We start from the raw sequence: 144179 nt of genomic DNA, 5'->3' as shown, positions 1-144179 counted from the left end.
CGTAATCTCTCACGATAAAAAAAAATAAAGTGAATAAAAATGGGTATCACGTGAATGTATGTTCCACTTAACTCAGAAAAGTGTTAGGCCATTGAGATATCAGGGTGACAGGACAGAGAATTTAATCATCAGGCATAGAGAACTGCATCAGTGTGCCATGTAATATACTTTTCGGCCACCAGAGGGAGCTCACACCTCATACAAGCTCTGTTTCTATGGGGAATATTGCAGAAAAAAAAAACCAAGATGGCGTCGTCCCGGGGCTCCGGAGCCCAGCGTCCCCCACACTGTGGTCTTGATATGGGGAACTCCCAACAACTTAGGTAAGTCCCCAGGGTACCTTTAGATATGTGTCTGCTGCCCCTGAGCTTGAAGGCAGCAGGTGGACACTCGCGGCAGCGCAGCTATGGAAGTCGGAGGGCCTCTGAAATCTAGGTCCCGGCTGCAGGGTGGAAGGTAGGCCGCAGCTCTCGGGGAGGCAGGGAAGGTCACCCAGGCACCGCAGACACCTCTGCTGGCCTCTCTCAGGGTGAGAGACGCAGGGGAAAGTAAATATTTGGCAGTAAGATGCCTTTAACCTGAGCAGTAGGCAGTTTTAGAGAAGGGCTATCAGGAGCTCTTAAGCCACACTTCCGTCCCTGATGGCTGCCAGGCCACGCCCCCAAAGGTAAGTTCTTACCATATCTCATATTATTCCTCCCAGTATTCAGAGTCACTTGTGCAAAATAACTTTGCTTTACTTAAGCTACAAACATTCCAGTGTGTACTCGGAAAGAGTATTTAGCACAGCCGGGGATCTTGTGATCTATTGGCGTAGGAGGATACTTACTAAAAATTTGGAAAAAATAATGTTTATAAAAATGAACTGCAAATTCTGAGGAAGACCTTTGCCGCCAACTTCAACAAATTACAAAGACTTTTGTAATAGTGGATTCTAGTGGGTATGAGCTAATATTATATGGTGCTGATTATTAACACTGATGAGGGTGAGGATTATAGTCAAATCTTCCAACTGTAGAGATGATTAACAACACTGTTAGAAACCTAGAATTTGACAGCAGATAAGAACCACTTAGCCAACCTAGTCTGCCCCCTGTTATCCACCATAAGCCCATTGGTAGCTTATTTTGTGGGGGCCCAAACAAACCAAGCACTTCCATCACCAGCTTCTCATCCATGTGTATACTCCCCATTTCCTGCAGCTTCTCAGAGTTGTATTATCAAATCATATACTTAAATAACACCGACCGAACACTGCAGTGCACTACCTGGTCACATGACACATCCAAGGTATCCATCGGTGCTCAAGGCACGCCCCCCCTCCCATACTCAGGCATGCCTATATTAGCTCTCTTTCTGTGCAGCTTACTGCCTGTGGTGTAGCCTCCGCCCCCAGCTCTGCAAGCAGTGTCTGACATTACAGAAGTGTGGCTGAGCTGTTGCTGCCTCAGCTCTTGTCTCCCTGCAGTCCCAGGGAGCTCCACAAAGCTGGTGAGTGCTAACTATAAAAATGATTACAATAAACAAAGAAGATGTTTATAAGTTCTAAATATCTTCTATTTATTATTCTAATCATTTTTATATCAAATCTCAGGAGTATGACAGGGGAGGCTCTGCCTCTCCTGCCTACCCTGACTGTACATTCCTGGTGTAAATACAGGATTTAAAAAGCATGCAAGAGCCACAGTGCTAAGTCGACCTGTGGAATTACTGGGCCTACTGCATTGTGACCTTTTTCACCAGGATACATTAATCTTAAATTATGTTGATTTGAAAATAAAATTGACTAGGAATAAGGATGTGTTCTTTTTAATATCTGCAGATTTTGAGGGTTGCAAAATTCATTTAAAATCCCCCACTTTATTCAACAAGCAAGTTTAGGTGTCTATGGCTGTCAAAATGCTGTAGATATTGTTAAGGCATTATTAAATGACTATAAAAAATGTGTAATTGACCAAGCTGGTATTTATAGCGTACCAACAGGCAGCAGAGTGCTTCATTTACAAACCTCTGTTTAGGTCAATTCTAAAAACTGTCATAGCAACATTTGTAGAAAATGAAGCGTTCTTGTGCACCAATGATTGGAATCCTCTCTTTGAATATAAACTCATGAACTTTGCATAGCTTTTTCTAGGTTGGATCGTGGCAACCAACAAAACCGTTTCATCCGGATTCTGTGACCAAAGTGCAGTTACAATGTAACATGTTGTTTTGATATAATAAAACATTTTTCTTTTCAACTAAGGTGTCTGTGCCTCTTCTATGCTGGATCAGGTGAGCAATGCTTCTGTACATTATGAATCTGTACCCATACAGGATAAGTTGCCAGATCCAGACATACTGTACAGACCCCATCTTTTTATTTAGAGCCCATGAAGTGATTTGAACGATTTTTCCAACATTTCAGAGTATCTAAATACCATAATCATTTTAAATTTGTCAATCAGGATAGGCTCACTTTGTAGATAAAAAGATGACTCTGTGCAGGGTCTGTTCGATAGTTACCTGGCAGATGTAGACCCAAATAATCGGGTGTAGTTAAAGTTGCAGAGTGTTGGCTTACAAAACCCTATAGATTCACACCATAATCTCCAAAACATATAAGACGATATTCGTTTTTTAATCTTATAACAAATACGTTGCAAAGCAAAGCTGAAGTACTTGTTAATGGGGTTTAAAAACTTGTGATAACCACGTTTAGAACCAGTGGTGCCCTAACAGGAAGACGGTTCAGAGATATCACTTACAGCCTCATCATCAAAAAGCATAGATGCTTGTTATATGATTTATATAATATTGCCAGCAATTTCTGTCTGGTGGACAGTCTCTGCAGGTTGCTAGGCGAAGATGATATTGGTGACTTTATGATGCTCAAGAAGACCTGTGAGCTACATAAAGCTTTGAACCTATCAAGTGACTAGGCAGTTAGCTTAACAACTGTCACAAGTCGCTGCGTTGCTAGGAGATGCAAACGCCAGGCTATCAATAACTGAACTCCTCCTACCTACTGCCTGTCATTCCTCAACTAACCAGATTGGATCCTGTGGCTTTTTCTATCTTGTCCGTAGGTTGCTCGGGTGCCGGTGATAGCGTTTTCACCTGTTTCTGGTTCTGGTGGTTCATGTTTAGTTGTGTGTCCACTACCTCTGCCTGTCTTGTATTTCTCCTGCCATTTGTATCATCTAGGCGGTACGAGCCGCACCTTTGCATCCTGCCACTTGTGTAATTTAGGTGGGACGGGCCGCACCTCAGCGTCCTGTCGCTTGTGTCAACTCGGCGACTCAAGTCGCACACCAGCTTCTCACTATCCTGCGTACTGCCACTTGTGTCATCCAGGTAGCACAAGTCGCACTCCAGCGTCATCCTGCCAAGTCTTACACGCTAAGCTTCATCAGCCCTCAAGGCTGCTACACGGCCCAAAGACTGCATCTCGCCAAGCATCACCAGCTCTCATGGCTGTTTCGCGGCCACATCTAGCCAAACATCACCAGCCCCCAAGGCTGTTGCTGGACTCTGCTCTTTAGAGATACCCCTTGTAACATAACATTATCACCGGCCAAAAAAGAGACAAAAGACGTTAGGGGTATTTTACCCATTTGGGTCCTTACTGGTCATGGTGCCCTCCTAGAATCCTGCTCAAATCCTGGCAGCCCATATTCAGGTTCTTACCCAAAAGGTGCAGGAACTTTCACTACAGGTAGAAGAGACTCAGGTTGCTCCTACCCAAACAGCTGTGGTTGAGCCCAAATTAAATTTACCCGATCGTTTTTCGGGTAACTGAAAAGACTTTCTGAATTTCAAAGAGAGTTGTAAACTCTACTTCAGACTCCGACCCAGATCCTCTGGCATGGAGATTCAAAGATTCAGGATCCTTATTTCCTTGTTACAGGGAGACCCTCAGACGTGGGCCTTCGGTCTCCCATCTACTAATGCTGTGCTTCAGACCTTGGATGCCTTCTTCACTGCACTTGGTCTGCTTTACGATGATCCGGACAAGGCAGCTACGACAGAGGCTAGCCTCCGATCCCTGAAGCAGGAAAACAGGGCAGCTGAGGATTACTGTATGGGCTGTCAATTCTGGATGGAATGATTCTGCTCTCTGGAGTCAATTTCATTGGGGACTCTCTGTTCAAATTAATGATATCCTGGTCCAATATCCTTCTCCAAATGACTTGAATGGCCTTATAAACATGGCCATTCGCATCGACCGACGACTCCGGGAGCGCAGAGTAGAAAAGAACTTTCCTTCTCTGGCTCCACGATCTTCAGTTTGGATGTCTTCACCTGAACCGGAAGAGCCAATGCAATTAGGGGCCTTTTGTCTTCCATCGGAGGAGAAGTACAGGAAAAGTTCATTGGGTCTTTGTCTGTACTGTGGCAGAAAAGGATATGTAGCCCAGGTTTGTCCTGTTAAATCGGGAAAAGGCAAGATCTAGGTGTATTAGGAGAGTTACACCTAGGCCTTGCATCCATCTCTCCAGAAAATTCAGTCCTTATCTCCACATTAATTAAATTACAAGATGCTCATATCCCCGTTCCTGCTTTCCTGGATAGCGGAGCTGCAGATAATTTTATGGATATGGCCTTTTTTAACATGTTGGGGCTAACTCCTGAGCCCTTACCACATCCAGTTTTAGTTATTGGTTTCGATGGTGATAATCTGTACAAGAATTCGGTTTGCTTCCGTACACCTCCTATACGATTGTCAGTGTCTTACATCTCGGAGAGTTGACCTTTCTCTTTCTTCAATGCCCGCTTGCTCCGGTGGTGCTTGGATTACCCTGGCTCAAAAGACATAACCCCGTGATTCATTGGCAAACTGGAGAAATATTTCAGTGGGGATACTCCTGTTTCTCTCAGTGTCTCTCTCGACCAATTCGTCTTGCAGCTGCTGTCCAGTCAGAGTCGTCATCATCTATCCCCACTCCATATTGTGATCTAGCTGAAGTATTTCCAAAGAAGAAGGCCGACATTCTACTGCCTCATCGATCATATGACTGTGCAACTGATCGCTTACCTGGTTCTAGACTTCCCAAAGGCAGGTTATATGCCCTGTCTATTCCTGAGAGTAAAACGATGAAGGAATACATCCAAGAGGCTCTGGAGAAGGGATTTATCCAGCCATCCAAGTCTCCGGCTGGCTTCTTTTTTGTCCAGAAAAAGGATGTCTCATTTTGTCCCTGCATTGATTTCTGGGGTTTAAACAAAATAACCATAAAAAATTTGTATCTCTTGCCGCTCATTTCTGTTCTCTTTGATCAGCTTTGGGAGGCTTCTATATTTTCTAAGATCGATATAAGAGGAGCCTATAATCTTGTCTGGATCAGAAAAGAAGATAAGTGGAAGACGGCATTCAGCACCCATTCAGGGCATTATGAAAACCTTGTCATGCCATTTGGTCTCTCCAACGCCCCAGCCATCTTCCAAGACTTCATTAATGAGGTACTAAGGGATTTTCTTGGAGTCTTTGCAGTGGTTTACTTAGATGACATACTAATTTATTCTAGGTCCCTAGAGCAGAGTCATCAGCATGTGAGGCAGGTGTTACAGAGGCTCTTGGAGAACAAATTGTATGCCAAGTTGGAGAAGTGCGAATTCAAAGTTGAGGAGGTCTCTTGGATCACGTCATTTCCTCTCAAGGATTCTCCATGGACCCAAACAAGGTGAAGGTCATTCTGGATTGGGAGCGACCCACTACGCTGAAGGCTATTCAGCGGTTTCTTGGCTTTGTGAATTATTACCGCAGATTTGTTAAATCCTTCTCTTCCATTGTGTCACCCATTGTTGAGTTAACCAAAAATATTGCTAATTGGCCAACTAACTCCATTCAAGCTTTCAGTCTGCTCAAGATGGCTTTCGTTTCTGCTCCTTTTTGCGACATCCTAATCCAGATCTTCCATTTGTGGTCGAGGTGGACGCTTCCGAGATTGGAGTGGGCACCATCCTATTTCAGAAGGATCTTAAAGATGGCAAGTTACACCCATGTGCTTTCTTTTCCCGAAAGTTCGACACGGCAGAAAGAAATTATGTTGGAAATCGGGAGCTCTTGGCTGTTAAGTGGATCTTTGAGAACTGGAGGCACTGGTTAGAGGGTGCTAATCATGTGATTTCAGTCTTGACGGACCATAAGGACCTGTCCTCTATAGAAACTGCCAAAAGGCTGAATGCTAGGCAGGCCCTGTTCTTCACTCAGTTTAACTATGTCATCTTATTTCAACCTGGGTCCAAGAATCTGAAGGCAGATGCCCTCTCACGAAGTTTTCTCACTACTCACTCTCCTGATGTTTCCATCCTGGTCAATCTGAAGCTACTCCTGAAAAGCCACCGGGATTTCTCTTTGTTCCTGAGAAGTTTCGTAAAGCAGTCTTGAAGGACTTTCACTCGTCCAAGTCTATTGGTCATCCAGGCATCTCTAGAACTCTTGAATTACTTTCCCGTTTGCTTTGGTGGCAGTCCATGTCTCGGGATGTTCGTGAGTTTGTGTTGGCTTGTGACATCTGTTCCAGGAATAAGACTCTCCGTGCTACTCCTTCAGGTCTGCTATGTCATCTGCCTACTCCCTCAAAACCCTGGACCATATTGCTATGGATTTCGTGGTAGAGCTTCCATCATTTTCTCGCTTTTCGGTCACCTGGACCATTGTTGACAGATTCTCTAAGATGGCTCATTTTGTTCCACCTGCAAAACTACATTCAGCTAAAGAATTATCAGTACTTTTCATTCAACATGTCTTTAGACTTCATGGGCTTCTGTTAGATATTGTCTCTGATAGAGGGACTCAATTTATTGCCCGTTTTTGGAGGTGTTTTTGTGCTGACGTGGGTATTAATGTCAGCCTGTCATCAGGCTATCATTCGCAATCCAATGGACAGGCGGAGCGGGCTAATCAGTCTTTGGAGCAGTATCTCCACTGTTTCGTATCCAAGTACCAAAATGACTGAGTTTCTCTTTTGCCTTTTGCTGAATTCGCCTTCAATAACTCCTGCCATTCTTCCTCCTCCGTTTCTCCTTTATTTGGTTTGGCTATCCTCCAGGAACATTAACCTTCGCCAGAGGTCACAGAAGTTGGGTCCCAAATTCATTGGCCCATTTAGAATCATCTTGCAGGATTAACAACACATTTCATTGTTCACTCGTGTTTTTTTTCCTCCAGGTTTGCTCCTAGACAATCTGCCAGACCTTCACCAGTTCTTATCCAGGGTCTTCAGGAATTTGTAGTTGAGAAAATCCTGGATTCCAGAATCTCATTAGGGAATCTTCAATTCCTGGTCCACTGGAAGGGGTATGGACCGGAAGAGCGCTCTTGGGTTTCCAAAAGACCTCTGCATGGTCCTATGTTGAAGAAAGGATTTTTTTTAGAACTTTCCTGACAAACCAGGTTCTAGGGGTTCCTTAACCCCTCGTCAAGGGGGTACTGACACAAGCCGCTCCATTGCTAGGAGATGCAAACTCTGGGCTATCAATCACTGAACTCCTCCTACCTCCTGCCTGTCATTCCTGAACTAACCAGATTGGCTCCTGTGGCTTTTCTATCTTGTCCGTAGGTTGCTCGGGTTCCGGTGATAGCGTTTTCACGCGTTTCCGGTTCTGGTGGTTAGTGCCTGTCTAGTTGAGTGTCCACTAAATCTGCATCCTGCTGCTTGTGTCATCTAGGTGGCACGGGCCGCACCTCAGCGTCCTGTCACTTGGGTCAACTTGGTGACACAATGCGCACACCAGCATTACCTGTACGTGCAATCGAGCATCCCTGCCACTTGTGTCATCTGGGCGGCACAAACTGCACCCCAGCATCTTGTCACTTGTGTCAACCCGGCGGCACAAGGCGCACATCAGCATTCCTGATACACGCAATACAGTGTACTGCCGCTTGTGTCAACTCAGCGGCACAAGTAGCACACCAGCGTCTCCATTACACACTATCCTGCATATTGCCACTTGTGTCAACCAGGAGGCACAAGTCGCACTCCAGCGTCATCCTGCCAAGTATTACATGCTAAGCTTCATCAGCCCTCAAGGCTGCTACACTGTCCAAAGCCGCATCTCGCCAAGCATCACCAGCCCCCAAGGCTGTTGCTGGACTATGCTCTTCATCAGCCCTCAAGGCTGCTACACTGTCCAAAGGCCGCATCTCGACAAGCATCACCAGCCCCCAAGGCTGTTGCTGGACTGTGCTCTTCATCAGCCCTCAAGGCTGCTACACTGTCCAAAGCCGCATCTCACCAAGCCTCACCAGCCCCCAAGGCTGTTGCTGGACTGTGCTCTTCATCAGCCCTCAAGGCTGCTACACTGTCCAAAGGCTGCATCTCGACAAGCATCACCTGCCCTCAAGGCTGTTTCTTGGCCGCATCTAGCCAACCGTCACCAGTCCCCACTTTTGAAAATACTTAAAATTCATAATTAAAATGTTGCATTACTCTCAGAGTAATTGATTTTACTTTTGCACAGACGACCCATACAAAGACAACATTTTGTTTATATTGCGGTACGACAATCATTACTACAGTATTTATAAAAGCATGTATAAGTGCCCGCCACTTTTGCATCTATATTGCAACACAGCTTTCCACCATAAAAATAACAACTCATGTTTCTGTTTGCAAGTCCTGTCTCAGGCAAACGTGCTGATACAGGCATAGCAGCTTTGCACTGTCCCAACTGTAGAATATTTTACAGGTCACACAGCTGCTTACAGATGCATAAGATGTTAGCGTTAGTATGACAGCTGATTTTGGTTCTGACCAAATCGCATCTTGCAAAAGAAACTCAAACGTTACTAGTGAGTTGTGATGCTGACAAGGCCTTTGACAGAGTGTCATGGTCACATTTGTTGTGTCCTTCATTTGCAGCATTTTGGTGGGGATTTTCTACGTCTTTTCCAAACATTATACGCTACACCCACAGAATACCTTACCATCAACTGCCTTAGTACCTCTACATTGGCATAACCCATTTCTAGTTCAATGGGCTTGTGCTACTTTGAAATATTTAGGACTTAACATCACTCCACATCCTTCAGGATTATATGCAGCCAACTTCCCTGCTTTAATACAATGCACACTTCTTGATTTTAGTAAATGGCGACATCTACTCCTGTCGTATCTTGGATGGTGCCAGTTGATCAAGATGATTTCCTTTCCTAGATTATTATACCCTCTACAAATGCTTCCATTACTCTTGTCCGAATCAGATTTGAAAGTTCTCAATGGGGCGATCAGCAAGTTTATCTGGGCTAACAAGAAACCCAGAATCTCTTTATATAAATTGGCACAACCACCCTCTTTAGGTGGAGTTAATTTACCTTGTCTGCGAGCATACGCTACAGCAGCTAATTATGGTTATGCGGCTGACTGGATCAGGGGCACAGATAGGTTTTCTGACACTGCTTTGGGACAAGCCTTTAGCCCAGATACCCCATTATCAGGTCTTACACACACACACACGCACACACCCTTCTTCTTACCCAACACATATAACACAAAATTTTTTAATATACACTTCTTGCAGAGCTTGGCATCCTGCTAGATCTAAATGAGGTGCCTGCTGACAATACTTTATTTAGACATAATCCAGGTTTCAACATGTTTTTTTCTCTACGTTATTTAATAAATGAGATCTTCAGGGTCTTCAATCCATTTATCAATTCCTTGATCTAACTTCAATGACGGTATATACTTATGACAAATTACAGGAATTGCATTCTCACAATTCTATACCTTTATTTGTATATTTCGAAATACGTAGTTATGCCACTACTATTTTATCTAAAATGCCACAGGAAGGTTGCTCATTGGACGATGTGCTGCTCTGCTGCCCTGATGTGACGTTTACAATGTCTATTATCTATGCTCACACACGTCACTCCATATGTTTAGACAAGGAAACAACTGGTCTGGCCAAATGGTGCAATGTATTCCCTGATGTGTCCGTAGCTGACATTCTTAAAGTGTTTGTTAAATTAAATAAGCAACTAATCTCTGCATTGTATGCAGAAATGAATTACAAACTACTGCATCGCTCATATGTCACCCCTAGATTGATATTTCTCATTGGGGTCTCGCAGGATTCTAATTGTTTCAAAAGTAAATCACCTGAAGCTGATTGATTTCATACATTGTATGTGGTCCTGTGGGGAGGTAAAAACATTTTGGACATCAGTTGAGACTTATATTACCTCAACGTTAGGGGTAGTATTTAATGTGACTCCAGAGTTGGCTCTATGGGACTTACCCTCCTCTCAGGATTGCCTGGGTTGCCCAGCAGTACACGTACACTGCTGGCAAAAATTGCAGCGGCAGCAAAGAAGACGATTCTGTCCCATTGGTCTCGGCTGATACACTTTCACTGACGCTTTTCTTACCTAGAGTGTCCTATTTGTTTCATATGGACTGTCTAGAGATGTCAACAGACAAAGATAGTAAGGCAAAGAAGTTTTTTTCTATTTGGCTTCCATATATACACACCTTACCATCTACAGTAAAGGACTCTCTTAAGCTGCCCATCCATTACACGATGTGGGGATGACGGCACGATTACGACGTCGTCGTCTCCCGCGGGGTGAACTGCAAACACTGAACGTTCAGACGTTCAGTGTATGCAGATCAATCATCCCGAAACATGGCAACCTGACAGCGGTCGTCAGGTTGACCGTCATGTTCGGGCGTTGATTGATGTTAAATATTTTTAACCTTTCACTGCCCGATTTGCAGGTGATTACCAAGCGATGGAGCGATAACGACCGTCGCTAGGTTTAATCGCCTAGTGGATGGGTAGCATTAGACAGACAGTCCACCTGACTGTACAATTTGGAATTGTTAACTCTAGGCAGTACTCCATTTTAGTCAGATGGTTTATACAGGTTAATAAGTTTCTGGATATTAAGGGAGGCTATTGGATTAGAATTTCTCTCAGATCTAAAGAATCATTTTTTCTGACTTTATGTAGTGGATTCTATGTTCTACTTATCGGATGGTATTGTACTATATGATTGTGCTGATTTCATACATTATTCCCGATAATCTTATTGATATATGCTTTATATGTGTACTTGTGGAAATTAAGATATATTGTATGCATTGATTGAAATTTATGTTTTGCAATCTTACAATAAAATATATATATATATATATATATATATATATATATATAAAAAGATGTTAGCGTTGGACCTGGCGTTACGCTTGTACTTTGTGATGCAACAAATGATTAAGGAGAAAGTAAAGATTAATGTGCAGACGCAGGCAATCTAAATTGTTATTTGTTTCTGTATATTGCTAAAAGATAAGTTTTGTTGAGTCTTTAAAGTTCCTACTCCTGTGCCTCAGCCTTTTCCCAAAGGCAATGGTTTTAAAGGTTCCACAGGTCATTCCCCTCACTTTCTTAATACTGCATAAAATCAAAATGACATCAGTACAACTCCATGATGTCCGAGAATAGAATGGAGTTCACTGAGTGGTATGGGAAAAAAACACAGGGACTTACACGTTCAGGATAAGCTTAAACATTACTGCATGGAGGATGTAAAAATCTTAAAGAATACTTGCATATGTTTTAGAGAAGCAGTCATAGGTATGACAAAATGACAGATGGTTATAATTAAGAAGAAGAGTATAAGACACAGTGGTGGAACTAACGGCGGTGTGCCGGTGGCTTGTATCGAGGCCTGCTGTGGTGCAGGGGCCCATAGCCGCCTGCATCCAACAGCGCCGCTGCACCCGCCGCCAGTGTCCCCACAGTGAGAGTGTTCTGCACTCGCCAGCGCGTGATGGGAAAGACGTCGATCCCATAGTGCAGAGCAGGCTGGGAGGAGCGGACAGCGGCGGTCGCGGCAGGAGCAGGGATTCAGGTAAGTTGTGTGTGTGTGTGTAAGGGGCACGGGCACTGACACTGGCACTGCATAGGGGGGCGCTACTGGGGGCACTGTATAGGGGGGGTAGCCGCTGCTAGGGGCACTGTAAAGGGGGGCCGCTACTGGGGCACTGTATGGAGGGGGTGGCCGCTACTAAGGCACTGTATAGGGACGATGACTACTATTGGGGGCACTGCTTAGAGGGAACCACTTCTGGGGGCACTGTATAAGGGGCACTACTGGGGGCACTGCATAGGGGGGCCCAAAGCATATTCTTGCACCTGGGCCCACCACTCTCTATATCCGCCACTGATAAAACATGTAGACCTCTTTCAACAAAAAGGTACATATCCACTACACAAGAAAAGTGAGCAATTGAACGATTACGTCATAATTTTTTTTCAATCGATCATTAATCATGCAGTGAACGATAGTCATTGCAGGCATCTGTCACCATCTGAACATGCAGGCCAACCTGCCGATATTGACAGGTTGTGCATGTTCGGGGATGAGGGAGGGTGCCTGCACTGAACAACATATCGTTCAGTGTGGACACATTATCCACTGCACAGTATGATGAACGATTACGATGTTGTAATCGTACAGTAGTTCTACACTCGTGTAGTGAATATGCACCTTAACTATTTTAGCCTCAGTATGTAAGGCCATGTACAGATTCACATTTTTACAGAAACACACACTGGTCTTTGTACCTGGTGACAACTATCACAAAACACAGAAATGTTACTCAACACCAGCCATACATTGGTTAAAGTAAATATCATAGATATCACTGAAAAAGAGTATAGTCATGACACATGCTTTACCAGGTGGGGAAATGAAGGTTGGCAACTACTACCTGGACAGCCATGCTGTGATTATCACAAATGTGGCACTTCTTACAATGCTGATGGTGAAAAATCTGTGACTAAAACATCCTAGATTTAGATGCCTCATGCTGGTGAAAATAAATTTTCTAAAACGCTGCAGTTTTGTTGCTTAATTATGTGGGAATAATTAGAGGCCAATGAGGAACTACAGAATTTTCTTACAGATAAAGAATTGCCTATGGATCCACGGGACGCGCTGTTTGGCGGCCAAACTAATGCTGTAAAATTGTATCACAAGACTCACTCAGATGAAAGCAACCACTTCTATAATTTTACCATTCTGTCCCCTTTTGTTATCAAAACAAAGATACCCATGAAGGGCCGGTAACAGAAATCTCGGGGCCCGGTACACTGATGTCTCTGGGATCATGGGCGCCGAGAGGGGGGGGAGAGCGGGTACAGTTTACCCGGGCCCGGGCTTGCTAGAGGGGTCCTGTGTCACCCCCCCCTCCCTCACAGCAGCTCAGCACACAGCTTTTGCTGGGCTGCAGTGTGAGACTGCTCGCGGCTGCTGCAGCAGCTGGAGCAGTCTCCTATGGCTGTAGGGGGGGAGCGATCAAACGGAACGCCTCCGTTTGGCCAGCCACCCCCCCACCCCGAGCTGTCGATCACCATCGACAGCCGCCCCTTTTGCAGTGAGCCCCAGAGAGAATTTTTCTCTCGCTCCGGGGCTTGCTCACGCGCAGTGCGGCCACTGGGCATGCGCAGGGCCTCAACATTGACCCGCTTGTGAGCGCTCAGCGCTTGCGAGCGGGTCTGAATGAGACCCTATGTTTCCTATCACACACACATTTCTATTTCCTTTCACAGGATGCTCTGGGTCACTCCCCCCCCTTGGGATAGTTTAACCCTTCCATTGTTTAGGTGACTGTAACACAGGGTCTCCTCATCGCCTGAGCAGGGGTTAGGTAACTGCTCACTCCCTCCTGTTTGAAGCTCAGAGGTTAGGAGAAATATTTGACACCTTTCTGGTTGGTCTGTCTCTCGTTGGCCTGTAAACCTGACCCCCTGTGGGGTTATAACCAGACCCCAGTCTTTGATCTCTGACCCTACACAGAACCCAGAGCTCTTAATGACGGCTTATCAAGGGCCTGGCCAGATGTCCTGAAATGTCCACAGACATTTTTCTTATATGCCACATACAATTGAACGTATTTATGGCTGAGGCAGGAAGACAGAACTTCCTACACCTCTCTTGCTAATCTTCAAAAGGGAATTAGTCCAGAGAAGTTTTGTCACATATCCACATACAAATGATATTACATATACATTTACAAGGAAAGGTACATGTTTATGCTGACACAATATCATGTGCAGTTATGCCCATGTTGATGCGAAATCAGCTTTCTGCGACAATTACTGTCAGGCACAGCCACAGCTAGGGATGGCCATTGGTGTGGTTACCATTGATAGTTACCATCAATGGCAATTTAGCAAGTGACCATCAATGATAACCAACTATGCAATGGATGACCTTCGATGTTTTCACCAATGATGGTCATCCTTGTTCTTTGACTGACTGGCCCGTTGGCCATCAGAACCTGGGGACGGGGCATAGCGGGTGTCAGGGTGGTGTTCGGTTATGCTTTACCATCGATGGAGGGAAGCCATCTGGTTCTCCTCCATCGATGATAAAAGCATTCAACATCGGCCATAAAATTATCAAATGCGCATCCAGATGTTTTCCCATTTAAACAACTCGATCAAAGTAATAGGGTGCGGGTTTTAAACTGAACAAAAAAAGTTTATCAAAAGTCCCCAAATAATAGACCAGCTTCAGAATAGAGAATTTATCCTGAGCTGGTAAAAGTAACACAGAAACATGCACATATCCATGTATGTTTATGTGTGTACATATGAAAATAGATTTAAAAAAAAAAAAAAAAAAATGTGCAGCCCCTCCCCAAAAGCATAACCAGCCCCAGGCTTCATAAAGCCTGTCTTGGTTCTAAAAATACAGGGGCCAAAATGCGTAGGGGTCCCCTGTATATTAAGAACCAGCACAGGGCTTTGCTGAGCCGGCCCTGGTTGTGAAAAATGCCACAGCCAGGGAAAACCTTTCACCGGTTTCCCCGGCCAAAGCATTACCCCTGAGTGTGAATGTATGTTATACTAAACTTTTACTAAAACGGTGTGTGTGTTTTTTTATGTATTTCTTTGGCTGTGGAACTACAGGTACCAGCGGGCCCGTAATGCCCAGCATGCTGGTACTTGTGGTTCTCTAAGCACCAGCATGTGGGGGAGGCTTGCTGGGATGTGTAGTACCACAGCTAAAGACAATATTTACAACTCTATTTTACACTACACTTTGACATTATTAACCCGGCACCCACCGCCCACGGGTGGCGGGGATAGCCCCGGGCTATCAGCCAAGGTCTGGGGTGCCCTGGAGAGGGGGACCCCTTCTTTGGGGGGGTCCCCACCTCTCCAGGGATCCCCGGCCTGGGCTGACTAGCGGTCAGGGGTAATGCTTTGTCCGGGGAAACCGGTGAAAGGTTTTCCCTGGCTGTGGCATTACCCACCCACTAGAAAGAATCCGGTGCTGGTTATGGAGATTACAGGGGACCCCTACTCATTTAGTCCCCTGTTTTTCCACAACCAGGGCCGGCTCAGCAAAGCCGTGTGCTGGTTCTTAATATACAGGGGCCCCCTATGTATTTTGGCCCCTGTATTTTTAGAACCAGGACAGGCTTTATAAAGCCCGGGCTGGTTATGCTTTTGGGGCAGCTGCACGTCTTCTTTTTTTATACATACACATAGAGAAGCCGTCACGGATCTCACTGATCTGTGATGGCTTTTGTATAACTCTCACCTTTTAATGCTTGTTGCATTAAAAGGTGTCAGTTTACATAGACCAGGACTCGCCTAAAATCGCATATGTAGTAGCCTCGAGCTGAAAAGTTTGCAGGCTATTAAATTTGCGAGTTGCAGAACAAACTTGCTCTTTTTAAAAATGCAAGAAAGTGTGAGTTTGTACTGTTCCCAAAACAGACATCCTATTGTATTTGGCCCCTAGTGTCCCACCCAGCAGTCCCACTGACCTGTGAATATGTATGTATGTGATGTGAATGTTTGTATGAATGAGATTATATATATACTATATATACAGTGTATCTGGAAAGTACTCACAGAGCTTCACTTTTTCCACATTTTGTTATGTTACAGCCTTATTCCAAAATGGAATAAATTCATTTTTGTCCTCAAAATTCTACACACAATACCCCATAATGACAACGTGTAAAGTTTTTTTAGATTTTTGCAAATTTAATAATAAAAAAACAACTTAGAAATCACATGTACATAAGTGTTCACAGCCTTTGCCATGAAGATCAAAATTTAGCTCAGGTGCATCCTGTTTCCACTGATCATCCTTGAGATGTTCCTACAGCTTAATTGGAGTCTACCTATGGTAAATTCAGTTATTTGGACATGATTTTGAAATGCAAAATATAATATAATATAAATATGTCTATATAAGGTCCCACACTTGACAGTGCATGTCAGAGCACAAACCATGCATGAAGTCCAAGGAATTGTATGTAGACCTCCGAGACAGGATTGTCTCGAGGCGCAAATCTGGGAAAGGGTATAGAAAAATATCTGCTGCTTTGAAGGTCCCAATGAGCACAGTGGCCTCCATCACCCGTAAATGGAAGAAGTTCGGAACCACCAGGACTCTTCCTAGAGTTGGCCGGCCGTCTAAACTGAGCGATCGTGGGAGAAGGGCCCTAGGCAGGGAGGTGACCAAGTACCAAAAGGTCACTATGTCAGAGCTACAGCATTCCTCTGTGGAGAGAGGAGAACCATCCAGAAGGACAACCATCTACCAATCAGGCCTGTATGGTAGAGTGGCAGACGGAAGCCTCTCCTTAGTAAAAAGCACATGGCAGCCCATCTGGAGTTTGCCAAAATGCACCTGAAGGACTCTCAGACAATGAGAAACAAAATTCTCTGGTCTGATGAGACAAAGATTGAACTCGTTGGCGTCAATGCCAGGAGTTATGTTTGGAAGAAACCAGGCACCGCTCATCACCAGGCCAATACCATCCCTACAGTGAAGCATGGTGGTGGCAGCATCATGCTGTGGGCATGTTTTTCAGTGGCAGGACCTGGGAGACTAGTCAGGATAGAGGGAAAGATGAATGCAGCAATGTATAGAGACATCCTGGATGAAAACCTGCTCCAGAGCGCTCTTGACCTCACACTGGGGTGACGGTTCATCTTTCAGCAGGACAATGACCCTAAGCACACAGCCAAGATATCAAAGGAGTGGCTTCAGGACAACTCTGTGAATGTCCTTGAGTCACCCAGCCAGAGCCCAGACTTGAATATGATTAAACATCTCTGGAGAGATCTGAAAATGGCTGTGCACCGACGCTTCCCATCCAACCCGATGGGGTTTGAGACATGCTGCAAAGAGGAATGGGCGTAACTGCCCAAAGATAGGCGTGCCAAGCTGGTGGCATCATATTCAAAAAGTCTTGAGGCTGAAATTGCTGCCAAATGTGCATCAACAAAGTATTGAGCAAAGCCTGTGAATACTTATATACTGTACATGTTATTTCTCAGTTTGTTTTATTAAATTTGCAAAAATCTAAAAAAAACTTTTTTCACGTTGTCATTATGGGGTAGTGTGTGTAGAGGACAAAAATGAATTTATTCCATTTTGGAATAAGGCTGTAACATAACAAAATGTGGAAAAAGTGAAGCGCTGTGAATACTTTTTGGATGCTCTGTGTGTGTATATATATATATATATATATATATATACACATGTATAAAAAATATGTATGTATATTATATATATATATATATATATATACTGTATATATACATATATGTGTGTATATATATATAATTATATATATATAGACACACAGTCTTTATTGAATGAAACGTTGATTCATCAAACCGCCTCGTCAGTTGTTTTACATGCTGTGAGTGCCGCACCATCCGTTCCCTATTGTTGTTTTTCTGTAAGGGCACCGGCAGAAGTTGCTCTGGTTGTTTGGGGTGCCAGTCCATGCTTGGATGAATGAGTAGACACAGCGGTAGTGAGTAATCCTGACTGGGCACCAAGCTTTTGCATTCTACACAAAGTTGAAGCTTTCTTTTTTCTCCATTACTTGGGAGATTTGTTTTTAATACACAATGAACCCATGCTGCCTGCCTATAGCTGAACAGTGAGCTGAAGCTCTTTTACAGTTGGTGGAGGATACTGGTTGCTGCATAAAGACTGTGTGGCTTCTTAGCCCTTAAAAATATGGCGAATGAACCCCAGGACCCTTTGTGTTTTACCCAACACCCTATAGGGGACATCCTATCCTTTACAGCCTTACCTACATAGCTAAGACCGAAAGGAAATGTAAGGAACGCATGGCGGCACACCGCTCTGCTATTCGCCAAGCTTTAGAATCAGGCACTAGTGAACAGTCGGTTCCACAGCATTTTGCCATGTTCAATCATCCTTGGCTAGCATACAGTATCGCATGATTGACCACACCCATTGCGAAGGGGTGATCAAGCTTCCAAACTATTACAGTGTGAAGCTCGTTGGATAGCTCATTTAGATGTGGTCCATCCCAGGGGTCTGAATGAAAGTATCTCATATTCAAGTTTTTATAACAACTATCTGCTTCTTAGATCCTTTGCCTAAAAGGCATTATATGGTTAAAAAGTAGTCTTAAAATGCATCAATCTGGTTGTTTGATACCGCAGAACTGTATTAAAGCCTGCATGTTATCCATTAACAGATAGTGCTTAAATTGACATATATTCAATGTGATTTGATATGGAACAGTATGGACCCTGTCTCTGGGCTATGGTATCAATGTAATAGGTTGCAGTTTATGCATTGTGTGTGTTTATCTGTACAAATTGTCTTGTATTTGTTAGTGTCCACTTTGGTAACTATGATGATGGTGTCAATGAGGATGTCCTTCTTTTTCATGCTAACTGGGTGATGACGTCATCCAAATGCTCCGCCGGGCGGTTCCCCCAGCTCCAGAGGAACGGCTTCACTCGTGGGAGGATGTCTGTATATAAGGAATGTTATTGATCAGTTTTGTTATCTTGAAAAAAGTCTTTATTGAACTGAAACGTTGATTCATCAAATCGCCTCTTGTCAGTTGTTTTACATGCTGTGAGTGCCGCACCATCCGTTCCATATTGTTGTTTTTCTGTGAGGGCACCGGCAGAAGTTGCTCTGGTTGTTTGAAGTGCCAGTCCATGCTTGGATATATATATATATATATATATATATATAACTTTGTGTCTCTGTCCCCATTCATTCTGTCCTATCAGCCGACCCTCTTCCCGTTTTGCCAACTCTCCATCCCTGCAGCTATATCCTGCCCCCAATCCATCCCACCCCCCCTTGCTCTGTCCCACCCATTTCCCCCTCCACTAACATAGTAAAGTATTTAGTTTTTTTAAACTATAAAACTATTTTTGTCAAAAATGCCCCCAAAATTTTTTCTTTTTTGTTCATTATCATATTATGTAAATAATAGCTATTTAAACTTGATTTAGCATTTTTTTGTAAAAAAACAAATAATGTTGAATCAGGTTTAAAGAGCTATTATTTACATAATTTGATAATTAAAAAAATCGACAATTTTGGGGACATTTTTGGAAAAAATATTTGCCAGTTAAGTGGTTAAAATGTGTGGTAAACTAATATTCCCTTTATGTCATACGTGCGTTAAGTCTGAACAGACTGCACTGTGTGAACATAATGATGAGGTCTGCTCTCTAATGGTGTGTAAAATCTATTAGGTATGGCAGTTTGATACACAATGAGACAATTTTTTTCATCATACATTAAATTACATCTCTGGAATGAACACGAGGCCTATGGCTATCCTGACTGGAGTACAGATTCTGAGAAGCATCAGGCTTACATCGATGATTATTATAAAAAGGTTTGTCTTTACGTCACAAGAACATAGCGATCAATCCTCCAAAAAGACAGACTTCAAAATTGTTTTTAAACTGCCTGTGGAATAAGTTTGGTCAATGTAGCTACCAGACCAACATATGACCAGCTACCAGACCAACATATGTGCATGACCATGACAAACTATCTGAATATGCATTTTTACCACACTATGACATATCTACTTTAAACTTTATAGACGTTGAAACTGTCATGGTGAATTGGAAATATGCAAAAGATTATTACATTAAAATGGCAAACACTAATACAGTATATTCTTAGCTTGCTTTATAACTGCTTACACAAGGATTGAGCTGTAAAATCTTTTGGATAAATTAGAATAGCACTGTCTTTGCCGTATCTGTTCCAAGCAAAAGTCTTATTTTTTGTCAGCAGGCCAGGTGATTGGAATCCTCCACTGGGGGACTATCCAGGTGAGCTGTCTATAACAGAGTTTGGGGCAGATGTATTATAATGTGCCGCTATAACGCTTCATGCTTCGCCTATTTACCGAGGCGAAGCAGGAAGCACTAACGATGAGATGTATTAATATCTCATCGGCTGGAGCCGGGGAGTGATAATTCCCCCCTCCGGCGATCCCTGCCTGAGTACACAGCGCATCAGCCTAGTGCTAATGCGTTGTGTCTCAGCCCTGGAGCCGGCAGCCCCCGCATCAGAGACAGTGCTGTCCCTGCTGTGGGGATAGGACATCGCCAAGCTGTAGCTGTAGATATCGACAGCTGCAGCGGGTGGAACGATCAGGCGAACTGACCGTTCATACATGGCCCTGGCTATCATCGCTGCTATCTTGTAGATAGCAGCGCCGATAATGACAGGGGCGCCCCTTTCATTAGCGCTGATGCCGCTTCGGCGCTTCATACATCTCCCCCTTTGTCTCAGATGGTCCAGAGTCTTACGGATACAATTTGTCTAAAGGCAAGACCACCTTAAAAGTTAAAGGTATCACCCTGAATTATGATAATGCGAAACATGTCAGCTACGATAGTCTAAAAGACTTGGGGATCTATTTACTAAGCAGTGTTAGGAGACAGAGTGAAAAGTGATAAGGTGCCAGCCAATCAGCTCCCAACTGTCATTTGTCAAACACAGCCTGTCTCCTAACACTGCTTAGTAAATAGACCCCTTGGGGCCAAATGTAATAGGGTGAGAGTTTAGAACATGTGAGAGTTTAGCAGTAAACTCTCACACTTTTTAAACTCGACCAATGTAATAGAACAGGTAAACTCGAAAGTTTTTAGACTAAAAAAAACTCACGATTTAAATTCTCATTCAGATATTTTCCCATTTTGAAGATAAAACTCGACCAATGCGAGAGTTTACTGCTAAACTCTCACATTTTCTAAACGCTCACCCTATTACATTTGGCCCTTGGTCTTGGATTACCCTCTAAACTGTAACGGTGACAAGCAGACGAAATTTGTGATTCGTCAACCTGGTATATGTAAAACATACTTAGGGCCTAATTCAGCAGTGCATGCAAGTGCACTGCTGAACGCAGATTCCCAATGATCGGGAATCTGCGCAGGCGCATGACCTGTTCTGCGCATATGCAGAACGGGTCTGCGATCCCGCACGCAGACTGCCAGCCGACTGTCAGTGATCGACAGTCTGCTGTCTTTTGTGGGCAGGTCGAGGGTGGCAATGGCCTCCGTTTCCTGAAAAGGAGGCGTGTCGCCGCCGTTGGGGGGGGGAGGGAAGAAGCCAGGATTTCCATCGGCTGAGGGAGATTTCCTGGCCTCTTACTCTAATCTGCGGTGGCCGGCTGCGGGACCCCATGAGTCACGCAGCTGGCCGATGGTCCGCAGAGTATCTGATGCTGCGTTGGACAATGCAGCTCGCATACGTAATGCAGCAAGAGGCGTGATGCCTCCTGCTGTATTACCATAATTGCAAGGATCACAATTGCAAAGCTGCCTCCACGCATACATCATATATCTATAGCCTCCGTGCAGCTTTGCAATTGCGGTCCTTGCTGAATCAAGCCCTTTAAACGTATTGACAAACTGAAACTTGCACACTGCAGAAAACTCAAAAGTGTGTTTACACTAAAAGATGACTACACGACATTACCTTTTAGTTACTAACACAACATGGACAGTAAACTACAACACCCTTTCTCATGTGTTTTAGCTGGCCCCTCCAATTCAGGTAAAAATTATGTTTTTAAAATGCTTGTACCCAATTTCTCTATCTCTTGCCACGCACACCTTATAATATTGTTTGGTTTTATGCCTATTTGTAGCCTATATATGATGATTTATTACGTAATTTCCTAAGTATGCGTTTTATAGAGGGTCTACTTGAAACTTTTAACAATGATCTTGGTTCCCCCTGATAAAGTAAATTTAACAGTCATTTATGATTTAATAGTCATTTATAATTCTGAGATTGAGAAAGCTTTCACAAAGTATGTACGTCATAGAAAACGCAGCATTATGTACCTTGTGCAAAATGTTTTTTTTCAGGGGAAAAAAAAGAGTAGGACAATACGTTTATGGAACTTTTCAAAAATCCCATGGACAAATTACAGGTAAAAACTCTAACGAGGCAAATGTAGTCCGGTAAATCTCAGTAATATTTTGAGGTTTTTGAGGATGTGACCGAGGAACGTTATGGCTATTTACTGGGTGATTTGAGAACCTATACACTAAATGATTATCGGGTCTGTACATGTATATTTCCCTCTGATTTATCAGATGCTTATGTTATTAAAAAGCAGAGGGGTATGTGGACCTGTCAAAAAAGTTTGATAAAAGGTGTAGCTGTATACTACTGTAAGCTTCATCAGAAAACATGCTGTTTTTGATTAGTAGAGAAATATCATCGATGGACACCATATATTGGAGATCTGGGGCCAAATGTAACAGGGTGAGAGTTTAGAAAATGTGAGAGTTTTACTTTTTAAACTCTGCCAATGTAATAGAGTTCGAGAACATGCAAACTCACATGTTTTTCAGACTCAAAAAACTCTCACGATGTAAACTGTCATCCAGATGTTTTCCCATTTTGAAAATACAACTCGACCAATGTAATAGTGTGAGGTTACTGCTAATCTCTCACATTTACTAAACTCTCACCCTATTACATTTGGCCCCTGGGCACAGTATGCTGCTTTAGGTTTGTTCTGTGTGTGGTGGATGAAAAAAAGCCTGAAATGTTTAATATTTATATATGCTGCTGTGGTCACAGGAAACAGACATGCCCAGTATCATATTCCAGAGGAAGAGGAAACAGTTTCCACTACCAGTCCTCATTCCATGCCCAGTACCCTGCCTCTGAATTCTCACTTGCCCAGTCCCCACCACCTGCCCCTACTCCAGTCTCCGTTCCTGTCCCTCATATATTCCCCGGCACTTCCTACACCACGTAGCTCTGGGTGAAGAGACAGAAGTGGATGCCAGAGCAGGTAAATAAATGTGTAAATTTAATTTCTACTGTTTTCTGTTTATTGTAGAGGGGTGTACTACAAAAATGAGTATGACCAAGGGTAGTACATTTATGTTATTACTGTCTATGTATAGAAACAGCAATAAAGAATAAACCTCAGAAATAGGCCTTATATCTCTATCTGATCATGTCCCCATTTTGGAGGTGTTGATATTTTGGGTTTTCACTCCTGATGGCATTTTCCCTCCAAATTAGCATCCTATTTGAAATTTGACACATTTTGATAGTTTTATTTACATGTATAAATTTTTTTTATTTGTTTTCTAATTTGCTTTAGGGAGAGAGGAGGAGCTTGCATATCGCAGGCCTTAAAGACAATAATGCAGAGATCCATGATGATGGTAAAATAAATAATGCAGAGATTATTATTATCCTTTATTTATATGGCGCCACAAGGGTTCCGCAGCACCTTACAATGTACATAAACAAATGAGCACACAAGAAAACAGTTATTAACAGTACAAACAATGCAGGACAAATACATGATTAATACATTGCTGCATAACACTTAGATAAGCAGCATGGTGTCGGCAACCAAGGGTGGGGTACTGTTGTATATTAAAGTATAATTAAGTGAAGGAGAAGCACATGAGGGAAGAGGGCCCTGCTCATGAGAGCTTACATTCTAAGGGGAGGGGGAAGACAGACAGGGGTCACACAGATTACCTGGATACAAGGGTGACAGTAATATAACATTTATGGAAAGGTTAGTTTAAACTTAAGAGGAAAAGACAATGAGTTGATCAAAATTGCACCAAGCATCAAGATTTGGGGGTCACAACCAAGGTCCATTAGAGGGGTCATCTTGCTGCGTCGTTCAGTATGGCATAGTTGGAGTGGATAAGCAGATTTCATGAGGTGGTCACGAGGGATGTGAGCACAATTGGGGATCCAGGTACAGACACAATCCATAGGCATGTTGGAAGTGTGGTGGTACATTAAAACAGTCCTTAATAGCAGGAATAGTTGATTTGTTAATTTCTCCTTCTGTTCTCCTCCTGTTTAACTCCTGAATAACTCTGGCTTTAATTTAAAAATTCTAGTTACACTTAAAATCTAAGCACTCTTGCAAACGCCACCTTGGCTTAGCAGCCTTAGATATAAGTAATATGTATGGCTGAAACCAGGTGTCCACACTGATTCTACCACACCCCTAACACCCTCCTCAAATAGCAAAGGGTCAACAAGCAAATAAACAAATGGTGAGAGGACAATCCATAAACACAGATACAGAGTAATTTCCTGCCTTACAGATTTTAAAACTATATGAAATACTCTATAGTTAAATTACCTAGCAATTTTAAAGGCTGTGTAATAGAAACATCAAGCAGCAAGATATGTTGGGTGCAGTAGTTAAAGAGATCCATAATCATGGTAAAATAAATAATGCAGAGATCCATAATCATGGTAAAACGATTATATTTTCATAGTTTTATTCAGAATTTATATTATTACGATTAGATTAGTCCAATAAACAGCATTTTTGGTATGAGTTTTCCCTCCCTCATATTTCTCATTTACTATCCAAGGTGCTTGTGCAACCAATTACTCCTGATGAGATCCACTGAGCAGTTAAAAGGCTTAAACCAGAGGTACCCAATCACGGTCCTCGAGGCTCCGCAACAGTTCAGGTTTTAGATATATTCATGGATGAGTACAGGTGATTTAATTAGTACCAAAGTCAATTTGATATAACCACCTGTGCTTAACCATAGATATCTCTAAAACCTGAACTGTTGGGGAGCCTTGAGGACCGCGTTTGGGAACCTTTGGCTTAAACTATTAACATCCCACAGCTCAGATGGCTTAAGTGGTTAATTTTTCAAATTACTTCAGTCCCATTTAGTTGACCCATTGACTTCCATTTTTAATGATATTAAGGATAGTGGGAAGATGATATTACACTTTAATAAATCTATTAGGGTACTCCTGAAGCTAGGCTGAAACCCACCGCTTTATTTCTATTACCTCACCATAATTCTTCTCATCAGATTATACACTATTTTCTAAAATTAAGGCAATGTTAAGACTATCCTATTATTGTTCCTGATCAAACCACTTTCATATGGGTACATAACTCTGTAACAAATACAAGGTAAATAATCACTGTATTAAAATATCTTGTGAACTCTATCTCAATTTATTACTCTCACTTGATGCTGAAAAAGCATTTGATCTTGTCACATCGAAGCATCTGTTTGAGTCATTCCCTGATCCCTATATAAAATGAATTCATACTTTAAATTCTGTGTCAGATACAAGCTATTAATTATATTTCATCTCCCTTTCATATTCATCAAGGGACATGACCTAGATGTCCCCTATCCCCCTTGTTTGCAGTGGATCTTGAACCCTTTGCTGTCAGTTTATACCAAACAGAGCCTTTTTGTGAAAAGTTGGTTCCTACAAAAACAAGATAGCTTTATTTTCAGACGATATGCTGCTCCTTTTTATCTAGTTTTATAAGGGGACACAAGATAAACTTAAATAAATTAGAATTTTTTAGCCTAAATGTGCCTACACATTAGACGACGCGCAAATGATGCAATGTCGTCAACAATTTCCCTTGAACTCCCCACCTACTCCCGGACAAATGATATCGTGCATAAAGCTATGCAATCTGACTAACGACCTAACGATCTGCGCCAAATCATTAACGAGATTGTCAGGATCTTACTGCATGTAGGGAATATCTGAGGATATGACCAACGACCTGCGGAACCGCGCATCGGCATAGTTTGTGGACACTGCACGATTTCCACAATTTGTCGTTCTGTGTTGGAGTCTTCCAAATCGTGCAAAAAAATCATCTAGTGTGTACCCAGCTTTACACTTACATATTACCTCTCATTGCACAAACACTCAGGCACAATTACAATATTTGAGGATATTCATTCTAGCTAATTAACACACCTGTATAACTGTAACTATACACCCATAGCATTAAAACCACCAGCCTAATATTGTGTAGGTGCCCCTTGTGCTGCCAAAACAGCTCTGACCCATTCAGGCATGTACTATACAGGACCTGTGGTATCTGGCACCAAGACATTAGTAGCAGATCCTTTAAGTCCCCTAAGTTGCAAGGCGGAGCCTCCATGGCTCTGACTTGTTTTTCCAGCACATCCCACAGATGCTCAATCAGATTGAGATCTGGCGAATTTGGAGGCCAAGTCAAAACATTGAACTCTTTGCCATGTTCCTCAAACCATCCCTGAACAATTTTTGCAGTGTGGCAGGGTGCATTTTTCTGAGGCAGGCGCTGCCATCAGGGAATACCGTTGCCAGGAAGGGGTGTACTTAACCTGAAACAATGTTTAGGTAGGTGGTATCTGTTAAAGTAAAATTCCCATGAATGCCAGGACAGAAGGTTTCCCAGCAGAACATCGCACAGAGCATCACACTGCCTCCGCCGGCTTGCCTTCTTCCTATAAGTGCATCCTGGTGCCATTTCTTCCCCAAGTAAACAACACACACCTGGCTACCGGCATAATGTAAAATAAAACATGATTCATCAGACCAGGCCACCTTCTTCCATTGTTCCATGGTCCAGTTCTGGCACTCACGTGCCCATCATAGGTACATTCGGTGGTTGACAGGGGTCAGCATGGCCACACTGGATGGTCTGTAAAAGCAAGCTGTGATGCGTTGTGCTGACACTTTCCTATCATTAACTTTTTTAGCAATCTGTTCTACAGTAGCTCCTTTGTGGTATCAGACCAGACAGACTAGCCTTCACTCCCCACATACACCAGTGAACCTTGGACACCCATGACCCAGTCGTTGGTTCACCAGTTGTCCTTCCTTGGATCACTTTTGGCAGGTACTAACCACTGCATATTGTGAACACCCTACAAGACCTGCCATTTTGGAGATGCTCTGACCCAGTTGTCTAGCCATCACAATTTGGCCCTTGTCAAAGTCGCTCAGATCCTTATGCTTTCCCATTTTTTCTGCTTCCAACACAACTTCTAGAACTGACACTTGCTGCCTAATATATGCCAACCCTTGCCAGGTGTCATTGTAACATGATAATTAATGTTATTCACTTCAAATGTCAGTGGTATTAGTGTTATGGCTGATGGGTGTATGTCTATTATAAACTACAATCAAAACAAACCAATTGGAAACATCTTAAATTATCTTTGCTGGAGTCGCAGTGAGTATAATTTTCCCCATACTCTCCTATCCCCTACAAAAACATGCTATCAAATTACAAAAGTTGACGCTCCTTGCTTTACACAATGTTTTAATCCAAATGTATTTGGCACCCTAAAAAGTCCAGGATGCCCAGAAGAAGCAGGGAGGTTTGGGAATGTCTGATGTGATGTTTTGCTCATTTTAGATATATCAGATTGGCTTCGACATATTGCTTATTTCACAACCTTAGAGCTAAAGGAATTGCTTCTCTACCCTTATGCTTCAGCTATGTTGTTACATTCTCATCCAGCATTGCTCCTCCAGTCTCTTCTTAATAATGTTCTGCTCTTTGATACACATAAGGTATGGCATATCAATAATTGATTTAGCATCACATTGTGTGGTTATACTGCTTCCCCCTAAGATGTATTTGACTCAGGAAGTTACAGATGTGCTCATCTAGCCTAAATACGCCATGCAGCGGGATATGCCCGGTGTGAGCCGCCAGGTCCTGTACGACTCTGCTAGCATTGCGCTTCTTTTTTGCCGAAAATGTGTCTTAGTTCAATCCGATGGACTAGGATGCACCAGGAGACTGTGCTGATTAGTCTGATATGCAACACTTGTATATCTGTGTGCAACTGTATCTGTAAATGGAACTTGGCATGGAATAGAGCTGCGGCCACTGCATCGTAGCACTTCGCATGCTGGTTCTGAGGGTTATATTTACTAAAGTGCAGGTATTTAGAAGTGTAGTTTTTGCCTATAGCAACCAATCAGCTTATACATAACATTTATCTTGCACCTTCTAGAAGAGCTAGAATCTTATTGGTTGCTATGGGCATCATCTCGCACATTCGTAAATATACCCCTGATACTCAGTCACACACAGATATACAAGTGTTGTATATCAAAATAATCAACACAGTCTCCTGGTGCATCCTAGTCTATTGCATTGCAAAACAAAACGCCCGGTGGTAGCGGAGTATCACTGGGCCAAGCAGGCCAAGAGGGGCTGTTTGGCAAGACTGCAGCAAAGACGAGTGAGGACACCTCTGTATGTTCAAGAAAGATATGACATCCTTCACTCCCATTTTTCATGCTTTTACAATCTCTCCATAACATACAGTACACTCGTACCAGTACAGGATTCCATGCAAAGCCTAGATGTGCTATATGTTGTTTTCGTTTTCTCTAAAATTAGCTCCTGTGCTTGGACCTGCTAGATGCACATCTATCCGCCCTGGGAGGGGGGCACATTTGGTTAGCTTGGAAATTGGATTTTCATGCTGTTTATTATATAGTTATTAGTTAATGGTTATGTGTAATAGCCTGTGATTTGCATGGAACCATAAGATTTTGGTGATGTAGCCACTAGATTTAAATAGCCAATAATTTAATAGACACAACCAACCTGTGGTAAATCATTCAACCAAGAATCTTGACATAGAAGATTGTAGCCCTGTAGAATTTGGGGTCATAATGCCACTTCCTTCCACAAGAGTGTCTATAACATAGTCATAGTGGCTACAACATTTGAAGACACATTGTACGTATATATGGGATTGTGATTATCTATACCAACTCTCTGCAATGGTACAGATTTGTCCTCATACCCGTCTTTTTGCACTATGTGGCGAGAGATGTCTGGCACAATTTCCTTGCTGTGCACTTTTTTTTACTCAATTTTGCTCACATATACTGTACTGGGTACTTAGAGTATTTTTGTTTTGTTCCAGTGGAATTAGTATAAAGTTGCAGTTTAAGCATAGTGCAGGCCACTCGTATCATACCGTCTTTTGCCTTCTTACACAGAGGGCCTGATTCAGAGCTGGACGCTCTGACCAGAGCGCTTGCTCTGAATCAGGGCCGGGCTACCTAAAATTGGAGCGGCCCCTTGGACGCTCGCATAGCTGTGGGTTACCACCCAGAGCTTATGTGAGCGTCCATGATGATGGTCGCGATGGTCAAGACCATCGCAACCATCGGGCTTGCGACGAGACCCTGCGGTAGGGTCTCGTTGCCGCAAACCCTGGAGTGATTTTGGCTCTATCAGAGCCAAAATCACTCCCACTGACATCACTAGTGATGTCAGTGGGGCCGGACCCAGACGGTAGGTGTTCCCATGGGAACGCCTCCGTCTGGCAGCCACGCCCCCGGCACGCCCACCAAAGGGGGCGTGCTATCACTCACCATCTACAGCACGCCCCCTTTGGTGCGAGACCCCGAGCGACGGCTTCCTCGTCGCTCGCCGGGTCTCGCGCATGCGCACGACGGAGCAGCCTCCGTCGTGCGCATGCGCATTTGGGTACCATCGACCCGCTTGCGAGCGTCCTGCGCTCGCGAGCGGGTCTGAATGAGACCCAGACTGCATACTTTTTTCTCAAATTTGCTTCTTACTTCACCTATAGGAGGTGATTAATTTGTTTTTTTCCTGCAATTGTTTTGGGTGACTATTCCTTTTCTCACATGCTGCACCCAAATAGAGCGGATTTGGTCACGTAAAGCGGATAAACCCATCTAAGGTCCTGGATAGCGCACACAAACAGCAGTTTGGGTGATAAAAATCTGGACTTTTCGACAATTTCTGCTCACCACCTCAGGAGGGTGCAAGCAGAAATCTGTGCGTCCGCGGCATTCAAGGCTGAACGAGGCATCAGTTGAACTGCTCTGTCGGGTGCCCATTAAGCAGCAGCCACGGGCACAAACAATTGAATTCCCCCCATAGTGTACTAATTAGGATAAGTATTTTTGTAGCAAAGGAATTGGTATAAAGTCGCAGATTAAGCATAGCGCGGGTCATTTGTATCATGTGTTTTGCCTTTTTACCCTAGATTGTGTCGTTTTTCCTCCTTTGTGCGTTCAGTTGACATATAGTGTACTAGGGACCTGATTCAAAGACGGACGCAAAGGCGATTACGCATGAAAAGGAGCGATTGTTTGCCATCATGTATTCATATAAGCTGCACTGTGCGTGCGCAGCGACTGCACTGTGATCACGGACGCACATAGGAATCCATTGCAGTGCGAGTGACATGTTATCAGCGCCTGGGGGTGGTGACGGGGGGTAGTCTTAGAAACGCAGGCGTGTCTATCCGTTTAAACGCCATGACATGGGTGTGCATAAATTAGCCACTGCGAGTATATATGCAGCTCTGAGTGTCTGAAGAGCTCCCAAGGCTGCAGGAAGTCAGGCTTGCTGCAAGGCCAAGATGGCCACCGATGTTACCGATATTTACACAGGTATGCATCGTCACACGCAGGAAAGAAGGCAGCAGTGGGCGTCCTTATGCTCGGATGATCTTTGTAGACATTAGCATATTTTAGCTGCTGCATTGTGTGTGAAATCGCAGCTGCGATCGCATTAGCGTCCATCTCTGAATCAGGCCCTAGGTACTTAGGTTTAGTGTTTTAGTGCAGCTAAGTTACAAAGTTCTTGGTGCGCTATTTGGCAGGATTTGTGGATAGGTTTATATGGGCACTTCTGCATCTCATATTTCCTGCAAACCTGCCCTTTTGGTTTGTCATTCCCCGCCAACATATTTTCTAAAGCCTCTGCTATCAAGGTCCTCCCTGAACTCTCCCCGTTGCAATCCTATCCTTTTAACATGAGAGCATGAAGAGAGATTTTATACAATTGTTTAAAAACTTTTTAAATCCGTTTACATATCTAAAAATTGATCAAAGGTATAAACTCCATTTGAATAAAAACACACCACAATCATCACTCCTGCCAAATGTTATAGAAATATTTCCTACAAGGTGTTAAGGACGATAAAGTTCCATAAATATCCGCCTCATATGTGTTCACTTTAAAATGGACAAACAGATTATTTTGAATCCCCCACCAATAAAAAATGACATTATCAATCTTTCCATGCATTCAAAATTTTTGTAATGGTATTTCATCTGAAAGATTGGGATTAATGTAGGGAAGCACAGCTATACCTATACCTACATACATAATATACAGTATAATAATCAAAATACAAGATGTCTCAAATTTCAAAAAGCGTTTTATTTTCACACTGCACATAATTGTACATATTTAGCAATGCTCAATAAATCTTTCTTCAGGCGTTTATAGGTAAGGCTGATCACTTGACAATTTCCACTTGGCAGGACAAATTCCAGGTGTCACTGGCTTTTTTAATGATTTTTCAACTGCCATATTGCCACTACAAGAAATAAACACATAAAATAATAAATGACAATATAGAAAATTCTAAGTTACGCCCATCAATAACATAAGTGAAAATTCCAGTCACCATCATTATGCTAAAGAACATGACTGTCAATTTAAGTGGTCTGGGTGAGGAGGAATCTCCCACACACTTGGAGCAGCTAAAAGCTAGTCACTGTGATCAAGAAACCCCATATTGTTGGCCAACAGAATGGTATCCAGCCTTGTTAGATTTCCGCAGGGGTTGCATAATGGCAGGCATATTAGTTACACAAGGACCATTATTAAGTGTTCTGGTTCCCTATTGTTTGCAAGCTATAACCCAGGGGTTCTAAGGTTACGTAGGGCTGGTTACAATTTGTAGATAAGTCAACCCTCTATTTTCCCTGTTCTCACTATAAACAATCAGCCTGGTTCTGACCAGCCTGTACATCTAGTGATTAGCACCTTTTATGATCCAGGCCACCATAAAATCTGTGGCTTTCAATTAAATTAACCTAGGCCAGCTCCATGGGGACAATGTGGCTATGATGATTCCCAATGTTTTTAATGCTGAAATGTTTCCATTTTAGAAAGTGGCTGGGATGGGTAACAGACTAGTACTGTGTCTGGCTACTATAATCACAGGTGGAATCATTTTTCACTTGAGACCTTAATAATTATTCTATAAATGAGCTTGTAAAATTATTGGTGATTTGATTGGGATATGTCTTTAAAAGAGCAAAGGTAATAAACAGATATTAAAAGGTAACCTGAAAATGTTTAGAAGAATAAAACTATGCCAGGTGGACAAGACTAACTTCCATTAGAACTATGGGGGCAAACTGCTCTTTTGCTTGTTGGTCTATCTAAAATCTTTAACAATACACCCTGATGGCAGAGGGGTATCAGCTTTTTGGTCCAGTGACACATATCTTATGATAATTATGGTTTAAATCTTAGAAGTTGGATTTTAAATAATATGTGCATATTTTTTCAATACCCTTTAATATTAGAAAAGCAGGAAATTATAAAAAAAAAAAAACTTTGTAAAAAATATAATCACAACTGACAATGCTATCACTGCAGTCATCACAGAGAACATTTCAAACATTATTCTATTACAATATAATTTATAACATCAGCAATCCCAAAGATTACAACACATATAATATCCTAAACTTAAGTATAAACCCCCTAAATCTCATTTAACATGATATACTGCTGAATCGCTATGAATGTAAACATGGATTTTATTTAGAGTTGGACACAAATGTAACTGCAAAATGTGTCTGAAAAAAAAAAAGTCTCATTTATGTTGGCTACAAATTTGACCAACTCTGAATAAGTAACAAATGCGGCTACCACCCCATGCCAGTAACAGGAGAAAATGGGCCAGGAACACGACAGGGGGTCTGAGTTACCCGTTGATACAAAATATGCTAAAAATCACAAAATACAGTTCATACAGTACATATTACAGTAAATGACAGGAAAGTGGATATAAGCACCCTAGTTTTTAATCTGTGAATTGCAAAATAAAAAAAACAACATAAGAAACACATTTTATTTGTGTTTAAAGGAATACCCTGTTCGGTATATTCATGCATTTAAAAAAAATTGCATAAATGGGTGTGTTCTGGATGCATTTCACAACTCATACGCAGCCTGCAGCCATCATCATCATCAGTAGGCAAGTTGCACTAAGATTTGAGTACCCTACCCACACTCAGCTCTTTTCAAACAAGAACTTCTTGCGAATTTCAATGGTTATCTTGGCAAGAATTCATATCAATAGGCATATGACACACCATTACTGTACTATGGCCGCATTTACAGGCCCACTATAACCCCCATCCTGTACCCATTGTTGTAGGGAGTCACAAGTCCTAATTGCGTTTCAAATATAATGTGCAATGCATCATATGACCACTGGTATCATGGTGGCGGGTTGTTCAAATTAGGCTTCCCTATAAAACGTAACTCTGGCTGCAGTATGATGCCAGAGTGTTAGCATCATAACTTTGCTACAGTGACTTTCCATCTGAACTTGTTGGTAGGTTTCAGTGGATATATAAGCTTGTGACTTCCGATATTTCTACGTGTATAAACCTTTACAACAAGTCCATGACCATTACCTCATACCCAATACCTAACTGTATATGAAACGTATCTTGTCAGTGAACATTACATTATTTACTAAACTATATTTTTTCTTACAGTGATTTGATTGATCAGGATGACTGATGTTTTTGTGGATGTCACAATGGATATATAATGCCAATGACCTGTGATTTAATAAGGTTTCAAATATTCTGTGAGATGCCATCAATGAAAGCATTAATATCAGTTGTCATGTGATTTTGTGAATATTGTAAACAGAAAATACTCATGGGTGGGGCCGGTTAAACATATAAAAAGGATATTTGGCATTTGCTCCTGCTTTGCATTCCGTTTTTGGCTACAATATGCGTACTGCCAAAATAAACATACATATTACCTAAATATAGTCAGTTCAGTTACATAAACTAAGGTTCATGGTGATTGCACCATATGCTTAAGAGCAGTATAGCTATCGCTTCTGCAATGTGTTATCTGTAGTCAATGTTTTGACCTTAAAAACTGTTAAGAATATATTTGTAACCATCATTGTTATGATACCTGTGCAACAATGTTATGAGCCAGCTGTCCTTTGTATACAAAATTCATTGTAGACTTAAAGGATAATTGCTTGATTTGGTTGCTCCAAATGAAATCTGCTGTTGGGGTGCATCGCTTTCCACACATGTAGAATTCCCCAAATTTGCTAAGGATTATAAATGTGCATTTTTGCAAATTAAGTGAATTGATTTATCTATTTATACACACACACACGCAGCTCCAACTGCGGTACTCATATGAATCACTCTAATAGTCAGGTATCAATCCATCGTTTCAGTATTTACATCTGGGATAAGAAGTAAGGTCTGAAATGAGTGGCGTCTTCGGAATTGTGGTTATAAGGGGCTATTATGAGGACATTCCCTGGAGGGCACCGGAGATTTACTGTCTATTGATGTTACTCTTTGCTGTCAGTGCAAACACTTGAATAGTATATTTTATATATTATATATTTATTTTTTTCCTAGCAAACAACAAAAAGGGGGCAGCTTTGTGAAAAGTAAAACTTTACACCATGACAAATGTTTTTTTATGCAAAATGCGTTTGTGTGGTGACCTGGACTGCTTGCCTGAGCTAGGATTCCATCGGAGGTGCTTTCCTGGCCATCCTCATCTTCCCAGGTATGAGAAAAAGGGTGCGGTCTTTTGATTCTCTCAACACTGTTTTAAAGTAATCATATTAGGTCACACCATTTGGGGTTTTATTGTATATTTGTGGTATTTATCCTGTGAAGTATTTGAATAAATTGTATGTATTTTTAAGATATGCACTATTTTGTATTTCTCTCATTTGTTTATCTTGGTGGTATATCTGATAATGGAATGAATGAGCAAAGTTTTAATTTCATCTATCAGAGGAGGACATCGGAGAACTTTCTGAAAGAACTGGAACTTTATTTTCATCAGAACTTACACAAAACATTGTCTTTACTGCATATTACGAAACAAAACAGTCCCCTCTTCACTATTGTTTTGTCTCCATATTTTAAGTTGAGGACAGCGCAATTTGGTCTTTCCCATTTGATTTTGTACCCATTGTCTAGTGGGGTTGGGTATGATATCCCAGCAGTCGAGATGCCTGCTGTCAAAATGCCGACAGCGGCATCTCGATGCTCGGAATCCAGAGAGGAGTCGGGTATTTATACTAACCCTCCCCCTACTCTTCGTAACCCTAACCCTCCCTTCTTGCACCCTAACCGTCCTCGTTCGTGCCTAACCCTTCCCCCTTGGTGCCTAAACCTACCCGTTCCCCCTTAGTACCTAACCCTAATCTCCACCCCCAAAAGCCTAACCCTAACCCCCCTGGTGCATAATGCTACCCCCCCTCTAACAGCTATGGGCGCCCCGCTTACCTCTGATCAGGATGCCGTTTGTTGGGATACCGGCATACGTGTAAGGATACTGTATCTAAACCTCTATACGCTCCTGCCAATACCTTCTAAAATCCTGCCTATACCTTCTAAAATTGTCGCTATTTGCGTACGCAGTCATACAGTAAATAAATGCCTTCAGACTTTGAACTGTGTTTCCAACGCACAAAAGTTATTAGTCAACATAAAAACAGTAGGTTACATGCTGTGATCTAAAGACAATTTAGGGCAAAGAAATCATACAGACCCAAGGTACAGTTATACATACACACGCGCACTGGGACCAGTTACCGGCATCAACAAGAAACCTCCATCAACAGCATCAGCAAGAACACTCCAGATTGGAGTCTGTACGCACATTTATACCCTTACAGGGATAAGCAACACAATAGGCAAGTTTGGCATGATTCCAATGGTTCCCAGTCAGGACATTTAACAGGTTGATTCAAATGGACACAGATCAGCCTCCGACAGCCTTTTGTCTCCTTTTTCCCGCCGCATGCAAATCTAAGCTGCTAACATTACAAAGTACATTTTAGTGTTTTAACTCTCTGCAGTCCATAAGTTGAGAATGCATGTTGCGATCTTCTCACGACACCGGAAAGCTGTTGAGACAGAGTAGATCAGTACAACACCAAACACGGTTTGCTTATCATGTACTAAACCTTAGATATCAAATAGTCTTTATTTCACAACATTAGTAATAAATTAATAAACCTTGAATATTACACTTTGAAGCTATGGAACCTTTTATGTGAGTGTGCAGTGTGTAAGTATGAGGGGTTTTGGGAAAAGACGCTAGTTACCTTGGGGCAGATGCGTACGCATGAAGCTAATAAACAGCGTTCGCATGCAGGATATTATGCATTTGCTAATGTGCGTCATGTTAACAGCGCAACTGTGTATTTAATGTGTGTATGGGGTATGGTGAAATATCCGATCGCATCATGCTAATAATAGCATCGCCGTAGGTACTTAAGTGTGAGTTTCTCTAAAATGGCGCTGGGCGGCCATTCGCAAAATGGCGTCGTGCAGATCTCATTTTTAAGATGGTGTCTTGTGGCCATTCGCAAGATGGCGTCGTTCCAATCTAATTTTTAAACTGATTCTGTGTTCAGCCAATTATCCAGCTTCGACACGTGTGTAGGCTGGCTTCAGGATTTAGTCGTCTATGTTTAGACCCGAGTTGATATTTTGACATCAAGCCCAGTGTTGCCGCTAGGCAGCTTTAACGGGGCGTCGCACATGGCATCTATTCACCGTGAGGGGAGAGCTTGGAGGAAGCCCAGCACCTCCGTAAGTGCTGGGCACATCCCCAAGTGTGATTAATGTCCCCTCCCTGTTTGACCACGCCCCCTTTTTGCATTGCCAGTAAGTCTGCGCTCTGTCTGCATTCTAGCGGAAACACACTCTATGTGTATAAGGTTAGTGACCTAAGGGTTAAGACTGCAGCTGCTGTTTGTAATGCAAGTTACAACTAGAGATGAGCGGGTTCAGATTCCAGAGATCCGAACCCACCCGAATTTAGCAAAACAGAGTCGGATCCAAGCAGGCTCAGAGTTTCCCGCCTGACTCGGATCTCGAAACCGAGGCAAAACGATAGTCTGAAATCTCGCCGTTCGCGAGTTTTCGTCTCTATGATCAATAAGGGACCACGCGACGGACGCCATTTCACTCCAGCTGTGGAGACTGAACAGGGAGGGTTGGTAGTGTAGGGCTGGGAGAGGTGCTGGTGCTGTCTGCTGTGTCCTGGGCTGGTGACTGCTGATCCATTCTGGGCTGGTGCTGTCTGCTGTGTCCATCTGGGCTGTTGCTGATCCATCTGGGCTGTCTGCTGTGTCCTAGGCTGGTGCTGCTTATCCATTCTAGGCTGGTGTTTTTCATGTCTGCTGTGTCCATCTGGGCTGGTGCAGAACTGCAGATACAGCTGGGCTGGTGCTGTGTCCATCTGGGCCCAAGTTCTGGACTAAAAAAAATAAATAAATACAGGTATATATATATATATATATATATATATATACATACATACATAGGTATATATAGTAAAAAAAAAATCAAAGTGTCTTTTATATTTTTCGGTGTGTGTGTGCGCGTGCATGTTAGGCTTAACCGCAGTACCACCCAAGATCCAGCCAGCAACGCAAGTTGCAACCTAGTGCTGCCTGACTCCAGTTGTGATTAATCTGTAGCTCTGGGCCCAAGTTCTGGAGCTGAAAAAAAAAATATTGTCTTTTTTTTGTCAAATTTTTTTTGTGTGCGTGTCAGCCACATCAGCCACTGACTCAATTGTCTTTTTTTCTAATAATTGTCTGTGTGTGTTAGGCTTATAGGCTAGCCGCACAAGATCTAGCAAGTTGGCAACGCAAGTTAGTGCTGCCCGACTCCAGTTGTGATCAACCTGTGCTCTGGGCCCAAGTTCTGGAGCATAAATTTTTTTTTAAATCAATTGTCTTTTTTTTATCTTTATCTTTAACTGTCTGTGTGTGTGCGTGTATCCAGCCAGCAACACAACTTGCAACCTAGTGCTGGCCGACTCCAGTTGTGATTAATCTGTAGCTCTGGGCCCAAGTTCTGGAGCTGAAAAAAAAAAATATTGTCTTTTTTTTGTCAAATTTTTTTTGTGTGCGTGTCAGCCACATCTGGCTGTCACTGTCACCGGCGTAGGTGCACAGGGGTGCTGTGCTCCTGTCTGTCGAGGGGCTGCTGCCCAAAATAATAAACAATTTTTATTGTGTGCGTGTCAGTCACACCTGGCTGTCACTGTCATCGGCGTAGGTGTGCTGTGCTCCTGTCTGTCGAGGGGCTGCTGCCCAAAATAATAATTTTTATTGTGTGCGTGTCAGTCACACCTGGCTGTCACTGTCATCAGCGTAGATGTGCTGTGCTCCTGTCTGTCGAGGGGCTGCTGCCCAAAATAATAACAGTTTTTATTGTGTGCGTGTCAGCCAACACCTGGCTGTCACGGTCATCGGCGTAGGTGCGCAGGGGTTCTGTGCTGTCTGTCGAGGGGCTGCTGCCCAAAATAATAAATTTTTATTGTGTGCGTGTCAGCCACACCTGGCTGTCACTGTCATCAGGGTAGGTGCGCAGGGGTGCTGTGCTCCTGTCTGTCGAGGGGCTGCTGCCCAAAATAATAAACAATTTTTATTGTGTGCATGTTAGCCACACCTGTCATCGGCGTAGCTGCGCAGGGGTGCTGTGCTGCTTTCTGTCAAGGGGCTGCATGAATACTGCAATGAAAACTTTTATAAAAGTTATTGGGTTACAAAAAGTTGTTGTTTTTTTTAATCTTAAACATAGAAGAAATGTTATCCTAACAGCTTATAAAGTTATATGCTCTAAAAAACTAAAGCCTATATTTATTTACAAACCTATATAGAGTAGACATCCTAAATCCTAAAACTGTTCTATTCAAAAACAAACAAAAGTCAGGAGAGGCCTCAGAGAACATGAAAAAAAATGCTTTAGGTGCTGAACTTCAAGGGATTTCTCCATCATTTTCTGCAGTGTGGAAAGGTTTCATTCGATATATTTTCTATAAAGCAGTTCAAAGTTATAGCCTTCAAAGTGTCTGGCTATAACACCCACCTTTGCCAGGAATTACCAAAGATTATTACAAGCAAAGGATTCCTCTGTCCGGAATCTGTCTGGGAATTCATGGATCGTATTTGGCCTGAATGCACTAAGACATCCAGTGATTCTGTCACTGTGTTCTGTAGCCGACTTTGGGCCTGATTCAGAGCCGGACTCAAGTGGCTGCTCGTTCGCTCCGAGCGATGTTTGCCCAACTGCGCATGCGTACGGATCGTAATACGCATGCGCAAACCAGTCAGTGCGGCCGAAAATCGTGTGCTCGCAAAATAGCGAATGCCTGCTATTTTGAGTGACAGAATGAGGCCTATGTGGGTGGTAGCAGGGGAAGGTGCTTGAAAACAGGGAGTGGAGATCCGATCGCAGGCGTGCTTAAAGGTCAAAACAGGCGTTTTATGGGTGTGCATAATTAAAACATCAGCGTCATTGACAACGTCACTGTGTTTTTTTTTAGCCAGAACTGCTCGCAAAATTGAGGTAGCAAAAACCAACCACAAGAATAGCGAGCAGCTCATACCCTGTTCGATGTACTTGATTAATCTAATAAATAGCGGACATGACGTAGGATGCGAGCGGCCAGGGGGCGTAGTTTCCCAAAAAACAACCGCAAGTTTTGTTCGCTCGTTCAGACCTAGAGGCGTGAACAGACCACAAACAGCGAACGGTTCATTTGAATAGCCACCCCTATTTTCAGGACGAGCGAGCGCTAATTGCGTCCGGCTCAGAATCAGGCCCTTTATTCCTACATGAATCACAAACTGAAATACGGAATAGTAAGCACAGACAACATGGATGCCTTTGTTATTCCGCTGCCTGCATGCCAACCAATACCTCCCAGACTACACCCACTGGGGGAACCAGGTCTTGATAATGACCATCCCCATCTGTTGCCTTCTTCTTCCAAACCATCCATCCTGGACTTCCTGTCCAAAAAGGGTGAGCAGGGTACAGAAAGAGGAGCTAGATGTCCCTGATGAAATTTTTTTTTCATCTATAATAGATGATGTGGAGCGATAAGAGCTTCAGATGTTGGAACAGGGGTTCCCACCTATTTGGCTTCCCTCCAGAGAACAGTGCTCTGTTCCTCAGGAAGTGTCTATGCCTGAGCTGATAGGTAGGTAGTCTCTGTCTGTTTGTAAACCCCTTCAGGAGATGGCAACCCAAAATAATAACAACTATATTAATAATGTGCCACTGATAACCAGCCTGATCCCTTAACAGCAACATACCCCATATGGCCAACTCATAACACCCAGTTTGCAGCCTCCTCTTCCTTATGACACTAATCCAGTCGCCATGGTTGATCAATCAGCCATGTGTGGTCCACCCAATTTTTGGCCTTCTGCATTAATTTCTAACATATTCACATATCTAAGAAGTGGACAGTGGGAACAATGGCAATTTGAAGGCCACTAACTAACTGTTTTTTTTAATGTCCCTGTACAGGTTGGGAAATTCCATTACAGAACAGAAGGTTTGCAAAGGATTATTTAAGTCAATTGTTTATTTATTTTTGGAAAGCACGCTTTCTGGTCCCCTTCTGGGATGAAAAAAATCAACTCCCAGCAAGCAGGCATGGCGCTCAAGAAAGAATTCCCAAGAATGACACAACGTAAGACTTAAAACTGAAGTCTGAAATGTTGAATTTGCTGCTCTGTTCCGCTTGTTCACATATCTCATATGGTTAAGTGGACAGTGGGAACAACGGCAGTTTGAAGGCCACTATGTTTTTTTTTATGTCCCTGTACAGATTGGGAAATGCCATTATAGAAGATTTGCAAAGCATTATTTAAGTCAATTGTTTATTTATTTTTGGAAAGCACGCTTCCTGGTCCCCTTCTGGGATGAAAAAAATAAACTCCCAGCAGCAACCATGCTCAAGGATTCTTCTGTGGCAAGGGCTGATGTAAATGTACTGTATCACATTTTTTTGTAAATGCCTCCTCCCCTTCTCCCTTGTAAATTTTCTTTGGTAGTAAATTTAATTTAGTTTTTTGATTCCAATCAACCCTTCCTGTCCCTGCCCTACCTTCAACTACATACATACTCCAACTCCCTCAGGCCTCTCTTGAGTTTCCTGATGTGCCATGTTTGAAGTTGAACTGCCATGTATTTGTGCCGCCCACTGCTGCAGCTTAGCTTAGTCAGCCAGCTATCTTGGTGCAAATTTTGGGCCTAAATTAGATGAACAAATCAATATTGTGAGCTGTGAGGTGGTCAAAATTGACTGGAAATAATGTTATTGAGGTTATTAACACTGTAGGAACAAAAAAAGGCCCATTTTATGTGATTTTAGCTGTTTTTAAGAAAAAATCCAGATCCAAAACCAAAACCAAAACACGAAAACAAAAAATACGGAGGTGAGGTTTTGGCAAAACCAATCCAAAACCACGGGAGATCCAGATCCAAAACCAAAACACGGGGGTCGGCGCACATCTCTAGTTACAACACATTTCTTTTTTCAATAAAAAAACAAACAATAAAATTAGCTGTTTGCCCTAGATTCCTGGTTCTGTCTGGACAGAAGCTAAATGGCAACATTGTCAAAGTGCCTGTGAAAGGCTGGTATAAGGTGCGTCAGTTGCTAGTCTCAGTCTCTCATTACCAGGGGAACAGGCAGCAGGCCTGTTGAAAGAACACTGTGATTCCTGGCTGTATGTATTGTGCTAATACTGTTATTTTATAAAAGGGACGTTAGGTCCCTCCACTCTAAGAGGGAATCATTTGTTTAGTTAGAGTTGGACAGGCTAGGCTTTTCTTTTAGGTTTTATTTATCTTTATACTGCAAATAAAACTAGATGTGGATACCTGTACCAAGGCCCTGGACTGGTACAGATACAATTTTTTTGGTGATTGTAAAATACTATTATACTGTGAAATATATGGTGGTATTATCGTTAGATGCTTAGGGAAGCAAGATCCTGTTTCATTCCTACACCCAGAGCTAACGTGGAAAACACATTTAAAGTGCTGCTATAGGGTCTCAGCAGGAAGCTACCAAGGCGCAGCAATTGGCCACTGAGGAGGCCTGGAGACAACAGCAATTGGTTGTTGACAAAAACCACAACCAGCAGCACCAGGACCTTGAGGCCTTAAAAGAGGTGGTACAGCACCTGGCTAGTCAGTTACCAATCTCTGTGGCTCCCAATACCTATCTGTGTATGAAATTTGGCTTGCTGTAGTACAGTGATTCCCAACCTCGGTCCTCAAGGCACACTAACAGTCCTGGTTTTAGTGATATCCATGCTTAAGCACAGATGGTTAAATTAAAATAACTAAGGTACTAATTAAGTCACATGTGCTCAACTATGGCTATCCTTAAAACCTGGACCATTAGTGTGCCTTGAGGACCGTGGTTGGGAACCCCTGCTGCAGTAAGAAACTCTGAAAAATATGTAAATGAAACAAAAACACACAATCGTGTAACAGGATATTGGTGGGTGACCACCCCATGTGTTGTTTCTACTTCATATACATATTTTTCTGAGCATCATACTACAGTGGGAGAAGGAACAACTGCAAAAAGATCCATTCTGATGTGCCATGAGATCAGCCACTCAAGGCTGTGAGTGCTATGTTGAGGAGACATCATCCAAAAATATTTCCTTGCATTTACCAGGGGGCGGTGATTCTGTGATTTACCCTCTTTTAAGCAACCATACAACACTGAGGAAAGTTCTACCCTGAACTGTATTACACAATTTTGTGTTGTTGTTTTTTTTTTTCATTTACATATATGTCTGACTACCAAACTACAGTTAGATAGAGGACAACTGCAAACATTTAGGGGAAGTGTGGTTTTATAATTTACTATCTTCCACATTTAGCGCCATTGCATTCAATTATCTTTATATACAATGTCTTGTTGGAGCAATGGTGTGGCTCCTTTTCTTTTGCACAGGCAGCTTTCAGTGCAGACCATATAAACTACGCTATAGATCTGTTATGCCTTTCCACACAAGGTATTATGTCCTTATGCTGTATATATTACATTTCGCTATATTCATACTGACTATAAAGTTTATCAAACACTTTGGTTTGTTAGATTGCAACACATGTTAATGTAACACAGGTGCCGGTGATCATGATTAGACGGGTTCCAGTCAATAGATAGACAGTAAAAAAGCAATAGGTCGTCAGTGATAAAAGGTCAAAAGGGTCGTCGCAGAAATGTTCAACATGGATGAAGGTCAACAGGTACAAAAGGTTGACACAAAAATGGTCAAATTTTTTTCTTTAGGGTTAGGCACTAAAAGGGACGGTTAAGGTTAGGCACCAGGAGGTAGGGTTACAGTGAAAATTAGGGTTAGAAAACAAAAAACATGAGTCGACCATATTTGTGTCAACCCTTTGTCTCTATCAACCTTTTGTACATGTCGACCTTCATACATTTCGACATTTAGTCCCTGTCGACCTATTACCTAATGGGCCCCATACCTTAGCGACGGATTGTCGCGATCCCGCAACACGGCACCGCAGGATCGAAGAAATCCAACATGTTGGATTCAGCGATTTGACGATCGCGATTACAAAATGATCGCAATTGCCAAATCGTGGACATTTAACATGTGAAATGTCTGCGATCCGGCGACGGATCGCAGAACATCGATGGTGGGAGGTCGGCGTTTCCACCCTGAAATGCCGGCATTTCCCATCGCATCGCCGGATCGTGACAAACAGTCGCTGATGTATGGGCACCTTAACATCTAGACATTGCCTATCTAATTCCAGTCTATCTTTTATACCCAATCCGATTAGAGACATGCTATTTAAACTTATTCAGGTCTAGGATATGCTGCTTACTTCATTAATGGGTTGTCATTTGCCACGATTAAGGTCTGAAACGTTAGACCTTAGAAACGTTACAAATGTTATCTTATCATCTTACATGGATCAAAATCTTTCCGATGAGTTGCCTTTTTATATCTATGTCCATGCTGGAGAAATGGGCAATGTCTCCTTGCTGCTACAGGATGCACCCCTGCAATTGAACATTTGAACAAGTGCTGGATTTTTGAATATATGAGATATACTTGTACACTGTAGTGCCAAAAGTCATGGAATAGCAGTATATAAAGGTAATGGTAGGTGCCGTCACTGTACTGTGATGTCTTTGAAATGCCCAGACCTGCACCAGTTGTAATAAGTCATCTTGTGAGTCAGGTTGAACACCAGCTAGGCTGCTCATGTCAAGGGGACATGAATTATCGGAGTAACGGGGCATTATAGTGAATGCCCAATGGATGGGACATTCCATTTCCGATGTTGTGCGGACATTCAACATTCCTCAATCTACATTGTCACGTGTGTACCGGAAACACCTTATGGAAGGCATTGCCATCCACCGTGGACAGTGCAGTGGTCAACCATGAGTGCTTAATGATCGTGACCAGTGGCATCTGCCCAGAATTGTTTGTGGTAAGTGACACTGGCTCAAATCACATCCACTTTCAATGCAGGAGGTACCAGATGCATATCCAGCAAGTCAGTGCAGCTTTCTTTAGCTTCCATGGGATACGGGAGCAGAAGACCCACCAGAGTGCCCCTATTAACACTATGACACTGAACACAGTGCTTCACTTGGGCACGTGACATCTCTAATTGGAACCTGGAGGACTGGCAACATGTAACGTGGTCCGATGAGTCATGGTTCTAGTTGTTTCAGGTTGATGGTAGGGTTTGGGTGTGGCGCAGACATCATAAGGCAATGGACGCCAGTTGTCAACAAGGCACCATGCAGGTTGGTGGAGGTTCCATAATGGTGTGGGGTGTGTTCATGTGGCATGAAATGGGTTCGCCTGAACACATCATTGCCCGGTAAACTATATGTTGCATTGCTTGATGACCATTTGCAGCCCTTCATGGACTTCATGTACCCCCTCAACGTTGGAATATTCCAGCAGGATAATGTACTGTGTCATCATTTCCAAGTTGTCTAGAATTGGTTTGAGGAGCATTCTGGAGAGTTCCGACAAATGGTGTGGCCACCAGGTTCACCAGACATGAACCAACTTAAGCATTTACCCATAAGATCCTGAACCTACAAATATCAGGAAGCTGGCGGAAAGCTATCCAGATGGCATGGGTCAACATCTCTCCAGAGGTCTTTCGGTACACTTGTGGAATCGATGTTACGTTGGGAGATACTGCACTTCGCTGGGCTAGAGGTGGAACTACACAATACTAGGCATCAAAGTGAACCTGTAAAAGCATGTGTACAACCCTAGACTAGAGTTGCAGCTTGCCCAGCCACCAGTACACACACATGTCAATGACACTCCAAGCGGCAGCATTGCTGCTTTAGGATCATGGCTGCACCACCAGTGAAAAAACAAAGGTCCTGCTGTGGGTCATCAGTGGTCTCTCCAGTCTGTAGAGGGTGCTCTTCACAATAGGGGCATGTCAACCATGTAACCTGCCTCTGCAGGAACCACACTGTTTCCCATTTGTGACATTGGTGCTAACAATGATTGCCATGATCGGTCATAGCCTGATTACCAGTTACTTTGTATTTATACTCTCTCCCTGCCAAACACCCAGGTCTAGCCATTCCTGCCCTGCTCCCCTCTAGGACTGGCAAACCCTGTCCTTTGCCCTTTCCCCAGATCCGTCCGTGCCCAGCGCTCCCATGTCCTGCCGTCTGTCTGTGCCAAGCACTCCCATGTCCTGCTGTCTCTGCCCAGCACTCCCATGTCCTTCCGCCCCGACTGATAAGGCTGGTGGCCTGGCAGCTATACGTCTATTGCTTGGAGGCTTCACCAGGGACTGAACAGTGAACTGAGAGAATTGGAGGAATACAAATTAATCTGGATGTAGAATCATCATGTTACTTGCCTTGTCTGTCATTATCAGAGATAACAACTTAAGTCTGGAGCTTTTTGCAACTTCCCTGATTCTCTGGCTCCCCTTTCACAAATCTAAAGCTGCATACACACACGATTTTTTGAACGATATTGTTTAATGATAATCGTTTGAAAAAATCGTTCACTTTCTGAGTCAAACGATGAACGATTATCGTTCATGCGCAGTCACGTTTGTAGTTCAGTCAGACTTGTCAACTGAACGATTTTCATTAAGGGAATATGCAAAAATCGTTTGATAGTTCATAAAAATCGTTCATTACACTTTAAAAAATCTGACAGATAATCTGACAGAAAATCGTTCATAGAATCATTGTGTGTGTATGCAGCTTTAGACCTTCCCTGACATGTCTACTGCTGAATCCAACAGGCTTCACATTATTATTGTGGTTCTCACTGCGCCCTATGTACAGTTCTACACCTTCTCCGCTATATTCCCCAGTTATATCCAAAATGCATTTCACAAATGCTCTCTCATCCTCTAGTCCCGAAAATGGTCTTTTTTATTATCACATTATGTAATTAATAGCTATATAAACCTGATTTAACATTTTTGTTTAAAAAAATATATTGACTCAGGTTTAAATAGCTCTTATTTACGTAACTTGCTAATAAAGAAAAAATAAATTGTCAATTTTCAGAACATTTAAAAAAAAAATAAAAAAATTAACCAGTTAAGTGGTTAAGGGGTTGAGTTGAGAGCAAAGCCGAAAAGATCTATGCATCTGGGTAAAACCATACTACACTGCTGGTGGGGCAGATTTAGGGTGTCTATTCATCATCACTTAATTGTAGAAATTTAATTTTCGGCCCATTCATCAAGAAGGTAAAGCAGCAGATATCACAGATATCTCCTGCTTACGTTTTTCTCCTGGAATGGCCCGCTGTCCCCATACACTAGCATGGAGACAGAATTCATCAAGCTCCGAAAATACAATATTTCCGGAGCTTGACTGCTCCCGCTTGCAACCCGTTAGTGAGTGAAAAAGATTCACTGCTCCGAAAGCAGCAGTGAAGCACTTCGGGGAGACAGTTGAATTTCAGAGCAATGAAGAAATGCTCCGGCACTCGCGCCAAATTAGTATGTTAATTATCGTGGTTACGGCAAACACCCTTACACCTTCCCTGACATGTCTCCAGCTATATCCAACAAGTTTCTCACATCAGCTCTATTCTGTCTGTCACCTAACCCTGCGTACATCCTTATACCTTCCCTGACATGTCTCCAGCTATATCCAACAAGTTTCTCACACCAGCTCTCATTCTATGTCTCTCACCTAACCCTACGTACATCCTTATACCTTCCCTGACATGTCTCCAGCTATATCCAACAAGTTTCTCACACCAGCTCTCATTCTGTCTCTCACCTAACCCTACGTACATCCTTATACCTTCCCTGACACGTCTCCAGCTATATCCAACAAGTTTCTCACATCAGCTCTATTCTGTCTGTCACCTAACCCTGCGTACATCCTTATACCTTCCCTGACATGTCTCCAGCTATATCCAACAAGTTTCTCACACCAGCTCTCATTCTATGTCTCTCACCTAACCCTACGTACATCCTTATACCTTCCCTGACATGTCTCCAGCTATATCCAACAAGTTTCTCACACCAGCTCTCATTCTGTCTCTCACCTAACCCTACGTACATCCTTATACCTTCCCTGACACGTCTCCAGCTATATCCAACAAGTTTCTCACACCAGCTCTATTCTGTCTGTCACCTAACCCTGCGTACATCCTTATACCTTCCCTGACATGTCTCCAGCTATATCCAACAAGTTTCTCACACCAGCTCTCATTCTATGTCCCTCACCTAACCCTGCGTACATCCTTATACCTTCCCTGACATGTCTCCAGCTATATCCAACAAGTTTCTCACACCAGCTCTCATTCTATGTCTCTCACCTAACCCTACGTACATCCTTATACCTTCCCTGACATGTCTCCAGCTATATCCAACAAGTTTCTCACACCAGCTCTCATTCTGTCTCTCACCTAACCCTACGTACATCCTTATACCTTCCCTGACACGTCTCCAGCTATATCCAACAAGTTTCTCACACCAGCTCTATTCTGTCTGTCACCTAACCCTGCGTACATCATTATACCTTCCCTGACATGTCACCAGCTATATCCAACAAGTTTCTCACACCAGCTCTATTCTGTCTCTCACCTAACCCAGCGTACATCCTTACACCTTCCCTGACATGTCTCCAGCTATATCCAACAAGTTTCTCACACCAGCTCTCATTCTATGTCTCTCACCTAACCCTGCGTACATCCTTACACCTTCCCTGACATGTCTCCAGCTATATCCAACAAGTTTCTCACACCAGCTCTATTCTGTCTCTCACCTAACCCTGCGTACATCCTTATACCTTCCCTGACACGACTCCAGCTAAATCTAAACCTGCTTCTCACATCTGCTCTTTTTATGACACTTGTCTCCGAAACGTTGCTTTTTGCATAAAAAAACCCCAATATGCTTATTGCAAGTCCCTGAGCGCAGTTTTTTACTTGTACTAATATTATATATATATATATATATATATATATATATATATATATAAAATATATATATATATATATATATACACACACATAAATACACAATATGTATTTTTATATATAGAGTAGGATTATTAAAATATATAATATTTAGATTTTAGTGTTGGGGAGAACACATCTGCCTATTAAATATAGGAAAGAGTGTTTGTTTGCCAATGGTGCACTGATTTTATCAAATATTAATTAAAATGTAATTTATTAATTCACAGTAACAAATGTCATCTTAGGTCAGCAAAAATTTGGATTACAAATTTATTTTAAAGCGGGCCATACACGGTGCGATTTCCCTTGAAATGATTTACTATTTGTGGCAACAAATGGAACGATTGTACAAACGAGCATATGATTAGATGTGATGTAAAGTGATTGCAAATCGTTTACGATATATCCTATGCAGCAAACAACCTCACGATGCATCTCAATAGGGGAGGGCTTATCTAGGGGGTATAAAAGGCAGCATCCATTTTAGATCTGGGCACAATCTACTCTGTGACTAGTGAGGCTTGGTTTTATACCCTGCTGAACGTTGTACTTTGCTAGTGTGCTCAACTTTGTATTGCCTGGCTCTACAAAGTGGTTTTGAGATGATTCCAATCGCTATAAGCTTCTGCTAGCCTATGGCTATCGGAGGCTAAAAACTGATGGAGCTGAGGAGAGGAGGAGGATGAGGTTCTGCTGGACCAAGAAGTGGTTGAGGAGGAGGGAGACTCTCTCCCTTATGCCCCTGCTGAAGGAGATTAGGGAGAACAACCTGGACGTTTACCGCAACTACCTGCGTATGGATGACGCCCCATTCCAGGAGTTGCTACGTCTGGTGACCCCCTATATCCAGAGGCAGGGCAACAGCATGAGGATGGCCATTCCGGCGGAGGAGAGGTTGGTGGCTACACTGAGGTACCTGGCTCCAGGAAGGTCTTTCGAAGACCTGAAGTTTGGGACGCTCATTTCCTCCCAGGCTTTGAGCCGCATCATCCCGAACACCTGTCAAGCCATTGTGAATGTCCTGAAGTTCCACTACTTTAAGGTGAGTAAACACACTACACATTTTTTTTCCTGGAGAAAGAAAATGTTTTTTTTTTCACACTGAGGGAAAAAAATCAACCAACATGGCTGTAAATATCAATAAACGTATTCTTTCTTAAAAGCAAAACATGGCTGCTTTTTAATGTTTACCAAAACCAACATGGTTTGAAATCTATAAAAACTGGTATATCAACAAGTTTTATCTCTCCCAATAGCTAGCCAGCTGCATGGTATACGGTGTGTCAGATGACGGATTGAATAGGCCCCGGCATTCCCCAATCTGTCCTTGCACCATGCGTTTAGTGACCCTTTCCAACCGCATCATCCGCACCGTATACCATGCAGCAGCTATTGGGAGAGATAAAACTTGTTGATACTGAAGGCAAAAACCTTCCTAAACTATCTTATCCTTTTCAGGACTCAACATATTTTTAGAAATGTAAAATAACTGGTATATCATACGGTGTGTCAGATGACGAATTCAATAGGCCAAGAAGCACATGGCGCAAGTCCAGATAGAGGCCCCGGCATTTAGTAACCTTGTCCAATCCGCACCGTATACCATGCAGTAGCTATTGGGAGAGAAAAAACTTGTTGATATTTTACATTTACTGTACTTTTAAAAATTAACAAATTGGGATGGCTCATCTTCCTCAGCCAACATGGCTCTGTAAACAACCTTAGAGGAGGAAGTGGAGGGATTGGTGGATTCGGGAGTCAGGTAAGTGGGATGGGGTGTAGGGTTGGCCCCAGGGGTGTGGCCTGGTAGGTTGGTGGTCGGTAGGAATGGGATGAGGATGACCCATAGGGTGGCTGGACTGTTGTCAGGGGCAGAGGCTCATCTGTCAGCCTTATTGTGCTGCCCAGCTGTTTGAATACAACAATATCATAAACCAGCTTTTCTGCATGAAGCTGTTGTTCCTCCATAACCCTTAAACTGCTGGAAATATGTGGGCCCAGGTTGTCGAACATGTCAGGGGGTTTGGAGAGGGCATGCTCGACTTGTCGCAACAGGGCATCTGGCTGCGGATGGGATTTCCGCTGGTATCTTCTGCAATTTGCAGCAGGCTGACTCACTTCGGGATCGCTGTCGCTTGGCTGGAGTATTTGCGGGCTAAATCTCCGGTCCAAGTCAGGCATAGCAGACTGTAGGAGGAGAGAGAGAAAAAATGAATGTTTATATACTGTAAAGTCTAATTTTGTTGTTTCTTTTTTATTCCAGTTCCCAACAACTGTAGAGGAGTGGCAGACTATTGCTGAGGAATTTGAAAGCCGGCGGAATTTCCCCAACTGCGGAGAAGCTATTGATGGCAAACATATCTGCATTACCCCGCCTGCCCACAGCGGCTCCTTTTATTATAAGGGTTTTTGTAGTATAGTGCTGATGGCGGTGGTAAATGAAAATTCTGAATTTATTTTTGTTGATGTGGGCAAAAATGTCTGTGCTTCAGATGCTGGGTCATTCAACCAAACTTTATGTTATGACAGACTTACCACCAACTGTCTGAATTTGCCATCAACAGCGGTTACCAAGCACGGCCTGAACTATGTTTTTGTGGCAGACGAGGCATTTGCTCTACATGAGCACTTACTAAAGCCGTATGGACAAAAGGGCCTGACAAAAGAAAAGCGCATTTTCAACTACCGCCTATCCAGGCCACAGTGAATAGTTGAAAATGCGTTTGGGATTCTCAGTAGCCATTTCAGGATATTCCATATGGCTATAAACCTTTGTGTGGATAAAATTGATCCTGTCGTTCTGGCCTGCTGTGTCCTACACAATTTTTTACGAAAAACCAGATCAAAACAACAGCGGACATTAGACACAGGGATGGCCAACGACGACCAGGAACAAACACACGAGATTGAGCAAATGCCCTCTGTGGCCATACCCACAGTAATGGAGACAACAGGGAGTGCGCGGGCTAAACAGGTCAGGGAGCAATACCTGGCCTACTTTAATGGAGTGGGGACAGTACCATGGCAGGAGGACAGTATCCGCTAAATACATGTGAACAATAGTGGATTCCTGAACAATTTAATAACAATTGGTATGGTGTCTATGTGTACTTACCACATCCAAAGAGGACGGTTGATCATTCTCTGGGTTGTCCACACCCTGCTCCTTGGGGACACTGTCTACCATGAGCATTTGTGATGCTCGCTGCGGCTCCTGTTCATGGAGGAACTTCAGTAGGTGGTAGTACCACAAGGTGCTTGTATACACGTCATCTGCCCCCACTCCAGATGCCTGCGAATCATGCTCTTTCTTATGCTCTTTCACATAGACTGTTCGCAGGTTTTGGATTTTTGCCTTAACCCATTTTGGACAGGCCTCATCATGGTATGGAAAACTAAATGTTACCTGCTCATCTATTGCAGCAACTCTCTTGGTCTTGTTACTGTAATCCTTACTTTTGAAACGCCATAAACACTCATGGGCGTGATAGCACTCTAGAAATCCAGTCACAAATTGACGCTCTCTAGCACTTGTCATTTCTGTAGAAAAACAGAACATAAACTGTTTTAATACATATTTTTAATGTTTAACCAGTTGGGTTATTTTAGACAATTTATTCTGTTTTTAATGTGTTCATAAAAAATTTAAAGAACAGTGTCTGTACATTTTCATAGTACATTAATAAGCACCATTGAGTGACCGTTATATTTTAACATAGCTGTGCCAGGGGTATAAACATAGCTGTGCCAGGGGTATAAACATAGCTGTGCCAGGGGTATAAACATAGCTGTGCCAGGGGTATAAACATAGCTGTGCCAGGGGTATAAACATTGGTGGGTCAGTGGTATAAACATAAGTGTGCCAGGGGTATTAATATAGCCGTGCCAGGGGTATTAACATAGCTGTGCCAGGGGTATTAACATAGCTGTGCCAGGGGTTGGCAGGGTGTACAATGAGGCTGTACTGTATAGTACAGGCGATGTATACACTCACTTCAAAATAGTCAACAGCTCACCACAGACGATCAGCACGATGTAGCTTCCTCCTGGCCTCTTCTCCAACGTCGTCTGTCGCAAAATGGAGGCCAGGGAATTTTCAAGACTTCGCACATCGGATTTTTCGACAAGCAAAACAGCATAGGATGTCTGTCACATTGTACATGATTGGTCGAAATCTCACTGCAGGTTCATCTGATCTACGATGCGGATTCACGACGCCAGGGACGCGCATCAACATTGTCTAGAAAATGCCATTTTTTACAAAATTGGTCGTTACGATTGATCGGAATTGGCCATATCGTCTAAAAAAATCGCTCCGTGTATGGGCTGCTTTAGAGATTGAATAGATAAGAGAATATTTGTGCATTACAATATGTTTTGCCATATTGTTTGTGCCATTAATTCCATTTCATTCCGTGTGCCATCAATTCTTAAGACGTATATATCTCATCTTATGGAAAAAAAAAATATCACCACCTAGCAAAATACTTGTGGTTCCTATAAGTGTTAAGGTATCTGGGTATTGGATCTCATATTGAGAGTCGACAGCAACTGATTCCAAATGCAAATGTCACACCTAGAATCAACTCCAGACCTTTTACCTGCTTAATTGATAATGAAATAACGAGGGAATAGCCCACACCTGTCCATGAAATAGCTTTTGAATTGATAGTCCCATTACTTTTGGCCCCTTAAAAAGTGGGAGGCACATATAGAAACCGTTGTAATTCCTACACCGTTCACCTGATTTGGATGTAATCACCCTCAAATTAAATCTGAAAGTCTGCAGTTAAAGCACATCTTGTTTGTTTCATTTCAAAGCCATTGTGGTGCTGAATAGAGGCCAAAATATGAAAATTCTGTCAATGGGCCTGATTCAGAGCCGGACGCTCTGACCAGAGCGCTCGCTCTGAATCAGGGCCCTCCTCAATGAAAATGGAGTGTCCTCCTGGACGCTCGCATAGCTGTGGGTGACCACCCACAGCTATAGCGAGCGTCCATGATGATGGTCGCGATGGTCAAGACCATCGGGCTTGCGACGGAGACCCTGCAGTAGGGTCTCACTGCCGCAAGCCCTGGAGTGATTTTGGCTCTATCGGAGCCAAAATCACTCCCACTGACATCACTAGTGATGTCAGTGGGGCCGGCTTCAGACGGTAGGAGTTCCCATGGGAACGCCTCCGTCTGGCCGCCACGCCCCCCAAAGGGGGTGTGCTGTCAATCAACATCGACAGCACGCCCCCTTTGGTGCGAAACCCGGAGCGACAGCTTGGCTGTCGCAGTCCGGGTCTCGCGCATGCGCACGACGGAGCTCCCTCCGTCGTGCGCATGCGCAGTGGGGCAACATCGACCCGTTTGGGAGCGTCCTTTGCTCGCGAACGGGTCTGAATGACCCCCAATGTCCCATTATTTATGCACCTGACTGTACATCAAACATCATTGGCCAATGTAACACATTTTTAAAAGGTACAATGTATAATAATAAGTAACCAATCAATGTTGATCAGTGATACAATGTATAGCAATGACTAAAATCATCAGTAATTTGAAACAACGCCAATATTAAATCAAGTGACAATCAAATGCAGATTCATGAGGATATAGACATCCCTTGTATTTGTGGATTCTTTCTTAATGGTACTGTCTTATAATATATTATGGAACCATCAAAAGACACAGGGCTTTGAGCTGTATTTAAACAGACCTATTGATCTGTAATGTTCCTTTAGGCTGAGTCCTGGTTAAAATTGATAATAAACCCCAAAGAATGGATATGTCATGGGATCACAGTACCTCACTGTTAGATGTGGACCAGATAATGATAATTCACAAATTAGAAACGTCCCATATGATAGTGATGTCCAATCACTCACCAGCGGCATCAGCAAAAACCTCTTGTTCACATTCAATCCTGGCTCATATCTCCCCGTGTTGTACGGTAAAAACAAAATAACCATTGACTGGTTACTTATTATTATACATTGTATCTTTTAAAAATGTGTTACATTGGCCAATTATGTTTGATGTATATGGAATTATTATCATTTTCAGCAATTAAATAGATTCTTTTGTCCATTGATATAGTTTATTTATTCATTACATATCTGTATTAATTATTTATACATTCATTTTTATCCAGATAGGTTTCAGGTGTATCACAGCGCTGCTATTTTTTCTTTTTGTTCTTCTATGGTAGCAACCACAACAGCAGAGTGAAACACCTGTCCCAGCACTAAATTAGTGTATTCATAATTTGTGGTCCATTCTTTGCAGCGCCATTGGCTTTATTCTAGTTACACTTATTCAAGACAACTTTCAGCTGAAGATTTGGTTCTAAGAACAGGCCTTTTGGCATGAAATATGCATAAAGGAGAACAACAATATAGAGCTCAGCTCCGAACTCTCCTAGCTGAGTAGATAGCAAAGAGCAAGGAAACCTTCCAGGTCAGAAACTTCTACTCCACTGAACACAACAGTTAGAAATGAGGGTGCTACAAAGGTGTAAGCACAAGCAGGGAAGATATAGGGAGTGATGCACAGCCTCCATACAAGAAGATCTGTCAAAGAGCCAGTTTTTGTTGAAATAAAACCTGATCTTTGAAAGAGCTTTGCTTTAATCCCCTTTCCAGACTTTCCAGCAGTATACGATCCAGGTAATTCAGATCTTCCAAACGCAGTTGTAATTCTTGGCTGAAACAAGTTTACAATCCTTAAACACTGTTTAAACTACTTGGTTAGAAAAGCCCTTAGCTTTGAGTATTATTGCCTCAACAGCCGCATCATAAGAGCCAGCTTAGGTAACTATGGTAATAAAAAAAAAAAAAAGGATTTCTTAAACCATCAAGTTTTAGAGGCAGGCACCATACATAGAATTTCCATGTACAAATGTGTCCTTGCTCATCTAGCCTCAATATGCCATGCAGCGTGATATGCCTGGTGTGTGTGAGCTGCCAGGTCCTAAGCAACTGTGCAAGGGTCAGGTGTCTTTTTTTGCCGAAAATACATCTAAGTCGCAATGTGATGTGACTAGGACGTACCAGGAGACTGTGCTGATTAATTTGATATGCAACACTTTCGGCAAAAAGATGTCCAGCCTAGCCTAGTCTCACAGGACTAGGTGCACCAAAAGGGGCTGTTTGGTGCGACTGCAGCAAAGAGAAGTGAGGTTGCATTTGTACCAGGACCATCCAGGGCAGTGCGGTGCTACCTAAATCACTAGAATGCCATAGATTTTAAACTTTTGAAAGAAGAAATAGACCAGGAACTAACCAGGACGCCCTGTGGATTGCTTGTAGTGCAAAAGCGCTCCACCTTGTGAGTCAACAGAGAGGCCATCATGTTGATATTTGATTGCTGCCAATGAAACACTAGCTGCACAAAGACCTCCAGATGGCGGACCACTCCCCGGGGTGAAGGCTTGCTTCAAAGTTTATTACCACAGAGTAAAATGGATGCAAATGCTTAACTCCACCCAACAAAATGATCCTGTCTGTCTCTCTCATAGACAAGGCACTTTTAGTGCTCCCATGGTGATTTTTGTAAGCCACAGTCATAGTGTTTTTGGACTGAATCATCATAGTATATTGTGACCGGGTGACCTTGCACCAGGCGATCACAGATTTTTGTTATAGAGGGTTACTCATCTTTGAGCAACCTGAGTGAGCTTACTTCACCATTACTAGGGATTCCCTCTCACCGTCCGTAACCGCCTTACTGATTTCTCCCACCGTGTCGTGGGTGGGTAACTAGCTGCCGCCACCAGGCACCTGGGACAGTATCTTCCACCCTGGCTTCTACACTGAAAATGGCTGCTGTGCCTATTCTGGTGGGCATCTTTCCTATACGGGCTTACCAAATTGAAAGCTACACCAGGGAGGATTTTGTAAAGGTATGGGACTTCTCTCCCTCCGGGGTCCAACACAGAAGGATGTTAGACATCTCTCCTAACTGCCGACAGTTGCAGCCTCCCACCAAAAGCTCCCCCACCCCCTTGGAGGCAATCCTGCATCAGATGACGGTGCGAATTATGGCACAATCACACTCCACCCCAGGTCTAAGGGCTGCATGAATGTATACAACTTAAAAAAATAATAAAACTTTCAAGTTAATAGAAATGGCTGTGCTTATCAACCTAAACAAAATAAATGCAGTTACCAGCAGGCACTTTACAAAACTTAAGTTCCCAGGTAGTCAATAGTGAATAGAGAAAAAGGGAACCCAAGTTTTTAAGTAAATTTAAAGTGCCCACATTCCCTGCACTACACGCTAGATGTGTCCTCATATATTTTTGCTGCAGTCGGGCCAAACAACCTCTCTTGGTGCGCCAGGTCCTGTGTGACTCTGCTAGCGCTATATGTCTTTTTCACCCGAAAATAAATCTTAGTCGCAATGTGATGTGACTAGGATGCACCAGGAGACTGTGCTCATTAAATTGATATATGACACGTGTAGATCTGTGTGTGACTAATGCCCGTATTCAATATGAGGCGAAATGTCGGAAACATCATTTTCGCCTATTGCAATTATCCCCGTATTCAATTACATTGACTTTTCGCCAGTGCGAAAAGTCAATGTAAAAAAACGGGGATAAATAGTCGCCAGCCTTTAGCAGGTGAAAAAAAAGTGCAGATTTGGGGTTTAGAGGTGCAGGCCTACAAAAAATAGCCTGCACCCTTGGGAATGCCCCCTTAAAACGAAATTTGCTAAAAAAAAGTAATAAAAAAATATTGGGACACCCCAAAAAAGAAATAGGGGAACAGTGTTTAAAAATAGCAAAATAGGTTCAGGGGTATTCTGTAAGTAAGCGGCAGGTGTTTTCTAGAATAAGCTAAAAAAGAATTACTTTAACGACTTCAAAATATGCTAGTACCCATTTTCATGTACCCCAAATTTAATGGGACCACTTTTAAAAACGAAAAAAAAAGCTAAGTGCTCTTCTGCATCACTTCTTCAATGTCGGGAAAAAAACACCTGCCGCGGCTATTTAAATACCCGACTTTCTTTTGCAGGCAAAAACAGGGGTACCCATAGTGATCCCCCATGTCTGGACATCTTTAGGGGGGTCCCAGGCACATTTCTCAAAAATTCCCATTTTTTTTCGTAGATGGTGCGAAAAGTGAATGTAAATAACCAGGGCTAATTTTTCACTTGCCTTTAACAGGCAAAAAAAAAATGCAGAATTGGGGTTTAGGGGTGCAGGCTTAAAAATATAGCCTGCACCCATGAGAATGGTCCCTAAAAATAAGTGTTAAAAAAAGAGGTTTAAAAAAAAAAAAAAAAGGGAACACACTTCTAAAAGCGGAATGAAGTCCAGAGGGGTTCCCTTATATGCGGCAGGTGTTTTCTTCATTGCAGGAGCGGCAGGTGCATTTTTGCTGAATTTTTAAAAATCATTTATGGGACTTAAAAATATGCTTGCACCCATTTTCAAGTACCCCAAATTTGATGGACATAGTTGTTTTTCCCCCAAAAAAACTTCTAAATGCTCTTCTGCATCACCTTCTTCAAAGCCGCATTTATGCACCTGCAGCGGCTATTTAAAAACCCAACTTTCTTCTGCAGGCAAAAACGGGGGTACCCATATTGATCCCCCAGGTCTGGACATCTTTAAGGGGATCCTACAATTATTTCCCGATCAAAGTTTCACCTGTTCCTGATTTTGCCTAATTTTGAATTGAAAACGGGGAATAGCGGGCACGCACCCAATACTTTTCCGTCTGGAAAACAGGTGAAAAGTCCAGCAGGCGAAAAATCTGGACTTTTCGCCTCAAAGTGAATATGGCCCCAAGTCTGAATCTGTATACGAATTGCTACAATGCAGCGACCGCAAATATTTGGGCAATATCGCGCACCCCCGATAATTTATCGCCGATTTTTGGAGAAAATAATGGCGAAAACTTTTCTCCATCTTGCAGATGGAGAAATTTTTTTTTCGAAAATCCCTATTTTTGGCAAAAAATTTGGGGATTTCTTTCAGAACCTTTTGGACAGCCCCCCAATGATACTTTACGCCAACATTTTTTCGTAAGTTGCGTACTTTGGCAAAAAAAGACCGCTGAAATTTTGGTCGAAAAAAAAAAAAATTCGGGAAAAATGCGTTTAACGTATTGGGTCTAGTATTTCCGGGGGCCGTAAAGATGCACCAAGAGTTTTAAACATTGCACGTGGCTGGCGCAAGCGTTGTTTTAACGGTTTTAAAGTGCGAAATACCAGACACAATACGTTAAACCCATTTTTCGCAAAAAAAAAAATTTCCCGACCAAAATTTCAACAGTTGTTTTTCGTCAAAGTGCGCAAGTTACGAAAATTTTTGGGCATAAAGTATCATTAGGAGAGCTGTCCAAAGGGTTCTGAAAGAAATCCCCACAATTTTTTTTTAGCCAAAAATATGGATTTTGTAATTTTTTTCTCCTGACCTAGGCTGGAGAAAAGTTTTCTCCAGTTTTGAGGCGAAAATCGGCTGTTTATTTCACCATCGTTGGCAAAATCAGCCGTCAGATAGGGCACGAAATCAGCCGATCTGATGGCCTTTTTCGACAGAGACGCCGAAATCGGTCAATTTCGCCTGTAATTGAATCCGGCCCTCAGTCACACACAGAAGTGTAGCATATCAAATTAATCAGCATAGTCTCCTGGTGTGTTATAGTCACATCACATTGCACATTTTTGGATGAAAAATATGCCTCACATTAGCAGAGTCGCACAGGACCTGGCTGTTCACTCACACCAGGCATCTCACACCACATGGTGTATTGAGGCTAGATGTATGAGGACACATCTGTATATCCCATTGTTTTCCCAGAGTCCACCAATGGTTACCGGAGAAATACGTACTAGCATATATTTTACCAGGGGTCTGTGAATTTCTTTACTTACGTGAAAGGTTTTTCCCCAGAAGTTAGAGCCTTTTGTGGTGCAATTACAATAGCAGGAGGCAAAGTTTCTTTACGCCCATCTCGTGTACAGTAGTAGTTATTAGCAAACTTGTGACTCGGGCCCACTGGAAGAATTGGAGGTAGTTGAGTCCTGAAAGTAAATTATAATTATTAATAAGTGATCACAGCACTTATTTCATCAAACACCAACAAAAAATGCGAGTTTATATTGTAAATGATGCTAGACTTTACGGTAAACACCTTTGACTGCTTTACTAAAATGCAGTGGCTTGCAAAAGTATTCAACTCCTCAAAAGTCAACAAATTTGTCTGTATTACAAATTACACTTCGATTGTTCCAGCCAGTATTTGTATTGCGAACCAGTAGGCTCTGAGAGAAAATGTTCAAACTCATATTTCATTACTTGTCTGCAAATTAAAATAAGATGAAAAATGCTGCTTGCATAACTATTCCTTCCCTGTGCTGTGGAAGCTCCGAAATTACATGAATGAAAAATATGGCCCTAACAATTGGCTTGCAGTCAGTCTCTACCTGTTTATCATTAAAAAAGGTCAGCTTTTAATAAAAGACCCCCCACCCCCAATTCTTATAGTATGGGTCATATTGTGAATCCAAAGAAAAGCTGTAAAAATACAGAATTATGGTATAACATACCTTGGATAATTATTTTTCTTCGAGGTCCATAGGGTCCACAGGATCTACCTTCGGGCATGTAGTTGGATTGCTTCCAATGCACCAAACAGCAAAGCTTTGGAGCTCCCAGCATGCACTGGTTCTCATTCCTATATACCCCGCCCTCAGCCACAGGCATTCAGTTTGTAACCAAGCCTAACGGCAAGAGACTGAGGGGGTCATTCAGACCCGGTCGTTAGTGCCGATGCGCTCGGACAGGGTCGATGGCTCCCCACAGAGCATGCGCATGACGGCGCCGTCGTGCGCATGCGTGAGACCCGCTACGACCGGCGGGTCTCGATCCAAAGGGGGCGAGCTGTCGATGTTGATTGACAGCTCGCCCCGTTTGGAAGGCGGGCCGGGGGGGTGGCAGCCCAAACGGGGGCGTTCCCATGGGAACGCCTACCGTTTGGGGGCGGCCCCACTGACATCACTAGTGATGTCAGTGGAGAGCTTCCGGCTCAGACAGAGCCGAAAGCTCTCCGGGGCTTACGACAAGGGAGACCCTACTCTAGGGTCTCGTCGTAAGCCCCGATGGTTGCGATGGTCTTGACCATCGCGACCATCACCTGAGGCGGTCGTAAGGCTGTGGATGTTAACCCACAGCCTTACCACCGCAAAGGAGGACGTCTTGAAAATTCAAGAGGTCCTCCCCTCATTCAGACCAACCGCACGCTCTGTGCGACCGGCTCTGAATGAGGTCCTGAGAGTGGAGAAGGAAGAAAAATTGCATAAGAAACACAACAAACGAAGAGGGAATCTGTGAAAAAAGGCTGAAGAACAAATCTCAACTGAGGCCAGGTGTGTCAGGGTGGGTGCCCTGTGGACCTCGAAGAAAAATAATTATCCATGGTATGTTATACCATAATTCTGTATTTCCTCTTCGGGTTCCATAGGGTCCATAGGATCTACCTTGGGGATATCCTGCGCAGAGAGGAGAATCCGCCGCCCAAATGAAGAATCCTGGGAGGCAAACGTATCAAAAGCATAGAATTTGATAAACGTAGTAACCGAAGACCAAGTGGCTGCCTTGCAAAGCTGTTCAGCAGAGGCGCCATGTCTTACCGCCCACAATGGTCCAACAGACCGAGTGGAATGTGCGGTCACCTTGATAGGAACAGGGAGACCAGCCTGTGTATACACGTGAGAAATAGCCAGCGAGCCAACGTCTGTTTGTTTGCTGGCCAACCTCTTTTGTGAAATCCATATAGCACAAACAGAGAATCTGATTTCCTGACGGGACTACAATTTCCTCATTTATATGGAAACGGAAAACCACCTTTGGGAGGTAGCCTGCCTTGGTACGGAGGACCGTTCTATTTGGATGAAAGATCAAATATGGAGAGCAACATGACAGTGCTGCCAAGTCAGAAACCCTGCAATCTGAAGAGACAGTGAGAAGAAAAAGGTGTCTTCGCAGTCACCCATCTCAAGTCCACCTTATCCAAGGGTTCAAAGGGATGCGACTGCAGTGCCCTGAGAACCAAAGACAAATCCCACTGTGCCACCGGTGGGAGAAATGGAGGTTGCAGCCGCAAAACCCCCTGTAAGAATGTTCTAACATCCGGCAGAGGAGCAATCTTGCGCCTGAACCAAACTGTCAAAGCCGAAACTTGGACTCTCAAGGTAGCCAGGCGAAGACCTAAGTCTAATCCAGCCATATTTTCTGTGGGAACACCAAAGAAAAAACGACCGCCAAATTCTGTGATAGATGCGGGCAGAAGCAGGCTTCCTTGCTCTCAGCATCGTCTGAATCACAGAAGCAGAGAAACCCCTGGCCTTTAAGATGGACGACTCAAGAGCCATGACGTCAAAGCCATCCGAGGTAAATCCTGGTAAAGAAAGGGACCCTGAATTAGCAAATCCTGTCTTAGAGACAGTGGCAGTGGACTGTCTACAGACAGACGTGTGACATCGGAGGACCAATGCCTCCTGGGCCAGGCAGGGGCTATTAGTATTTTCCTGCCTCCCCTCCTGCTTGAATTTTCTGACGACTCTTGAAAGGAGGGAGATTGGAGGAAACAGTTATGCCAACCTGAAGTTCCATCTCAACGCCATAGCGTCCACAAAGGCGGCTGAGGGGTCCCTTGTTCTGGACCTGTACCTGGGGACCTTGTGGTTGTGACGTGATGCCATGAGATCTACGTCCGGTAACCCCCACCTGTCCACCAGGAGTTGAAACACCTCCGAATGAAGAGCCCATTCTCTGGCGTGCATGTCCTGGCGTCTTAGGAAGTCCGCCTCCCGGTTGAGAACACCTGGGTAAAATATTGATGAGATTGTTCTAAGATGGCCCTCTGCCCACAGCAGAATTTTTGCCACTTCCCTCATGGCTGCCGGACTTCGTGTGCCTCCTTGATGATATAGGCCACTGCTGTCGCATTGTCGGACTGAACCTCGACAGGTCTGCCCTGAAGAAGGTCCTGCGCCAGATTGAGTGCTCTGTGCACTGCTCGAAGCTCCAATATATTTACTGGAAGGTGACTTTCCTGGACCGTCCACCTTCCCTGAAAGGTGTGATGACCCGTCACTGCTCCCCATCCTCGCAGACTTGCATCTGTGGTGAGGAGTACCCATTCCGGGATCCATAACAGTCGACCCTTGTCTAAATGAGTCGTCTCCAGCCACCAAACAAGGGAAAACCGAACCTCTGGCGAGATGCGAATCATCTGATGCTTTATCCGATGATACTGGCCATCCACAGCTGTAGACCTGGAGTGGAACTGGGCATAGGCCACCATGTCGAATGTGGCTACCATGGAGCACAGTATCTGCATAGCCAAGTGAACTGACACTGTTTGCTTGCAAAGTAGATTGCGCACACGAGACTGTAGTGCTACAATCTTGTCCTCTGGAGGAAGAATCCTCTGTACCAGAGAGTCCAGCAGCGCCTCCAAGTGCACCATCTGCTGAGTTGGAGAAAGAAAATACTTTTTCCAATTGATCACCCAGCCGTGCTCCTGTAGGCAGACAATGGTCATCCGTAGATGACATTGTAACATCTCCTGAGACTGTGCCAATATCAGGAGGTAGTATAGATATGGCAGTATCCTGAGTCCTTGTTTTCTGAGACAAGCCATCATGACTGCCATTATCTTGGTAAATACCGGATGGGCTGTGGCCAGACCGAATGGTAGAGCCTGGAATTGATAATGTTGCTGATCTACCGCAAACCTGGGAAAGGCCTGGTGGGATCTTGCAATCGGGACATGCAGATATGCATCTTGTATGTCCAGTGAGACTATGAAGTCTCCATGCTCCATCGCCGACATAATTGACCGTAGAGTTTCCATACGGAATTTGGGCACATGGATGAATCTGTTGAGAGACTTCAGACTCAGGATAGGGGTGTGAGACCCATTGGGTTTTTGAATCAAAATTACATTTGAGTAATAACCCCTTCCCTGTTGCGTCACAGGAACGGGGACTATGACTCCTGACCTCAAGAGTGCCCCAATAGACTCCCAGCAGGCCGAAGCTCTGTCCGGGTCTGCAGGAAGATTTGTAGCAACAAACCTCTGAGCCCCCAATCCTGACATCCTCCAAGGAAAGGCCCGTTCCATCAGACAGTAGGCTTACCATCTGGCTTGGCAGCCGGGCGTTTAGTAGACCAAGGTTTCTTGGGCTGCGGTTTCCTGTGGGACTGACTCTGTCTGGCCGAGGACTGTTTCTTTGTCCTACTATGTGGACAAAAGGACAGAGATGACGACTGCCTCCTAGAGGTAGACGTAGATGGCAATTCAGCAGACTTCGGTGTTGCCAAAGAAGTCATTATGTCATCCAATCCTGGCCCAAACAGTACCTTCCTTGCAAAAGGCAAAGATTCCAGAGCCTTCTTAGACCCTGCGTCTGCCTTCTAGGTCTTTAGCCAAAGGGTTCTTCGGGCTGCAATCGAGTTAGCCGAGACCCTAGAAGCCAGGGCGCCTGCATCAATTCCCGCTTCCCGCATATAATAGCTGCTTCCCGCATCCGACCGAGAAGGGACTGCTGCTCCCTCGTTGGATCAACTATAGTATCCTCCAGAGATTTTGTCTAGTAACAGCTCCATATAGAGAAAACATTTCAAGTGATTATCCAGTTTTCTATCCGTAATCTCTTTTAAAGAGGATGCTGCAGGAATGGGCAACGTAGCGCTCCCGATTAATCCTGTCACAAGAACATCTATCGTTGGGAGAATTTCCCATTTATTACACACTCCTGGTGCAAATGGATACCGAGCGGTTATATTCCTTGTGGAATGAAAATGCTTACTAGGAGTATCCCATGCTTCAGACATGAGATGAGATTCGACAGATGCCCAGACTGAGGGAAATAATCCTTTGTCACCGCCTGATGCCTAAAGATTGGCCCCTTAGATGCCACCGACACCTCCTCTTCCTCCATACTGAGGACAGACCTGACCGCTCTTACTAGAGAGGGAACAACCACCAGGGACTGATGGTCCTCTTTCACAGAGACAGATCCAGAACTCTGAGTATCAGAGTCTGATGAGGAGGTTGAGTCAGACTCGTGAGGCAACACATGACGAGAACCTCTTTATGCCCCTGCTTTTTTACTACCACCGGCCTATCTACCTGCGGAGAGGCTGAAGATGGCAGTACACTCTGACTAGAGTGATCAGGCAAATTACCCCAACAGGGATTCATTGGGGTCATACACATAGGATGATGCACATGCTGTGCGTACCCCATAGCATGAGGCGCTACAGCAGCTGGAGCACGTACATCCGTGGCCTTGCCTATTAAATAGGCATGACAATGTATAAATGGTACAAGGTATACAATATAAATGCAATGTGACTTTGTATCAATGAGACACCCCACACATCTTCAGAGGGATGAGGAGAAACACAGAGATATGTTGTACCTGACAGTTTTGAAAAATAGGCAGTGTAAACACAGCAGCTAGCTTACAGTCACATACAATGCATAATACGATATTTGCTAAAGCAATATGGACCCTGGATCAACTGACCAGCCCCGAAGGGGTAATGGTAGGATATAGAGTGCGCTATATGCCAAACCCAAGGGAGAGGTATATAGAGAGACAGACCAAACCTCTGAGACCAACTGCTTCAGTGCACGGACCAGCGCTAAACTGCGCACGTCTCACACACGAGGTGGTCAATTATAGCAAGCCAGACGCTGGAATCCGTAACCGGAAGTTTTTTGTCTAGGGGGAGAAGCGGCCGGGGGAGCGGGCTGCGATATTGACGGGTACGCTGACCTCACGGCAGTAAGACGTTGACTAATGCGCTCTAGTGCATCTTACCACCCATCCCCGGCGACAGACGATATGGCCCTGGCCGCCTTAGTGAGGACACATTACACGAGGCCTTCACCTTCAGCCGCCTCCGATGCGTCTCAACACTGGAGGCGGGGGACTGCTTTGCACACAATTCCCCGAGAGGAATCTCTTACCTGCCATCTCTGTGACCCGACCGCAGTCCCGGGCCTCAGTGAAAGCCGCTAGCCAAGCCACGCTGAGGCCTGCCGAGAAACTCAGGGCGTATAGCGGTGCTGGTGTTTCGGCATCGGCGGAGGTAGAAGGAGTCGCGGTGCAAGCGTCTTTCACGGTGCCTGGTACCGCTAAACTCTGAAGTTCAAAAAAAAACTTAAGGTAACACATAAAAAAAAAAAAAGCCCAGGACTGCCTAGCATTCCCGCTGTTTTAACAGGTGCATCTTTCCGCGTACCAAACAAAAAAAACTGAATGCCTGTGGCTGGGGGCGGGGTATATAGGGAGGACCAGTGAATGCTGGGAGCCTCAAAGCTTTGCTGTTTGGTGCTTTGGATGCGACTACATACCCCACGGTAGATCCTGTGGACCCTATGGAACCCGAAGAAGAAATGAACAATGAGCATTGTAAGAAAAATGGGATTTTGGTACTTACCGGTAAATCCTTTTCTCTGATTCCACAGGGGACACTGGAGGTGCTTACGCTGGGGTATAGAGGCGTGGATAACTGGAGCTGGCACTTTACATAATTAAGAAGTGTGAAGCTCCTCCCCCTCTATCCCCCATCAGCCCTCAGTTTAGAAAATGAAGACAGAGAGGAGATGGAGAACAGCAGGAGTGAAAAGGAGAGAAGATCACACAACAACATATGAAACTAACTGATCAGGCAGGCAAAGAGTGCTGAGGTGGGCGTCCAGTGTCCCCTGTGGAATCAGAGAAAAGGATTTACCGGTAAGTACCAAAATCCCATTTTCTCTTTCATCCACTAGGGGCCACTGGAGGTGCTTACGCTGGGGACGTCCCAAAGTTTACCCCACGGGTGGGAGCGCTCTGAGGAACCTGCAGAACAATGCAGCCAAAACTTGATGCAGAAGCCGCATCAACTCGTAAAACGTTAGAAAGGGTGAACAGATAACCAAGTGTCCGTATGGCACAATTGTAAGTGGAGGCACACCTCCCAGGTGCCCACGACACACCCACAGAACATGTGGAAAGAGTCGAATGGACACAGGATGCTGACGATCATAAGCCTGACGGATAGTCAGTCTGATCCAACGAGCCAATGTCTGTTTGGCTGCTTGTCAACTGCTCCGAACAGCATCATAGAGGACAAAAACCGACTCGGACTAGCGGAGGACCCAATCCGAGCAACATAGATGCGGCAAGCTCAAACCACATCAAGAGTAGAGGAAACACCCGAGTCCTCTATCAAAAAAGGCACCACAATAGGCTGGTTTATGTGGAAAGCCGACACCGACATAGGAAGGAAAACGGCTACCGTCCTGAGTTCCGCCCCATCAACATGAAAAGACAAGGTAAGGCAGCTTATAGGACAGAGCCTCCAATTCCGGAACTCTGCGAGCCAAAGCCAGGAGGAGGACAGTCTTCCCAGACAAATACTAATACCAACCTCCTAAATAGGTTCCAAGATGGAAAACTGAAGATATAAAAGTACCAAATTTAAGTCCCAGGGAGCTGTAAGTGGTACAAAAAAGGTGGCTGCACACTCAAAACTTCCTGAAGAACGTCAGCACGACAGGTATGGGGGCCAACTTGCGTTGAAAGAAAATGGAACAAGCAGAAAAAAAACCAAAAAAAAAAACCTGCACCTTTAAAAATCCCAAAGCGCAGGCCCGACTCTAATCCGGTTTGGAGAAAAACAGGAAAACCGGAAGTCCTAGACAGAAGGTCTTGACCTATACACCGGTTATAGAAGAATGCCAGGTACGATGATAATGTGCAGCCAAAACCAGGTTCCTGTCGTGAAGCCTATATAGGATAACCGAGTCTGGGATGCTTCCGTGTCTTAAGATATCAGTTTCAAGAGCCACCCCATAAACACAATTGCGCTAATCTGGGGTGTATGAAAAAGACCCTGAAGCAGAATACCCAGGCGAAAAGGAAGAGGTCATGGGACATCTGCTAGGAGGGACCAAAGATCCGAGAACCAACTTCTCTGAGGCCAGTTTGTAGCCCCAAGAAAGTTTAAGGCCGACTTGAGTTTCTACCTATTTAGATGAAGAATTATAGGGATCGGAGAAAACAAGTAAATGTCATAGTTCGACGGAACTGTGAGAGTGTGTCAACAGCCTTCGCCTGCGGGTCCCTAGTACTTGACATGTATGCTGGGAGCTCAGGATTCAAACTAGATGCCATGAAGTCCACTTGAGAACGATCTCATTGATGTACTAATGCATGGAACACGTCTGGGTGAAGCTTCCATGCTCTAGGATGGCTATCCTGGCTACAGAATTACTGACTGACTCACAGCCCGCCGGGAAATCTGAGAGACTTCCCACATGGCTATGTGACTTGAGTTTCTCCCTGGAGGTTGATGTAAGTGACGGCCGTCGCGTTTCTGACTGAACTCTTACCGGAATAGGCCTTAGCAACTGTGCTGCTTCTAACAGAGCACTGTGAGTTCTAACCCACTTATGGGCCACTGTCTTTCTTGTGTGGACCATTGACCCTGAAATGATAGTAGAGGATGACTGCTCTCATTCTTGGAGACTGGCGTCCGTTGTCACTATTATCCAATTCCATACTCCGAATGGGATTGTACCCACCAGAGGGGAGCTACCCTGGTGGCCTGAGCCAAACGGATTAGTCGATGTAGATTCAGGTGAGATCCTGACCCGTGATAGCAGGACTGGTTAGAACACTCGGAATTGGAATCGTCCGAATTGTAGTGTCTTGAAAGCAACTACCATCTTCCACAAGAGACGCAGACAAAGAAGCAAGGACACCCTCTTCAGTCTAAGGACTAGCTGAACCAGCAGCCGGATATCCCAAGCTTTGTCATCCGGAAGGAAAATCCTGTGTAATACCGTATACCGGATCATCCCCATAAACTGGAGTCTCTGGCCGGACTGAGATTGGATTTCTTGAAATTGATTATCCAACCGTTAGTATTAAAGTATAATATGACAGAGAAGTGTAAGAGAAGAGATTCCGATGGAACCTTGATTAACAGGTCGTCCAAATAAGGAATTATGTTCACTCCTGACGACCAAAGTGTGCACCGGTCTTGGAAGTATTCCAAAACCAGGTCAATGCATAGAGCAAGCTCTTCTTCCATCTTCCTGTTCAAACAATCCATTTAATATATGGCACCCAGACAGGGGCCGTATGAGATATTAAACTGATAAGAACAGATACTACCTTTGATCTTAGCCAAAAGGCCGAGAAGCGATCTTGCAAGGTTGCGAACATCCAAGGAAATTAGGAACTCCTCTGGTTCCAAGCTCGCAATGACAGACTGAAGTGACTCCATATTGAAACTATACATAGTCAGATACATTTAAGGATCTCAGGGTTAAGATGGGCCTGTCTGATTCATCCGACTTGGGCACCACAAAGAGGTTTGAGTAAAACCTCCCACCTCGTTGATACACTGGAACCGGAACTAGCCCCGTCTAAATGTGTAGAGACTGGATACCGTCCCGCAGAATCCTGGCCCTGTGTGAATGTCTGTTAGCGAGCTCTCACTGCAGGAGATCCAAAGTGGGACGGAAGACCGTCATGCCGCCTGTTTCTTAGCTAGATTCTATTCCTGTCACCATGCAGCTGTATGTGGCCAATCTCTACCTCTGTCACCCCTTGCTTGCGTGGGAGCAACTTGGCTCTACCACGAAAGGGCAGTGGCGCATGAAAAGAATGAAATGAGGGTCCAGTGTAAGTTCTCCTGGGAGAACCAGAGAGCTCTGCGGACAGAAATAGCAGAAGCGGATATCCGAGTACTGATCTGATTGATCTCCCTGGAAGCCTCGTCCAGGAACACTGCAGACTCACGGATGTGTTCTGCCAGTAGACGTAACTCAGAGCTCCTCCCCCTCTGGACTATAATCATCTGCCCAGCAAGTTGCAGCTTTGTTAACCCAGGCGCTAACAATTGTAGGCCTAAATTGAGCTACCGCTGCAGTATGTATAAATAGATTGTAGAGTTGTTTCCAACTTACAATCAGGAAGGCCCTTAAGTAACTTAGCCCCGGAACAGGAAGCGTAGTTTTCTTAAAAAGACGAGAAACAGACGCCTAAACATGAGGCAGTGTTTCCCACTTTTCCAACCTGGGTGATGGAAATAGCCGGATGGGCAGCGACGCCTCCTATCCGTCCGTTTTCAGGCCACTGAAAACTGTTTCTGAAGCTGCGGGAACGAAAAAAAAATAAAAAAAATAGCCGACCGCTTTGGACGGTTTTCAAATGTATCAGGTAGATTAAGGAGCTGCCTAACCGCCAGAATCATGGGTTCCACCACCGTAGAGGTGGATTGTAAATCTTAAGGTGCAGTACCATTCCAAAAGTTCTTCCAATTCACCTTTCGTATCCTCATATGTGAGGAGTTCCTCGTCCGACTACTCTGGCTGGAGTACGGTCGTAAGAGGATGTTTTTCAATAGGTTTCTGGTAGGCAGTGGAACGTATAGTAGCAGCGGCACCTATAACCAGTACCAGGCTGTGTAGAGATTTGTTAACCCTGCTATCCAGGGAGGTTGAGACCTATGAGCCTTAGCCAACTCTGACGATAAGTCCGCCATAACTCCTACCATGTCAACGGCCCATGGAGGAGTAGGTGAGGCAGAGATAGCCGCGGTAGGGTCTATTACTAAAGTGGGGAGAACATACAAACTCCACACTGATACAGCCATGGTCGTGAACCGCACCCACGACCCCAGCACTATGAAGCAGCATTATAATTTAAAACATTTTTTTCCAGTAGGTTTCTCTCACTTGAGCTTAATGAGGAGCCAGGCTTAGTTTGTTATTACATTTAGAACAAACAAACATCTACTGTGAAGCTTTAATGCTGGGCATACACTGCCAGATAAAATGTCCGTCAGACCGACAGACATTTTATCTGGCTGGCTGCCAGCCGCAGATGTCCGCAGCATACACTGTGAGAGAAATCTCACAGTGTATAGCCCGACATCCGCGCTCCACCCCCAGGGGAGGAGACATTTCCCTGCTCCTTCCGTAGGAAGGAACACAGGAAATGTCTGTCTGTCGGCCGCGCTGGGCATACACTGCCCGATGCGGCCGACAGTTTCCCGGGTAAATATCGCATCGGACGGGCATGCTGGACAATCCAGCATGCCCGACCGAGCAATATTTAACCCTCGGTCGCCCGCATACACGCTGCAATTATCGCGCGATCCGCCGATATCGGGCAGATCGTCCCGATAATTGCAGAGTGTATGGCCAGCATAAGTCTGCCTCATTTATACACACACTGTTCACACATACACATAGTAACATCGTGGATAAAACAGAATGCTAATGTTGGGAACAGGGGAGGTTCACAGATTAGATCCCCCTGCTCACTATACATTCAGATGCTGGAAGCAGGAGCCTTCTGTATAATCAACTGCACCCTACCTATAAGGGAGAGATGCAGGCAATAAATAACTCCGGCAGACACGCTGTTTGTGACAGCTCTGTGCCGCTTAGATCAGAGAGAGAGTGCGCGCTGCTCCTCCCTGGTTCAGCTCCAAGGGAGAGATGCAGGCATTAAATAACCCGGCAGACACGCTGTTTGTTACAGCTCTGTGCCGCTTATAACAGAGAGAGAGAGAGAGCCCGCGCTGTTGTAGCTCCGCCCCCTTTTTCAAAGCCTCATGCTCCCAACATGGCTTCTGCCGTTACTCTATGTCAGCCCCGTTCGCACTGACCACAGGAACTGAGGGTTGTGGCTGGGAGCAGCACTGAGCGTCATGTGTAACACAGCCTCATAGTAAAAGCGCTGGGCAGCGGGGTGGGAGCTGGGGGATGCGCAGGTACATACTCACTGCGCTCCCCTGGAGGTCTCTCTCGGCAGCTTGTCAGCACTCTCCTCCAGTGACACTATTGTGCCACAGCAGATCTTCTTGCTGAGAGATGTGCTGTTTGGCGGTAAGGAGCTGTCAGTTGCTTTTAGCATAAACACTGTGCACTCCTTCCTGATCGCTAAAGATCAGGTCGCCAGGTACCCGGACCCCACCTTTAGAGAGGTGGCGAAGGATACCGAATAAGTGTAAAAGATGCATTAAAAATAAATAACCTAAATAAAATAAAATCAAATGTATTGCTGGAGCACAGCATGTAGTGACCAGCTCCAAGGGCACATTTTCTAAACTGGGGGCTGATGGGGGATAGAGGGGGAGGAGCTTCACACTTCTGAATTATTTAAAGTGCCAGCTCCAGATATCCACGCCTCTATACCCCAGCGTAAGCACCTCTAGTGTCCCCTAGTGGATGAAAGAGAAATTAAAGTTATATACCTGCACAATAAAGGCTACAAAATAACTCTCAAAACTCAGCATCAGAGCAAGATGGAGACTTGTGAGGGTAGCCACAGAGAGGCCAACTAATACTTTGAAGGAACTATAGAGTCCAGTGGCTGAGACTGGAGTGACATGCACCAATCAACCATATCAAGAGCTCTGCATACAACTGGCCTGTATGGCATTGTAGCTAGAAAGAATGCATTACAAAGGAAAAAAACACATCAAAGCTCACGTAGAGTTTTCCAGAAAGCATCAGATTGACAGAGCTAAAATGTTAGATGTGGTTTTGTAGTCAGATGAGACAGTATTGGAGCTTCCTGGCTCCAATTCGAAACACTGTTGGGCATATTTTTACAATGCTCTGTTGTAATGGGGTGGTGGTGAGATATTATTGTGTAAATTCGCATAGTGAAAATAAATATTAACACAGGCTCCAATTAAAGTCCATTCCAGCAACAATTTTATAGCAAACTAATAGCTACTACTATCACTTTGCTTCCGGGTACAGACCCATCGACCTTAATGTGCATGAATTGCCATCAGACTGCCCATGTGCTAGTACGAAAGGGGATCCAAAGGATATTAACAACCAGTTTTTCACACATTCGTCATCTTTACCTTCAAAATATTGCTAAAAAATGCTTTTTATTCTTATCTACTCTCTCACCAAGACTACTGTACCCTCCTACCTGGCATTACCCTTGATAATGTCTCCCCCCTACAAGATATCTTTTTAATAATTTTTTTACAATATAAGGGTTTTTTAACAAGCATTTTACTTTAAGGTTCACATTTTTATTTCCTGATTTCACTGCACAACAATGAAAATGTTTCCGATATGAAAACAGTTACTTCTAATTGATTTCAGCATGCAAAGAATGAATATGACATTTAAAACTCTGTTAGCTCTGAGTTCCGAGATATAGCCTATTTATGACGATGTAGGGGTATTCCTAGTGAAGTGGGCAGAATGGAGAGAATCTTACCAGCAATCTGCGTTCCGCGCAGAGGGGATGGGGCCTAATGACCCAATTAAATGAATCAGTTATTTGTCCCCTCCCCTATTCAAATGTATGTGATTCACGGGATTACCCACACAAGATAACTGTGGTGCACTGAGTGACAAGCATAGTGAGCGATTCCACCAAGACATTTCAGCAATGGAACAAAGATATCAGGGCAGGTGAATCACTACTGTTGGACAGTGACAAGAGATGCCCCAGAAGAGGCGTACAAGCGACAAGCAAAGAGAAAGCACCCCCATGAATAGGCCACTATATTAGATAGTACTTTCGTATGCTGTATGTTTGTTTCGTATGCTGTATGTTTGTTTCGTATGCTGTATGTTTGTTTCGTATGCTGTATGTTTGTTTCGTATGCTGTGTGTTTGTTTCGTATGCTGTGTGTTTGTTTCGTTTTGTGTTCTTATTTGTGATTGATTGAATTAAAACAACTGTTATTTATTTTCTATCAAAAAATATCAGATTATTTTAAAATAGCTTTTCACTATGACTATATTACTAATGTACATACAGTATAGTGCAAGTAGTGTAGCTCAAAAAATAGAGCTAGTAAAAACATTCTGAAATCATTTTAGTTTTTCTTGACCTCAAATTAGTAATGTATGACTATTTTTTAGAAAGGAAACAAATTAAAAGTATTAATTTGTTGTACAGTGTTTTTAGTGAATGTTTTCCAGCTGGAAGCAAGGCAAAAACCATGGTAAAATGCTTACAGAGTTACAGGTTCATATATAGTATGACATAGAGGAAGAGAGTTATACAAATAGCAGCACATAAGATAAGTTAGTTACAGAATCTACCCAGTGGCAGAAAGCATCAAAGCAAAGCAAATTGTGGCATGCATGTGATAGATGGGTACTATAAAGCACGTCTCCCCTGCATCCATCTCCATTGTCAATTCATGGGCCTCCTTAAGTTTGCTGGAGGTGAGACAATAACAACTGACAGACTGTAGAAATCTGCATCTTTGATGTATGACTAGGACAACACAGTGACTCTAAAAGAGAATTCAGCGGGGCATTTCCCAACCGAGCAGTGCAGAGTAGAAATTACAAAGCTGCAAATATTGGAAAGAAGTTGTGTGCAGGAGGGAAAGATTGAAAAAAGTCTAGTGAACTCAAAGAATGACCGGAATGGGGCTAGATCAAGTGGAAGGAGAACATTATGATTTGTCCCATTACAGTATAAAAGGGTTTATGGTCTAATCCAGATGAGAAGGCCGGATTATTTCATAGCAAGACCATGATGATGCTTACAGTGGAGATCATATTTCCTTGGCAGTGTGGCAACCATAGTAAACTATATGGCAAGTAGAGTGTAAGGGCATCTGCTTTTATCATGGTACACTCTCTGTGGTGTGGAAGGGAGTACCGTAGGACACATTGAGTTAGATATGTGGCATAATGTGTTATCAACTTTGGGATGCATGTACCGCCAGAGTGATTACTCTCTAAGACTGTCATTTGAACTCTCGGACTCGTTAGCCATATGAAGTTCATAAGAGACCTTTGAAGATTTCTAAGAATTTTTATCGGAATAGGGATAGGAAGAGTTTGCCAAAGATAAAGAAGTCTAGGGAGGAAATTACTTTTATTAGCAGATGTGCGACTTATCAAACTTATCACTTTAAAGTAATAAGTTAAAGAGACCCAAGAGCATAGAAACAAAGGGGCCCATACATTTTTTGTAGTATACAGCCGGGTACCATTAGGTTCCCAAGCCCATGAATGCTGCAACTGTTTGACTGCATCTTCAAGCTCTTCTACCGTAATATCTTTGCAGCTTGGGCAGAGGAGAGTTGGGGTAGGTTGCAAGAGCTTAGTTTGAATTTTTTGCTTAAGCAGTTGGGAGTCAGTAATATTGGGCTGAAGATTATAAAGGGTGGCATAATAATCTTTAAACTGGCACTTCATTTTTTACAGATTACATATTATGTCACCATCTTGGCATTTAAGGGAAATAATCCTATTACATGTACGTTTGGCATGAGCTAAAAGGGAATACATGTCGTCACCTTTTACATAGTATCTCTGTCAGGCCAAAAGAAGTGACAGCCACCTATTTGGACAGAATCTGTGTTAACTGGCTCTCGAAAGACAACATTTTTATTATATGATATGTCGCTTTTTTTTTGGATAGCGTTGATGATAAAGGGATGGCGTTGATGATAAAGGGATTTGGTCCTCCAGTTCATTAATGGAAGCTATATATGCTCTCTTTTGGGTCACTGATAATCCCATCAGGACTCTTTGCAAAGTAACTTTGTGCGCTTCCCAGAGATGGGGGAGCAGGGGCATATCAAGGGTATCATTAGTAACGCCAAAATCCTCTATAGTTTTAGATATTGTGAGGATGTTTTCCTGTTCAAGAAAAAGTGTCTTATTTAATCACAAGTGATAGGGGGTCGCAGCTAAGTGCACGACTTTAATTTCCATATCTACAGCAGCATAACTTCAGGAGACAGAGGCGATCTGGTGCCCAACAATGGCCTGCATTGTGGCCCTATCAATCAAGGAAAAATTTTACAAATCATTAGTTTCAAATAGTAAGTATAGGTCCTGGTGGTAAGGAAGAAAATTCTCCATACAGGTCATAAAGTTTCATATGAGAGAGCATCCTTTACAATGCTTCGGAATGGCTAGGACAGGCACTGTTTGGGGAGGACCAATCCAATTTCGAATCTAGGGTGGTATTAAAATCCCAGCCTAATGTATTTAAGCCTCTGGGGGGGACCTATCCAGATGTTGAAATAATGTCAGTATAAAGAACACCCTGCTCTCCATTGGGAGTGTAAATAAAAGCAAATAGGGTTAATAGTGGTTAGATTTAAAGAATAAAACATCTACAATGACCATCAGAAATGACGTCAGCTATTGTCAATGGAATCCTATAGTGCTGCGGTGGCTAACCTGTGGCTCTTGAGCCACATGCGTCTCTTCCGTTGTTCTAATTCGGGTTCTCTGCCAGCTCCCCTGACTGACACTGACTGCCTTCTCTAATAAGCATGCAGCTGTTCAGAGGAGGCTAGTCCTTTATTGCAGCAGTCTGCTCCTCCCTGGAGGTATGTATGGGTGATGTGGTGATGTGACGCCGCAAACAGGAGACGGAGCTCAACTTGTGACTGAATCTGCAGCCACGAGGAGGACGCGGTCGCAGACGCCGAAGCCTACCTACGTGTTACAGACAGTCGCAACAGAGCTGTATATGGGTTTTTTTTTTCATTTTATTTGTTGCATGTGGGGGGGCTGGAGTGGCCTGTGGAGTGGGAGGGAGTAAGGGGGAAGGTGGCTGGACTGGAGTGGCCTGGGAAGAGAGGGGAGGAGCTGGAGTGACACGAGGGTCTTCTGGAGTGACATATGGAGGGAAGCTGTTGTGACACATGAGGGGCTACTGAAGTGACACATGAGGGTGACAGGAGTGACATATGGAGGGCTGGATTGTATTATGTGAATCTGTTTTGTTTTTTTTTAAATGTATTTTTTGTGGATGTGGCTTTTTCAGTGTATTATTTGAGTATGTGGCTTTTGCAGTGTATTTTATGTGGATTTGGCTTGTTTCAGTGTATTTTATGTGGATCTGTTTTTTTTCAATGTTTTTATATTGTTCTGGCTTCTTCTTTCCCCTTAATAGTTACCTCCATGGTGATTGTGTGCATGTGCTTTTACATACTTCTTCAATCATCATCCTATGGGCGTGGCCTACCTGGCCACACCCATTTTTGCATACGCATGTTCTCAGCTTTTTGACATAATGCACCTACAGATATTTTTGGGCTCTTTGCCTCTGACTTGTTGGCCACCCCTGCTATAGTGTATTAATATTGCAGTACCTCTGTGCTTAGCTGGCATTGAGGAATAGTAAACATGGGGGTATTGCTTACACACTTTTGGGTTACCTGAATAATGATAATGTCAGGATTTTGATGTTTAAAATATTAAATAGCCATAGCGTGTTTGTTGGGCTGGACTTAAGCCCATTTACATTAAGGGTAAATATTTTCAGTCTCATGTTAGGTTAGATGTGTACCTTTGATGAAACAAACAAAAAAAAAGAACAGTTTAACTGCCTTCAAGGGGAGAGGGAGGGGGATAGGATCACAGAGGGAGTAACTGTATATATACCAGAATTAACAAGTAACAGTAGATGACTTGTACTCACTGGGGAAACCAGGTCGAAGCAAGAAAGTATAGGTGTTACTAGTGCACTCTCTTCATAGAGAGGCACGGCTGGGGAGATACATGCATGATAAATAACCAAAAATTACCGAGGTGTCAGGACTTTCACTATTTCAGTACATAAAGATAAACTACACTTGCCGAAGTTCCATTGTGGTCGTTGGAGGATCTATCCTGGTTACTGGCGTTCATCACATGCAGTGTGCAGAGAGTTAAAGTGATCATCTGTTTCTTAGATGTCGTCAGGTTGTTGGATTCCTTGATTGCTTATTATTCCAAACCCGATTGTATTTGGGTCACATGTTCTGAACTTCCTATGGATCACAGACCTCTAGTATAAAGCCTGTTACTAACTATGCCTCATTGTCTGTGCAACGTTACTTTCAGGTCTTCCTTGGACTCCTGCCAGATCCTCGCTGTGCCTGGTGTATGCTGTGGACCTCGCTACATTCCTGCTCGTGTTCCGGTTCAAATTCTGTTACAGGTTATCAGCTGCACTACTGAGCTCAGCGTTGCCATTGTCTTTCCGTTGTTATCCTGCTCTATTACTACTACTCCATTCTACGCTACACTATTTGGTTTACTTGTTATTATTGACTCATACGGACACTGGGGTTACTTCTTCTACAGTTGTCAACTGCACCGTTACAGTCTATCTTTACCGGAACCCCATTACGCCGCAGGGCTCAACCATGCTCCAGACCTTCATTACGCTGCAGGGCTCAACCCTGCCCCGGATCTTCATTACGCTGCAGGGCTCAACCCTGCCCTGGATCTTCATTACGCTGCAGGGCTCAACCCTGCCCCGGATCTTCATTACGCTGCAGGGCTCAACCCTGCCCCGGATCTTCATTACGCCGCAGGGCTCAACCCTGCTCTGGACCTTCATCACATCGCAGGGCTCAACCCTGCTCCGGACCTTCATGCTGCTGCAGGGCTCAACCCTGTTCCAGATCTCCATCACGTCTCAGGGCTTAACCCAGTTCCGGACCCTCATCACGTCTCAGGGCTCAACCTTGTTGCAGATCTTCATTACGTCTCAGGACTTAACCTCGTTCCGGATCTTGTTACATCTCAGAACTCAACCCTGTTCCGGACCTCCGTCACGCTACAGGGCTCAACTCTGTTATTGACCTCCATCCTATCCTGAGGCCCTAGCCTCGTGTCATATTCTGGGTTTCACCCCACAATAGTTCAGTGTGTGCTTCGAACTTTGTTTCTCACAGGGGCATACCCTTGCACCTGTTAGTGCATGTCATGAACTTTGTGTTATTGAGATTTAATGTGGAACTTTGCAATACAGTTATTGTTCTTGAATAAATTCTATTTACTTTTATTTTGTGCCAGTGATATTTCATGAATAGGTCATTCCTAAAACCACCTCAGTTCATACTACCTAGTAAGCCTGACTCTTCCCAGGAGTCTCAAGTGTCTGTAGCCGTGGTACGAGGGTTGGAGCATCAGGTAAACTTCTAAAAAAATTTTTAAAAGAGCACCTAAAATTTAAACTGATGGGAAAATGGAAAACACAAAAAGGACATAATTGAAAAGTAGAATAAATGCTTCCTTGGACTGCTGTCAAGATAACATGTGCAAAATAAGCTGTAGAACTAATTTAACAGACATAAACCACAGTATATTAAGGCCCAAGCTAGCCATAGTAGTCAAAAGTATAAATCAAACTAGATCAGGTACCAATAGCAAAAATATACTTTCTAAATAAGCAGCAGTCACCACCTGATTATTTTTAACATTATTATTTAGCATATTGCGAATTTCCATATCCTCCAAACTGTCTCTATAGGATTCAAATTTGGATTTCATATCTGTAAGATCATTTTTTATAATGTTTTGGTGCTGGCAAACTACATCCATCTGCTATTCAAGAGGGTCCATTTCAGTTCATTCAGACTTGTCACAAATGACTGCTCTCATTTCTGATTGTCTTGTTTTATAATAACGGCCAAAACATCACTGTCAAAGTAGGGTCTGCTGGGGAGGTCTCATCCAAGTCTGCAGTGTATTTCGGGGATTTTCTATTCGACTCGGCTTGATAACCTGCCTAATCCATGGTTTGAAGAATACTGTGTTTTGGAGAAACAGAGGATTTCTTTTACCTATGAGACATGTAAGATGCAGAAGTGAGAATAGGTCAGGAAAACTGCAGATGTGTCTTTATACACTACTGCTGTAGTCTCGCAAAACAACCCTTCTCGGTGCACCAGGTTCCGTCAGACTTGGCTTGCGCAAAGCATCTTTTTTGCCTGAAAATGGGTCTCAGTTCCAAAAAAACACTTCCTGGAATGCACTGATTAATTTGATATGTGGCACTTGCATATCTTTTAACAGCAGAAGATCATAGTAGAGAGAGGGAGAAACATAAAAAAGTACCTTATTCATCAACAGCTCCCAGCAATTTGATAGGGAATGGGGGCATCGCTGATGAATAAGTAGCTCCAGCTAGTAAGGGGTGAGTGACAGAGGGCTGTACCGGCCAAGGCTCTGGACAGCTTGTGTGGAGGCTTGCTGTAGGGACGTCAGCTTTTCAATGAGGGAGTCAGCTTAGCACTAACTACAAGACGGCAAAGGCAGGTCATGTACTGAAATGTAAAGCAGCACAAAGTCAACTTCTGGGCGGGAGGAGGCAGTCACTCGTGTCCTTAGCTACAGTGGAGGAATAGACCGCCAACTGTAGAGTTCTGTGGACACCTATTGTTCCCAAGCAAGGCATCTGTTAGTTCAGCAGGAGTCTGTAGGATACTGGAGCCAAAGATATTCATTGAAATTGGGGGTGGGGGAGTTTTGAGAAGCACCTCTGCACCAGGTTTAGGTCGAAAAAGGCTTATTTATATGTTCGCCACAATTCAATGGTAAATAACAAATATATAGTTATCCTGTGGGGGTGCTGCTTTTCTTATTTCTTCGCCAAAGATATTCAGCAAGGTGGTGGAGAAGGAGTCTGAAGGTGCACTTTGAAGCATAGATTTGCCATAGCTGTTAGGTGATAGCATTCACTCAGTATGGGGACTGGGCCACACTGCAAAAATAGCTTAAACGCCACAGCAAGACAGATTATCATCGCTGCTCGCATATAGGGAGAAATGAAATAGAAATTGCTGAAAATGTGCACTCTACCTCACAGCAAAAAGGGAATGAAAGTCACAGGATGCAATAGGTAACGATTGAAATGGTAACAAGTAAAATGATATGAAGCATGCCTATATTCTGTGTGTGACTGCGGTTATATCTTCATGCGAAATGCTACGTTACAGTGTCAGTGGCTATATCTCCTGGGCTACCTGTTGAGCACCTGTGGTGCCCCTATCCGAGAACAGCGCTGACTTTCACGAGAGGTGCCTCCTGTTCACTGAGGGCGTGTGGCTGAGCGGGAACATTATGCTAGAGAAGGAGAACTTCAACCTTGGAGGAGTGGGCACCGGAGTCCACCTGTAGGTTCATTGTAGGGACGGACATCGGAATCCGATGGTTACTAACCATAGATGTTTTTGTTCCGAAAGCAGTTTTTCCCATTTGATTGTGGTGGTCCGATGTTTGCCACCATCAAATGGAAATCATTTGATGGTGTTCCGATGGTTGTTTATTTTTATTAAATTTCTGATAGCTATGGCTCCATAGTAGCCCTGGCTACTGTGACTGCATCTTCATGGGTTCGCTGGAGGCTGTCTCTCACTCTTTGTCTGCCTCACACGTGATTCTGCTCACTTCCTGGCTCCCTCCCCTCTCTAGGCTGCTGCTAAACAACAGGGCACATTGCTATCTCTGCTTGGTTCTCTTTGCTATTTCAGCACCATGGGCAGCTATACTCTGCTTCAGCTTAGTGTAAGATCAGATTTATTTTCACACTAAAATAGTCACTGCTCGGCTCCCTTTTGTAACAGTTCATACACCTAATCCTTCTTCAACCAATGCTGTACAGAATAGTGAAAACCTCATCAAAATCCATCCAGTGGTTCAAGAGATTAGCCCGAACGAACACACAGACCCCAGAACTGGGAACTTTATTTTATATATATATATATATATATATATATACATATATTGTGACAAGGAATCACATAGACCGTCCATCAGTAGCTTTTATTGCTCATCACAGGCGGGTACACAAGATATGGCAGTTTCACAGGCAAGATGTCATGCAAAGTCTTCCAATACAACAATATTTCTTCAGTGGACTTGCAGGTCCAGGAACCCTAACAGTAGTCACCCCAGCCCTATAAGCTGGGCGACTACTTCACCATCAGGCTCAGTTTCCCCAGTGTGTCTGCAGTTCTTAAACCAGCTACTCATAGGTGTTTGTAATCAGCTGCCTTTCCAGGCTCTGATTGAGGCAACACCTGAACTGGACATTTACATAATCCTAATGCCTTTGCTCTGCCAAACCTGGGAGAGAGGGAGGGAGAGGGAGAGGGAGAGGGAGAGGGAGAGGGAGAGGGAGAGAGAGAGAGAGAGAGAGAGAGAGAGAGAGAGAGAGAGAGAGAGAAAAAGAGAGAGAGAGAGAGGAGAGAGAGAGAGAGAGAGAGAGAGAGAGAGAGAGAGAGAGAGAGAGAGAGAGAGAGAGAGAGAGAGAGAGAGAGAGAGAGAGAGAGAGATATATATATATACACACACACACACATTTCAGGTGGATGAAAAGGAGGGGTCATACTATACTGTTTTCTGTTTAGTATGACCCCTCCTTTTCATGCACCCAGGTAAGCTGGCTCTCAATTTGGATGTATTTCTGTATGTGCCTTTATCATGAGGCCTTACAACAGATAATTATATGGACCAGACTGGGCACTGTTATCATGTAGAGTAAGAACTGCCAGTATCAGAGAAGCCGTTAAGTTGCCTGGCATCTTACCGTGTACTTATAAATGCATGCAACAAATATCTCTGAATTTCTATTACCATATAGTTTTCATGTATTGTTGCAGCTCCAATTTAATTTGCTGGAGGATATCTAGGGGATACTCCCCTTTCTGTACAAAATTTTGTGTATATATATATATATATATATATATATATATATATATAGAATAAATAGTATTAGCAATTGCGCAATAAACCAGAAATCTGCAGCAATTAGAATCATATGGGAGTAATCATCGATACTCCTAAAATCGAGGAATAAATTAGATACAATTGCGCTGATGTCTGACAAGATGTAAACAATTTTATTAATAAAATCCACAAATTAGCATGAAACATACCATATGGGAATGGTGGTGTGTGAGAAAATATGTATCCAAGGCATCCAATTAGGCCATTCATCGACACACCACCAGACTTAGCCCAAAAATGAGTCCTTTAGAAGTCCAAGGTACCACAGCACGGCATGGAGCACAACGCGTTTCGGATTTTGATCCTCTTTCAAGTGCACGCCGCTGTGAGTGCAAATGGTAATATTTATGTGAGTAAAGTGGAAGTGGTTATCCTCGAGTTCCCGTGTTGATTCCCACCACTTGCGTGTCACCCAAGGTTCCCAAAATCGGAAATATGCGTTCCAATGCGGTCATCTGGAGCCGGAAGTAGACACCGATGACGCGTATCCGCCACTCACGCCTCACCGGAAGTTCCAAGAGCCGGAAATACATGTTACAGCGCGGTCATCTGGAATCGGAAGTGGATGCTAATGACACGCATCTACCACTTGCGTGTCACCAGGAATTCCAAGAGCCGGAAATACTTGTTCCATCGTGGTGACCCAAAACCGGAAGTGGATGTAAAAGATCTTTTACTTGATTTCCATATATATAGTTTACAAAAGTTCTCAAATAAAAGAAGTTTGAATCATTTTCTCCAGGATCTTTTATTTATATCCTCCTGACCCATTTCCAATAAAAACTACTATGGTACTTAGTATTCCCACACAGTCCAGCCCTCACAAGGAAAAAAGGTCAGATGAGAGGATCCCATGATACATGTGAAATAAAATAAGGAAAACATAAAAACAAAAATAGTTAATATGTGGCATAATTACATTGAAAAGTCATAAAATTAATAAGCATAACATTTTATTTAAAAACCATTTTAACTCAAAATCTGAGTTAAGGCCATTAGGGATAAGACTATCTACAGTATAGATCCATTCCATCTCTTTTTTGGCTAATTTGGTCTCTAAATTCCTAGATCTGCATGACTCCTTCACCTGTTCAATACCTACATCGTTTTTTATCGCGGACTCAGAACTATTATGATGTATTTTAAAATGTTCTGATAATGGGTGATTTAACAAGACTTTTTTAATGTTATATATATGTTCCGACATGCGAGTTCTTAAATTTCTTTTGGTTTTGCCTACATAGAGAAGACCGCACGTGCACTCTAGTAAATATACCACAGTTATGAAGTTATTAATATGAAATGTTTTACCATTAGCTTCAAACGTGATAATTTTTTTAGGGTGTTTATGATGACTAGTTGACAGGTACATTAAACATGACCCACATCTGTGGAAACCCTTAGTTCTTTCACTTGTGGGTTTTTGATCATATGAAGTGCTTTGTACTAGTTTATCTTTTAAAGAAGGTGCTCGTCTATAAATAAACACAGGTTTATCAGGTAGAGTATCTTTTAAAATTGGATCCTCCTTCAAAATCCGCCAATTTTTTGAGATACTCCTTTCCAAATGTCTATAATGTGAGCCATATTGGCTTATTAAATGCCCATTCAAATTTTGAGTCTGCAACAACATCATTTTCAAATTTTTTAGTCAAAGCCTTTCTTTCAATTTCTGATATCTTTTCTTTTGCTTTCTGGAGAATATTTTGGGGATAGCCTTTAGCTATAAATCGTTTTTCTGTCTTTTCATTCTCTTCTTTACAGACTGTCTCTTCTGTACAATTTCTTTTGATTCTTTTATATTGTCCTAATGGAATACCTTCCAACCATTTATAATGATGTCCACTTTCCATATCTATATATGAATTGGAATCAGTTTCTTTCCTAAAAATCTTGGTATGTATTAATTTTTAATATAAATGGTTAGATCTAAAAACGATAATTCAATTGAACTAGTCTGAAAGATAAGTTGAATATTAAATTCATTATGATTTAATGATTCATCAATCTCCTTTAAAGTATCCAAAGTGTCTTTTAAATAAGCATTACTCTTGACCACTAAAGGTTGTAGATAATGATCTATTATTGCCGAAAGATTTGATGTTATACTATTTGATCCGGAGACAATTGGTCTTCCATGAGGATCTGTGGCATGTTTATGAATTTTCGGGAGAATATACAAAGTCGGAGTGGTTGGATTTTATATATTTATATAATCTTTCTCTTTTGTTGTTAAGACTCCATTTTCATGAGCTTTTTCCATTAGAATCTATTGAAACTATTAAATGGGATAATGAATGCATTTTAGGTAGTGGTGACGTCAGTAGTCTTTATACCATTATTAAATGGGCAAAAGGACGTGAAGCAGTAACATTTTTTATTTATCAAAGTGAATATTCCAGCAATCTAAAAGATTTTATTATTGAATCAATTGCTTTTATTCTTCATAATAATTATTTCCTTTTATCTACAAATACAGGGTACAGCTATGGGCACAAGGTTTGCCCCCAGTTATGCAAATTTATACATGGCATATTGGGAACATTTATACATAGATCCCATTTTAAGTAAGGGGGCAAACCTGGTGTGCTGGTACCGTTTTATAGATGATGTCTTTTTTTATATGGAGGGGGAATCAAGAAGATTTAAATAATTTCTGCCATACTTTAAATCATAATGAATTTAATATTCAACTTATCTTTCAGACTAGTTCAATTGAATTATCGTTTTTAGATCTAACCATTTATATTAAAAATTATTTAATACATACCAAGATTTTTAGGAAAGAAACTGATTCCAATTCATATATAGATATGGAAAGTGGACATCATTATAAATGGTTGGAAGGTATTCCATTAGGACAATATAAAAGAATCAAAAGAAATTGTACAGAAGAGACAGTCTGTAAAGAAGAGATTGAAAAGACAGAAAAACGATTTATAGCTAAAGGCTATCCCCAAAATATTCTCCAGAAAGCAAAAGAAAAGATATCAGAAATTGAAAGAAAGGCTTTGACTAAAAAATATGAAAATGATGTTGTTGCAGACTCAAAATTTGAATGGGCATTTATAAGCCAATATGGCTCACATTATAGACAGTTGGAAAGGAGTATCTCAAAAAATTGGCGGATTTTGAAGGAGGATCCAATTTTAAAAGATACTCTACCTGATAAACCTGTGTTTATTTATAGACGAGCACCTTCTTTAAAAGATAAACTAGTACAAAGCACTTTATATGATCAAAAACCCACAAATGAAAGAACTAAGGGTTTCCACAGATGTGGGTCATGTTTAATGTGCCAGTCAACTAGTCATCATAAACACCCTAAAAAAATTATCACGTTTGAAGCTAATGGTAAAACATTTCATATTAATAACTTCATAACTTGCCACTCTAGAAATGTGGTATATTTACTAGAGTGCACGTGCGGTCTTCTCTATGTAGGCAAAACCAAAAGAAATTTAAGAACTCGCATGTCAGAACATATATATAACATTAAAAAAGTCTTGTTAAATCACCCATTATCAGAACATTTTAAAATACATAATAGTTCTGAGTCCGCGATAAAAAACGATATAGGTATTGAACAGGTGAAGGAGTCATGCAGATCTAGGAATTTAGAGACCAATTATCCAAAAAAGAGATGGAATGGATCTATACTGTAGATAGTCTTATCCCTAATGGCCTTAACTCAGATTTTGAGTTAAAATGGTTTTTAAATAAAATGTTATGCTTATTAATTTTATGACTTTTTAATGTAATTATGCCACATATTAACCATATTGTTTTTATGTTTTCCTTATTTTATTTCAATGTATCACGGGATCCCCTCATTTGACCTTTTTTCCTTGTGAGGGCTGGACTGTGTGGGAATACTAAGTACCACAGTAGTTTTAATTGGAAATGGGTGAGGATATAAATAAAAGATCCTGGAGAAAATGATTCAAACTTCTTTTATTTGAGAACTTTTGTAAGCTGTAGTGTATATATGGAAATCAAGTAAAAGATCTTTTTCATCCACTTCCGGTTTTGGGTCACCACGATGGAACAAGTATTTCCGGCTCTTGGAATTCCTGGTGACACGCAAGTGGTAGATGCGTGTCATTAGCATCCACTTCCGATTCCAGATGACTGCGCTGTAACATGTATTTCCGGCTCTTGGAACTTCCAGTGAGGCGCGAGTGGCGGATACGCGTCATCGGTGTCTACTTCCGGCTCCAGATGACCGCATTGGAACGCATATTTCCGATTTTGGGAACCTTATGTGACACGCAAGTGGCGGGAATCAACACCAGAACTCGAGGATAACCACTTCCACTTTACTCACATAAATATTACCATTTGCACTCACAGCGGCATGCACTTGAAAAAGGATCAAAATCCGAAACGCGTTGTCTCCATGCCGTGCTGTGGTACCTTGGACTTCTAAAGGACACATTTTTGGGCTAAGTCTGGTGGTGTGTCGATGAATGGCCTAATTGGATGCCTTAGATACATATTTTCTCACACACCACCATTCCCATATGGTATGTTTCTCCCTTCCTGTATTACAATATATATATATATATATATATATATATATATATATATAGAGAGAGAGAGAGAGAGAGAGAGAGAGAGAGAGAGAGAGAGAGAGATAAAAAGTGGACAAAGAGCGCCTCCTAGTGCAATCTCGTACCAACTGCAAGACCCTTCACCATCTAGATGGGAATGACCGTGAAGCGGTGGCCAGCTTAACAAATTATTGCAATATTTTGGAACCAACATTCCCTATGTTCAAAGGAGTTGCAGTTTGAAAAGCATCATAAACATTATGGCTGATGCCACATGGCTCGAGGTTTCTCGCTCTGAATGAGAAGTGGAAGTGCTGAACAAATTACTGGTTGTCTCATGCTGATTGTGTTGTGGATTAATTCCACTATCTAAGGTACACCTCCATCACATAGGTGTATACTATTGGTGAAGGGTCTTGCAGTTGGTACGAGATTGCACTAGGAGGCGCTCTTTGTCCACTTTTTATCTCTATAGATTTCAACTGCCGGAACTGCAGTATTTGGGAGAAAGGAGCTGCCACCCTGAAGGACTGGGGAGTGCCTGTCTTTATTAAAGACTTGAAGTGACATTATACAAGGACTAGCGCCGTATACCACCTTTTTATCCACATATATATATATATATATATATATATATTTTAGGGATGTGCAGGCTCGGTTTTACTTGGATCTCAAAACGGTATTTTAATGGCTATCGCCTATCATGTGTTTTGGATAGCCAATATAATAAATCCGAATTTGCGGTAAAGTGGCGATAAGAACAGAGTAAATCCGAGCCTGCACATCCCTAATTATATATATATATATATATATATATATATATATATATATATATACACATACACACACACTGCCGTTCAAAAGTTTGGGGTCATCCAGACAATTTCGTGTTTTACATGAATACTTACTTTTATTTATCAAATGAGTTGCAAAATGAATAGAACATATAGGCAAGACATTGTCAAGGTTAGAAATAATGATTTTTATTTGAAATAATAATTTTGTCCTTCAAACTTTGTTTTCGTCAAAGAATGCTCCTTTTGCAGCAATTACAGCATTGCAGGCCTTTGGCATTCTAGCTGTTAATTTGTTGAGGTAATCTGAAGAAATTTCACCCCACGATTCCTGAAGCAACTCCCACAAGTTGGATTGGCTTGATGGGCACTTCTTGCGTACCATATGGTCAAGCTGCTCCCACAACAGCTCAATGGGATTGAGATCTGGTGACTGCGCTGGCCACTCCATTACAGACAGAATACCAGCTGCCTGCTTCTTCCCTAAATAGTTCTTGCATAATTTAGAGGTGTGCTTTGGGTCATTGTCATGTTGGAGGAGGAAATTGGCTCCAACCAAGCGCTGTCCACAGGGTATGGCATGGCATTGCAAAATGGAGTGATAGCCTTCCTTATACAAAATCCCTTTTACCTTGTACAAATCTCCCACTTTACCAGCACCAAATCAGCCCCAAACCATCACATTGCCTCCACCATGTTTGACAGATGGCGTCAGGCTCTCTTCCAGCATCTTTTCACTTGTTCTGCGTCTCACAAATGTTCTTCTATGTGATCCAAACACCACTCAAACTTCGCTTTGTCTATCCATAACACTTTTTTCCAATATTCCTCAGTCCAATGTCTGTGTTCTTTTTCCCTTATTAATCTTTTCCTTTTATTGGCCAGTCTCAGATATGGATTTTTCTTTGCCACTCTGCCTAGAAGGCCAGCATCCCGGAGTCGCCTCTTCACTGTAGACGTCGACACTGGCGTTTTCGGGTACCATTTAATGAATCTGCCAGTTGAGGACTTGTGAGGCGTCCATTTCTAAAACTAGAGACTCTAATGTACTTGTATTCTTGCACAGTTGTGCACTGGGGCCTCCCAGTTTTCTTTCTACTCTGGTTAGAGCCTGTTTGTGCTGTTCTCTGAAGGGAGTAGTACACACCGTTGTAGGAAATGTTCAGTTTCTTGTCAATTTCTCGCAATAGCCATCATTTCTAAGAACAAGAATAGACTGTCGAGTATCACACGAAGGTTCTCTTTTTCCGGCCATTTGGAGAGTATAATCAAACCCACAAATGTGATGCTCCAGATACTCAACTAGCTCAAATGAAGGCCAGTTTTATAGCTTCTCTAACAAGCAAACCCATTTTCAGCTGTGCTAACATAATTGCACAAGGGTTTTCAAGGGTTTTCTAATCATCCATTAGTCTTCTAACGCGCTTAGCAAACACAATATGCCATTAGAACACTGGAGTGATGGTTGCTGGAAATGGGCCTCTATACACCTATGTAGATATTCCTCTAAAAACCAGACGTTTACAGCTAGTATAGTCATTTACCACATTAACAATGTATAGAGTGTATTTCTGATTAATTTAATGTTATCTTCACTGTGCTTTTCTTTCCAAAATATGGACATTTCTAAGTGACCCCAAACTTTTGAACGGTAGTGTATATATATATATATATATATATATATATATATATATATATATATATATATATTAATTATAATGACAGGATTAATCCACGGCACTCAACCATCTGGGGTGCTGTCACGGCTGCCGACACTTGAGACTCGTGGAAGGAGTCAGGCCTACTAGGCACTATAAACTGAGGTGGTTTTAGAAATGACCTGTTCATGGAATCTCAGTAACACGGAATAAAAGTAAATAGAATTTATTCACAGGCAAAATATATAGCAATGTTTCACATAAAGTCTCAACAACACAGAAGTTCAGATATGCAGTAGTCAATATAGGAGTAAACCCCCATATGTAAATAAAGTCTGATACTAATGTGGTGGGGAACCCCGAGTCCAATATGAGGCTAAGACCTCAGGATGGTATAAAGGACATTACTAGGGTTGAGCCCTGTAGTGTGATGAAAATCCGGAACAGGGTTGAGCCCTGCAAACTAGTGAAGATCTGGAACAGGCTTGAGCCCTGAGACGTGGTGAAAATCCGAGTCGGGGTTGAGCCCTGTGATGTGAAGCAGGGTTGAGCCCTGTGATGCAGTGAAGATCCATGACAGGGTTGAGCCCTGTGATGTAGTGCACTTCCGGGACAGGGTTGAGCCCTGGGATGCGGAGAAGTTTCGGAGCAGGGTTCAGCCCTGCAGCATAACGAGGATCCGAAGCGGGGTTGAGCCCTGCAATGTAGTGAGGGTCCGGAGCAGGGTTGAGCCCTGCGGCGTGACGGGGATCCGGAGCGGGGTTGAGCCCCGCGATGCACGAAGGGTCCGGCGACAATAACTGTAATGGTGCAGTTAACAACTGTAGTAGAGGTGAGTTCAATGTCCATGGAAGTAGAAGACAACAGGCAGAGTAAATAATCCAGCAGGGGATGCAACCACAGCAATGGAGCAGGATAACAATACTTAGGCAATGGCAATGCTGAGCTCTGTAGTGCGGCTGGTAACCAGTATCAGAAGTTTAACCCGAACAGGGGCAGAGATATAGCAAAGTTCACAGCAAACCACAGGCACAGCAGGGATCTGGCAGGAGTCCAAGAAAGACCTGAAAGTAACGTTGCACATACACTGAGACACTGGCCCTGATTCAGAGCCGGACGCTCTGAAAGAGCACTCGCTCTTAATCAGGGCATTTTTTTTTTTTTTTGAAGCGGCCTCCCACAGCTATTGCGAGCAGCCAGGATGATGGTTGCGATGGTTAAGACCATCGCGACCATCGGGCTTGCGACGAGACCCTTGTGGTAGGGTCTCGTGGCCGCAAGCCCCAGAGAGCTTCTGGCTCTAATAGAGACGGAAGCTCTCTCACTGACATCACTGGTCGACAGCCGCCCTCTTTTGGTGCGAGACCCGGAGAGACGGAGCTGAGTAGCGTACCATGTGGGCCGTGGCGCTGACCGGAGCCGGCAGCTATGTGTTTGGTGTAATCAGCAGCCGCTGAGAGTCTGTCAGACTCTCAGCGGCTACTGCTGCTCCCACTGCGGGAGCCATCTTCCGGCTCCCGCAGTGGGTAATGGGAGAGACGTCGTCATGACGACGTCTCTCCCATTATGCAAAGCGGCGGAGGAGCCTGTAGCAGCGTCGGGACCAGGAGCGGGGTTACAGGTAAGTGTTTTTTTTTTTTTACATTTCTTTCTACTGGGGGGGCTACTACCGGGGGGGTACTACCAGGGGGGGATATCGCTACTGGGGGCACTACCAGAGGGGGGGGATTAATAATGGGGGAATTACCAGGGGGGGGGATGTTGCTACTGGGGGCACTACCAGGGAGGGGGGGAATACTGGGGGCATTACCAGGGGGGATGTTGCTACTGGGGGCACTACCAGGGGGGGTTAATACTGGGGGCACTACCAGGGGGGGATATTGCTACTGGGGGCACTACCAGGGGGGGGATTAATATTGGGGGCACTACCAGGGGGGATGTTGCTACTGGGGGCACTACCAGGGGGGGGGATTAATACTGGGGGCACTACCAGGGGGAGATATTGCTACTGGGGGCACTACCAGGGGGGGTATTACTACTGGGGGCACTACCAGGGGGGGATATTACTACTGGGGGCACTACCAGGGGGGGATATTACTACTGGGGGCACTATCAGGGGGGGGATTACTACTGGGGACAGTACCAGAGGGGGGATTACTACCAGTAGCTGCTGCATTTCCCACCCTAGGCTTATACTCGAGTCAATAAGTTTTCCCAGTTTTTTGTGGTAAAATTAGGTACCTCGGCTTATATTCAGGTCGACTTATACTCGAGTATATACGTTACTTGGAAAAACAAAATCGCTAAAGGTAATCGCAACCAGGTAATAACAGTGTGTCAGATGTAAAGAAAACCCCAAATTGAAGAAAAAATAGAGAAACTTACTACACAGAAATAATTTTCATCTAACTAGTTAGGAGAAATCAAACATGTTTGATTTCTTCTGCTAGTTGGAATAACCGTTTAGGACAGTTTTCCAGAATCTGGGAGCAAATAAACGATTATCATTTGCTGCTATAAACTGCCCGATTATCGTTCCAACCAGCCAAATAGTTGGCTGCTTGGAATGATATTGTTCTGGTGTATGCCCAGCTTTACTTTTTTTTTACTTCCAACTCAGAATCAGGCCCATAAAAGGTAACAATAGAATTTAAATAGTCTTTAGTAACAAATGATTGATTCAGCCATGCAATCAATTCATTTTATTGTTCAGATGGTTGCAGAATATCCTTATGCTGAGAACTACACTTTGAACACACACTTCTCTTGCAGAATCTTCTGAGGAAGCTGTGGGATATTCAACAAGGAAAAGTGTTAAATAGCAGATTAAGGCACCTGACAACTATTGGGACTGTGAATTTAGGAACTTCAAGTTTTTCATCCATGACCAGATACGTAGGAATATGTTTCCATTGCAAAGTTTCTTGTTATAGACTTCACAGAGGAATCTCTTTCTGGTAATCTGTTATTCGCCTATTGCTGGATCCCTTCTGGGTGGTAACATTTACATCTACTTTTAATTTGCGTATTTGACTTTCTTTTATTATTTCTTTGGAGAGAAGTGAGATTATAGATGTAGGTATAATTTTGACTAATAGCACACAGCTCCTATTAATACAACAGTTGACCCTGATGTATTTATATACATTTATTTTTACTAGTCATTCCATGTATTGATTTTTTTTTTAATTGTTAATACCTTATGTGCACCATTTACCATTGTTAAAACGGTGTCTGTTTAGAAAACTGACAATTATTATTCCTTTAAATACTATAATATCTGTTTTCTAGAAATCTTGCTAGGTTGATACCCTCCTAGAATAGCAGTTTGTACAACTCTTATGTAGCACCACTTTTTATGGACTTTTTACTTAATCTTTGTAATTTCCATAATTGGCACCTAAATTTAAAAGGGTGAAGTCCCCTCTTTCATATGATGTGGCCCCTTAGCAGTAACGAAAATATGACACATTCCATCAATGAGGGGTCACATTGACCCATATGAGCTTACACACAATTGGGTGGGTAACCTTGTTTATGAGAGGAGCCCCTCTTTCAAACAATGTGCCTCCTAATGCTGGGCATACACTATACAATTATCTGTCAGATATCTGTCCAATCTGGCTGGTTGAAATGAAAACCTGGTAATGTATGGGAACCAATGACAGTCGATTTTATGGTTTTAAACACTGGAAAATAGACAAAAAACGATTGTTCAAATTGGTTAAATTTGTTTTATTTAACCAATTTGGCTGAACATCCATTTTTGCCTATTTTCCAGTGTTTGTGAACAAATGTTCGATTGTCATTTGCTCCCATACATACCAGGTTTTCATTCCAACCAGCCAGATTGAACAGATATCTGACAGATAATTGTATAGTATATGCCCAGCATTAGTAGTTACTGTCTGGTGATGACCAGATCAAGACTTAATGGGGGTATCCACTAGACGATAAAGTTGAACGATAATGATAAAATCGTTCGATAATCGTTCAAACATCGTTTGCAAATCCTGCAGTAATTGTTTCTAACGATGTACGATGCGCGCTCCCGCTGGTCGTTTGATCGTCTCCTCCATCGACTGAACATGCAGGTCAATTTCACTTGATTGCTTACAAATCGTTTACACATCGTTCAAGCTGAACGATCAAACGATGAACCACTATTTGCCCACTATAGCTGAAAGCTCTCAATCACAGATTGAAACAACATAGTTTATCGTTAGATCTTTTGCAAAAAGTTCAGAGTGGAAGATCAAATTTCAAGGTAAACTTTAAGGGAAAATCGTTAAGAGGTTGGACAGGGATAAAATAGTCTAGTGGATGCCCCCCATTAGGGGTCTATTTACTAAGAAGCGTTAGGAGACAGAGTGAAAAGTGATAAGTCTGTGATAAGGTGCCAGCTAATCAGCTCCCAACTGTCATTTTTCAAACACAGCCTGTGAGATGACAGTTGGGAGTGATTGGCTGGCTCCTTATCACTTTTCACTCTGTCTAATAATGCTGCTTAGTAAATAGACCCCTTAGGGGCTTATGTATTAATAATCTCAGCACTACAAAACTATTGGGGTATATGAAACAGTCTGTGTGATGCAGGAATCAGCGAGTTCCTGCATCTCGCAGGCTATTATATTTACTCCAATATGTCAAAACTAAGAAGAAACAACTATCGAAGTCAACTGTACATTTGCAATCAGTCAATCACAAAGGGCTCATTAGTCCAGGCAACAGTCAATTACCTTTAGTGCATTTGTGCCTGCACCTGACCTCTTACAAATAACAGTGTTCTTGGACATACTGTATATACATCTGGTTACCAATCTGCATGTGTTTGCAATTTTCAACTATGTTTGTACACCCTTTGTCTCCTAGCGCATGCATGTGTAAAGTCCCCCATACACGATGCGATAAAGCAGGCGATCCGACGGATTGGATCAATATTGCTGCTATATCGCACCGTGTATGGGCATGATATTGTCCAGAGCGCGCTCCCGTGGGGTCGAATATCGCACCCCCAGATCTTCCTGCAGGTTAATTTGATCTGGGGGTGCAATGTGCGATCCCATGCAGTGCTATGCGGGTGGGAGAGCCGGCATATCGGACGGTAGGACACCCAATCGCTCCGTGTGTGGAGACCGCCCGATATGTCGGGTCCACTGTTGCTTTGCACCGTGTATGGGCGCCTTAAGAGTCAGAATAGAGGAAGTTTGCACATTTCTGAACATGCACAGAGCAATTTAACGTAAGGTACACTACACAAATTGCTGAAATGCCCACTCTACATCAGTCCCTCTGAGTTTAACATTTTCAAGTACTGGCACTGTCCTAGGGAAACAGACACATGGAAGCAGTGCATCTGGGTACACTTTCTGTATATGTGTATAATAAATAATGTATAATAAAGGATGATGGGTGTAAATACATAGGCTTTCTTGATTGTTTGCTACTGCTGCCTATACTATAGTACACAAAAAATAAAATAACATAATAACCTTGATTGACCATAGAGTTAAAGGTATGCATTTAATAAAACAATTACAACTATCCTATTAATGAACTCGATTGGCTGCATAGTGGTATCTCTTACAACCATGACATATGTATTAAAAGAATTTATCAAAACTGAATGTACTGGCAATGGTGATCACAAGGAAAAATATGAGATATGGTAAGAACTTACCCTTGTTATCTCTATTTCTACGAAGTCCATAGGGTTCCACAGGATACCTTGGGTATAGGTGTGACGTCAGTCGCAGGGCACCAAAGAGTTAAGCTTTCAGCCTCCCAGGATGCACTAGGTCCCCCTCCTATACCCCGCCCCCGGGCCAAGGCACCTCAGTTAGTTACCAAGTCATAGGCCGGAGGAGGAGAAGGAAGAGAGAGAACAAAGATCTGGACACATACAAGAATCACATTCTCACCAGAGGGAGACGGAAAACCGGTGACCAGAGCAAATCCCATCTGCAGCACAGGTGCGACAGGGCGGGAGTCCTGTGGAACCCTATGGACTTCGTAGAAATAGAGATAACAAGGGTAAGTTCTTACCATATCTCATATTTTCTACTTCAGGGTCCATAGGGTATCCACAGGATACCTTGGGGATGTCCCAAAGCAGTATCCTTTAAGGGTGGGGACGCTCCTGTGCAGAAAGGAGAATCCGCCGCCCGAAGGAAGCATCCTGAGAGGCGAAGGTGTCAAACCTGTAATACCTCACGAAGGTATGGACAGAAGACCAAGTAGCAGCCTTGCAGATCTGAACTACCGAGGCACCACGTCGAGCTGCCCACGAAGGATCCACAGACCTAGTGGAATGAGCCTTCAGAGAAGGAGGGACCGGTAGGCCTTCATGAAGATAAGCTTCAGAAATAGCCATACGGATCCAGGCTGCCAAAGTTTGCTTTGAAGCAGGCCGACCCTTTTTACAGAAGCCATAGAGGACAAACAAAGCGTCCGACTTCCTAAACGAAGAAGTGCGGTCAACATAAGTCCTTAAGGCCCGCACAACATCCAAAGAGGCCTCACCCACGGAAAGACCCGGTGAGTTAAAGGCCGGAACAACTATTTCCTCGTTAACATGAAACTGGGAAACAACTTTGGGAAGAAACTCGGGCCGAGTGCGGAGCACTGCCCTGTTCCCATGAAAAACCAAGAAAGGGGGTCTACAAGAAAGAGCCCCTAACTCAGAAACACGTCTGGCCGAAGCAATGGCCAGAAGGAAAACAGTCTTAGCTGTTAGCCATTTAATATCCACTGAGCCCAGTGGTTCAAACGGCGGTCCTTGGAGAGCCCTCAGGACCTCAGCCAAATCCCAAGGCGCCACAGGTGGAACAAAGGGCGGCTGAATACGGAGAACACCTTGCATAAAGGTGCGCACATCCGGGATTGTAGCAATCCTACGGTGAAACCAGACAGATAGGGCCGAAACCTGTACCTTCAAAGAAGCAAGGCGAAGCCCATGATCTAGTCCCGCTTGCAGGAAGGCGAGAATCCGAGACAGACGAAACTCCAGCGGTGCATAACCTCTCGGTCGACACCACTGGAAGAACGTAAGCCACACGCGATGGTATATCCTCGCGGAAGACGGTTTCCGAGCTCGTAACATGGTACGCACCACAGAGCTGGAAAACCCCCGGGACCTCAGCATGGCCGTCTCAACAGCCACGCCGTCAAAGACAGCCGAGTCAGGTCCGGGTGAAGACAAGGACCGAGACAGAAGGTCCGGTCGTAGCGGCAACCGCAGAGGACTGTCCACGGACAGACCCTGAAGGTCTGAGAACCAGTGCCGTCTGGGCCACGCGGGAGCTATCAACAGGAGCGTCCCTCCTTCCTGTTTGAATTTCCGGATTACCCGTGGAAGAAGGGAGACCGGAGGGAACAGGTATGCGAACCTGAACGTCCACCGGACGGACAGAGCATCCACCAGAGACGCCCCTTCGTCTCTTGTGCGAGACCCGTACACCGGCAACTTGTTGTTGTGCCGGGACGCCATGAGGTCGATTTCTGGAAGACCCCACCTGTCCACCAGTAGTTGAAAAACGTCCGGGTGCAGGGACCATTCCCCTGGATGAACGTCCTGGCGACTTAGAAAGTCCGCCTCCCAATTTAGCACTCCCGGGATGAAGACCGCTGATATGGCCGGAAGATTGCGCTCCGCCCAAACCAGGATCCGAGAGACCTCTACGAGAGCCGCCCGACTGAGAGTTCCTCCTTGCCTGTTTATGTAGGCCACGGTGGTAGCATTGTCCGACTGGACCTGCACCGGGTGACCCTGGAGAAACCGCTGTGCCTGCAGGAGAGCATTGAAGACCGCACGGAGTTCCAAGATATTTATTGGAAGCTCCGCTTCTGTCGGCGTCCACCTGCCCTGGAACAAGTGTGGACCCGAAACTGCTCCCCAGCCCCGAAGACTGGCGTCCGTTGTCAACAGGACCCAATTTGGAACCCAGAACGGACGTCCCTTGTTGAGGTGGGTCGTCTTTAACCACCACGCAAGGGACAGGCGAACCTCCGGGGTGAGCACAATCGTCTGGAACTTCAGAGACTGAGGCAGCCCGTTCCACTTGGACAGGATCAGGTGCTGCAGAGGTCTGGAGTGAAACTGGGCGTATTCCACCATGTCGAACACCGACACCATGGAGCCCAGTAACCTCATCGCCGAGTGTAGGGACACCCGGCGGCTGTGCAGACAACTGCGCACCCTTGACTGTAAAGCAGAGATCTTGTCCTCCGTCACGAAGATCCTTTGCTGTCCCGAGTCCCATAAGGCTCCAAGATGCAGAATCCTCCGAGACGGGATTAGAGTGGACTTCTGCCAGTTGATTAGCCAGCCGTGCCGTTGCAGCAGTGCAATGGTCAGGTCCAAGTGGTGTAACAGGAGCTCTGGAGATCCTGCCACCAATAACAGGTCGTCCAAGTACGGCAACATGCGGACTCCTTGCAGCCGCAGAGAAGCCGCCATGACCGCCATCACCTTGGTGAAAACACGTGGTGCTGTCGCCAGGCCAAAAGGTAACGGCCGAAACTGGAAGTGGTCGCTGCGGATTGCAAACCGGAGGAACTCTTGATGGCGCAAAAGAATAGGGACATGCAGGTAAGCGTCCTGTATGTCCAATGACACCATGTAGTCCCCAGGTTCCAGCGCCAGAATGATGGACCGTAGGGTCTCCATCCGAAACTTCGGGACCCGCAAAGACTTGTTGAGTGCTTTGAGGTTGAGAATCGGACGATATGACCCATTGGGTTTCTGTACCAAAAATAGATTTGAATAGAAACCCTGGCCCCTCTGGGAGAATGGAACAGGCACTATAACTCCAGCCTGGAGCATAGTGTGCAATACCTTCCGCAGCTCCGTAGCCTTGTTCCGGTCTGATGGTAGACCCGTGGTGAAGAATCGAGCCGGGGGTCTGTGCCGGAAGGAGAGGGCGTACCCGTGGGAGACCACCTCCAGAACCCAAGTGTCTGTCGTAGTGAACGACCAACACCGGGAGAACTGCAGCAGGCGGCCTCCCACCCTGGGATCCCCCAAGGGGAGACCCGGACCGTCAGGCCGCAGGCTTGTCATCTGGCTTGGGGGCCGGACGTCTGGTACTCCATGCCTGTTTCCGGGGCTTGACCGATTTCTTAGGGCCAGCCTGTCGAGGAAACGACTGTGGTTTGGGCCTGCCCTGGGCCTTAGATGACCGAAAGGACGATGGGCCAGAACCAGAAGGAGCAGCGGCCGACGGGAGACAAGCAGATTTGGCTGCCGCCAGCGTGGCCACAATCTTATCCAGATCCGGACCGAAGAGAACTTCTCCGGTAAACGGCAACACTTCCAGACCTTTCTTGGAATCTGCGTCCGCCTTCCAGGATCGCAGCCACAAGGTGCGACGAGCAGCTACCTCGTTGATGTAGGTGGCCGAATCACGGAGATTGCCAATCAACTCCGCCTGTTCGGCCGGACAGTCGGATTCAAAAGAAGCCTCTAATGAATCCGCCCAGCGCTCCATCGCTCTGGCAACCCAGCAAATGGCCATAGCCGGCCGTGCTGCCCCCCCTGCAAGGGAATAAGCGGACTTCGGGCAGATTTCTACCTTGCGGTCCGTAGCATCCTTAAGGGAGGACATGGATGGCATCGGCAATGTGGCACTACGGACAAGACGGGTCACGTGAGAATCCACCTGTGGAGGGGATTCCCACTTAGCAAAATAATTATCCGCGAACGGATAAGCCACCGCCAGGCGTCTCTGCGGCTGGTATCTTTTGCCAGGTTGTTTCCACGCCTCCTCTAAATGGTCCACCAACTGACCCGAAAGAGGAAAGACTGTGGCATCGCCCTTCACATCTTTGAAAAAGGCATACTTAGATTTAGCCGCTGGGGGAACTTCGTCCTCAATCACCAAGGCTGTGCGGACCGCCCGAATAAGTCCAGGAATATATACTTTGGACTTAGCATCAGCGTCCTTAGTATGGAGAGGTTCCTGATCGTAAGGATCCAGAATCTCCCCATCATCAGACGTCCCTTCGTCATCCTCATAAGGAGCGGACAGAGACGCCACCGGCCTTTTATGAGGCCGCATCACAGACTCCCCTTGCAACACATCCGACAAGTGCTGTACAGAACTCGTCAGGGAGTTAACCCACGCTGGCTCCTGAGAACCCGGGAGCGGGGAAATAGGGAGACTGTGGGGTACCACCAATTGTCGTGGGAACCCCTGCATGGGTGACGACACCACAGACTGCTGAGACAAACCCATCGCGGGCTGCGGAGCTAACTGGCCCACTAAAGCTGTTAACGCCTGAGCGAAACAAGCCCAGGGCGGCTCCTGTACCGGTGCTGTAACCGTAATAGGCCACGCCATGGACAAACACTGCCGGCAAAGGCCCTCCGCGCTACCCTCCCCCTCCGCTAACGGTACTTTGCACGTGGTACACTGTAGCCGGAGGGGAAAATCACTTTCAGACATGATGGCACCACGTATGTGACCTCTCTCACCAATTAAGTATTAAATAGGCGAGAGACCACCCTGCAGCACTGCACCGCAAGGGCTTTAGCAGAAAGAACAGGGACAGTAATAAAGCTGACAGTTTAGAGAAGAAAAGTTACAGGCAGCGCTAGCACAGTCACATACAATGCAGAGAAATAACAATTCCTGCACTAACAGCGCTGATCACTCAACTACACAGACACAGGGCCTGGTAGGACACAGCGCTGCATACACAGACCTGAGCCACAGCGGAGGAGAGGTATGCGGGCGGACCCAGACCACGATGCTTCCTTCCAGACTTCCAGCAGCGTTCACCATGCGTTGCAGAGAAGATGGCCGCCGAGGAGCAGAGAGAAGCTGGCCTGGGGGAGGAGCGCTGACACAGGACCAGTCAGCACAGTGCAGAGAGGGCTGTGTGCAGCGGGGGAGGCGCCGGCTGTGAGACAGGGAAGGCGCGCTCCCCTGGCATGCATTTAACCCCTGGGACGCCGCAGCGCTACCGCTCTGCTGCGGTCCGCTGTCCCAGGGGGTAGTGGAAAGCGCAGGTTGGTCGCCTGGCTCCACGCTGCAGCCAGTCCCCAGGGAGCCCCCTGCCTGGGGACTTAGGACCATGTGACCAGCGGGGACCCACCGCGGGACCCCGCTGCTTACCTTTGTCCCCCTTAGATCCGGCCATGGTCCGGAACATCTGGGGTCACCGCTAGCTGTGACCCCAGATGCTCACCAGCATCCCCGGATCGGTACCGGCGTTCTGGTACCGGCGGGGTTTTTAGGGAAGACAGCATGGACATCAGGACTGACTGTCCATGCTGTACATCCAGATGTGCAGCCACAGCTGCACTGAAGAAAGCTTCAGGGGCTCTTCTAGCCCCCACTCCGACAGGTGCACCCGACGCCGGCCGGGCACCAAACTAAACTGAGGTGCCTTGGCCCGGTGGCGGGGTATAGGAGGGGGACCTAGTACATCCTGGGAGGCTGAAAGCTTAACTCTTTGGTGCCCTGCGACTGACGTCACACCTATACCCAAGGTATCCTGTGGATACCCTATGGACCCTGAAGTAGAAAGATTTTATGCCAGACTTGCTTATAATAAACCTACAGTACAGAAGGACACAATACACCAGTGTCTAATTACTTAAAACTTTAGATCTGGCTGATCAGGCTAACGTTTATGCCCGATATGGCTACAAACCGAAAGATATGACCAAGAAGCTAAAGGGGCCTAACCATTAGCAGATAAATTGAACGATATATCAGTCGTTCAATGTATCTGCTAATGGATAGGCCCTGAATGATGACAGATGCGCACTCCCACGGCCGATAAATTTTATCTTTCGTCTCTCCAACATGTTGGTCAATTATCGCATATCGCTGCCAGATATTAGAAATATCTGGCAGTTTATATGCGGTAAACAACGAACGATATTAGCAGCAGCTACAAAGCGCTGGAGAGAAAAAATATCCACTCCCTGAATGATGTCATGCGATATCGTTCATCATTCGTCTTCTGCAAAAATCTGTCCTGTACATGACAGATATCTTTCAGCACAGCCACCAGAATTTTCAATAGATATCTTTTGTCGTTCAGAAAAACATCTGATAATGGATAGGCCTCTTAACTCTGAACAAGCAGAAAATAAAGTGTAGATAGCTCTGTCAGGCAGTAACTACACACATTACCAAAATCGGTAAAGAAATATTACTCTCTGTGGCCAGTTCTTACCTGCTTGAGATCTCTGTATAGCGTAGCTGTAATTTTTCTTGAAGATTATGCTGTCAGTTAAAAAAAAAAAAGATCAATACACAGGTCTTTCAGCACAACTTTAATCATTTCAAAGTATCACTTTTATTTCTTTCATTACAGTATGTCTTTGGAGAGAAGTGAGATTATAGATGTAGGTTCAATTTTGACTAATAGCACAGAGCTCCCATTAGTACAACAGTTTATCCTGATGTAATTTATATACCTTTATTTTATCACTTAGTTTTATTTATTTATTATGATACACAATAATTACAGCTGCTCGGTTAAACGGGCCTGTCTACTTTAAATATCTTTTTCTAAATTAAATCAACATGGTCAGCTGTACAAACTTTTTATTTGATAAGCACACAAAACAGTGATAATTCTATAATTTTAGGTCACAATACTTTTTTTTTTCCTATTTTGACTTGTGGCAGACCCATGGTCTCACGTCTAATTAACAGAAGTGTATGAATACCAGTAGCGTTCCCGCTAGGCTGTTACAGCAGGGCGCAGCGTCCTGCTCTATTTCTAAAGGGCAGAAAGCATCCTGCCCTCCAGCATGGCATTCTGCTGAAACAGCCTGTGGGTTCTGTCCCCTCCCCCAGGCCGCAGTGTCCCGCAGGTGGGGAAAAAAGTGGTGCAGTGGTCACCGCCGGTGAATGGATGCCAGCTGCATGCGCCCAGGATCCATTTACAGTGACCACAGTGCTTGGGGGTTTGCCGGGCATGCCCCCAAGTGTGATGAAAAGGGGACACATCATGAAGACGCCCCCTTTTTCCTCGGCCAAATCCCCCTTTTCGGGCGCACACACAAGTGTCCTTTCTCTAGGTCTGGTGCCCTGTGCCCTGCCCGGTGCCAGACGTAGAGTGAACAGAGATGTAGTTATGAGACCGGCGGCCGGTCTCAATCCCAACAAGGAGATCCCAGCAAGGGATTTAACATAGGCGTCGAAATACCGACGCCTAGGTTAATCCCGACGCCAGAACCGGGGTAAGTATAGACTTAGCCTGGGATGGGGGGGTTAGGTTTAGGTACTTAGGGTTAGGCACCCCCCCCGGAGGGTTAGGTTTAGGGTGCGGGGAGGGGGGTTTAGGTTAGGTTTAGGCACTAACGGGGGGAGGTTAGGGTTAGACACCCCTAAGGAAGGGTTAGGGTTATGCTAGGGGAAGGGGGGGATTAGGTTTAGGCACTTGGGGGGCAGATTAGGGTAAGGCATCCCCCCCGGGAGGGTTAGGTTTAGGGTGCGGGGAGGGGGGTAAGGTTTAGGCACTAACATGGGGAGGTTAGGGTTAGGCACTAGAGGGGGTGTTTAGGGTTAGGCACCCCTAAGGGAGGGTTAGGGGGGAGGGGGATTAGGTATAGTAGACTTACCTGCGGTGTCGGGATTTCCGACCATCGGGCTACAGCAGTCGGGATTTGAACCGCCGGGCTACAGTCCGGCGGTCATTCATACTGAATCCGAGTGAACACTATACCAGGATAAATTATGCTAAAGTATTTGAAATAAGCACAGCAATTTCTTCATGTCTTGTTCATTCTACTAAAAATTTGATCACACAGTACAACATTTTTTACTCTTTCATCTAAATAAGTCCTCATTTTTACCACTATAATAAATACTTTAACCCCTTTGCTGCTTAAGACAGTCATTAGCACTGCAAGGCATACTTGCCTACCTTTGAAAAAAGCATTTCAGAGAGATTGTGAAAGCAACACCTATGAGAGCACGTTACAGTGGACAAGTACAGCTACATTTGAGAGGCGCGTCATAAAATTGACTAATGGTGCATACACACGGTCAGATTTTCTGTCAGATCTGAACGATAACGATTTTAAAAATCGTTAAATTGTTCACATCTGAAAGAAAATCTGAAAAGTGAGCCTGTAACGATGAACGATGCGCGTTCCCGCTTGTCAGATAACGATATCTGACATCTGATGTGTTTGCAGTCAGATTTGGATGATACAATTCATTTTAATACTGTCTGAAATCGTTCAGTCGTTCAAATGGTTGGTAAAATCGTTCAAATCGATGGTGAAAATCGTTCAATTGTTCATCTCAGATCTGACAGTGTGTATGCACCATTACATCCAATTGTAAACCAGCTCAAAAACAGTTAGTAAGATCTATTTGTTGATGAAAACACACAGATTCTCTTCAGAAAATGCATAGGGATCATTGGCCCTGATTCAGACCCACTCGCAAGCGGGCGCACGTACGTTAGGCGTACGTACAAAAATATTCAAATTCAATGGCTCGCTCGTATTTTCGTTCGCATCTAAAATTCCTCCCTAAACTCAGGCGACCCCTCCTCTAACTAACGAGCGTACGAAATAGCGAGCGTACATCCCCGAAATGGCTTGAAAGGAACGCACGCACAAGTATAAACAGGAAGTGGCCTTGTCAGATGTCGATTACCTGCTCCTTTATTCTGCCTACCTCCATCAATCGTATCATGCCAATCAATGTATCAATTAGCTTAATTGTTTGTTTTTTTCAACACAATGCAAGAAACTTTACTCTTGTCCGTGTTTGTGTTTACCCGCAGAATACGTACGGATGAAACATTCGCTTTTATTGTTCAAAAAACATGTGAACCACAATTAAACAATTGTACAATTGCTGTGGATCCCCGCATATTTCCCTGGGTTCATTTCTTTATTTAAATTTGCTTACGCATGTCACTGCATCAAGCCTATCATAACTCTCCAGAGATTTCTGGCCCTGTCGAACACATGACTCATACACTAACCAATAAAACTGCTCCTGTTAATTTCCAAAATACATTAGCCAATCAGAAAATTTTTACACACTTTATCAAAAATGATTTTTAAGAAAAACACCATTGCCATCATGAGAGCCTCCGCATTCACCAGGCGTGAGCTGCTGGTGCTTACGGAGGTCATGGATCGCCGGATCACCAGCCAACCTCAACCCATGACCAACCGCCAGAAGCGCTCCGCGTATGCGGAGGCACGGTCCCGCCTGCGGTCCTTCGGCTCACGCCGCAACATCGGGCAGCTGGAGCGCAGGTGGGCCGACCTGCAACGGCGAACGCCCCGCTTGCTGGCATGCTTTCGCATGGAGATCCTGGAAAGTAAGTGTTATGTATTGTGGTTTTAATGTTTGTGTTTGTGGGGCAAACTGCGTGTGCATGTTTTCCTGTCTGTCCTATTTATTATTTGTACTCATATCTGCGTGTGCATGTTTTCCTGTCTGTCCTATTTATTATTTGTACTCATATCTGCGTGTGCATGTTTTCCTGTCTGTCCTATTTATTATTTGTACTCATATCTGCGTGTGCATGTTTTCCTGTCTGTCCTATTTATTATTTGTACTCATATCTGCGTGTGCATGTTTTCCTGTCTGTCCTATTTATTATTTGTACTCATATCTGCGTGTGCATGTTTTCCTGTCTGTCCTATTTATTATTTGTACTCATATCTGCGTGTGCATTTTTTCCTGTCTGTCCTATTTATTATTTGTACTCATATCTGCGTGTGCATGTTTTCCTGTCTGTCTTATTTATTATTTGTACTCATATCTGCGTGTGCATGTTTTCCCTCTATTTCTGATTTATTCATTCTACTGCTATTTGGCTTTTTTTTTTTTTAAACAAATATCTTTGCCACAAAAAAAAGGCAACAAAATATTAGGCCAATTTGTTTGTGTTTAAACAATAAATTTAAAACAAAAAACTGACATTGTATTGTGACATTATTGTACAAATGGGTTACATTTAATCCTGGCCCTAAAGGCAAAAACTGACCCTCTTAAAAAAAAAAAAGGCCTCTTTAAGGAACGTTTAAAAAATCACATAGCGATGCAAATTCCACAGTAAACCAAAAAAAAGGGGAGCTAATTAAAACATGATGACATTATTGTTACAATAGGCCATAACCAACAAATTGTGGCCAAAATAAAACACCAAAAATGTACGCTAATTGATTGTGTAATCATGACATTAGCAGCTCTGATTTCCACCTGCGTACGCTTTTGTGCTATCCCAATAAACTGCTTTCCAAACACATACCAAGCCGGTTTTCAATCCAACACTAATTACTTTACTGACCAGCCGCGATTAATCGCAGCACCATCGTTGAGTCCAGGGACGGAGGAGAAGGCCATCGCCAATGTGGTCGAGTAATCCTGACCCTAAGCTGTGCGAGCATTTTGAAGGGAAAGCGGATGTTCCAGTGACGTATGAGACGGTCCGAACACATTTGACGTTCGCATCTGCTAATGTATGTACGACCCAAAAACGCCTCGCCACGCCTGCGTTTTTTCATCTCCACCCCCGTCAACACCCCAAAACGCCCTGTTCTGTCAATCACATTTGACATGTCACTTCCTGTACGCTATTTTAGGAACGAGAGAAAAAAAACTCGCAATCTGCCGTACGCACATGCGCAGTGTAACACCGACGCATGCGCGGTTAGTCAACATCGGAACGCAACGAGCGTACTGTTGTTAACGTGCGGCTCTGAATGAGGGCCATTGTGCCTTATAACCAATGCAGGGAAATTATACGAATGATCCCATTTGAATGTATATATCTCTATTTTTTGTTAATATAACCGCTTCATAATGGGGGTAAGGTGCAATGAGGGAGATTGCTGGACTCTTCAGGGAGTTAGGGAGATTGCTGCTGTGTCAGGGAGTTTCCCTGACAATGAGGGAGAGTTGGCAAGCATGCTGCAAGGATTGGATTCTGAATTGAAACTTACATAAAAGTCCACACCTCATAGTTTTTTGTCCCTCAGATCCAGTAGGTTGCAGGGATTGATGATATCATTGTGAGAGATGATTACATTAAGCTTGATTTACCATTGATGGCCCCAAATTGCAGAATACACATGCTACAGCCCAACATCGGACCCTTGAGGCCTATGTACATCACTGGGAACCATCCATCAATGGTAAAACTATTTACCATCAGTATCAACATCAATTGTTACGAATGATAGTAATTACATTAATTTGTTATTAAATCTCTATTCCACACAAAACAATGCATAATTTTTTTCACCCCTATCTTCCCCGTCTTGGCACCAATAGACCCTTGTTTGAAAGAGGAAACCTAGGTGTAGAATCTGGCATTATTTTTCTGTTTTAGAAAGGTAGATTAATGCTGAAGAAAGAACCACAAAGTATTTTTTGTTGGTGATCACTAAAAAATGGGCAACTTTGTTTTCAGTTTAAACTTACTTACAAATTCAATAAATAAATAAAATAAACTATTTGGCTATCTTGTGTTGATTGATGTGAGGAGAAATAAGCAAACTAATACTATTTTCAGGAAATTCAAAGTCAGTAATCTCCGCAGAGTATTTTTTTTATGGGCGCACTGCCCGGCATTTTTCTTATACTGTACTGCTGACAGTCTCGGCATAAGGGATCCAGGGTTGGCCCGACTTACAGTAGAGTATGCTGGTGCCAGCCAGCAGAGGGCGTCATGAGCAGCAGAAATGCTCACTGCAAGGAGCTGCCACCGCTGGAAGATGGATCCCAGCCGAAGCTTCCCTCCACGAGTCAACCCTTACCCAACCAACACTGGAGGCAAGCACTGCAGACACACAGCCTCCCTCTCTCCTACCCAGAGCCCGCTAGTCAATGTGCTGCTGCTTACCTCCTGTGATAGAGTTATAGTCTGCCACTGTGTTCTTGCTCAAGCCCCTCCCCACAGCTATAAACATAATTCCTGGCAGAACACTGGAAGTATTCTGAAAATTACAAGTATAATATGAGTGGGGGTTGCTTAATATTGATGTTGGAAATACTCTCAAAATTGGCTAGGCAGCAAAGTGGTTAAACAGGTACACATATGAAGTAAAACTTACCATAATGAAGTCAATATCATTAAACCCTTCCAAGCAATGTTGAAAACATAGCAAGGTATTAATTTGTCAGAAAACATTACCTAATTCTGATACGTTACATTTCACGATTAACTTAAGTGGTTATTGTTGGCAAGACCGCAGCAATACAGCTAAACCTTAGTATAACTTATAGAGGGATCTATTCAGCAAGCATAATTTTACTTACAGCATGACGAAACGAATATTTCCAGATGATTTAAGTATACCAGCTATGCAGGAAAAGGTTAACAGAGAAGATAACGCAATTATCTTCTCCATTAATAAAGTAACTCCTACAACATCGCACTGTAGAGAGGAAGTCATTGCACTCTACAGTGTTTAATGGTTTCGGCTATTCAGGTAGCAGGAAAACATTAAAGAAATCCTTAAAGGCTTACCTTATATAATTTACAGATGTAAGTGGTTGGCACTATGTTTCCTGTGAAGTCTAACGATATACCCAGAATGCAGCAAGGAACAGCAGGAGCTTTCAACAAGGCCCCTAAAAAGGATAATTGTATTGTGAAGTGGATCCGGCGCTTCCTGTGATCCTTTAGAAGTGAGTTGTAGACGTTGGACCCAATTTTCACCGTGGTCCTGCGGTGGTTGCGAAATGCAACGCTGGCCTTTAAGGTGAGGTCTTCAATTCCTCCCACACGTAGTGTTGTAAATGGGGAGATAAATACAACAAGCCACCATGGTACAGATCAATTTACCCAATCCAAGTAGGATCAGTAGGATCCATTTACCTGAAGCAGGTGTTAGCGCTGCAGAATAAGAAATAAAATTACTGTTTTATAAAGAAATTTATCTATATCCACAATTATTTTTGGACTGGATATTAGGACCCATGGTAATATACTGACGGACATCGGGATGAGAAAATGAATGTCCAAGGCGTATAAAATATCCCACTCAAGGTGAGTACACTGCATATTATGTAAAATCTTGGGTTGGGTAAATTGATCTGTACCATGGTGGCTTGTTGTATTTATCTCCCCATTTACAACACTACGTGTGGGAGGAATTGAAGACCTCACCTTAAAGACCAGCGTTGCATTTCGCAACCACCGCAGGACAACGATGAAAATTGGGTCCAACATCTATAACTCACTTCTAATGGATCACAGGAAGCGCCGGAACCACTTCACAATACAATTACCTTATATAATGCCATCTGAGAATGATGTTATACAAGGAAAATCCTTATTTTTGCTGAAAACTGCAGGAACATATGCTCTCGTCCAATCAGTGGCTGCAGCCGGATGAAACTCTACTCATTCTCCGCCCCTCTCCATGCCTGATTTTGTAATTGTACTGCGATTTGTAAAATTAATATAGTTTCAGCTAGGCACTCATTGTTAGTAGTACGGGAGCTTCTCCCTGTTGTTCTTCCCAACGTTGCAAACACTTGCAGTGCTCTCCCCAGGCTGTTTAGTTCGGGCGCATCGCCCAGCAGAAACAGCCCACTGCCCTGCACTCCCTTCCGCCCGTCCCAATGTGCCACGTCCTCAACGTGTCCTTGTTGCCACGGACACAGATGTGACGCTGAGCTGCTAGCCAGTTATCACCAGTGGGACTGCCCCCTTCATGGGATGGAGTCTTTGCAGCCTATCCAAGTGGAGTCTCTGCAGTCAATCAGGACAGCCGTGCAGAGCTCTGGGCCGCAGCAGTGTCTCATAATTAAGGAGGGCAGGTAGAGCCGGATTTAGGAGGGGGCGAGTACTCCCTGGCCAGCAGCGTGTCTGAGATCAGATCAGATCTTCGTTACGGATGTGATTCGAAGTGGTGTGCTACAGCTGAAGGGAGAGGGACCCTGGGTCATTAGTGCGGCCGCAGAGCAAAATGATTGGCAGACTGTTATTAAACTGAAAAGTTGATATAGCTTTATGTGTAGATAACCTTTCTGTGTTGGAATTCCTGTGAGTGCTGCTGCTCTTTGTCTGCTACATACCTCGTCTCTCACAGAAGGCACCTGGTCATGCTGTTACTCAACTAGGGAGTGAGTACCAGCCTCTTTTCATTCTATCTATCTGTCTTAATTTTTGATGAGAAAGGGAGCAACTGTGTAATTTTTTTGACTTTTTTCTAAAATAAAGGGGTTAGGGGGCGCTAGTTCCTTACTTTGCATGGGGCGCTCGGACCCTTAGATACACCCTTGTCTCTCAGTATGTCTGGCATCAGTGTCCTCTGGCTATAAGGACATGTTAGTGAGGGTTCTGGACGACGGGATGTGGCGCATTGGGGCGGAGGGAGTGCCAGGCAGTAGGTTGTACAGGGATGCACAGTATTGGAGCCAGGGAGAGTGCCCCAAGTTTAAATCATTATAAGGTCAGGACTTAAAACATCTTACTAATGCGAAGGCCCCCCCTGCTACTTCTTGATGCCACCCAGCTGGAAATATTATCTGGGGAGAACACTGACTGGTATAGTATATTTGGTAGCACTCATGGAACAAAAAACACTACACAGAAGCTGTGATGCAATTGACATTCAATGCAGCATTTTCATCAGGATTATACAAAAGCCAAAGTACAGAGCCACACACAAGCAGCTGTGCAAATCCGTCCATATCAGATGCAAATGCAGAAGGATGTGTCAGAACCCTCCTTGCTGCATTTACGATCCCAGCACTGCGACCGACTTCGCAGGCTAGGATCACCATCGCAGTGATTGCTCCTTTGTTCAGGCTGCTGGAGCTGAAACTACTCGCAGCTTTGCCGGTGTCTGGTCACACAAGATGCCAGGAATTTGCGTCCGCTGATGCAGACCCAGGCCTCGTCCCTCCCGCAAAATGGGGATGACACACCAGTTTCCGGGAACGGCAGCCAGGCACTCCCCCGCTGTGCCCCCCAAACACCGCTGCATGTCAATCATGCTGCGGCTTGCACAGAGCGGATCCTGCGCATGCGCAGACCCCTAGCCATCGCAGTTCATCAGCCTGACCCCCCAAAAGATGCAGTAACATTGTGGATCAATATAGATGTCCCCGAATAGCCATACTGAAGCTATTTGGGATACTTTGCACAAGTGGTGAAGAATAGCATTAAGCAGTATTTTTGGGGTGAAAATAAGTAGTCCTGTCAAATTTGGGGCACATGAAAATGAGTGCAAGCATGGTTTAAAATCACTAAAGTGAGGTTTTAAGTGATGCAAAAAACGCACCTTCAGCATGCAACGGCACTCAAAAAAACACCTCCCCCATACTTGCAACACCCCCCAACAGTCTATTTCGCTACTTTTTATGTTTGTACCCCAACTTTCTACTTTTTCACACCCATTTTCAAACTTCTTTTTTTTGTTTACGCAGTTATCCTTTGGGGGGCTGTCCCAAAGGTGCTGAGTGGTTTCCGCACCTTTCCACCCCAAAACCGCAATTCTGCACTTTTTCCGCTTGCTATTCAGAGGCGAATCTTTTTCGCCTATTACATTGCATTGCGTTTTCGCGTACGCGAAAAGTGTTTGCAATTGAATACGTCAAAACTTTTCCAACTGGCGAAAAGTCGAAATCCACAATACTTATTCGCGGATCTCGGCTCTTCGCACCTAATTGAATACGGTCCCTTAGGGGGAAATGAACTAAGCTCTGGAAAGTGATAAATTACCAACCAATCACCTCCTGTCATGTTACAAGCTGTTTGAAAACTGAGTTAGGAGCTGATTGGTTTATAGTTTATCACTCTCCAGAGCTTAGTACATCTGCCCCTTAACCACTTAACTTTATCTAGACAAAAAAAATACATCTAGCCTCCAGCTGTAATAGTTGTTTTGGATCTATCTCCTCCCAGTTTCAGTATGGGAACATGATCAATAATTTTGTGCCATACAGTCGCTAGTTGATATTTAAACTGCATAAAATGCCTAGCTATTGGCTGTTCTGCTTCCCCAGAGAGAATGACTGCACTTATCGCAGACCTGTGCATAGCCATCCTCTCCTTACACTGGCGTTCTGTTTGGCTTATATGATATAGGTTACACAGACAGATTAAGGCATATACCACATATCTGCTAGAACATGTTAAGTGATGTTGTATTTTGAACTTCTGGCCTCTATACGGGTCTTTGATATGATCACCCACAGCAGTCATAGGGGGCAATTCAATTCAACGCGATGTTGAATAACCAGGGGGGCTCCCAAAGCTATTCAATACACCACGCTGTTTGGGCGCGCTAAGGACGTCTTCTCACACCCCCCTGGGGATGCGAGGAGAAATTTGACCAAAGTGCCGGGCGCGCAGCTGTTTTTCTGCATAGCGCGGCACTTACAGCCACGCGCCCGGCACTTTGGTCAGAGAATGCCGGTTACCGCCCCTTGACCGGCATTCTCTGACCACACAGCGGACTGAATTGAATAGCACCAGGAGCGCTATTCAATTCACGTTGAATTGAATTGCCCCCATAGAACTAAATGTAACACAGCCAAGACATTTGCAGCATCCTTTTTTAGCTCTACCCAAAAAAATTTCCAGGATCTCTATTCGCAAATTAGATACATCTGTTCACATTAGCATGCTCTTAATGTTCTGCCCCTTGAGTAACTGTGTAAAATGAGTTTATTCTTTAACACGGGTAAATCAGGGTCTGTCTGAATGATGGGCCAAAATTATTTAACTGCTTCTCAACCTTGTAACTAGCTGTGTTGTAATTATTAGGCCAAATAGTACAAGTAGACTCTTTTGTTGACTTGGTCTCAAAGTTTTTTCACGACAATAGCTAAAACTTTGTTCTTAGTTTCCACTAATGGGCGCAATTCAATTCTTTTTTTTGCTGGCAGCTGCCCCCCATCCTCGTGCCTGGTGGAGCCAATGAATTGTTGCTCCTGCCGTGTGCGATCAGCTGCTGGCGCTTCAGCTCACACCCCCGGAAGTGGAGAGCTGAAATGCGCGAAAAGTGACCCGTTTGATTGCCCAAATGGCACTTTTCCCGATTTGGTTGGGTTTAGCTGTTTTACGCGAGTAAACCCAACCTCTATGGGCACATTCAGCGCAATAATTGTCGTCAATTGAATAGCGCGCCGCGATCTCCCGTCACTTTAGATAGGAGATTGGGCGCGCTGAAACAATTGAATTCTGCCCAATTCTGCCATGGTCGTATCCCCTTCGTAAAAATTTGTCTACTGGCAAACCCTTACATGTGTATTTGGGGTGAAAGCTATGTGCAGATAAGATAGTATTCCTATCTGTGCATTTTGTATATAATGTAGTCCCCAAACATGGGCCTTTTTATGCATGTTCACATCCAGAAAATGTATATAATCTGTCTCAATGGTGTTTGTTAATTTAATAGGGCTATCACTTTTGTTATGATTATCCAAAAGAGTGGACAACCTCTCCTTGATGTCATTCCAAATTAGTAAAATATTAAAATCACTTATTATGCAAGATTTATTTAATCCTTATAATTATATTGATTCAGATGTTAGGAGGGCTCTCCCTTTAAGATCCCTATTATACACTGTACCGAAGGTACAGAAAAGCTTACAGGATCCCCAGGCAGACCCATTATTTCTGCCATGAAGCTCCTTGTTTCAATCCCATATCAGTATAACTCGATGCTTATCTTCATCCCAGTGTGCAGGTTATGGAGACTTACCTCAAAGTACCACTTCCTTACTATTGGCATTAAAAAACCTTTCATCATGTTCAGACAACTGGCTCTTTTGACGTCAATAGTTTATATATCAGCATTCCACATTTTGAGGGAATTAGGGCAACTAGAAAGTTAATTTCCAATTATATTTGGGTCCTGATGTCAAGTTATTTTTGGAACGATTGAAAATGGCAACCGAAAAGACCGCCTGCGGGGACGTCGCAGGGATGACGTGTTAATGCAACCGCTGTCCCTGAGTTTTTCCTGCATAGCGGGGAAAAGTTTTGAGAAAATGAAAATACAGTGATTGTGCTCATTTAAGTATTGGTGTCAATATCGACATTATTGCTGAATAGAACCCATTGACTCATATAATCATATTGGGGGAGATGTACTAAGCTCTGAAAAGTGATAAACCACCACAGCCACTCAGCTCCCAACTGTCATGTTACAGGGTGTGCTTGAAAAATGACAGTTGGGAGCTGATTGACTGCGGTGGTTTATCACTTTTCAGAGCTTCGTACATCTGGCCCATTAAGTGGTGCCTATATTGCAGCTATACAAACGTTAGTAGGCTTGAGCAGGCTATTCCCCCACCGTTTAGAAAACAATTAAAAACGTCACCTCAGTTTAACAGGGACTGTGCACATGACCGAAGCCTTTAAGTTTATTAAAGATTACAATGTTATAATAACAATGTGACACAAGAGGCGCATAACGTTACCCCGGACGCCCAGTTCCTCAGCCGCTGGATAAACCTGGTTGCCGTAGCCATTTCTGTTGTCAAGGTCACAGCGGGCGGAGCCAGCACACACAGTGACACGGGAACTAAAGCAAATGCTGCTTCCGACAACACGAATCACATTCACAAGAGCACCTACTGCAGTGTGCGACCCTGGCACCTACAACAGCACTACAGTAACCATTAACAACAAGGGCGTGCGATCTCCGGAAAAATGGCGGCCCGTAGGTGTAACTGTATTTTACAAGAGCTTGTTAGCTGCTATTGACATCTCGAGTAACTATCGAATTCTTCAATTTTAAATACAGTAAAGGACGTTGCTGGAAATATACAGATCTGTCATCTTCCTCCCACTTTACGTTACAGCTCCCCTACTGGGTAATGTCTAAATCCTCTTCACGAAGAAGACCCTGACGTCATCAGCCAGTGTCTAAGCGTCATTCCCTGCCGTCCAAGTGGGCATAGAGGGGGAATATAACCATGTGGCGAGCGCAGCACAAACTTGTTTAAGTGGGGACAAAGTACTTTAGCTGCCTGTAATGGGCAGGAACTGGACTTCCGCCCTCACTCTTGTCACTTCCAGGGCCCTAGCACGAAAGGAAACTCAGCGCCGGAAAAGGAGGACAGTCATTCACTAGCAATGACGGTACTTCCTGAATCACGCCCAGGCAGGGAGCAGCCGACTATAAAAGGACGCAGAGCACGCACAGTATCCTCTTGCAGTGTGCGTCAGAAGCCGCCGCCATCATGGAAGCCAGCCGCGTGCAGCCCATCAAACTCGCTCGGGTAACGGACGCTGCGTCTTACTTAGTACTGTGTGCGCCCGCCAGCCTCAGGTGCTGCTGGATTGCGCGATGTCATCTTTAACGTTTAATTGTCCTCTCTATGATAAATTTGTTATATTCGCCCAGCATCCGCTGAGCCACACTCTCCTCTGATGTCCCGGTTGCGAGTCACTTCAGGCTCCAGTCCGCCGCCTCTGCTGTCCTTTCTCCCTGAGCACCTCACCCTTCCCCTGCAGCGCAGCTGCTGGTGTTTAGGTTATGACAGCTAAGATCAGTATATGTCTAGTGTGGGGGCTGGTGTGTAGCACCAGGGTGGAGATGAGCGTGTTAGGTCATGTATATATGCTTCCAGACTGCACAATCCTAACAGTTAATGGGGCAGATGTGTGAAGCCCTGGGGAGTGATATAGTATATGACCAACCAATCAGCTCCCAACTGTCATTTTTTAAACGCAGCCTGTAACATGACAGTTGGGAGCTGAATGGCTGGTGGCTTATCACTCTCCAGTTTATCACTTTCAAGAGTTTCATACATCAGCCCCATTGAGCTGCACTCTTTATCTTATATGGAGTGTCTCGAGCTTTCTGATCGGACATGCAGCTCTGATTCCATAATGTATCCAGCAGTGAGGGGCATATTTACCACAAGCAACACTTCAAATATGCTCGTTGTCATGTGACTGTACTGACCCTTATTGCAATGCACGGTTAGTGACTGCTTGTATAGGCCGTTCTTGTGGTGCTAGGACAGAGTTTCAGAGATCCCTGCTTCGGTAAATGGTCAGAAGCAAAGTGAGGGCTTACCCTGCAAGCTTACTGCACATGTGCAGTTTCAGGGCTGCAATTGTAGCCCATAGGTCACAATGGATTAAATGGCGCTAACTACCATGGATTAAGCGGAGCTTGCATAACTTCACATTTTAGCAGCCCCCATGGGGCCTGCTTTTGCCATTAAAAATGGAAGGACCATGGTAAATATTTTTATGTATCAGCTGCGACCCCCTCATTTTTATACCCAATTATTTGTATTTGCAGGTACTCCCTGAAAATAGTGGTTTTCCTGCAATAGGTTACACCTTGTCTTTCCTAATGCTGGATACACACTGAACGATCAATTGATGGACCTATATATCTGCTGGCCGCCTACCAGTGTGTACAGATGTCTCTGAACTGTGTCGTTCAGACATATCGCTTTGGCTGTGCTGCACAGCTGATGGACAGATATGTCTGCAGACTGCCCGTACACTCAGCAGCAGCCATGGGGAGGGAGACCCCACTCCCTGCCAGCGGGGCACGTGTCTGCCAGATGATGGCCGTTCAGTGTGTATGAACGACCATCTAAAGATATATCTTTCAGGTGTGTACCCACCTTAAGGTTTTTTTAATTGACCGTAATTATTGGACAAGTGGCAGGCCTATTTTTGCATTTGCAATATGTTGAATACATCTTTGTGTACAGAAATACACTGCTATCATTGTTTTCCATACTCAGAGCTGCCTGTAGCTCTTAAGGTGCATATCCACTTGCTGATGGGGTAACGACAGTACGATTACAACATTGTAATCGTACAGTCGTTCCTCATCCCCTGTACTGCATACACTGAACGATTTGTCGTTTTCAGTGCAGGTACCATCCCTCATCCCCGAACATGGCCAATCTGTCGTTATCTGCAGATTCCAAGTAAAACAAACAAAGTGGTCCAAGAAGCGCGGTTCCTTGGTGTTGTATAATAGGATATCCGTCCAAGTAAGCGTACTGGCTTGAAACAGAAGAGAGATGTATAATAAATTATGCCTTCAGCATCAGTATATATCTGACTTCTGTGAATCTTTTCTCATGGGGCTCACCTCCCAGAAATAAAATGCATTCACATAAAGGTATCTTTCTGTTTTCACCAAAAGACTGAATGGAAATCACTGTCTCACATCCCCCACTTGTGACCCCTATGGACCACACTCACCTGAAACCAGGTATCTATGTTCCTATAAAGGTTTCTTTGTTTTGAGGTAAACACCAGGTGTTTTTGTTGCTGCTAAGTATTTTTTATACTTCTTAATATACCCCTATCTTATATTTTAGGGGGAATATTTTTACTTGGAAAATTTTTTAAATGTTGTTTTTCTGTTGTGCTGATCTTACTATTAAAATTTTTTCACTGTCACCTTGTGGAACAGACCTTCTCTTTTTCACTTTGTTTGGATGTGAAAAGTTACCTCAAACCAACAAAGAAACCTTTATAGGAACATGGATACCTGGTTTCAGGTGAGTGTGGTCCATAGGGGTCACAAGTGGGGGATGTGAGACCGTGATTTCCATTCAGTCTTTTGGTGAAAACAGAAAGATACCTTTATGTGAATGCATTTTTATTTCTGGGAGGTGAGCCCCATGAGAAAAGATTCACAGAAGTCAGATATATACTGATGCTGAAGGCATAATTTATTATACATCTCTCTCCTGTTTCAAGCCAGTACGCTTACTTGGACGGATATCCTATTATACAATACCAAGGAACCGCGCTTCTTGGACCACTTTATTTGTTTGTTTTACTTGGTTTCTGGAGGTGTGGTGCACCCAAGAGTGGACTAAGCTGCGGTTTGTGCGGTGCAGGTTGCATCGATCTAAACCTTTTTTTTTTTTTTGTTATCTGCAGATTGACCGTCATGTTCAGGCGATGATTGATTTCGGAAACGACCAGTGGGAGCGCGCATCGCTGGTCGTTTCTGACATACTGCCCGATTAATGAGCAATTGAACGATTACGATGTCATAATCATTCAATCGCTCTGTTTAATCAGCAAGTGGATACGTGGCATTATAGGTGGAATTCCACCAAATGTCATTTATACCAGTCAAGGCATGGTGAGAATGAATTGGTGAAACATTTCGGTTCTAAAGTCTCATGATCAGAAAAACATGTACTGTAGAAGGTAAAATGCATCGAAGTTAACAATAAATGACTGAGAAACCTAAAACTAAATTTGAAGTTTTTTTGTTTTTTTAACTGTTGAAACTGAAACATACAGAACTGACCTGAAACTTTCCTTCTAAAAATGTGTCTAAGTCTTACGAGAACTGAATTATTAAATCTAAAATGTTTCTCTTCCATCACCTATACAAGTACAGTGTGGTTTGGATTTGTTTTTTTTAGCCCTTCCACCAATTTGTTAGGAATATTATGTTTCCTAAAATTGGTGGCATTTCACCTATTAGAGCTGCAGTCAGCTCTGAAAAGGGAAACTAAGTATAGCCACATTGTGTGTTTAAATTCAAGTCGTTGTGTACTCTTGCATGCATGATTAGTGAAGTCATGAAATGGTGCATTGACTGCACACCGAAACTCTTTCGTTTAGAAAGAGAAGGGGACATGGGTTGTATGACAGATACTTTCAAATATGAAAGTTCAAGAAGACTATTTACAAACTTTTGATGGTAAAAGGGGACACTTTAAAATTGGCTAGGTAGGAAAAACATTTTTTAATGATGAATCCCTGAAATATGACCAGCAGTGATGGGATTTTGTTCACTAGAAAAAGAATTAAGAGTGTATTGTGGAAACATTACTCTTAAGATTTATGTAGCAAACAATTGATTACAGTCAACACAAGTCAGACTAGAAAGAGTTGAATTGGCGAGCTCTGTAATGGCACCCATTCATCAGCAATCAATTGGGGCAATTCCCCATTTTGCAGATTTGTGTAAAATATCTGCAATGTATAGGGCACACTGACTGACTGCCGATTGCAATCAGGTTGTCCATGTTGGTTTCACTGACCAATCGGGGGCTGGGGCTGGAGTTTGACTGTGTGGTAATGGTTCAGCTGATTTGCCAACTGTTGGACTAGCCTGAAACGCTTCTGTACCTGCACCTTGCAGGCTGTTGCATAAATTCAAAAGGATAGCAACCAAAGGCGCAATGCATAGTAGTTTAATTATTACAGGCCTATGCAGTTTAAATAAATCTGTGTGGTTTAAATTAATAGAACTAGCAGCAAAAATGTATAGAAACAGTGCTCCAAAAATAGTTCAGGTTCCAAGAGTACTATAAAAACCTTTAAATCTATAATTTACACTCTGTATGATTTTAATACAAAACATGTTTTACTGTGTATACTAGCGTGCTTATGTTTGTATGTTTAATGATTAAAACTTTATTTTTTTTTTTCTTATTGCGCTCTTGGAACCTGAATTACTCTTGGGGACCTCAAGCACTGTTTGTTTTTGTTGCATAAGGCCCCTGATATTTAAAAGCGTAACTACACTCAATCTTTTTGAATAGTTTCCAAATGATTAAGTAAACTCATCTTGTGCTGGAGTGCATAACAAAGTCGCTGTGGTGATGTCACAACCACATCTCCCAACTGTCCCGCCTTCAGCGGTTTTCTGGGACTGTTCCGTTGTCCCACCCGCGGGCTGCAGTGTCTCTCAGTGAGGGGGGGGGGGTGGTTTGGAGCACATACCGTGGGTAAGCAGATGGAGAACAGATGCCGTGCGCATGCGGACAGCAACTGTTCACCAGTGTATGGAGAGCCTGGAGGCTGCCATTCATCTTGGAGAGTGCTGGGCTCGCCCCCATAGTGATGTAAACAAGGGAGCCCTGAGGCTCCTCCCCATTTTCCAGAAACCCCCTCTTTTCCTAGAAGCCCCACCTATTTTTGGATGTGCGAACTGTCCCGCTTCAGGGAACCTAAAAGTTGGGAGGTATGCAACCAGGTTTTATCCATCCTTGAGTTGATTGTGCCGCTGCGTGAATGGGATGTTTTAAAATTATTTTTTTTTTTAGGTAACTAAGGTTCTTGGAAGAACTGGATCTCAAGGGCAGTGTACTCAGGTAAGGTTTAATGTTGAGGCCAGGCTTGTTTTGATTAGTGAATGGCCATAATGTCACGCTATAGAATCCCTATGTGTTACTAAGTATATAGAAAGTCCATGCTATGTATACATCTTCAGACTCCACGTGTCTAGCTATTAAGGAATCACCCACACACAAACCTAAAGTATGAAGCTTTTAAATCTGACAGGTTCCTACATTTTCAATGATTAGCTGAAAATGTATTTTAAATTGCTCTTACTTTGCCAATTTGTCCTTGAGTTATTTAAAATAGATTCTGAGACCAGGAGTTGTTCTCACACCCAATGGGATTTCTTCATGTGCCATGACTGAGATGGGGTACATACGAATTGTTAATTGTAATGCTGTGGACAGTGACCAGTCACCAGCATATCTGCCCGGACAATGTTGTAATGTTACACGAAGCATTGTAACGGTGTCGGCATTATAAAGTTAAGATAACGTTACAGCGGTATCCTATTGATATATTGCTGTCGACATATTGACTGTCCACAGCTTTACGATTGACAAAGGAACTACCTGCTGAGATTTGTTGGTTGGTATTACAAAGCTTCTGCATAGTGTCACATTATGCAGTTCTTTCCAGAGAATAACTTCATTTGCACCACCTGCCCCATTGGTGCTTCGTTTAAATTACTTATTACAAGCAGCTAAGGTCCCCATACACATGTTAGATGGGGACAATTCCCTGTTATGCAGATAATTGGGGGGGGGGGAGTCAGCAGTATATGCGGTACACCTATTGCGAAGCAAAAAGTGATCAAAATTTGTAAATCAGGTTGTCCAACATGTTTGATTTCACTGACCAATTGGGATTGTAGACTGCTAGTGTATGGTATCAATCTGACTATTTTCCAACCATACTAGTAAAAATTTGGAGCCTTTCAAGATTGGCAGATCATTCCTGATAAAGATCTGCAAATCACAGTAAACTTTCTAATGTATGAACACAGATTGGTGGATTGGGAATCCTTTAGATTGGGGGGTGGAATCACAGGATCTGTGAATCGTTCTTTTGGGATTGCTGAAGTATGGGCTTCTTTAGGTCCTAGTTGTCACACAATTCTGAAGTTGTAATAAAATATTTATTGGAAAAAAATGAAGCCCAGTAATAACTTTCTTATACAGGTTCGTGTTGAGTTTATGGATGACAGCAATCGTTCCATTATAAGAAATGTAAAAGGTCCAGTTCGAGAGGGAGATGTTCTCACATTGCTGGAATCTGAACGTGAAGCTAGAAGACTGCGCTAGTATTGGTTTAGGTAAAACGCCTATTCATTGTACCAGTTTTCATAATATCTCTAAGCATTTCAGGAAGTCTCCTTTACATACTGTATGTACAAAACTCTTTGTTGAAGGAAGAATGGTACTGGTTGGGTGAACTAGGAAAGTAATAGAACAATTAAAATATATTGACAGTTATTGATATGTATTAAAATAATCATAGGCAGACATTTGATTGAAAAATATTAAAACTGAGTAGGTAATAACTTAATACTGCAATACACAAGGAAAGTTAGTGATAAAATTGTAAGACCACAGATCTGAGTTGATGTATTTTGCATTAATCTCAATGCTTTGCCAAAATCATCTCTGATTTCATGGTATCGACACTAATCTGTGATTCCAAATACGTGCTATAGCATGTATCTTACTTGGTATTGGACCCGCTGAGTCCAATCCTTGACAGCTGCCCTGCAGTCCTTAAGAGACAGCGCTGTCATTCAAATAAGCACCGGTCATGAGCCATTCAGAGCTTGCGGACCGGCAGCCAATCTGCAACAGCTGCCGGTCTGCGAGCTCCAATTGGCTCGTGACCAGCACTAGATTCGAATGAATGCAACATTATCTCTCAAGGGCTGTGGTGCGGTTGCCTGCTGGTCCTGACATGCACACCTAATCCACACCTGCTGATGCAGTTGAGAGCTCAGACTGCTAGGGGGGACAGGTGGGGAATGGGGGAGCATAATTTGTGAAGTGCATTGCACAATATATAAGGGGCACTACTACTGCATGGCTTAATGTGTTATAAGGGGGGTACTACTGTGTCCCATAATGTGAATAAAGGGATACTACTGTGTGATGCACAGCATCTATTCACACTGCAGGGAGAGCTTGGGGACAGCCTAGTATCTCCGTGAGTGCTGGGCACACCTCTACAGTGATGAAGTGGTGTGTCTCAAGGACATGCCTCCTCTTCTGAGTGACCACATCTCCTTTTCAGGTGAGCGTCAAAGTGCCCACTTCTGACAGGTCCCCTGCCTGCCCTAATGTGAAGACTAGGGGATTGCAGCAGATATTTAGAATATCTGCTGAGGTTCCCTGTACATGTGTTCTGGTAGTTTTTCAGAGGTGGTACGTAAATATTATTTGTCTGGGTTATACCACACAGTCTTTAATAAATATGCCTCTTATTATCTAATGCCTTATTCACTGTTTTGTGTACAGGCAAGGCATTTCACATGTAGAATCATTGTGGCATTAAAGGGGTGTGTGGGATGGTCTTATGCTGTTCGGGGTATCAGATGGGGATGTGGCAAGGTCTGAGGGGCATCTGGGGAGCTCTAAAGCATAAATTATGATGGGATCCAGAAATGATCAGGTAGGACCATCTTTGTTTTTGTTTTTTGGTAAGTGGTGGGTTTTTGGGATCCACATACTGTCACTCAATGAGATCACTGATAATGAAGTTTCACAGTAGCCTTGTTTATATAGCCAGAATAAAGCTGACCAAACAGTTAAAAACAAAACAAAAACCACAGTAGTTCTGTCTGGTAACTTCCAAAATGTGTTCTTCTTTACAGATGCCTGAAGACTGGTCTTAAGATTGGCAATGGACTTTGCATCACCTTGGTTTTTTGATTAAAATAAAGATTTGGGAAAAAAATGTCTGCTAATGTTCTAATTCATGCTTTTCCATAAACCAGTGATAGACAAATGAGATTTACTGGCTTTGCACTTGTTATATTTTTATATTTTGTGTCAGATTGCACAAATTAACCTTGATGCACAAAATGATTTGCATTAATTGAGATAAAGCTTAGGGTACACACAATACAATGATTGGTGTAGGGATGAGCGTTTCACCAATTAAACTGTTAAAAACGTTCCTTTAGATTATCCGATTGACCAGTTCAGACATAAGATATTGCGCAAGAGGTCCTGAAATCATGTAGTGTGCATTCTTGATCTGACCAGGCTTCCTGCCTTCTTCCTTGACTGATATTCTTGTGGCTGGGCATATACACATTTCTTGTAGAGTGGCAGTAATTCGGGAACTGTAACAAAACTTACTGTGTTGCACAGATGGGGCATGCTGAAATTTATCTCCAATAAAATCTAGTAGTGTGTAGAGGCATGAGAGGTAGCCAAAATATGCAGGGCATGACTTTGTAAGCATTATAATGTGAAACTGCATCTTCCTGCACAGATCCAAAGGACAGCTCTATTATGTTCTGAATAACCTTGACAATATGCTTAATTAGGAAAGACCCTTTCTTGTTTAGTGATTATGTGCTGAGTTGCAAGACCCTGCAGTTTTGTTTAGAACAGTGGTTCTAAACCCTCACATTTTCCTAAGCGGTCATGTTTTGAGGATTTCTGTCTAGAAGCAGGTGGCATAATTACACTCCCAGTAAAATAGATAAAATCACCTGTGTATTAATTAAAGAAGTCTACTAAACACTGCCTATTGGTGGTACTTGAACTGCATTTCTGAACCACTGGTTCATAGCATTCAAGGCTTTTTTTTTTTTTTTATTTAAATCTTCCCTGTGCCTTCTAGAAGTGCTTGTAAATCTACCCCTTTATGCTCATTCAGTACCCACACCCTGGTCTAAAGGTTATACTGTATTTTCAGACTGGCAACAATTGGATTAAACACATGAGAAAACGTGTTGGTATTACACACAATATTTGGTTGACATAAAAATTATGATTAACTTAAGTAGCTGTTAAAACTGCCTAAATCATGCTAATTCTGTATGAATATGCGTTTGACATTTAGCATATCCTATACAGTGTTCTCCCCAGGCTGTTTTTTGTAGGTGTACCACCCGGTAAGAAACAGCCTACCACCTGGCACTTTGGGAGCCTGCAAGTGGTGACAGTATCTGGGAGCTGTATAAATTGGGCCAGATCCTACAGATTTTGCAGCTTTTTCGTAATCAGACGACTGGACCTCTAATAAGAGAATTAATATATAAAATATTATTTCTTGTTTAAGTCATTATAAGGTCAGGATTTAAAACATTTTATTGCAAAGGCCCTCACCCGGCTACTTCTTGATGCCACCTGGCTGGAAAAATTTTCTATGGAGGACCCTGTTATATAATCCTGTTTAAATATATATATATATATATGTATATGCCTTCCACAAGCATCCTTCCTCAATGTTATTTGAATGCCCAGGACTGGTCAGAGTGCTCAGCAATTGGTGAAAACACTGTTCATTGGGGGACTGAAGATGGTGGGAGGAGGAGAAGGGGGGGACAAAGATAAGTGAGGGATGATGGGTACACGAGGATCAAGATGAAACAGACTGAGGGATAGAAGGAAAGGCAGGGGAAGAGATGGGAATAAACAAAGTGTAAGGCTGGGCTTGATAACTAGCAATCTGATGGTTATAAAGTATTAATCCCTCTTAATCTTGCTAGTTTTGTGAAGGAAGGCATATACCTAAACTTATAATTTGCGTTCTAAGGAGGTAGGTTGATCAGTGTTTCTAACTCCAGTCCTCAGTGTACACTAAAGCTGCCTGTTTTTCTTGCTGGAGCACAGGTGTATTTATTACTGGTTGAAACCTTTTTAATAGTTCTGAAGATTTGTACTAATTTCACTTGTAAATTTTTTTTATTTTTTTTGGAGCAGACCTGGATGATATGCGTTGTAAGGGTGCCCTAAAGACCATATTTGCTAAACCCTAATAGGAGGCATAGCTGCTGCATAATTATGTATTTTCCTACTATACTTTCTTTTAGTTCTGAAAATTACACTGGTTATCCGAAAGACCTTTTTTGTGAGTGTTCTAATTACATCTAAAGGGCCCCATACATCAGATGGCCGATTCGCCAATCTGAAATGCTGGAAGGTGGCCACAGACTGCCAAGCCATCGGGAATCTGAAATTCTTGTTAAAAATACCCAATTTGTGGATCACTATCATATTTTGTGGTGGTTTGCTTAAATGGCTATGTGGGAAAATTATCCTTTCGGGTCCTCAGGACAGAGTTTGAGAACCTGTGCACTAGCAGACCAAACAGTGTGTTTTCTAGGTCTCCTGCCAAAATCACAAGTGAAATAATTATCTCCACCTGTGGATCTTTTAAAATGTGTCAGTGAGTAATGACTACACCTGTTCACCTTTTGGGTGACCTGCAAAACATGAACTGTGTGGGGTCCAGAGGACAGAGTTGGAGAACCACTATTCTAGAGCAGAGGTTCTCAAACTGTCCTCGGGACCCCACACAGGTCACATTTTCCAAGACACCCAGCAGGTGCACAGGTGTATTCATTACACACTAAAGTTTATTAGATACACAGGTGGTGCTAATTATTTCACTTGTGATTTAGTGAGGAGACCTTGAAAGCATGCACTGTTTGGGGTCCTGAGGACAAAATTTGAGAACCTGTGTGCAGTAAAGAATACACCTGGGCTGAAGCATGGGGTACGGATAACGTTTACTATTCGGGTTCTTTTGGGACTGGAGTTGGGAAACACTGCTATAAATAGAGTTACATGCAAAACATAGGCCTTCAATCTCACTGATAACTGATCCTAATCTTTTTGATCAACATGCTTCCCCATTTGTCAGAGGGATTAGAATTAGAATCCGTGCTTCTCCACAAAAAGATGTATAAATTTTTTTTATTATTTTCTTTTTCAACATCCATAGGGCTCCACAGGGAGACCTTGGAGTGTAGGTGGTGGTTGAGCACCGGGCCTTACGCAGTTAAAGCTTTCAGCTCCCAGGATGCATTGGTCCATACCCCGAACTAGAGGCACCTCAGTTTTGTCAGTGACATGCCGGAGTTGAGTTACCATTTTGCAGTGGGCCGCTTAGGCAGCCCAGATAGCTTTATTTTTATAATTTTCTTTTTTGTAGTATTTCTACTGAGTGGGTAGCAGCAGACTGTCCACAGGACGTCTGGGCTCCCCTCCGGGCACCGCAACGCCAGCTCTGGCTGATTATTTTGGTGGGCATCCAGGGGACCTTGTTAACCCGCCCAGCGGACAGACACAGACTGCATCCCGGACACAAGGGGACAGGTAAAGCGGGTTACTGCTTCCTGTGACCTCGCAGATTGGCAGTTTTACCTTCGGTCTCGGGACAGACAGGAGGGTGCCGAGAGTGAACACAGGCTTTGTCCACAGTGATCCACTAGATCCACGGTTCTCAAACTCTGTCCTCAGGACCCCAAACAGTGCATGTTTTCCAGGTCTCCTCACTGAATCACAAGTGAGATATTGGCTCCACCTGTGGATCTTTTAAAATGTGCCAGTGAGTAATGAATACACCTGTGCACCTACTGGGTGTCCTGGAAAACGTGCCCTGTGTGGGGTCTTGAGAACAGAGATTGAGAACCTCTACACTAGACCACCAGGGTACATATGGAATGGGAATCCAGCGTCCCGGTGGTTAATAATCGGCATGGGGAGGTCAGCTTTCCCTATTAAAGCGGCCCCTCAGCTCAGGGAGCCATTCCTCTGAGGTCTCGCTTCCCTGAGTTGCTCTCCTCCAACCACGCCCCCTCAGGTCTCCAGTGGCCATTTTCCCAGGCTCAGCCACAGCTCTCAGGGAAATGCTGGGTCTGGTCCCACTACATAACTCTCCTTGGAGTCAGGTTATATAGCTATAGCCTACCAGATGTTGAATCTCTGACCACATAATCTGTGTAGTTGATTGTAGTGTCATTCTGCAGTTCTATTGTATTTCTGCATTATATGTGACTTGCTAGAGCTGCCTGTCTATATATTTCTCTATACTGTCTGCATATACCTTTCCCTTTTTCTACCTACTTAGTCCTAACATACAGGTGTGTTCAAGGTTTTCTTGTGCCTCACATCATTTGTTGCACTGTGCCATATTTGTGCTGTGCAGCTTGCCCAAGTATAAGACCGGATCAGTATATTGTATTCTACATGCCTAGTGGTTGCATTATACCCAGTGTCCTATTGTGTGCTGTACAGCTATGTCGAGAAGGATTTGATACAAGATAGGTTATGTGCTAAAGGTGCCCATCCACGAGACTAATTAATTGAGCGATTGAATATTGTTTGTAAATCGTTTGCAAAAATGTCTAAAACTACCAGTGATGCACGCTCCACTGGTCGTTTAGACATCTATCATCGGGTAAACATGCTGGACAACCTGACGATAATGTCAGGTTCAGCATGTTTGCAGATGATTGATTGTGCCTACACTGAACGACTGCTCATTCAGTGTAGGCACATCACAGACTGACAAACGACTGCACGATTACAATGTCGAAATCGTGCAGTAGTTTTCATGTCTGCCAGTGGATGGGCACATTTAGTGTTATACCCCCACCAGGCCCATCAAACTCCCAGCTCCTGCACTGGAGCCTCCCTGGGCTTCCTTTTCTCAGGTGATGGCTACTATTGCGGACTGCCTAGCAGTCCTGGCTGTAAATATTTATATTCCTGCTTTGGTGCGAGCTGTTAGATCCATCTTACTAATAGAAGATGACTAACCAGCCCCTAAATCAAAGCACCCACTATTTAAAAGACAGAAAGTGGCTTCAGCAGAATAGGATCAACTAGCTGAACACATGGCAGACACCTGGTAAGAGGTTTCAGCCCCAAAAACGCCTGACCTCTTGTTTTCCATTTCATGCGGCTCATTGTTCAAAATGGGGGACTCCCCCTGCGGTGGATTCCCATATTACGCGATTAAGAGTGTTACATTGCCTATCCCTACAGTATCCTCTCTGAAGGACCCTACGGATAGAAAGGTTGAATCTTGCCTTAAATCGATGTAATCTCTTTCTGTGGCTGTTCCTCGTCTGACATGGCAATTGCATAGTTGGCTAAAGCAATAGAGAGCTGGACTGACGCACTTCCCTCAGATGCATCTAGGGATCAGATGTCTTTCATATCTCACATACGTGATGCAGCTTCCTATAATGCCTTCAGCGTCTGCTACAAAGCCTCAGTCTACATCTTTTAGGTCCTTTCGACGTCAAGAAAAGCCTAAAGGTCATTCTTTCCTAGGCAGTCGGCTTCCACTAGGGCCGCCAAGCCCACCAGACACCCTGCTTCAAAATGCGAGGACAAGCCCTCAGCCTGATGGGATAGGCATCCCCCTGAGGAACCCTAGAGTAGGAGGCTGACTTCTTCAGTTTGCCCAGTGCTGGTGTCAAACACTTGAGTACGCCCTCATTTCTAAGACGACCACTCCACCAATTTTTCTGCACAGACCCAAACAAGGCCCTGCAAATCCAGAAAGCCATACAGTACTTGCAAGCATGGGTAATTGCGCCAGTTCCACTATCTCAGCGAGGGACCGATTTTATTATTCCACTCTTTCTGATTCAGAAGCCGAATGGCTCTCATCGGCCTATCCTCAACCTCAAATCCCTGAACAAATTCCTCAGGGTACCCAGGTTCTTGATGGACAGCCACAGCTCCACTGATATTTACCAAAATTATAGCTATATTGGCGGCCCAGGTGCGTGGTCAGGGTGTCCGACTTCTACCATATCTAGACGACCTCCTGCTCTTAGCAGGATACCCGAAGGGGCTTCAACTCCATCTGCAGATAACCATCGCTTTCATTCAAAAGCACGGATGGTTAATCAACTGGAAAAAGACCTCCCTGAATCCTTCACAAAGAATGGTTCATCTGGGAGCCCTGCTAGATTCTCAGAATCTGAGAATTTTCCTGACATCAGACAGGATCTCCACACTTCAACTACAAGTGCGCGGATTCCTCCACAGTCACCAAGTGTCAGTCCACTCTGCAGTGCAGGCTCTGGGATCCATGGTATCCACCTTCAACATGGTGGAGTATGCTCAGTTCCACTCCAGGTGGAACGGGTTGCCCCATCGGATCAGAGCTCAGACGATGGTGCTCTAATCTAACCAAGGGTCTCCCCTTTTGGATCCCAGACTGGGTACTTCTAACAACGGATACAAGTCTCCGGAGCTGGGCCACAGTGACTGATCAACACTCCTTCCAGGGCCGTTTGACATCGGTCGAGTCAACCCTGCCGATCAACATATTGGAACTTCAAGCTGTCTTCAGGGCCCTCATACTTCAAGGAAAACCTGTACAGGTACAGTCCGACTGCCAGAGCAGTGGCTTACATCAACCATCAAGGAGGCACTAGAAGTCGGATAGCTATGACAGAAGTGTCACCCATTCTGACATGGGCCGAGGGTCACCTCCCGGCCATCTCTGCAGTGTTCATTCTGGGAGTTCTCAATTGGGAAGCGGACTTCCTCAGTCGTCGCGACGTGCATGCCGGGGAATGGTCTCCTCACCCAGAGGTTTTTCAACTACTAGTAAATGTGGGGCCCACCAGAGGTCGACACAATCACAAACTGCCTGTGTATGGGTCCAGAACAAAGGATGCCGAGACAACCTTCGTAGACGCATTGTCAGTGAAGTGGACCTTTCAGTTTGCATACCTATTCCCTCCAATCTCCCTTGAGTTCTTCGGAAGTTCAAACAAGACGGAGGCACTGTCCTGTTGGTAGCTCCAGCTTGGCCCAGATGTCATTGGTACCCCAGATATTCGGAGTGTCTCCATTGACACTCCGTTCCTGCTGCCTCAACGTCCGGACCTGTTGTCTCACGGTCCTTGTCTTTACCTGGACCTGGGTCGTCTGTCTTTGATGGCGTGGCTCTTGACACATCCCTCCTGAGGGCCAAAGGATAGCTCTGTGGTTCAAATTATGCTCCGAGCGTGTAAGCCAACCTCTGCTCGGATCTACCATAGAGTGTGGCACACAGTTCCAATGGTCTCGTACCAGAAGCTACGACCCTCAAGTGTTTAGGATTTCTAGTTCTGGCCTTCCTTCAAGCTGGATTGGACCTTGGATTCCGCTTTACCTCGCTGAAAGTGCATGTCTCTGCTCTATCCATTTGGTTACAGCCTAGACTTGCTCCACTACCCAATGTTCACACCTTCCTCCACGGTGTCCTCTGTATACAACCTCTCTTTGTCCCTCCAGTGGCTCCATGGGATTTGTCAGTAGTTCTCCATGCCCTCGAGGGTCCTCCGTTTGAACCTCTAGAATCTGTGGAACTCAAGTGGCTCACAGCGAAGACTTTCTGGTTATGGCATCTGCCAGAAGGGTGTCAGATTTAGGGGCGCTCTCCTGTCGCTCCCCATTTCTGATATTCCATCAGGACAGGGCTTTGCTTCATACTCACCATGGCTTCTTTCCAAAAGTTGTTACTCATTTCCACATTTAATGAGGAAATTGTAGTCCCGGGCCTTTCAATCACCAGACCTATCGGCAGGTGAGGCCTCCTTGGATGTCATCCATTTCCTCAGGATCTATGTTCTCTTCGTAAAATGACAGGTGTCTAGATTTATACGCCTGTCATTTAACCCTCATCTGGATTAGGTCCCCAGGCTTCCCGACTGCATACCCTTCAAATTATATTCATCTTAATTGTAGTAAAATAGGCCAAGCTAGAGGAACTATAGGCAATGAAGATCTTAATACTGTTCAAATAGAAATCTAATTATTTTTGTTCCTGGACTACAACAACAGACCCCAAATCTGGAGGTTTGTGTATCTGATGTCCCGAGAGATAAGGTATAAAATTAAAACGTAATAACACAGTAGAGAAGAACAATAGATGATTAAAGAGGTTTAGGGATGGAAGGACTTTGAGACAAACAGTCTATAAATGTTCCCAAGACCAAATGTCTAGTACACCCACTGTGCCTGAGATAGGCAGTCTGACTGAAACAGCGAGATCTTTAGTTACAGTACATACCTTGTCGGGTAATGGCAGCAGGTGCCAACAGACGTGCAATTTCATACCCTCTCAGCTTCAATGGAACAATTGAACCTTAGTACCTATATTTTGGCAATGCCTTGCAGACCTGATAGAAGAACTCACAGCCAGATCATTCCCCAAACTTTTTTTGGATAAGCTAATTTCATTATGTAATAAAATCCGAGAATATAATAATAATAAAATAAATGTAAATAAAAATACAATTATTCATTATATAATAAAATACTTGTATATCTCCATGAGAGATTATCTGAAGCAGGCAGTTTCTCTCGACCCCAGATTGTTGGCACCACGCTTCCAAGCTCCTATTCAAGTGCCTGATGAACCCATTGATTTCGATTGTTCCCCCACTATCAGGAAATGAATGGGACAAATCTAAAACCAAACTTTGCCCCTACTGTGCGACTCCTGAACATTTACGTATTTAGTAACTTTTGGTTACACAGACTGTGGTGGTGTGGTTAAACTTTGTGCCTGCTCCTACCTGTAACCCTCTGTTGATCCTCTTTGGTAGCCACTTCCATCGACAAGTGGATGGGCTGTTGGGCCTCGGACCTCTGCTGCAGAGACGGTCTGGACAGTCTTGGACTGAGCTGAGATCATGTTGATCCTGCGTCTCCATAGACCCCTGCCTGGGGTCTACATATATACAGGTGTAAGGCTGGTCTGCAGTGGCCATCTTGGATCCAGGTAACTCCCTCTGCACTGGTGTCCGGGGACACCTCTGACTGCACCACTACTGTAGATTTGGCTGCTTCCTGTCACAGTCTGGGAATTATGTAGATCTGGCTCGGGACCCTTAGGGCTGACTAACGTGCATATGAAACGAGGTGGTTTGATGATACTTTGGCTCATCGGTATGAACTCTAGCTTAGGTACACTAGTGACAGTGTAGGAACCACAGACGTGTGATATGCATGAATACTGGACTGGACCCAAAGCGAACAGACGAGATCCACTGGGCAACCCCTCGTCTAGTGGCCTGTGAAGGCTAGCAAGACCAGAAATATACTCCTGGGAAAAGGGTGACCTCCAGGATTCAGAACAGTATAGTAATGGTAGATAGGAATTCAGAACTCAAGCCAGGAATTGGAGTCTTATGGAACCAGCACCCTTCTCTGTACCATGCAAGACAATAGCACACGGGGCGATTCAGACCTGGACGCTAAGCTGCGCTCTCACAGTATCCAGGAAGTGTATGATTAATCGGAACCATTGAGAGCCATCGGAGCTGCACGCAGCACTTGAGGTAGACCCTAGCCCGCTGCAAGCACTGCGATCACTACAGGCTGAAATACAACCAAGTGACGTGTACAATGACGCATCTTTGCTAATTATGCACACCCATAAAACTCCGTTTTGACGCCCAGACATGCCTGCGTTCGCACCACCACTCCCCAGATCACAAGCACCTTCCCCTGTTACCACCCAAAAACGGCACATTTTGTCACTCAAACTAGCGTCCAGTCTGTGTACTATGAGCGCACAATTCCCGGACGCAGTGACCGGTTCGTGCATGCGTAATTTGACTCATTTGCAGACGAGTGATAATCGCCCATACAGTGCGTCTGCGACTTAGCGACCGGGTCTGAATCGGGCCCACCGTGCATGGAAACCAATACGGGGTCAGCACAATAGTATAACCCAGTGATTCTTTAATTCGGTCCTCAGGACCCCACACAGTTCACATTTTCCAGGTCACCCAGCAGGTGCACAGGTGTGTTCATTACTCACTGACACATTTTAAAAGTTCCACAAGTGGACCTAATTATTTTACTTGCGATCATGTGAGGAGACCTGGAAAACATGCACTGTTTGGGGTCCTGAGGACCAAGTTTGAGAACCTGTGGTATAACCTAATAACCTGAACAACCACTGAGCATATAGTAACATAGAATAACTAGCATGTACTGTCCCAGCGGTATGGAATGAAGACCGCGGCTGAACTTGCCAGCTCTGTACTGAGGAGTAACAAGTTGGTATGCAGCGTGGAAGCTATCACGCTGATAGTTGACGGTACACAGAGGTAGGTGGAAATCAGTATACTTGCTGGTTGAGACAAAGTGGTTGGAGCGGTTCTGTAGACAGTGGACGCTCTGCCGCAGTTAACAACACAGCGGCAGATGGAAAGCAGTATGCTTGCTGGCTGAAACAGTGGTTGGAGGAGATCTGTATGCAGCGTGGATGCTGCAGTTCTGACAGGTAATGGAGGACAGCTGCAGGTGAAATGAGGTCTGTATGCAGCGTGGAAACTGCAGCGCTGACAGGTGACGCTACACAGCGGCAGGTGAAAGGCTGGTACTAGTAAACTCACTGGCTGACCGGAGTGGAAGAAGCAGGTCTGTATACAGCATAGAAGCTGTGGTGTCGGCAGGTGATGATACTCAGCGCAGATGATAAATAGTGAGAATCCACAAAGTAGCAGATAGAGCAGTGATTCTCAACCTCGGTCCACAAGGCACACTAACAGTCCTGGTTTAAGTGATATACATGATTTGTGCAAAGATGGTTTAATCAAAATAACTGAGGCACTAATTAAGTAACCTGTGCTCAAGTATGGCTATCCCTAAACCCTGGACTGTTAGTGTGCCTTGAGGACTGTGGTTGGGAACCCCTGAGATAGAGTCACAGAGGACATGATACATGAGTAAGCCTAGAGCAGTGGTTCTCAAACTCGGTCCTCAGGACCCCACACAGTTCATGTTTTGCAGGTTCTTGGGAGGATATGTAACTACAGTTCCTGATCCACTCCAGTCAGTCCAGCTATTATGCCATTGCTATAATTAACCCCTATGCTGCTGGAGGGAACTGAGACATGGGGAACCTATCCTCTACCCTGAAAGCATAGGCAAAACTATGGGATGGTCCGGGTGTGTTCCGGACTACCTATTCGAATTGAGACTGTATTTTTTTTGTATAATCTGTGGCTGGCTGCATTACGGAGGCTTCAAACAGCTCCGCCCCTTGCAGTACAATCATGCTGCTCAGTGGGCATCTGGGCTCAACTTTCTGCTTGTAAGGCGTGACGTGAGCTAATGATGTCACATCGCAGCCGCCCACACTGTAAACCGTTCGTGTGGGAGGGAAGGGTAAAGATGAGCTGAGGAGCAGCAAATACCTGGACTGCGCAGTGCGCATCCATGATCAGTGCCAGGAGGAATTGCCCATACCTGAGTCCACTGAAGCAGTTCGTGATGAAGACCAGGCACTGCAGATCCATCTGCCGGACTGGCTTACACAGGTCAGTGGCATGGAGGTAAGGAGGGGGAGAAACCGAGTGCAAAGCTGGATTAAGACTGGAGGGCCCTAGAGGGCAACATATGGGAAACTGGGACTAAGTCCTCGTGTGCAAGCTTTGCACACATAGCACATCCCCAATTAATTTCACGCTGGGGGCATGCACATCAATTTCCTAGATGCTGGGCTGCCCTCCATACCTTTCCTCCAACCCACGGGTGTGACAGCACCCAAAAAACAGGAGTGTTGGGGAGTATGCACACATACACTGCATATGTACTAGTTTACCAATATACAGTCTCACACATATACACTTACATACATACTGTTATACACATAGCCACAGTTATACACATACATATGTAGTCACATACACTTACATACGTACTGTTGTACGTATAACCACACTAATACACTTGCATAAATGGTCACACACCTATACACTTACGTACTGTTGTACACATAGCCACACATACATATAGTTACACACATATACACTTACATACGCACTGTTGTACACATAGCCACACATACATATAGTCACACACATATACACTTACATACGTACTGTTGTACACATAGCCACACATACATATTGTCACACACATATACACTTACATACGTACTGTTGTACATATAACCACACTTATACATATGCATATATGGTTACACACATATACTGTACACTTACATAAGTACTGTTGTACACATAGCCACACTTCTACACATGCATATATGGTCACACACATATACACTTACATATGTACTGTTGTACATATAGCCACACATACACTTACATACGTACTGTTGTACACATAGCCACACATACATATACACTTACATACGTACTGTTGAACATATAGCCACACTTATACACATACATATATAGTCACAAACATATACACTTACATACGTACTGTTGTACACATAGCCACATATACATATAGTCACACACACATACACTTACATACGTACTGTTGTACATATAGCCACACTTATACACATACATATATAGTCACACACATATAAACTTACATATGTACTGTTGTACATATAGCCACACATACATTTAGTCACACACATATACACTTACATACGTACTGTTGTACACATAGATACATATACACTTACATACGTACTGTTGAACATATAGCCACACTTATACACATACATATATAGTTACAAACATATACACTTACTTACGTACTGTTGTACACATAGCCACACTTATATACGTACTGTTGTACACATAGCCACACTTATATACGTACTGTTGTACACACAGCCACACTTATACAAATGCATATATGGTCACACACATATACACTTACATATGTACTGTTGTACATATAGCCACACATACATATAGTCATACACTTACATACGTACTGTTGTACATATAGCCACAGTTATACACATACATATAGTCACACACATATACACTTACATACGTACTGTTGTACACATAGCCACACTTGTACATATAGTCACACACATATACACTTACATACATACTGTTGTACACATAGCCACACTTATACACATACATATATAGTAACACACATATACACTTACATACGTACTATTGTACACATAGCCACACTTACACATGCATATATGGTCACACACATATACACTTACATATGTACTGTTGTAAATATAACCACACTTACACACATGCATATATGGTCACACACATATACACTTACGTACTGTTGTATACATAGTCACACACACATTTACATACATACTGTTGTACACATAGCCACACATACATATAGTCACACACATATACACTTACATACGTACTGTTGTACATATAACCACACTTATACACATGCATATATTGTTACACACATATACTGTACACTTACATAGGTACTGTTGTACACATAGCCACACATACACATACATATATAGTCACACACATATACACTTACATACGTACTGTTGTACACATAGCCAAACATACACATATATATAGTCACACACACTTACATACATACTGTTGTACACATAGCCATACACCCACTCTGGATTACTCTGGAAATCTGGACATTTGTCCAGAGTCTGGAGCATTTGTTATCCTAGACAGAATGGATGTGAAGTCTCGACGCCAGCAGCCTAAAGGGAGAAGATCTCCCTTTGGCAGGTAAGTACCCTAACCTCCATCCTAGTGCCTAACCCTAACCTCCCCCTGGGGGTTCCTAACCATAACCCCTATCCTGGACGGAATGGGTATTAAGTCCCGATGTCAGCAGCCCGAAGGGAGAAGATCCCGACAGGGCAGGTAAGTACCCTATCCCTCTCCCCTATTAAAGTAACATAATTGTGAAGTCCGCTCAGCTTACTTGGAGTTCCAAAGTCCAAAAGATTTATTTGCACAAAGAAATAAATAGAGTACCGCCCCCTTACAATGTGCATGCGCGGTTGGCACCACCACAAGGCTTCAATTCTGAATGCACTGACTTCCAGCGGTCACTGCAGTACAATTTATAGGTTTGCATTCAAATCTGTGTATACTCGATGTTGGATAGGTCAGGAGCTTCTCCTTTGTGTGTGCAGCCGGATCTTCATAAAGCCAGAGGGTCCCACCGATGACTATCCCATGCTGGATTTCCTTTGTTTTACAGTATCACGAGGAGGGGAAATATAGAGTTTCAGGGGTAGCACATTACATTGCTTAACTGCAAATAAAGGGGTCTTAGCACATTACATCAATAATATTACATTTATATTTACAGCAGAGATGCAGTATTTATCTATAAAACAATACATATTAAATGCTGATTAAAATAAGACTAATCATCAATATACAGTTATGTAAAATTATAAATATACTTAAAGTATATTTAAAGTAAGAACTTTGTATTAATCATATTCCATAACCACACGGTGTGATCATTTCTACAGGATCATCAAAGTTATCCTATTGAAATACAGAACAGAATAAGCCCAAGGAATGGTCCAATATTATAAATCACAATACCATACAATCAGATCTCATACAATCAGATTGGCTGATCATTATTTGTAACCTATATAAGTAAATGCCTTCATCCAAGATATCTAGCTTTAACACGCCCCTAACTCTCCTTTAGTGGTGCCTAACCCTAACCTTCCCCCCTAGTGCCTAAACTAACCCCTCCTTCTGCTCCCTGAAGCTAACCCTCCCCTGGGGGGGGTGCCTAAACCTAACCTCCCCCCGGCGAAGCCTAACCCTCCCCCTAGGGGTGCCTAACCCTAACCTTCCCCCCAAAACCTAACCCTAACCGCCCCCCCCATGCGCGGCTAACGCTAAGAGCGCCCCAGACTTACCTCATTCGAGCTGTCGGCGTTCCGGCATCAGTATTAAGATAGTGGTTGCTATTTCTACGCCTATCTTAAGACCCTTGTCGGGATTCGGATGTAGGTTTCGAGACCGGCGGCACATCCCATCCTGGACGGGTCATGTCAAGAAATATATATATATTTTTTGCATACAGAACATCCTAAGATTGGCTGGCCATTCCTCTCTGCTCCCCCCTTTGCTCCTGACTATTCTTCCAGGGTTTTCACAACTTGCACTGGAGGTAGTCATTAGATCCCTTTTGCCTAGTAATATCAGCTGCTGGCCGGACCATTTGTTCGGAGTCACAGGCAGCTGTGACTCCAGGAAGCTTGAGTGCCAGCGCCAGGCTCAAATAATTGAATCGCCCCCATAATGACCTTGTCTAAATACAATTGAACCTTCTCCCCATGCTCTATTTGTAGGGCCATTTGCAAGGCAAAAATCAACTGCTGAACGTCACTGTGATGCACTGACCCCTGCCACTCAGCACTCATACGCAGCTGAAAGTTGTGATGCAATGCACATATAGAAACTTCAATGCTATTTCTTGATGCCACCCGGCTGGCAACATTTTCTGAGGGGAACACTGATGTTTAAGAAGTTTACCCTGTTACACATAGACATTTGATGTGTATAAATACCAACACTGCCCAAGAGCCTGCCATCAAGGTATCATCTAAACCTTTGGTTCCTAAACTTTCTTGTATCACGGCTCCCTAGACTATCAGCATTTTTTTCACTGCACCTCTAGGCTTAAAGTTTCTTATTGAGAAATGTATTAAAAATTATTAAATTAAATAAATTGTGCTGACCTGTCACCCTTAAGGCCCCCATACACGGGGTGATTTGTATCCGATCCGATCTCGCATACGATTCCCTTGAAAATTCTTCCCTTGACATTCTGTATGATTTGTATTTAGAAATGGTTTGATTCTACAAACGACCATACGGTCAGATGTATCTTAAACGATTGTATATCATTTACGATCAATTGTTTGCAGCAAATACACACATGATGCATCTGGTGGAATGTCAATAGGGGAGGGCTTGTCTAGGGATATAAAAGGCAGCATCCATTTTATATCTGTGCACACTCTGCTCAGTAACTAGTGAGGCTTGGTTTCATACCTGCTGAACACTGTACTTTGCTAGTGTGTTTTGCTTTGTTTTAAGGCTTGCCTTTACAAAGTGTGTGTATTCTTCTTTCTGATGGATTCCTATCGCCATAAGCGTCTGCTAGCCTATGGCTATGGCTATCTGAGGCTAAAAGGTGTAGGACCTGAGGAGAGAAGGAGGATGCGGTCTTGCTGGACCAAGGAGTGGCTGATGATGAGGGAGACCCGCTCCCATATGCCCCTGCTGATGGAGATTAGGGAGAATAACCTGATCGATTATAGCAACTACCTGCATATGGATGATGCCACATTCCAGGAGTTGCTGCGTCTGGTGATCCCCTATATCCAGAGGCAGGACACCAATATGAGGATGCCATTCCAGCTGAGGAGAGGCTGATTGCGACACTGAGGTACCTGGCTACAGGGAGGTCATTTGAAGACCTGAAGTTTGGGACCCTCATTTCCCCCCAGGTGTTGGGGCGCATCATCCCGGAGACTTGTGATGCCATTGTAAATGTCCTGAAGTTCCACTACTTCAAAGTAAGTAAAGCATTACACATTTGTTTCTTGTGAAAGATTTTTTTTTATTTTTGTATTAAAACTCAATGGGGTTTAGTAAAACAACCAACATTGCTGTATATATATTTATAATGTTTGTGGGTACATAAATTTCAAATCAACATGGCTGATTTATTTTGTGTACCAAACCAACAAAGTATATTTACCATATAAAAATTCTTATATCCACAAGTAAAAATCTGGCTGATACTGTAGTTAAAATGGTAAAACCTTCAGCAACTTTATACCAGGAAATGCGCTAAAAACAAACTGCTATCTCCTCCAGTTTTATGTCTACCAAGAGTTAATCAGTTGCATAGTATACGTCGTATCAGATGCAGGATTGAACAGGCCATGAGGCACATGGCACAAGTCCAGATTGAGGCCTAGCATGCATGTTTTTGACCCACACCACTGGGACCCTGTCCAAACTGCATCATCAACGCCATATGCCACGCAGCACCAACTGGGAGACAAAAAACCGGCTGATAGTTGAACATAATGTAACATTAAAAATTTGCAAATGGAGGTGGGTCCTCATCCTCTACCAACATGGCACTATACACCATTTCAGTGGATGTGGAGGGATTGGTTGATTGTGGAGTAGGATAACTTGGATAGTGTGGTGTAGCCTGGTAGGATGTGGATGGGCCATAGTTAAATGACTGTAGCGTTGTCTGGGGGACAGGGTCATCTTTTTAGCCTAGTAGTGGTTGCCAGCTTTTTTATTTGCCCCCGGATAACTGTATCATACATCAGGCGTTGGGCATGTATCTGCTGGCTTTCTTCCATTTTCCAGAGCATGCTGGCTATGTGCGTGCCCAGGTGGTCAAACATGTCGGGTGGTTTGTTTAAAGCCTGCCTGACCTCATTCAATAGTTCATCCGGTTGTTCCTGGTTTCTACGCTGGTAACTCTGACGTTTAGGTGCAGGTTGTGGTGTTTCTGGCTGGCTTTGGTCGGCAATTTGCGGGCTGACCGCTAAAGCCAGGTTAGGTGTTCAAGGCTGTTGGAGAAGAGAGATAATTGTATAATGAACATGTTTTTCAAAGGTTTAATTTTCACAATTTTTGATTCTAGTTCAAAACAACGGTGGAGGAGTGGCAGACCATTGCTTAGGAGTTTGAACGGAGATGGAACTTCCCAAACAGCTGTGGAGCAATAGACGGCAAACATGTCCGGATTACCCCACCTGCCCACAGCGGGTCCTTTTAATATAATTAATGAAGAAAAAAAAGAGCTGAGATCTAGGGATCTCAGGGCCTGATTCAGAGATGGACGCTCTGACCAGAGCGCTTGCTCTGAATCAGGGCCGTCCTAGCTGAAAATGGTGCAGCCTCCTGGCCGCTCGCATAGCTGTGGGTGACCACCCACAGCTTATGCGAGCGGCCAAAAAGATGGTGGCGATGGTCAAGACCATTGCGACCATCGGGCTTGCGACGAGACCCTTGTGGTAGGGTCTCGTCTGCCGCAAGTCCGGATTGCTTTTGGCTCTATCAGAGCCAAAAACACTCCCACTGACATCACTAGTGATGTCAGTGGGGCCGGACCCAGACGGTAGGTGTTCCCAGATGGTAGGCGTTCCCAGACGGTAGGCGTTCTGTGGTCCGCCAGTACTGTTAATATAGATATACAGCACGAACCAATGTTAATTGTGTGTCAATAGTTACTTCTGAAAATCAGAACATAGTGACGGCTAATAGATAGAGCAATAACTGGTCAGGTTATTGCTCTATCTATTAGCCGTCACTCTGTTCTGATTTTCAGAAGTAACTAGTGACACACAATTAACATTGGTTCGTGCTGTATATCTATATTAACAGTACTGGCGGACCACAGATCCCAGCCAGACACGGAATCACTGAAGAGAGATCATTACTGTGCAATTTATTGTGTGCCAGGTTACCTTGGTGGATTAAGTGGCATGTTTTTTAATTGTACTTTAATATAAAGAATCTTGACATATTGCATTATCAGTCTGGATGCCGTTTTCAGATGAAATCAATTAGGCATCAGATACAGCTGACATATTGAGCGGTTGAAATTAATTATATCCAAGTACAGATACATTTATTCCAATTCTAGCTGTCACAGCATTTGTAACCAATTTGTTGTTGTTTTTATATGGAGATATTATATCTTTTAACATGTTAATTTTATTATATGTACAATAAATAATTTGTGATTCAGAGAAGTTGTCACGTGGATCAATCAAGTATACTCCATTATACAGCAGCAGCAGCGCAACCTTTTTTCAGTTTTTCCTTTTATTATAATAATAAAGGATTTAACAGCATAGTGCTCATGGCAATGGTTAACGCCAATTATGAATTTATTTTTGTGGATGTGGGCAAAAATGACCGTGCTTCGGATGGGGGTTCATTTAAGCAAACACTCTTCTATGAGAGACTTAGCTCTAACCGCCTGAATTTACCATCTGTAACGGAAACAAAACACGGCCTAAACTATGTTTTTGTGGCTGATGAGGCGTTTGCTCTACATGAGCATTTGCTGAAGCCATATGCACAATGAGGGCTAACAAAAGAGAAGCGCATTTTTAATTACAGACTATCCAGAGCTCGCCGAATAGTGGTTAACACATTTGGGATTCTATGCAACCGGTTCCGGGTGTTCCATACCTCTATTAATTTACGTATAGACAAAATCGATTCAGTTGTTTTGGCCTGTTGTGTCCTCCATAATTTCCTATGGAAAAAGAGTTCTACCCAGAGGACATCAGACACAGCAGTGCTGGACAACCCTGACCAACTGTTCCAATGCTCTCTGTGGCCCCACCTTCACTCTCTTCAACAACAGGAATTGCGAGGGCTAAAGAGTTGAGGGAGCAATATCTGGCCTACTTCAATGGAGTGGGAGCAGTATCATAGCAGGAGGACAGTGGCCCTCAATCAGAGGCACTCGCAAAATGCGTGCGCTAGTTCTGAATGTGAGCGGCCACCCACAACTTCAGCGACCGACCAGGTTGATGGTCGCGATGGTCAAGACCATCATGACCATCGGGGCTTGCGACGAAACCCTAAGGTTGGGTCTCGGCAACCGTAAGCCCCAGGGAGCTTCTTGCTCTGATCGATGAAGGAAGCTCCCCACTGACATCACTGCTGATGTCACTGCGGCCGCCCACAAAATGGCTGGCATTCCTTAAGGAACGCCTCCGTTTGTGTAACCACCCCCTGCCTACAAAACGGAGCGAGCTGTCGATCAACATCGACAGCCGCCCCTTTTGTAGTGAGCTCCGGAGCGAGAGAATTTCTCATTCCGGGGCTTGCGCACGTGCAGTGCGGCCGCTGTGCGTGTGCAGGGCCTAAACATTGACCCGCTTCTGAGCGGGTCTGAATGAGGTCCAGTATCTGCTAATGGACTACAGTGGACATGTGAAATATGTAATTATACTTGTGACTTCAACTGAGGACTCTTGTTCTATGTCTGGGTTCTCCACTCCAGGGTCCTCTGTATTCAGCAGAGCCTGTGAAGGTCGCTGCGGCTCCTGCTCATGCAGGAATTTCAGCAGGTCAAAGTACCACAACGTACTTAAATAGGCATCAGCTGCCCCTGCTCCGGGTGCCCGGGACTCTTCCTGCTTCCTTTTCTCCTTCACATATACAGTGCGGAAATTTTGTATTTTGTTTTTGACCCACACCACTGTGACATCATCATCAGGATGAAAAGTCTTGCTGCACTAGGCAAATATTTTCTCCAAGATCGACCTTCGAGGGGCTTACAACTTGAATTGAATCAGGAGTGGGGATGAGTGAAAGACAGCCTTCAGCACTCACTCGGGACATTAAGAGTATTTGGCCATGACATTCGGCCTATCCAACGCCCCGTCAGTCTTCCAGGATCTTATGAATGATGTCCTTCGAGAGTTTCTGGGGAAGTTTGTGGTTATATATCTGGATGACATTCTCATTTTCTCTCAGTCGATGGATCAACATCATCAGCACGTATGTCTAGTTCTTCAAAAATTACGAGAAGATCACCTGTATGCCAAACTGGAGAAGTGTGATTTTGATGTCACCCAGATCTCTTTTCTAGGATATGTCATTTCATCACAAGGATTTTCGATGGATACTGGTAAAGTCGAGGTCATACTGAAGTGGGTCCTGCCAACTTCCCTCAAAGATACCCAGCGGTTCCTCGGCTTTTCCAATTATTACCACAGGTTAATTAAGTCTTTCTCCACCATTGTGGCTCCCATTGTGGAACTGACCTAGAAAGGAGAGGATACCCAAAATTGGTCAGTTAAAGCAATCCAGTCCCTCGAACCCCTCAAGGTCGCACTCACTCAGGCACCAGTACTCCGACACCCTTATCCAGACCTTCCATTTGTTCTGGAAGTGGACACCTCTGAAGTAGGAGCCAGAGCCATTTTGTCACAGAAAGATCCTGCTGATGACAAATTGCACCCTAGTGCTTTCTTTTCATGCAAATTCTCTTCTGCAGAGCACAACTATGATGTCGGGAATTGGGAGTTGCTCGCAATTCAATGGATCATCAAGGATTGGAGGCACTGGCTAGAAGGGGTCAAATACCGGATCATGGTTCTTACCAATCATAAGAACCTCAGTCTGTAAAGAGATTGAATTCCTGGCAAGCACGCTGGGCATTGTTTTTAACCCAGTTCAACTTTGTCATCTCCTTCCGTCCTGGTTCAAAAAACATCACAGCTGACACTCTCTCTTTGAACCAATGCAACTGATTCCCAGTTCTGACAAACCTATTCTTTCTGACACCTTCTTCCACTGTGCTATTACCCGAAATTTGTCCGAACTCTTTGGGGCCTATCAGAGGCACCTCCGGAGAAACCTGCTAATCTTTTTATTTCAGAGAGATTCAGAAGGTCAGTTTTACTGGATCTTCACACTCATCAAGCTTTTGGTCACCCAGGCATCAGTAAGACCTTTGAACTGCTCTCCCGCTCGGTCTGGTGGCTTTCCTTAACCAAAGATGTGCGTGAGTTCATCCTGGCATGTGAGGTCTGTGCCTGAAATAAAACACCTCAAACCGCTCCTTTGGGTCTATTGCTTCCTCTGTCCATACTGACGATACCCTGGACTCACATAGCCATGGATTTTATCATCGATCTTCCAGTATCTGCTCAATGCTACGTGATCTGGACGGTGGTGGATCAGTTTAGTAAAATGGCACACTTTATACCTTTGCCTAAGCTACCCTCTGCCAAAGAACTTGCTGGTCTGTTTCTCCAACATATCTTCCATCTGCATGGTTTACCCAGGGATATTGTTTTGGATCGTGGGACACAGTTTGTGGCACAGTTCTGGAGAGCCTTCTGTGCTTTCTTGGGCATTGACCTCTGCCTTTCGTCTGGGTACCATCCGCAAACCAATGGGCAAACTGAGTGGGTAAACCAGTGTCTGGAACAATATTTATGCTGTTACATTTCCAAGTGTCATAACAACTGGGTGTCCCATCTGCCGCTTGCTGAATTTGCATTTAACAACTCGTGCCAATCAGCATCTTCAGTTTCCCCATTTTTCTGCATCACGGGCCAACATCCCAGAGCCAATTCATTTGTTTCCAGTTTGTCTGTGTCACCTTCTGTCTCTCGACTCCGTCGCATTTGGACCAAGGTCCATCAAAGCCTTCAGAAGGTCTCTTCATTCCAAGAAGTCTGCTGATGAACATCGGAGGTAGTGTAGTTTTAAGAAGGGTGAGTTGGTTTGGTTTCACTCTCTACTAGGAACATTAAGCTTTGCCAGCCTACTCAGAAGTTGGGTCCGAGGATCATTGGCCCGTTCCGCATAATTTCTCAGGTGAATCCGGTAGCTTTGAAGCTTCAATTACCCAAGTCTCACTGCATCAATAACACCTTTTACTGTTCATTGTTCAA

General features: G+C 43.8%; 3 protein-coding genes and 1 non-coding gene across 4 annotated transcripts; 1 reads left to right on the top strand and 3 right to left on the bottom strand.

Moving 5' to 3' along the window:
• Positions 1 to 31278: 31278 nt before the first annotated feature.
• On the bottom strand, positions 31279 to 113585 carry NDUFA7 (NADH:ubiquinone oxidoreductase subunit A7). Its single transcript, XM_088446491.1, has 4 exons — positions 113420 to 113585; positions 101223 to 101272; positions 59356 to 59505; positions 31279 to 31458 (listed from the first exon to the last, which is right to left on the bottom strand). Exons 1-4 carry the CDS (start codon positions 113468 to 113470, stop codon positions 31362 to 31364), a joined length of 348 nt encoding a protein of 115 aa, XP_088302617.1. The 5' UTR covers positions 113471 to 113585; the 3' UTR covers positions 31279 to 31361.
• Positions 49881 to 52662, bottom strand: LOC148506648 (uncharacterized). Its single transcript, XM_088446474.1, has 4 exons — positions 52475 to 52662; positions 51596 to 52020; positions 50599 to 50667; positions 49881 to 50093 (listed from the first exon to the last, which is right to left on the bottom strand). The coding sequence occupies exons 2-4, from the start codon at positions 52016 to 52018 to the stop codon at positions 49953 to 49955; spliced, it is 633 nt and encodes a 210-aa protein (XP_088302600.1). The 5' UTR covers positions 52019 to 52020; positions 52475 to 52662; the 3' UTR covers positions 49881 to 49952.
• LOC148506647 (U2 spliceosomal RNA) lies at positions 68518 to 68699 on the bottom strand. The gene has a single exon (XR_015869767.1). It is a non-coding gene; the product is annotated as a U2 spliceosomal RNA (small nuclear RNA).
• Positions 113586 to 114120: 535 nt separating the features above from the next.
• On the top strand, positions 114121 to 122014 carry RPS28 (ribosomal protein S28). The gene is made up of 4 exons (XM_088446492.1): positions 114121 to 114223; positions 119003 to 119050; positions 120200 to 120333; positions 121876 to 122014. Exons 1-3 carry the CDS (start codon positions 114185 to 114187, stop codon positions 120320 to 120322), a joined length of 210 nt encoding a protein of 69 aa, XP_088302618.1. The 5' UTR covers positions 114121 to 114184; the 3' UTR covers positions 120323 to 120333; positions 121876 to 122014.
• Positions 122015 to 144179: the final 22165 nt, after the last annotated feature.

The sequence above is a fragment of the Taudactylus pleione genome, unplaced genomic scaffold, assembly GCF_031769625.1.
Source record: "Taudactylus pleione unplaced genomic scaffold, aTauple2 ptg000399l, whole genome shotgun sequence".
NCBI classification, from domain to species: Eukaryota; Metazoa; Chordata; class Amphibia; order Anura; family Myobatrachidae; genus Taudactylus; species Taudactylus pleione.
Note: the sequence above shows the minus strand (reverse complement) of the source record. Positions and strands in the feature narration are given on the sequence as shown.

Coding starts and splice junctions, on each gene's coding strand:
- LOC148506648 (XM_088446474.1), bottom strand. CDS start 52,018: ATGACAAGTGCTAGAGAGCGTCAATTTGTGACTGGATTTCTAGAGTGC. Junction 50,668..51,595: donor AACCGTCCTCTTTGGATGTG/GTAAGTACACAT, acceptor CTCCTCCTACAG/TCTGCTATGCCTGACTTGGA. Junction 50,094..50,598: donor CAAGCGACAGCGATCCCGAA/GTGAGTCAGCCT, acceptor CTCTCCCAATAG/CTACTGCATGGTATACGGTG.
- NDUFA7 (XM_088446491.1), bottom strand. CDS start 113,470: ATGGCTACGGCAACCAGGTTTATCCAGCGGCTGAGGAACTGGGCGTCC. Junction 101,273..113,419: donor TGAGGAACTGGGCGTCCGGG/GTAACGTTATGC, acceptor TTTAACTGACAG/CATAATCTTCAAGAAAAATT. Junction 59,506..101,222: donor TATACAGAGATCTCAAGCAG/GTAAGAACTGGC, acceptor ATTTACTTTCAG/GACTCAACTACCTCCAATTC.
- RPS28 (XM_088446492.1), top strand. CDS start 114,185: ATGGAAGCCAGCCGCGTGCAGCCCATCAAACTCGCTCGG. Junction 114,224..119,002: donor AGCCCATCAAACTCGCTCGG/GTAACGGACGCT, acceptor TTTTTTTTTTAG/GTAACTAAGGTTCTTGGAAG. Junction 119,051..120,199: donor CTCAAGGGCAGTGTACTCAG/GTAAGGTTTAAT, acceptor TTTCTTATACAG/GTTCGTGTTGAGTTTATGGA.